This window comes from Lotus japonicus, chromosome 3, assembly GCF_012489685.1.
Source record: "Lotus japonicus ecotype B-129 chromosome 3, LjGifu_v1.2".
NCBI lineage: Eukaryota > Viridiplantae > Streptophyta > Magnoliopsida > Fabales > Fabaceae > Lotus > Lotus japonicus.
Genome location: NC_080043.1, coordinates 87233354 through 87350307, shown reverse-complemented (window position 1 = coordinate 87350307; position 116954 = coordinate 87233354). Strand labels below are relative to the sequence as shown.

The following is a 116954-nucleotide window of genomic DNA, read 5'->3' as shown; positions in this document are numbered from 1 at the left end:
GAAAAGAAAATTCAATGCCAAGTTTACTTTATGTCTAGTAAAATTTGGGCTGATGACGGTTTGATCACAAGTTTATTGCCATTGTTTTAATATGTTGCATTTTCATGTAACTTAGGTAGAACCTAATTTTTTTTAAGAGGAGAGAACCCCCTCCAAAATAATAAAATAAAATTAGATAGAACCTAACAGCGTCCACAATGTAGATTGCTTATTTTTTTGTTTGGCCATAAGCAATATTGCTTAATTTTTTTCTCATTGGAGCATGCTTATATGGAAAGTTGATTGCTTAAAATTAAACGAATAATGTTTAAATAAATATAATATAAAATTATTCATGTGACTCTTACAAACAAGCTTAAAGTTTTTGGATAATTGATAGTACTTTCTTAAGGTGTTTTGTAATTAAAGTACAATTTATTCTTTTTTCTGCATTAACAATTCATTCTCTCTCACGTAAGACGTAACAAAAAAAATATTATTAGAGTAAAATTTTGCATGAGTTTATTATAGATTGTTTAAATCATATGCCGCATTTTGGGCCATAAAAATAGTGCTAAACAAGTCAAAATGCTCTAATATTTTTTTAGTTTGTAATGTGGTCGGGTTAGGTATACTAAAAACCTATACGTTGTTCATTTTAAAACTCAAATACAAAGGAATCATTCAAGAGCTTTTTTTTAGTACATTAGAAATATAAATTACACCCTCTAGGGATTAACCCTTGAATCTTTCCCTCCCAACCCAAATGTCCATATCTCTTACCACTTGAGTTATTTTTTAGGGACAGAGAACTTATCTTATAGCATAAGTGTTCATGCAAGTATTTACGAGAATTTATAAATAGTTTTATAACCTACCTATAAATTATTTTGAGCTTATTTTAATAACTTGTTCAAATTAATTTATGAATAAACGTTTATGCCTACATAACATATTTTCAGTTTATTTTAATAAGATTTTTAAATTAGCTTATGAGTAAACAGTTATGCAAATAAGCACTTAATTAAATTAAGTTGAGCATATTGTTGAAAATGAGAGTGGAGAAATAGAAAAGAATAAAAAGAGTGAAGAAAAGAAAAAGAAAGAAGAAAGTGAGGAATGCGTTGGGAAAAATAAAAAAGTGGCAATAGGCCCACTGCCCACATATTCATAGTTTACCTAACCCAACAAATTAAAAAAACATACGTAGAGGCAATTTGCTAGGGTCATCAATATCTTTAAGAAATTGACAATTAATATACCATTTTTATAGGCTTTAGAATGACCTTATAGTTCATGAAAAAAAACTTGAAAAAGAGAGAAAAAAACAACAAAAAAGTAGTTAAAAAATGAGAATGGGCTCAATGATTAAAAAGACTATCAAGTTGAGACAAGATGAGCACAAGCCCATAAGTGACATCTGATGTTTTGTTTGAGTACAAGTACACTAGTCTGTTGGACTTGAGGGTAGTGTACTAGTGTTTATAACAATCACTCTTTGACCTAGCAAAGTCTCACTTTGAATAGTTTCTGAGATATAACTAGGAATAGGATTAGAGTGATTTGACCAAGTTTGTAGAGTTTAAAGAACTCCTATTGCATGAGGAGAAATTTTCATCTGAGATGCAGGAAGACAGTGCCTAATATGGTGAAGAAGCGTGATCACAAAGCATGATCATCTCCAAATGCGCCACATCACATGATTATTTGCTGCAGACAGACAAAAAGTCATGGAATTTGGATGCTGATTTTGGCTTTATTAGGTTTGTAGCTAATAATTAATTCAACAATCACGGCACGCCCCACTACCTACCTTAGCTTCAGAATGAGATGAGCATCTCTACTGGTGAGTGGTGACTTGTTGTGCTGCCGACGCATGCATTTTTATTGTCTGTCATAGAATTGAAATTGAAAAATTGAAACCATTTGTGAAATACTAACCAATGCTTGCTGCAACTTACTTTAGATACTTGTGTGAACCAACAAGGTACCTAATTAAATTAATGAGGGGTATATGTGAGTATTGTTACTATTTTGTGATACATGAATCAGAATCAGAATCATGTAAGAAAATTTAGGTTCTTTGTTTTTTACTTGTTAGCTCTTAGCTTGTTGAAGTACTCCTTGTACTTCTATTCAATATAATTCTTATTGCCTATAAAAAAAAATGTAAGAAAAATGAAGCTAGCTAATACAAATATGTTATAGTGTTTGAAAATTAGAGTTGTTTTCTTTGGAATAGGACAAGCTATAAGGCTGTACTTTCGGCAGGAGGTAGTTGCCATAGGACACAGCACCTACATACTGCAAACCAAAGATGGCGTGTAGGCAGATTAGTACGTGGTGACAATGCATGGTTGAGCTCAATTCCATTCTCAAAGGCTATGCAGTGATGCTGGCTTCTGCCACCACTGTATCCCTCTTAAACTTACTTCACATGTCAAAGTTTTCATTGGATTCCGTTGGAGGGAGGGTGTAGAAAACTTTCATGTAATTGTACACACAAAGTCAAATATTAGGTTGCTGGTGGCCAAACAATTTCTGTTGGACTTTTGCTTTGTATTTGAAATTCTCAAATCATAATTTGTGTTAAAGCTACATGTTTGAAAAATTCAAGTGAATTCATATTTAGTAGGAGTCCATATTAAATTGAAATAATAAATATATGTTTTTAGAAAGATGAATCTACATATATCACATCTAAAATTGAAACCAAACATGTTGTACAATGCATAAACTTATCTCTAAATTAAGATTTTAGCTCATGTATATATAGTTTCACAATACGCACAAAACTTAAGACAAGCTCAGTCAGAAATTAAGATTTGGAGGGATGGGTGACCCATTCCATGTTATTAGTTCAATTTTGGTTTTCTTATAATATAATATAATATAATGTGTATGTGAGCTATATAAATTATTAGGTCTATCATAATCTTTAATATGGTAATGGACCCCTCTTTGATTTTGACTCCTCTAATTTTAAATCTCTAACTTCGCCACTGCTTGTAGCCTATTCCCAGAGTTCATTCTATAACATTTAATTATGGAACTAAACATAAGGCACACAAGAGCTACACATGGATATGCCGTATGCGTTACAAACTGTTACACCAAGTTTAACCATATAGTTAATTAAGCTGGAGAATCCAAGGTGGGAATAAAGCCACATTGGTTGGTAATTCAGGCCCCAGGGTGATGAGCTACTGTCAATGGAATCTCTCAACATGTGATGTTGCAAAAGTACTCTTGGAGACACTCTCATACACAGGTCTAAAACTGTTGGATCATTAAAGTGGAAAAGCCTGTCATCATTATAATCAGTACTTTGTCGTTGAAATTGTATTTTGATTCATTCTTACACTTATTTTTCTTTGGTAACATTCTCTTCTTTTTTTATCAACTTACTCATTATAATTTTAGGGGTTGAATATGTTTTTAGTCTCTCACTTATATAACATAATCTAAAGGATCTCTATAAAAAAAAATTCATAGTTTTTAGTCACTCAAAAAACTTATTTGTTTGATTGAAAATAGTTCTTATAACATTTATAAACAATTTTGAAATATTTTTGACCTAATTATTAGCCGACATGACAATTTTGATTAGATATAAGTGTCAACGTGTAATTTTCACACTAATTTCAATCCTTTAAAATCATCGTTCATCAAATTCAGTACTATTGTTGAGGAAAGATGACAAATAATATAAACAGAAAAACAACTCAGGCAACAATAGTAACCACAACACAAAACAAATAATAAGAGACACAAAATTATTAACGTGGGAAAAATCCTCAAAGAGGTAAAAAAACCCACGAGACCAAGCCAGTAAATTCTCTACTACTCCAATAAATTAATGGAATACACCACAAGTCCTCTTGGAGCCACTAGGGAGCAACAGAACAATTACAATCTTCACCAATAAGGTAGATAACAACACAATAAATCTTACCCCAAGGGTACACTGAAACAATACACAAAGAAGACAAAACATCAGAAGAAAAATACTAATATTACTAGCTCACTGACATGATTCACACACCGAAAAATCAGCTAAATCAGAGCACTTTAACAATATCACTCTTATGTCAAGAGACTAGTCTTGACAATTCTTATTAAATATAAGTGTCAACGTGTAATTTTCACACTAATTTTAATCCTTTAAAATCCTCGTTCATCAAATTCAGTACTTCTATCTTTTCTCCTCTAGTTCATCTTCCTCCTCCCACCCATCATCACTCTTTCCTCCTTTTTTTTTTTTCCCTAATGAACCACCACATTCAAACCTTCTCCCTCCTCTCTCCCAAACCTCTGCCTCCTCTCCTCTCCATCTAATGCTTGTTTGGGAGTTGGGACTCATATGTTTGTTAGGTGTTTGCATTTGTATATTGAAATTATCTGGGCTCCACTTATTGAAAAAATTGTGAGTAGTGTCCATAACTGTTTGAAGGCAAAGGACAAAGTTGGGTTGGTGGTTCTAATACCTTAGCCACGATTGCATGCCACAGTAAAAAAGGACCTATTTTATCCCAAAGTGTCTATTTCACATATTCATAAGAGAATGAGATGCCAATTTTTTTTTGTGCCTATTTTACCTTTTCATTCCTAATATATGGCCTTTTTCACATACCATAATGAAAGATGAGACAATCGAATCAAATACATATGTTGTCCATTTTCTCAAAATCATGATGGTATTATGTGCCAGCTTGAGGCACCAACAGAAGTTCATGTTCCCACTAATTACTGGTTTGGTGGACCCAATTTCAGCCTGCAGACCAATGTAAAATATGTAATTGAGAGCTAATAATACTGATATTGCACAAGTTCCTTTGGATGATAAAGATGTCCCTGCAATCTCATCAACTCTCTGAATCACTTTGTATTTGAGTTGAGACAAAAAATGAAGACCAAATAACTGCTGGACGACATGTCGACATATCATACTAGACATGAAAATCTTAATTAACGCCTTCTCTCAATCCTATAAATTCTCTACAATCAAATCCATATAAGAACTACTATTCATTTACACTCATAATATTTTCTACTTTATTTCCACCTCATTTTTTATCTGTATTTTTTTCCTACTCATTTACACTTAAAATGAATTGTGAATGAAGCATTTTCCTCCATATCCACTCAGTTTGTCTGCACTGGTTTGAATCAACTTAATATTTTTTGTTCTGAAACCCATATCTAACACTAAATTTCTTCTAAAAAATTATTTTCACTATAGAATCAATTAATAAATGTATTATTCGTAAGCTGCCACACATGTATGAGATCAATAGTGTACTAGTATATATATAGTAGGACCGTATCAGAGTAGACCAGACACCTAGTATTTGCAATTTGTTTGCCTGAGTTGCGGCATCAATATTATTGTGGTGGGAGGAGCTTCTCTTATGATGTTATACACACACATATATGAATTAATTGGTTTTTGATACTTCAGGTAACTTGGTCTGCATTGGCGTGGGGTAACTATAATGGTGTGCATTTTAGGAAAAAGGGTCACGTGCATTAGTTGAAAATTCAACTATGAGCCCTGCTTGGTTCCAGAGTCAGAATTTTCTTTTGTGTATTAAGATGTTTTCTTTCATAATTCATCCTACTGTAAAATCAATTTTTGGATTAAACATGGCTCATAAAATAAATCACTTTCATTTTTAACTCATTTCGTCTCTGTTTGGAAAATACAGGTGATTCTCACATTTAGTATGGATTCACATCAAATTAAAATAGTAGACAGTTGCTTTTGAAAAGATAGATTCACATTTAGTAGTAGTGTAGTACCAAAATTGAAACCAAGCATACCCTTCTACCATAATTAATTTTATCCAAATCAATTCTATTCACAATCAATCATATGATACACCTGAACCACCAAATATGTAATAAGATAAGAGTGTAGAACCACTTGGTGCTAATTTTAAAAGAAAAGTGGGCGTGAAAGAGAACAAAAGACTTTAGATATTAAACATTTAAGCTACACCAAGACCTTTTGACGATGTCTTCGGTGGGTTGGTTCAAAAATGAATCACGGTGATATAGTTACTATTCCCCACTTAAGTTACGAAAATACCCATTTTGTCTTTTCACTTCCCTTCTTTCTCCTTTACTCTCAGCCTCTCCTAGCTAGTATCCAGTGACATGCGCCGCCGCCGCCTCCAACCCCTGCTCCAGCTTTCCACAGTCTCCTCTTATCTATCATCCTTCATTCCTTCTATGGATCCTCTCCCCCACCTAGCCATTTCACCATTTGTAGCATGTAGATTTTGCACATAGTTGAAGAACCCTCCAAAGTTGAAGCTTCCACGAAATGTCTTTTGAGAAAAGCTGGCATCCGCAAAAAGAAAGTTGAAAACCACACGGGCATTATTCTAAAACTCTGATAAAAAAAAAGCACTCAACAACCAAATGCTTAATATCTTAAGAAGGATAACTAGACATTGTACCTGTTCTGAATCAATTTTCCAAAACATGGTCAACCCAAAACAATGAATCACATCAATTATACAACAAACAAAATCATAATTCCCAGAAACAAGAGACGAGCTTGCTTTCCAGAAAAAAAAAAACAAGAGCTTTAATTCCTTTTTGTTTAATTCTAATTCTCTTTCAATTGAGTAGAGAGAGAAAAACTACACAATGTGCATAAAAATGAAGCCTTTATCATCAAAATGTAAAAGAAAATAGTGAATTTTCAGAGTTTGCTGAAAATAGCCAGAATTGAGGCAGGCAGAGAGAGAAGCATGGAGAAAAATTGAAACTTTATGCAAAGAAAGAGGGGGATTGCTTGCACAGTTATAGAGAAAAAAAGAAAAGGAGAAAAGGAGGAGGAAGGAGGGCTGCAGTGGCAGCACCGTGGACCAAACAGTGGTTAAGGACGGTGGTTCGGCGGAGGGAGAGAGTTGCACGGTGGTGATTCAGTATGGTGGGAAGGAGCTGCGGGTTGGGGATTTAACGAGAGGGAACAATGGTTGTTGGTGGCTTCGCCATTGAGCTTGAACGACGGTGGTGCTGGGCAAGGAAAATGAAAGACAGGGAAGAACATTCTGGAGAAGTAAAGAGGGTAAAATTGGAAATAAGCTATTAAAGTTAATTGAATCTGAACCGTTAATTTTTTAATTAATATATCAAAGGTGTATATTGAGCTGAACTACGGTGATTCAGTTTTTAACTGTCACACCGAAGCCAACACTGACCTTTTTGGCACATGAAAGCTGCCACTCCAAGAAATGGCAACTAAAACAGATCTGTAATGGTTCATATACCACACTAGTACATAACATAATGCATACACCTCCAGACACACCGCTTTTTTTTTCTCTATCATTTCTTTTCTTTCAATTCTGTTACATCATATATTACATTACATTTATTTCTCATTTTTTTATCGCTATAGTTTACACTCATTTTTATCCAAAACAAATTTCAGAGCTTTAAAAGTATGGATAATGTTTCATCCACACCTCTCTTTTGAGGTGGAGAGGTGGAATGGTGAGAGAGATAGGAAGAAAAGAAAAAGTAAGAGAGAGAAAATATGAGATGTGATATATGATAAGATGAGAGAGATAGAAATAAAAAGAGGTGGAAATGAAGTGTTTAAAAAATGAGGTGTGTATATATCATTACTCTTAAAAGTATTACTTCTGACGGTGTGCACCAACTAAGATATAATACTATATTAAAGTTTGTATTCTAGTGAATAATAATTGATAAAAAATTCCCTTTTTCCTTTGGAGAATTTTCATGCACCTGATTAAGTGAAAAGCATAACTTTTGATAATCTCGCACGTCATTTTGATCCAGTCCCAGTAAAGAGCTGAGAGCTTTATTCAGTATGCCTGTAGCAAGTTCAGAAATAAAGCCTTTACCAATTTTGTCTCAAATGATCTTTCTTTTTCAACATTAAACACAGTGCTTAAGAAGTTTTCTTTTTCCATATATGATAGTATCACCAATTACAATTGTGTAAACTGTGACACTGTTTTACTTATTTTAACATATATACCAGATATTAACACCAATGGGAAAAATTACACGAAGTATTCATTGAAGAATAGTTGTGCAGTCACCGTCTTTTGTAAGCTTACAGGAGTAGTAAATTTCATGCCCCCTTTCTTGGTAAAGACCATGACAGCAATAAATAGGAGGGTTTCAATAAGGCTGGAAGCTATAATCTCAGTTACTATCACCATAAAATATGGTTTGCAAGTTAGACTAACTAATATTAACACATAAAAAATATATTATAAATGTCGTTAAACGATAACTCGAGTAATAAGAGCCGAAAAACCTAAAGGTGTAGGTGTAGAGATCAATCCCACCCCACCGAACTAAATATTACTTGTCCAAATAATAATATCAGTTCACATTAGTTCTATACTTTCTGCAACATTACAACCACTTCAACTTGATCAATCCCCATCTTTGCTAGTCATAAATGGTTTGTGTTTACCATTTTTACAAACTCAAATAACTCTACATTAAAGAAATTGCAGTTTATACAGAAGAGAATCAAATTCTCCTTCCAAAAAACCCACCCCTTTCCCCCTCCTTTACTTTAATACTCTTTCTAACACCACCACCCAATTTGTTCCATTTTTTAATGCAAAGATCATGTATCAAACTAGAATCCTCAACCAGAGCCCAAGTCAACCAGAAAAAAATTGCAGTAGTAAATAAAACCAACCAAAAGTGATACTCAAATATATCTATTAAGTGTGTGCGGCGGCGACCGAACTCAACATGTATCCACCTCAAAACCAACTCATCAAATCTGATCTGATCTACGCGTATTGAGATACGTGAAATCACACTGACATTAACTCTCACGCTAAACCAAACATCCACCAAACTAAACCTGATCTTGTTACTCCAAGAGAGGATTTTTAGCCATAAACGTCTCTTCTCTCTCATTGATATTCTCCTCCTCCATTTTCTTCCATATCATGCAACTATGACACCCCTTTTAACCTCATTCACCTCACAACATTTGTTACGCACACTTGGCCAGCTCATAACATTTATTCAACCCCATCAATCACCAACCCCTTCACACACTCTCTCTCTAGCTCTCTTACTTTCTCTCTCTAGTATTTCAACGTTTCTCTCTCAGATCTCTAGGAGCAACGTGATATTTGGGTAATCCATTCTCTCTTCTCTTCGAGTTGCGTTTCTTTCTGGGTTCTCTTCATCTCGTGCTTCCATTGCACTTTTTCCTCTCCGCATTGAGGAGGACCCTTCTTCATATTCGATTCATCGATTCTATACCCACATAGTTTTCTCACCAAAAACAGAGTCTTTTTCTCGAGAAAATGGCGACTGGGTTAGAGAGGGAAAGTGGGTTCACATTGTTCAGCGATGAAGAGCTGAGCGAGGTGTGTGGGGTGAAGCGTGTTGGGAACTGTGTCGAAGTCACGTGTGGGTGTACCAGCCATAGGTACGGTGATGCTGTTGGAAGGCTTAGGGTTTTCTCTAATGGGGACCTCGAAATCAGTTGTGAATGCACCCCTGGTTGCACAGAAGGTTTCTCTCTCTCTCTCTATGATGATGATGATGATTTTCGTTTTGTTTTGTTTTTTTGCTTATGTGCATGTTGATGGTTTATGATGATGAGGTTGGTTTTAACGTTGGTTGGTGTCATTATGGTGTTGTTTTGATCTGTTTTTGTTGATGGTGGGTTCACAGATGAAGTGTATGTTGATATGTCTCAATGAACTCGTTGGTTTGATACACTACATGATGGACTAGTAGAGTGTTTGTTATATGCAAATGTTAAAAAAATCTTAATAACATGGCTTGTTTTTTTTATGAAGGTGGCCTTTCTATACTTTGTAGTACATGTTTAATAACATAGCATAACCATTATAGTTGATACATGATCTCCCTACTTTACACTTCTTGGAAGTCATTGAAGTTTGTTTGGCAGAGTTTAGTAGACTATTGAGATCTTAAGGTATTGTTAGTCTATGATATGTAATGGGTTTTAATATTCTCCATGTTGTGTTTGTGTGAATGTGATTGATGGATATTTGTATTTGGTAGGCCATTGTCTGTGCTACATATAGGTAGTTTTTAATTTATTGGAAACTGGGTGAATAAGTGTCTTGGCAGGGGCTGAAAGAGTCTGATTTTATCAGTCACCGTGCATATCCATTATCAAGTTGTACTTCTTTCATGTGCATTATCCAGTGTTTATTTTGCTTACACAATGATATATATAGGTAGAACTTAGTAGAATATCTGCTCAGGAAGAAGGACTAGCTAGTATACCTCAGCTGACGCATGAGGATGTACTGATTTAAACAAGAAGTAATGGATGGTAACATTATCATAGCACGGCCAGGAGTGTATTGAAGTGATTGCTTCAATAAATTATACATGAAATACCGACTTAAGGGAACAATTTTTTATAAAGTAATGTTACACCATGCCATCATGATTGAATTTGAGAAATCAGTGACTGAATAAATGGATCATACGATTAAGCATGAATAACAATTTTGAAATTTCACTCACAAAAACGGGGTAAAAATATATAATAAGAGAAAGAATTCTTAAGCCCTCTGCTGGAGTCTTGAGGTGGATGAGTCCAAATTTATTCGGTTTATATGACTCTAATTCTTGAATGTGGTGGACAACGTGAGTAGATGATCCACTTATTACTTTCACTGTCTTTTGTTAGTATCATTTTATATTTTTCAGCCTACATTAATAATTGAGTTCAGGTCAGAGTTATACGCCTTTATGCATTCATCAAAAACTTGTTTCTGATTTTGATTCTCTATTTTGCATAATGTAATGAGAATTTGAAAATTTTATATATATCACAGTTCTTCTTCATGACCTTTTTTATCTTTATTATGATGTTTTCTTGTTAGACAAGTTGACTCCTGCTGCATTTGAAAAGCACTCTGGGAGAGAGACAGCTAAGAAATGGAAGAATAATATCTGGGTAATAGTTGACGGTGAGAAGGTTCCATTATATAAAACGGTGCTGCTCAAATACTACAACCAAGTCTCAAGAGGTGCTAATGGGTCTAATAAACACCAAAATGGTCACCGTGATGAGTTTGTTCGCTGTACTAGTTGCAATAAAGAGAGGAGATTCCGTCTGAGGACTAAAGAGGAATGCCGCATTCACCATGATGCTGTGGCAGATGCGAATTGGAAATGTTCTGATCTGCCATATGACAAGTATGTTTATTATCTATTAATATGCTATCACGAAGAAACTAAGTGGTGAATTTGTGTTCATGATGTTTGTTTGTAGGATTAGTCTTCATAAATTCACCATGCTTTGAAATTGAATGAATCTTGTTTACATTTTACACAAAATAGCTTCTTCTATCTTGCCACTTTCCAAGTTACTTCTTGGAGGTAGGATATGAAGATATAATATCCAGCAGGTCTTATTATCGTTTTATGCTCTAGAAATTCTGTATCTTTTTTATGCACTGAGACTTCATATGGAGCCATGATAAATAATTGTTTAAATCCATTATATCTTATCATTATAGTGAAACTTTGGTACCAATGTATGTTAATTAATCATTGAAGCCTTGAAGGTACCATGTCTTGGTGATGATACCATAAATGTTCCAAGCTGGAAGAGCTTAACCTGGCCTAGTTCTGGAATATACATAGTAGCATCTTAGTGATGATTATAGAGGTTTCTGAAACCAATTTTCTATTTGATCTGTGTTTATGTTTTTTCAAGAGCTAGTGATTTTCTTACACGGACTTAAATGCATCATCTGTTGTTACAAGTGCCTAAGTACCAAAATTTCAATTTGGTTAGCAGCTTGTAATGTGGAATTGTACATTGATTGGAAGTGGCCGAGGGACAAAAGTATACTCATTACTCAATATGGCATTGAGAAAATTTTGGGGTCCCGGCCAGGGATATAATAGGTAGATTCAAAGGTCAAAAGAAAACAAATTTCTCTCTGTTATTATGCTGTGATATCTTGACCGGTACTTGTACTGGTCTTTCCATGCCAGTTTTAATGTGATTTGCATTTGGTTGGTCTGTGTTCAATTTCATCTAGCAAAAGGAGAACAATGCTCTAAAAAGCTGCAAAATAAAGAAAAATAGTTTTCCGGTACTGGTTTGTCAGCTTGTTTATCCTCCATTTATACTACCATTACCATTGTCAGTTCTAATTATACTGTCATGCCTTATGATAATTAGCACTAACTGTCTTACCATACTATGTACTGTGGCTGATACTATTGTTGTAGGTAGCTTCTTGCACTTCATTATTTGTTTATTTGTTGGCTTTGACATTTTGGTTGGTTATTACACACGTTATTTCCTATTACTAGTGCACCTTTGTACATGAAAGATTTTTCACTTTAATTTAGTTGATTAAATCAGTCTAGTTTGGTGCTAGTTCCTCTTCACAATGTTTGTGGCCTTTAATTATATGGGATATCATAACTCATATTTGCTTTACTGTCTTTTTAACACAAGGTTCCGGATGAAAGACTCAAATTAATAGGACTCGTACTATTATTATGTGTAGCACTTGTTCTTGTTCATGTTTTTATTGTTGCATACTCAGCTGTACTAGAACTATATTGATGTATGTATATAATAACTTTTCAGAGTTACATGTGATAATGAGGAAGAACGAGCAAGTCGTAGAGTTTACAGGGGATGCAACCGCTCTCCAACATGCAAAGGTTGCACTTCATGTGTGTGCTTTGGGTGTGATGTCTGCCGTTTTTCAGATTGCAGCTGCCAGACTTGTACTGACTTTACAACCAATGCCAAAGCTTGATTCAGCCTTTCCATTCAATCTAATGCTCTCCAAGTTCTGCTTATTATGGGGATATATGTTTTATTTCCTAATTGGACCTTACCAGTCTGAGTTCAGCATTCATTGTTCTCTTTGACTGGATCATAAATTTCAATGTTAACAAACTTATTCTCTCTCTCTCTCTCTCTCTCTCTCTCTCTCTCTCTCTCTCTCTCTCTCTCTCTCTCTCTCTCTCTTCATATGTTAATTTGTTCATATATCATGGTATAAGAGAAAAACGTAAAAGGAATGACACAAAGTACTGATCTGATAATACTTTACCCGACCAGTTCCGTTATTTCTGGAAATGATAACAAATGTTTCCTAGTTCATTAATAGTGTCTATAGATGGTGGGGCATGTTAGTCCTCCATGAATGTGCTTACTTATAAGAGGGTCCACATGTTTTGTTTAGCTATATATATAATGATAGGAGGGGTTGCTATTGCCTAAAGGCATGGGAAAGGAACTATTGAGTCTGAAGTAGGCTGGTTAATCTTGCAAGCCATATTTAAATTCTATTTGTTAATGTTCTAAATCTCCTTATTCCTTTATGTAGTATGGGACCTTCAATTTCTCTTCCTGGTGTGGAGAATGGAACCTTTACATCTTTTTTCCTTTCTTCTTTTCAATGATTCCTTTCCATAAGATGAATTATGTTATTCTTTTCCTTCCCCAAATGTTGTAATTCCCACTTCATCACTTAAGAATATAATCATCTTGACTGAACTAGAATATGATTTACCTGGGTAGGAAAGATTATCACTATTTGGTTGTATGATCAGTTTCTTGAGGTGTCGTTAACTACTGACTAGTGCAGTGGTAGTTTGGATGGCCTAACCTAAATAAACGACGGCGGCATTTTCCATTGACCAAAATTAAGAGCACGTTTGTGACATTTGCAGCATTCCAAATCAGTGAATGGAGAAGGAAGAATGGAATTAGATTGAAATGAATGTACCTTATAATGGGTGACAACATAATCAAAGACATAAGTTAGTTGTATGATATTTTCCACTCATTGAAATTAAATATTAAATTGATGAGTGGAATAAAATTTGATAGAAGTGAAAATTCATTTCATTTGAAGGTGTAAAACTCAATTTTTTACATTTTAGTTTCAAAAAAAATTTTATATTCTACAATAGCAAGCTAGATCTTCAGGTTCTGCCTTGAATGACATTACTCGAGATTTTGATACTTTCAATAATTTCAATGGCCTGGGTAGAGGCATGAAAGAGTGCAAATGGCATTGATTGCAGAAAGGAAAATAGTAATGAGGTGATATCTGTTTCAAGCTTAATACGAGATTTTTACTGGTGCTTCAAATAAGTAGTACTTTTCAGTTATCATTCTTGAGTACGGTGATAAAATATATTAGCATGATTCAGCGCATTAGAAGTGGAAGGTGTTTCAAGGTGCAACTTCAGTCAATCCAGTAAACAAACAAGATCATCAGCACCAAGCTAATCAAGAAAAAATACTTCCAAAGAACAGATAATACACGTAAATAGGAACTCATCTATTTTAGGATCTTACTGCATTAATTTCAAATTTCAACAGAGATGCCTATACGTCTTTTAAAACAAGAATGTTGCTGGCTCAGGATCCCAAGCGCAAAAGCTAAGTGCAATCCTTGCAGAATGGCCCTACTCTGACAGATTGTTTCAAAGTGAATTGCACAATAACCTTCACTTGGCTGGTCGCCACCCTTTCCTACCGCGACCACGATAAGTGTTTCTCCCACGACTAGCAGATGAGCCTGGATGAAATTGAGAGGGGGAGCCAGAAGCAGAATTAGAATTCCAATTAGGGTTTCTTTCTGGTTGCGATTCAGTAGATGGAAAACCCTGCTGTGCAGGAAAGTAGGGTGGTGGAATCTGTGAGAAGGGTGAGCTCAAACCAAATGCCATTTGATTTTGAGGCATTTGGTTCTGACCCAGATAGTTTTGAGGCATTTGGTTTTGACCCAGATGGTTTTGAGGCATTTGGTTTTGACCCGGAAGCCCCTGTGCTGACATGGCTTGTGCAAATATATTGGGCTGCATCCCAGAAAGCATATTTGTGAGAAGAGATCCAGGATTGGGAAGCAATTGCTGTTGAAATTGCATTCCTGGCATAGGCAACTGATGAGAAAATTGAGTGTTTTGAGGGTAAAATGGTATGCCATTTGAAGGAAATCCATTAGGAGCCATAACATGTTGTGGCTGCTGCGGAAATGATGTCCCATTTGTCCAAACTCCATTTGCGGCAAAGTTAGGACCTGCATTTAAGGGTGGAAATGGTGGAACTGTGGTGGTTCCCCCCAAAGGACCTTGTCCAGTGCCAGAAAATGATGAATGATTCCCACGATCAAGCAATGGTGTTGCAGGTGCATCGGAGGTGGAAGGTACCACATACTCATTCAGTGAAGACTGATATCTATTGTTTTTTTTCTTGCCCTTGCCAGGATTTTGATCATTTACACCTCTCTTTGACAATCTTTGCATTCTCCTGTATTCAGCCTCCTTCTCATCATCTGAAAACTCAAATTCATCATCCAACTCCTCATCGTTCGCACCAGATGCATCATACCCTTTCTTGTAAACATCTTTGTTTTTAAGCACATGATCGGCAAATTCTGGAACAAACGAGATCAAGGTTCCCCCTTGGATGCTTGCAGGGACTTCATCTTCAGAATTGAATCTCACAACATAATAAGGGTTTTTGACTGGTCCAAAGACTTCATCAACTATGCCTAGTGGTTTTTGGCTTTCAGTTAACCAGAGAATAGAACCCTCATTAAGTGGGTCATGCTTTTCCACTCCTTCCACAATGACTTGAGCACCAAGAGTCTATAAAAGTAGGAAGTTGATTTAGTTGATTCTAAAAAAATCAGTATCTATTTCCTTTCGTCACTATGACCTATAGCAACAAACACTTAATTTAACACAGATAAGGGGTCACCATGCAATTAATAATCCAATGCTAACATTTCTCCAATTATTAGAGACTAGGTTTCAATGAGCTTACCGACATTACAACTCCCACTGGCAGAATTTGATGGTGTGGTTCTAAGCTCGCGTTTACAGGCGGAACTGGAGGCAAATTCTGCAAAGTTAACACCATTCAAAAGAAATCCCAGGAGAAAAATAAAATTACACAATAGCTTGTAACCAGGTGTACTGGGTAGTCAAATTAGCTACAGACATTACTGGATAAACTTCACCCTGAGTCTGTGTATTGCACCAAGCGTGAAGAGATTATCAAAGTTTATCAAATTCTTTAATTCTAAAATCTTGTTTATGCTTCAAAATAAAAGGTCAATAGCCTAGACTTTTAATTCCTGTGATAATAGTAACTGGCATAAAATAATCTCTTCAGATTAAACCAAACTCAAATAAACATCTTGGGACTGAAAAGAAAGGATCCAAACCCAGCAGATTCATGTGTGTAAGAAAAAGCAAAACAGAGTCTACATTCAACAAGCTCTAACTGATAATTCCCAATGAAGTACTGAGCCAGTTTGAAAAAACTTGTTCACTAAACACTTAAAAGGGGAAAGAAAAGGTTGAACTAATCTTGCAATAATTATGAGCCATCCATGTAATAGCTTCCCCATAAGCTTAAAATCAATTTCTACACCTCAACTTATTAAAAAAAAACTTCTCTACAAGTATCTTTGAACTTATAAGCACTTATACTAATCTCAGTTGAAAAGCTCCTATCAGCTACAAACTAACTGCAAAATTAAATTAGCAAATATTTATTTTATGAATTTAAAAAAAGGGAATACCTGAATCTCATTCTTTGATCTGATGGGTGCTTCAACAGCATCATCATCCTCATCACCAATAATATCATCATCATTGTTGCTCCAACTAATCATCTTGTCGTCATCAGAACCACTTATCTCACCTTCCTCAACTTCCAAATCACCAGTAACACCGCGTTTCTCCTTCTTCTCCTCCTCATCATCATCACTATCGCTGCCACTACTACTACTGCTGCTTTCATCATCACTACTACTGCTCTCACTGTCAGAAGAAGAACTCTCCTCAGACTCTGAATTCTCACTTTCACTCTCAGATTCACTATGAACCTCATCACCATTCCCCTCAACTGATTTTGAAAGAGGGGTACCTGTTAAACTGATTTTCTCCACTCCTTCCACTATGGGAGTGGCCGCACAACCCAAACTCTCAAGCTTTTCAGGCTCCGACCCGTTATTGGGTTCCTCAATGGGGATGGTCGCACAGCCCAGAGTTTCAAGCTTTTCAACCTCCGGTGGTGGTGTCTCCGTCGGAATAAGATTCGGGTCAAGCTCCGACCCGTTGTTGTTTAGGGTTTCCATTGTTTCGAAGGTGAAATTAATGGGGGCTGTATCGAATGCGAAACCAAAAGTTTCAGAGTGAGGGTTGGTGCTGTCTGGTGTTTAGCAGAAGCTTAAACCCTAGATGAAAGGGGTTTTGGAAAGTAATGATACAACAATACGAATGCTACGACGCCGTTTGACAACTCTCCATTTTTTAATCGTAAAAATCCTCTCCATGTTTTGTTTGGTCTAGTGACTCTAGTCAAACTCTCTCCAAAAAATGATTTGATTTTTTGGTACAGTTCCTTTTCAATATTTTTTAGTCCACTCTCATGTTGATTGTTGACAAAAAAATAGGACTTGGATCTATTGTGCTTTTGATATTTTGTTTAGGAGGAAAAAAAAAAGAGAAAAATGAGTAAAAAGAAAGATGATGGATTATTGATGATTTGATACGTTTTTATAAGTTATCTAAATTAATCATTTTCATAAATGAGATATATTGACTTATCATTCATAATAATTATAAGTGAACCGTGCGTTTGTAATATTTTAATAAATGGAATCACTATTTAATATCATGATTTGTAACGCACGGGGTAGTATTTTAATATCATGTTTGATACATTCCATTCTTATGAAGAAAAAATTACCCTAGAATTGATTGAATTTCCTATTTTGAGTGGTAAATCACCTCATGCTATTAAAAGTCACTATAAGCGTACGATTGAAATTTTGGTTGAAAAAAAAAAATTTGTGCCGGCTAATTTCAAATACCATTCATAATACCCTAATTTCCCTACATTTTTTAACTTGCATTGAGAAGTAACCCTAATTCTGAAATTTCTATATAAATCACCTCATGTTATTCTTCAACTTTATCAGTCCTTCCAATTCCCACCAACTATTAGTTTTGAAAATTCTGAATATTACCCATCAAACACTCATCTTTTTGAACTCAACTTTCGGGAGGATACGTCCACTATCAGTGAGCCTTTGTTAATTATTTTGTAGTTATATTATTCGCACTGTATTAACAATTTCTGATATCTGGATATTTTAGATATAATCGGTGTTTTGAGTAAGGTTGGACGAGTACAAGAGTTCACAATCCTTAGAAAGATTGAGAAGGTCGTCTGAATTGATCGACCTTTCTGCAGCAGGGTAAAATTACCTAGGTACCTCGACCACTAAAATTGTTCAACGGAAAAATATGTATTTTTATGAGATTTTTTTTAGTCTATGTTATAATGTTGTTTTTTTTACTGATGTAGGAAATTCCAATAGATATGTGCTGGAATGGAGCCAACCAGAATTTTGTATCGACCAACTCTTTGAAGAACCTCTCATGATCAAGTAGCGCTGCTAGCTATCGTCTGAACGTGAACAAAATAACTGCATTTATTTTGTTAATAAATCTCGACAAATGCACGACAACATCATCTCCATGAAGTATATGTGGATATATTTAGGTTGCATGGTCTGAAATATGGAAGACATAATTCCTTTTTCATTTGTATTATGAAAAGTTGTTTTGTTTATTAATTCTTTGGGTAGGTTGTGACCCAATTCCAATAATCAATTATGTGATGTTAAGTTACTTTTAGAAATTTAAGTAATAATTCAATGCATGAAAACTTATGTAATATTTAAAAATATTATAATTGAGGTGGAGTAGTAATTAGGTCGACCAAAATGGACTCAGGTTGTGAGTGTGCTTAGCTCAACCCACTTATGGGGTGGGTTCAGTTGGAAAAATACAGGTTTACATTTAGATGAATGATTTGTCTTCGCTCAATAACTTAATGGGCTACACAAATGAAAAAAAAATAATTAATTTCTTATCTCTTTTTAAAGTATGATCATTAACTACAAGATATAAGGTTTGTTGGCGTTTCTATAAGGTTTGTTTAACATTTTTAAATTATACACAATTTATATTTGTATTGGTTATTGATTATTACTCTTATATAAATTTTTTCCTTTGTAGGTTCTATAGCTCAAATATGCTTGATTAACAACATGATTGGTTATGAAGTTTTTATCATTAATCATGAACTACAACTTCTAATAAGGGTTCATGTTGTTGTTATTGTTATGTTTAACTTAGGCTTAATTGCAACTTTGGTCCCCGACGTTTACCAATTCCACGATTTTGGTCCCTCACCTAATTTAATTACATGGATGGTCCCCGACGTTTTAGGCCGTGTGCAACGTTAGTCATACCGTTTATTTCTTAATGGATGAGACTTACGTGGACGTCCAATTGGAGAGAGAAACGAGGTATGAGGAGAGAGAGAAGCACGTGAGTATCACTTGACCCTTATCTGAACCATTATACCCAAACTCCTGACCTCCCTAAAACGAAGAAGGTAACACGATTTAGATCCCTAGGGTTTCAGATTTCGGTATAATGGGTTCATATAAGGTTCACGTGAGTTCACGTGATACTCACGTGCTTCTCTCTCTTCTCATACCTCCTTTTTCTCTCCAACTAGACGTCCACGTAAGTCTCCTCCATTAAGAAATAAACGGTAGGACTAACGTTGCACACGACCTACAACGTCGGGGACCATTCATGTAATTAAATTAGGTGAGGGACCAAAATCGTGGCATATGTAAACGTCGGGGACCAAAGTTGCAATTAAGCCTTTAACTTATTTCAATTTCAATGTAATGCATTCCTTAAAAACTGAGTTCTTATTACTATTCAAGTGTTGCCATTATGAGGTCTATACAACCTAATCAAATTAATATATTTACTGTGGTCATCCATCTACATGTTTGTAACATATGTTCGGTTTCATCTTTGTTCTACTTACTGAAAAGAGCCTAAACTAAGTTAAAACATATTTCTACTGATTCATTTTTACAATAAATTTAATCGCCGTGCAACGCACGGGAAAAGAACACTAGTTTGATGATAGAAATAACGAAGAAATAAAGTTAAAAGACATTTTACCCTAAACTAATGTGATATATTATTTATTATTTATATTATATTATGTTGTTTTATAACGAATTGGGATATAAATGGACCCATATAAATGTAAGGAAAAATTACACATCTTCCCTAAAATTTATTATTATTGCACTGCTTTCCCATCTAATTTGACAAATGCATTGACATCCCTTCATTCCTATATCATTTATAATTATAGAATGATGCTGAGTGTTTTAATAATAAATCTCAAGGGAGGTTGGTGCAATAGTGAAAAACTTGAAGGGAAATTAGTGCAATGTTCCAAATAAAAGTAATGTTGATTTTCATCATTATAGTATAAACTCTTTAAATTAATACTCGGTAAATTAATAAACTCTCTAAAATAATAAATTTGTCCGGTCCCGACTTGAGCCAATGTAAAAAATTGAAAAACTCGATAAAATAATAAGATAATAATTTTTCGGGAGATCCCTTTATAATTTTCGGTCCCAAGAAAATCATAAATTAATAATTCATAGAAACTGGAAAAAAAATATTACATTCTATTGAAATAATTCAACAGTTGTCTGTTTCCTTTAATTGCACATTTGCTCCCTCATCTTTCACCTTTGTGCAAAGTCTCTCCTCCATGTTTAAAATGAGCGAATTTGCTCCCTCATGTTTCAATTTGTGAAAATTGGGCCCCTCCGTTAAGTTGCCATCCAAAATTTAACAGACTTTACTAATGTGGCCTCATTACTTGACGTGGCTCTGACGTTGCACGCCATTAGGATGCCATGTCACATAAATTCCTTTTCTTTTCCTTTAAAAATATTTCCTTTTTCTTTTAACTTAATTTTTTTTTCAAATTTTTATCTTCTTCAACCCATTACACAGCACCACCACCACCACCACCACTCCCTTCTTCTTCTTCCCTCTTCATCCAACACCATGAATTTGAACTCAAATCGTACACAGCAAAACCCACAGATGTTGAATCAAACTCAAACTACCTAGAAAACGGGATGAATCAACAACAATTTTCTCCCTGATTCAAAGTAACACAACCCATAAAGGGTTTCAAGCACAGCCCCTGAGCTCCGCCGCGGTCACAACCACTAGAAACGCAGCAACGACCGCCGTCCTCCCCGATCTCCCCATCGAAGGTCTTTGAATGAGTTTGATTTTCTGGGTTTTCATGAGACCATGGAAGAAAGAGGATGAATTTTCTGGGTTTGGTTGAAGAAGATGGGAGATGGAGGTTTCAGGAAATCTAGATTTCATATGAAGAAGAGATTTGAGATTGAGAGGTGGGTTGAGGGAACGAGGGAGGGGTGGTTTTTGGCACTGATTCTGCAGAGGGGATGAACGAAGAACAATAAGGAGGGAATGTTTAAATGGGTTCTTCATTTTGTTTGTTAATTTTTTAGAAGTTGAAGAGGGGGAAAGATCACAGGAAGAGAACATTGGTGAAGAAGATGTTTTTTTTTTTTGAAATTTCATGGTCCTTTTTTACGGTATATATATTAATATATTAAAAACATTGGAGGGTAGGTGTAAATAGGAAACAGTGGTGCAAATAGCAAGCCATGTCAGCTAATTCTGTTAACTTTTAAACGGTTCACTGACGGAGGGGTCTAGTTTTCACAAATTGAAACATAAGAGAGCAAATTCGCTCATTTTAAACATGGGGGAGAGACTTCGCACAATGGTGAAAGATGAGGGAGTAAATGTGCAATTAAGCCGTATAATTACTTAAAAACTCTTTAAATTAATAAATTTCTCCGTTATTAATTTAAAGAGTTTGTACTGTATTTAAAAATTAGATACATGTATTACCATCAATGTAAATAACTAGGTAGAATTATCAATGTGATTTAAATTGCGATCACGAACCCAAAATTGTCATATTAATCACATTCATCTATAACTTCTCACAATATCAAAAATATGATCACACCCACAATTGTCATATTAACCACATTTATCTATAACTTTTCACAATATCAAAAATATAATGCGACTACAAGTGCAATTGCGATCACAGTTTAAAATTAATACGGCTAAGATCAAAATAGTTCGTGATGGAAAGGAGGACATGTTAGGAACATAGGAAACTCTCCAGCATCAATAAGTCCAGGGAGTCAAAGGGAGAGTCACCGGCGCCTAGCTCAGTGTCTGCAGCAAGGGCCTGGGGTCTGATGAAGAGGACTATCTAGTTTTAAAACGTTGTGGTAGTTTTAGTATCTATTCGCAGGTGATGGTTTAATCACCTCGACGATCAAATAAAATTATATCTCGTTAAAAAGGACACGATTGTCAAGTCAGCAGAACATGTAATTCAGTTGAATTATAAACCATTTGTTTATAAAAATACCACCAACAATCCTATGAAAAAGTCATCTGCCGAGAGAGCCATCTCAAACAATGTTTCTATATATGCACAACTAAGATTTCTATCTTAATCATGTGGTTTGATTCAATCTTTGCCAGGAAACCAAGAAAATAAATCCAAGTACAGTAAGCAAGGCATAAGATAATGGTAACTGAGGAAATCAATTTCCGGGCATAACCATAGGGGGAAAACATTATCTACTGCCACGTCATAGAGCTGCCATCATTGTCCCTCTTGCTGCCTCGCGCTTCATCGCTGCAGCCTTGCCACTGCCGCGGAAGTACATCATTACTTGCTGCAAATAGTCAAACAAGAAAGTTTAAGGAGAGAAGAGAGCATCCCAACTTACTAATAATTACAGTGTTAAAAATTATAGAAACCTGAATAACCCAGATGCTCAGCAGTGACTCAAGACAGAATAATCCAAACCCAATGAAGTAGAATATCTGCAACTCAGCACAAGTATGAACATCATTAAAAGTGAAATCATGACTTGAAAATATACCCGACGGAAACAGTAATTATAGTATCCAACTGCAACTTCTAAGAAGCTAAAGGGCATTATAGAAGCCAAGAAATACTCCTGTAATTACCTAAAATAGGTAGGGTAGTATATTTAAATGCAGTTTTGAAATTTAAAAAAAAAAGAAATTTAATCCTTAGTACCTTACAGCCCATAAATTATAAGCCACTTTCCCTTCCCTTCAAAGTCCCCCCCCCCCCCCCCCCCCCCCCACACTTTTGGAGGGGGCAAAATTTGAAGGGAAGGGATTTTAACCTCTCATTTATCCTCTAAACTTTTGAACCACTTGAGATATATGTAAATGAGACTTGGGGAAAAAAAAGTGATGAGGCACACATTTAGAAGTTAGAACATACCCCAACCAATGCATGATCGCCCAACACATCAATTGCAGCCAAAATACCTCTGTCACAACATAACAGCATAAAACACAAAAGTTAGTTCGAGCAGAAGTGGACGATTAAACAATTTTTTTCTCATATTATTGAACTACAAAATCATCGAGAACATACAGTCAACCCAAACACAACAAAAAATACAATAAATACATGATTAGAGACAGTCTGCAGTGTTTTCCTTGCCTCCCTAAGATCAAATCAATAAAAGAGTAGCGGCTGAAGATAATTAGTTTGCAAAATACCAACATAAAGTGTAGATTAGAAGGACACTCACGTGAGAGATTTTCCTTTGAATATAATTGGTGGCGCAACTGCAGCAAAAATGCAAAAGACGATGTGCAACTGCTTATAGAAAATAGTAAAAACGAGATGAGTCACAAAATTAGTGCAGAATAAGTGAGTGCAGTGAGAAAATACAAAAAAAAAAAAACTTGCCCCGTATGACAAGAAAAACCAGCCAAACTTCAGCGCACTGTCAGTCCTGTAAAAGGAGGCGGTACACAATTATAAAACAGAAACAACAGAAATATCAGACAATAAAATCAATAATAAACCATTGAATAATCCATGCAGTAGACTGGTTTCTGGACACAAGATAAATGTTCAGACAAAATCACAATTTTACAAGTCAATGCTTTTTAATGCAATTTGGAAGAAGGTAAAGCCTCAACAGAGTCCACCCCTCTCCCCCATCCCTCTCATAACCCTTATACTTCTGGTGTCCCTCTTCAGAAAAAATCAGATCAAAGAATTGCAGAAGGTAAACTTAGCACCGAAAAAATTTATCAACTTTTGCAATGATAGTAATGCCTATCAAATGCTCACATTCTCCCCGCATGTTATCCAGGAGTACAAAATGCTCTTACAGAAAAAATGTGAAATATTTGAAACTTCATAATTGAGCAAAATCAAGCTGGATGATATAGATCATCATGTTTTACATTTTTTTCAGAGGTTAACACAGGCTGAAAATTTTATGAACTGATGTCCCTATGCTAAATTACAAAAATTGGATTAATCATATTGAACAGTACCTCATAGCACGATAAAGAGGGCGATACCACATTACATAGGATCCTGGAGCTCCAGAAATAAAATAGATAATAGCAAGAAACCAGATGGTTGGACCTACATCACAAAACAAGTCTCTAAATATTAAGAATGAACTAACAAGACTAATGGACCCATTTTCAGTTGACACTTTTAAGACAAACCTTCTCCTTTGATCCAAGCAGTGGTAACTGCCACAAAATTCCACGAGAGGCACAGAACCAAACCTGCAGATTATTTCAAAAATGAAAAACTAAGACTCATACAATAATTAAATTAAGAAAAATGAGTATTTATAGCATATTGATGCTGTTGGAATTATAGGGATTTAGTAAAGGAGGACAGGACACAATAAAATTATGAATGATCTAAAATACTAAATTACGAAAACAAAACATGCAAAATGATAAACTACGGAAAACACACTTTAAGAAATTATCAAAGATACTAAAAAATATTCTAAAATACAATCACAATATTATGCAATATTTTCTAGATATTGAACCATGTGCAATAAAGGATTGTGGAAATGAGAGGGTGGGGGGGGGGGGGGACTTTAAAAGTTATAACGTGATTTTCTTTAGGACCGCACTAGCAATGCCTATTTTACACAGAAGAGAACTGCTATAGTTAATGGAATCTGATAAACATTATCACGCAAGCAGAACATAGACACAGTTGAAAGTAGTTTGATTTACTTTCACTTTAAAACATGAAACTTCCTTGAAAAATTGCAGGTCTTTTATGAAGAGGACTGAGGAAATAATATTTCTAATAAGACAAACACATGTAGGTTTTCGATTAATGAAGTTTGGTAATGCATTCAACAAGCATATAACAACAAAACATAAGGTTACTAATTACTAACATACTGGAAATATTAAGTGAAAGACATGACAGTACTTTTATAATTTTTATTTTAAGTAAAATATCAATTTCAGCTCTAATTTTGTCGCTCATATATAAAACGGCTTTGAAATCATTTTGTGAATTATACTAAAAGCTTCCATATCAATTACAAATTACAGATTACAGATAATAATTCATAAGAGAAACATATCTAGATTTTGTTAATATTAATTATCAAGAAGCAAGTAGATCTACTTTAACACACTCTAGACAGAAGTTATATAGTTTAACATACCCAACCATGTCGTAAATGCAATATACTGGATCCTTTGAAGATGTATTGGTATTTCATTTGCAATGTCATGATGAATGATGGGGAAAAAAGGTGGCCAGTTTTTTTCCTCTATAACTATTCCAGCTGTAAACCAAAAAAAAAATGTAAAACACCAGAATGATGACACTGTTCTTGTTAGCTTCTGTAAGAATATATGAATTCAAACACCTCGTGCTATAGCATCCTCCCTTCGTTTTAGTTCCTACAAAAAAAATCATGAGATTATCAATTTCCTGACTACACTGCTGATATAATAGCTTAATGGCCAAGATAATCTATAGCATGGTTAAGGAAAACAAATGTGGTGTTAAAAATCTGACATAACAGTTACTTAAAAAACTGAACTAAATTCTCAACCCAAGGTTTACCCATAGAGTAATACTAATATATTAAAAAGAAAAAGGACAAGTGGCCACATGATTGAAGAATTAAAATAAGCCACTCATGCTACCAATTAGGCCCAATGATATGAAATTAAAATTGATAGAAAAAGAATCATTACAATTTATTCACCCTATATAAAATAACAATGAAGGCCCCGTAGCTTATTGACCTTATCTTACAACCTATAAGTTGTTTTGATTTTTTTTTCATCCACTGCTCAGATTAGTTTATAAATAAGCACTGATACCTACTTATAACCTATTTTGAGCTTATTTCATTAAGCTTGTCAAATTAGTTTATGAATAAGCGCTTAATTAAGTTGTTTACCCAAACACACCCGAAATGTTTAATCTGAAAAACAAAGTATTTAGCTTGTATGGAAGTTGTGTGCTTGTGCTTTAAAGATATCAAGCAACATATTAGGATGGATCACCTGTTCCCTTCTTTTCAATTCTGACTCTTTAGCTTGAAGTTCCTTCTCCTTCGCTTTGGTATCCTAAAGTTAAAAAGAACATAATTAAATCTTTGGTCAATACAGCATTGAGACAAATAGTTTTGATATTTATTTCAACATTTTCACAATTTAGTCTACCTTTGAGCTGTCAAGAGGGATGTCAATAGTTGCCCCACTTTCATAAGGCTCTGGAGAAAGTGGTGAGAGCCTTGAGTTTGCCGAGGGAACACTTCCAGGGTTCTTCCATTTCAAACAATTATGTATTAAGTTAATAAATAAACAATATTTTCTTTACATCTTATGCTTGAAAAGTAACAAAAAGTTGCTAACTGTTCGCTTATATTTTTACAGTATCTGCTCCATTTATTCAGTTTCCTGTTGACATATTATCAGAAAAGAACACAGCCAAGTCACCACACCAGCTTGCAAAAAATTGCACCAATCTACCTCCATCCCAAAACCAACTGTCTACCAAAGGAATAACACAAAAAGTACCAAGAAAATAAAATAAGCTTCACAGGAATAAACCATTGTTGTTAATCGCAGAAAGCTGAAAATCCGCTATTTCAAGCCCTCATAGCGGAAAATAGCGGCAGAATAGCGGTGAGCCCTCAGAGCGCTACGCTATAAATAAGCACCGCTATTTGACAACACTGAAATAAACTGGTTCTCGACTTCAAGAAACAGAAACAATATAACATATTTGCAAGTCGGACCAAAATTTAGCTGTTGCAGACCTTTGAGTTGCAAACTTGTACTGCCCTACTTACTATGAAATCAATATGGGGAATAAACCTAGGCAATCTACTAATTTATAAGATTACAAGACAAGAGCACATTGAACACTGACAGACTAAGAAGCAAGCTCCACTCTTAAATTATCCAATGATCAGATTTTATTTTCCATAGCCTCGAAACTCCAAACAAAGAATAACTCATGACCGCCTTCAGATAACTCACACAAAGCCTTTTCTTCCGGTGGAACCTTATCAAGTTTACCACACTACCGATGGGTACCTTCCAGCGTATCAAGAATAAGTAAGTCCCTAGACTGCTTATGAAGGGAAAAATCCTACAATATCAAAATTCCAGTTTTTCAAATTCCAGGTAGTAAGACCTGTTCCAGCTAACACCCTTGCACCGTTTCACAATCAAAATACAGAGGATACATATCAAAAGCTAACCGCCGATTCCTATGTTTGTCAAAACATGGTAATGTGAAGTGCTGCTTGTTATGCAATGGTCTCAGTTGAGGGAAAACTTACCGTAGTATAAAATGCACCTCCACCATAACTTGATTGCCCTGATCCTTTTGCTGCTCCTTTCTAATATAATTAATGAAAATGTTTAATGCTTTAGTCCTTAAAATGATAATAAAATAAGAAACGCAACACAATACTCAAAGTTTTACTCATTTCAAAAATATATGGGTGAAGATCAAATATAAAACAAACCATGTATAGTCTAACACGGAAGCTAGATATAAGGAGAAAAATGACACAGTTTCTTTTCAAACCCCATTACTCAGCAAATATATTTATAAATTAACTACATTAATCAACCACCTTACCACCCCAAAAAACCGTCCCGAGATCAACCACTGTTTGTAATGGTTCTGTCACAAATGCTTAAACAAATTAATGGCCCTAAGCATGCTTGAACGAATTAATCCACCAAAAAAATAAAGCCTGCATATATGTTTTTTAAAACCTAAATGGCTAAATGTTGTTCAGCCTTATAATGCAAAATTATGGTTCAACAACTGTAAACATCCCGTTGGTAAAAACAAAACAAAATCAGATAACAATTTTCTCAAAATTTAGGTTTTGGAAAGACCTAATCTGAGATACGAAGCAGATAAACCTCAAAATTGAGTGACAGTCAACAACATTCAAATTATGCAATCACATTCAACAATTCATCCAGAAGCCAGCCACAGTAACCTAACCAAGACGCATTTATGTACACTACATTACGAGTTCCAATTCATCAATAACCTAAAATGCAACAAAGGGAAAGGATCGAATCCAATCCAAGTCCAACCGTTCCGTATACAAAAAAATAAAAACGATATTTACATGAAAAATTACACAGCGAAGCGAGAAACAGGAAATTGGAATGAGAAAATGTGAGAGGAGATTGAAGGGAACTACTGACCGCAAAGGGATTGACCTCGACCTCTTCGTGTTCGAAGGGGTTGGGGTCGTAGCGGCTCATGAGGGATCTACGAGTATCTTGGGAATCGTAGAAGAAGAGATAAGAGAGGAGAGTGATGAAGATGATGTTGCGTGCCTTGGAATCCACGGGTTTTTCTCTTTCGGATTTTGTTTGTTTGGAAGAAACTGCCACTACACACAAACACGCACTGAGTGTGAGTGTGAGTATGAGTGAGGAGTCGAAAGTGCCAAACGGTGGAGCTTCATGCATATCCTTTTATAACCCACCACCTTCTACCTTTTCGGATTTTCTAGTTTTATTTTGGAGAATAATTTCAATTAAAAGAATTATTAAAATGTGTGCATAATATATTAAAGAACAATATATGGAGGTAATACAAGATAAGCTTAATTTCACTGGTTTTTTCGATACAAAGAGTCATCACACGATGGTCGCGCCAGCCATCATCTCTGATATAACTTGTTAGGGAGTTGGGGTGCTCATGGGCTAAGAAAACAAGACAGCAAAAGAATCAGACACGCACATCTTTATCGAAGACCTTAAGGCAATAACTTATGCAACACTTCTCTTTTGTTGTCTTCACTTCATAATCTTAACCAATGTGAGAGAGGAGACATCACACTTAAATTACTAACCGATAGCAACAATAGTGCTTGTGAATGAATATATAATTATATATGGTCGATAGTAAATTTTTAAAATTGAAAAACGACTAAAGACTAAAATTGAAATCATAAAGAGTAAATTACTATTTTGGTCCTTGAAAAATATGAGGTCTCTCATTCTAGTACCTAAAACATGGGAAATATTATTTTCAATAGTGAAAGAACAAAGCATTTAATTAATCCTTGAAAACCAAAAAAAATGTGATCAATTTAATTCCTAAAAGGTAAAAGGGTATTCAATTTGAATAACTCAAATGACTAAAATGTGAACAAAGCATAGTTTCAAAAAAAAAAAGAACAAAGCATATCTCTCTTGTCTAGTTGTCACTCTCTTTCTGAAAATATCATTGAAAACGAGATATCATTCCCTTTTAATTAGTTCTTCTCCCCTAAAATTTGGTTAAAAAAAGTTAACTTTTCTGCCTCTATAATTATATATGAATATCTTCTTTAGCCACCACAAAAGAAAGCTCCTGTGAACCATCTGAAAGTCATCTTGCAACAAATACTCAATTATTTTTCTGGGCCAGTTGGATTTCTCTTTTCGGTGTATACAAGGGACCTGTCAATTTCAATTTAGCATGAAACGTCACGTAGCAGACATTCTTTATTTATTCATGTAGCACATTGCATAAACCATCAGCCAAAATTTGGTTTGATGGTGAAATTTAGTGCTCATCAGTCTGCTATAATTAATTTGTTTTCTTCTTCTAACATAATGTGTCTTTCCGGGTTAACCATTATAATAAAGAAATTAATCATTGAAATTTTAACAACTTAGTATTTTGTTATGTATATGCATATAAATGTCTTGACAACAAATTAATTTAAAATTTCTCAAAACTAAAAGTTTTATTTTTTAATTCTTTTGTTTTTTTATATTAGTTTAAATGCCTGTATTTTACAAAAAGCACAAATATGATGCACAAGACAAGTACACCATGGTTTGAATGAAAATATCTCTTACGACTTTCATTCAAACCATTGATTTGGATTTTACAAAGTGCAGCTTACCTAAATCAAAATGCTCTCTAATTTGAATCTTCAAAATTTAGTGTGATAACTAATAGTTCAATTTAACCAAAAACAAATAACTAAACAAAATCGATGATGGGAAAATTTGATTCTGAGGCTCCCAACGCAATTTATATTCGGAGCCCGTTTGGTTTACCGTTAGTAAGTATGTAAATAGGAAAATAACATAACCCGAACACTTTTAAACTGTAAACCAACTCTCAATCAAAAGATAGACTGAACGGTCACTAAGAAAACGACAATAGATGTCTTCCTCTAGTTTACAAAGAACAATCAATACTAAATTACAAAGCTTGACTTGATTGTTCAAATGATGAATATAAAAACCACAAGGATGCACTATGGCATTACATTATCATTATCAAGAATTCAGAAACAATATTTATGAAACAAATGGGTTAGTTAGCACGCCTATCACTAACATTAACATGGCCTGTTTCAATGAGCTATAAAATAATCAGATATCAAAAGATCTACACATACAAGGAGTGTTGACACTACATTTTCCCTGAAGCTGATTGTACAAAATTTCTGGTTGAACTTAGCATGTGAATGGTGAGTAGGTTAGCAGGAAGTAATGAAGCAAGGAGGGTGGAGACAACTAATTGGGCCTCCTTAGGTAGCATGATCATGATGTCTCTGCACATTAATCTCTACTTATTCATCAGGTAAATAACTGCACATTAACTCATTTAATGAATATCACTACCATTCCCATTTTTCACTTGATCCACTTTACTGAGACTCCTTCTTTATCATATTTATCAAGTACATGACCACCTCTGACATTGCTGGCCTAAATTCTGGTTCTGACTGCAATAGATAAACATTTGTGGGCAACATATTATTTCCACAGCATGGAGATAAATAAGTTAATAAGTTAGCTCAGATTGGTAAAGACTTTACCTGAAGGCACCTAGAAATAATGTCTGCAAAATTTGACAATGATTTTGCAGGGTAATCTCCATTTAAAGAAGGATCAACCATGCTTGATAATGCATCAATATCATGAAGTCGGGGAATTGCCCATCTGACAAGAAATTGCTCCCCTCGCGGACGCGTCCTGTGCAGGAAGTTCCAAGTAATGAATTAATTTCATAACAAGCCCAAACAGATGCTGAGGTAACTGCTTGTGCATTCTCACCTGTCATGGGACTGACGGCCAGTCATAAGTTCTAACATAATCACTCCAAAGCTGTATACATCACTTTGGTATGTGTAAATTCCTGACTCGAATTCTGGAGCTCCATAGCCATAAGCTGTCAGCAGGTTCCCCGAGAGCTGACAATGCATGAAATATATAGGACTGTTATAAACACATTAAATTGATTTGGTTTGGTGTTTGCATTGATGCGAACGAGAAAACACATATCTCAACGCTAGTAAGATTTTGCCACATTGACTCAAACATGGATTGGCGTTGACTTTAACGGAAATTCAAACTTACACTACTATAGTTGTTTGATGTTATGCAATTTAACATGAAATCATAAAAAAATATAATGAGTTACATCAAACCTCACAAATCTTGTCATTTCCCTCATGAAGTAGAAACAACATCAACAATATGAGATAATTTTGTACCTGACTTACAGATCCCGAAGTTATTAGTGGAGCTAAGCCACAATCAGATACATGCACAGATAGATCCTCGTCAAGGAGAATATTGGCAGACTTCAAATCTCTATGTATCACCGGCGGATGACATAGCTCATGCAAGTATCTTGATAAAGGACAAGAAGAAAAATTAGGTTCAGAATCTAAAATCTTGTCTTTAAATATCTTAAAGCAAAGAAAAAATTCCCGACCCTCAGCTCCCAATCATATTTTTGAATATGCTTTAATTATCAGTCTGGTTAAACAAAGAAAATCCTATATCTCTCTAAAGAGATTAAACAAGATATTTCTTTTTGGTTAGAGAAAAAAACATCTCAGTTTGTCCCCCCAAGCAGCTTATACTTTGGACAGCATTGGTTCTTGAAATAGTGTTTAAATATTTATAACCTCTTTCATATAGAAATAGAGCATAATGCAATTTGAATAAATATAAGACCCACATCAATCAGCAATGAGGGTAAGTATGCCGTTTTACCAATTTAAACTTGAGTAAGTTCTAGTGAGGTTGGAATATGGTACCTTATGAGTTACAAGTTTTTAGCAAAATAATTCCAGCATTAAATGAATTCACAGAGGGAAGTTAAAAACTTAGGCAAGAACAAACTAGAATTTGAAAATGAAAACTTTGAACCAATCGTAGCTACAAATTAAAATGACGATTTTTTCTTCACAATAACGATTACTTGACTTACTCTAAGGCTCTAGCTGCTCCAAGTGCCATCCGAATTCGAGCATTCCATGAGAGTTTTGTTTTGATTTCATCATCTGAGTGGAGTGCATCATGCAGTGATCCATTACTGCAGTACTCATAGATCAGAAGCCTTTGGCCATGCTCTGAACAGTATCCAATAAGCTCAACAATATTTGCATGTCGTATTCTGTCAATACTATTCACCAATTCAAGAAACTCATCATCCTTCTGGTGAGCAGAGGCTCTCTTATCCAGTTTCTTCACAGCAAGTAGCTAAGATTTCAAATTATAAACAGAGTGAGCACAGAACATGAATCCAATCAAGGCATAACACTACAATTACTTTAGTTAGTGAAAAAAAATGAGATCTGAAACAAGACTTGATTAGATCTGAAACAAGACTTGATCCTAAGAAACCAAGTCGGCAAAGAAGAAGAAGAAGAAGAAGAAGAAGAAGAAGAAGAAGAAGAAGAAGTCGGCAAAGAAGAAGAAGAAGAAGAAGAGGGAGCCACCAAAACGTGAAATATTTGTTCACATGCAAGAATAACCAATTAGAAAACAAACCACAAAATGCATGAACTAAATATTTTTCATGCTTTTTACACTTTATTTGACCTTGCAACCTAAAAATGTTGAAACAGGCACAAATAAGATGACACAATGAACATGATCTGTCCAGCTAAAAGAAAATTTAAGAGACAACAAAACAGTGAGACAATGTATTAATCAAATTAATGAAATCATAAGCAAAGCAAGGCAGTTCATAACAAAAAAGAGATGTGAGGGGAAAAAACACTGAAACTTGTTTCATCAGTATACTATACACTGATCAATGCAATTGATAAGCAGCCTACCTTCCCATTAGGAAGCTCTGCTTTATACACGCTTCCCAGCATCCCTCCTCCTATGAGATTTTCTTGAGAAAAGCTATTTGTGTATTGTTGAAGTGATGCAATGGTGAAACATTTTGCAAAAGTGGGAGGAGGAACTGAACTTCTTGTGGGTGGATCGGCATTAGTCCCTCTGCGGTGAGTGACAGGCTCAACAATCACCTTCCTAGTAGGAGGAGGAGGTGGTGGTGGTGGAGGTGTGGGTGGAGGGGGAGGAGGAGGGGGAGGGGGAGGAGGCGGGGGAGGCATTGAATACACTTCTAGTGTACTTATATCTATCTCATGATCTTCTGGCTTTGGTATTGATACCATTCTTTGCACATCCTTCTCTTGCTCATGCTCCCGATTTGGAATAGCCCACACTCTCCTGGTCTCTGCTTGATTATCCTCTTTCTGCTTTGAAACATCCGCTGCTGGTGGTACTGTTAAAATAAATTAAAATTATTCAAACATTGAAGTGATAAATTGGTGAATCCTTTCAATGAATAATTCAATGTTGGGTAATAAATTAAATTTAGGATCAAAATGTATATTTATTTGCCTTTTTCTGTTTGACGAGGTGGTTGGACTAGAGCCCCATAATCCCTAGCATTTTGTCTTTCACCTCCCACTGCACCAATTTGATGTCGCTTGGACCTTCTGTCATTCTGTTCCCTTCTCCTTTGGCCGCATCTTGGAATAAATAGAATTAGTGCTAGTACCAAAATAATGAATCCTATTACACTAGCAATAGATATCCAAACCACCCTTTTGGTGTGTTTTTTGGATTTCACAGAATGTGGTTCATTTGCTACAGTGGGTCCATCAGCCTGTTTAGTAGGTACACGGCCAGAAGATGGTACCCCAGAAACTGGTGGTCCCCCAGAAACTGGTGTTCCCCCAGAAACTGGTGTTCCTGGCGGTGCTGTCACTGGGGAGCGAGGTGGAGGAGCAACAGCTGCAGTAGCATTAACATTAAATGGATTTCCAGCTTGTCTGCAATACAAACATATCATAATTACTAAAGCTACAAAATTACAACGCTATACTCTTCAAATTCAATTTTCTAATAAAACGGAAATCAATGAACGACACCGAATGAGAGCAATTAGAGCAAGGAATGGACATTTGAGTTTTCTGAGTGGTCAGAATAATACCAAGTAAGCTACAAGAGAGACATATAAAATACAGAAAACTCCACCTTAAGCCCTGCTATTACTATCACTATAGAAATAGTCTGGTGACCACATTTACAAATTCAGCTCACCATTACTATTACTGTCCTTCTATTGCTAAGTAATATTATCCACTCTCCAAATCCAATTTAAACTACAAAATCTACACCTTGTGTGGATTTAATAAGCCGAGAACTTTAAGTTTCAAGCACCATTAATCCATTATACACCACAATGGAATTCCTTCGTGACAAATTGCTGACGTTAATTTTGGTGCAAAAAGTGCACCTGTCAATGTACAGTGACTATACAAATTGAAAATTGCATGTGATCTGGACTCTTGAGACTTATCTTAAAACAAATCGTTTCTTTTTCCAGATTTTTAGCTGGAGTTAGCATCTAATTGGTTATTTCAAATAACTTCTGTATTTCTTAATTCTCCAGAAAGCCCTATGTCAAAGTAAAGTTTATTCTCTTTTGGCTTATCTGTTGTTTTTCAGGGTTAATTGCAACACTGGACAACTTTGAAATTAACAGGATCTGGTAAATTTTCAAGAAATGTGATCCAAACCACCAAGATACATGTCCATCTTCATATTTTCAAGAAAACACCGCATTAAAGCAAAAAGAAGAAAAATATATAAATGTATTTTTGAACACCTGAATTTTGGGATGTTTAGCAACTTTGGAGGTATTGGGCCAGCAAACTGGTTGTTCTCAACATTCCTGCTCAAACAGGACAGAATAAGCACAAATTTAATAGAGAACACAGTAGTACCAAAGCTAAAAAGATAGCATCCAATCCTATACACATTCTAAAACCCCTACAATCTATAATGAAAACAATTCTAGAAATTAAAATATCAGCAATAATTTATATGAAAAAAGGTTAAGAGAAGTACAAATCTTGCAGAGGAAGATCTTGTAAAACATCAAGTGTCCCAGACAGCTGATTGTTCTGTAAGCGCCTGCCAACAAGGAAACAGTGAGTTGCTTGATATAGAAAATAGCTCATGCTTTGATTTTTTTACTAAGACAAAATACATACAGGGTGGTTAGAGCTGACAAATTCTCCACGGAAGGAGGCAATTCCCCGCTCAAATTATTAGTAGATAAATCTCTGCACAACAGTTAATTGCTCCATCAACGCATGCTTAATGTATAATTAAGCAAAGAATTTTCATTCAAATTTTCTGTATAAATGTATAATTTAAAACGAGGCCATACAGGTTGATCAACTGCGTAAGTGACTGAAATGCATCTGGTATTTCTCCACTTAAATGGTTTTCGTTAAGAGACCTGAAAGGAGATAAATCAATATAGTCCAGATGAACTTGCATGTAATTGAATATCAGCTACCATACATATTTAATATAAAATAGGAGAAGCAACGTACTCACATGTCTGTCAGTCCAGTTAAAGTGGATAAAGAGGTCGGAATACTTCCGGTGAACTGGTTGGCCGCAAGAAAACTGCAAGTACAACCCATCATGTCTTTTTACACAATTTGTTAGGAAGAGTATTACAGAGTTGATTTAGTACATACAAGTTTCTCATGGTAACTGGCAAACTGGATGGAATACTTCCTCCAATGTTGTTGTTGCTCAGATCACTACCTCCAAAATACATAGCAAACAGTAAAGATAATGCAGAAGAAACATATATATACTGTGAGAAGGATGAGCACTGCAATTCATGAACTGAGGAAACGCAGTAGATGCACAGACATCCACTTGCTCACGCATATGTTCACACAAATGAAGAAAGAGAGAATTCAATTTACATTACTGAGATTGTAACAAATGTTGACAGATTATCACCCAGTTCTCCTCCCAAATTTGCACCATTCAGAACTCTGTCATGAATAAAATGATAAGAAAAAGATAATCAATTCTGAGATACAACAAAAACAAAAGCCTTTTCCCACTCGGTGGAAACAGCCACATGAATCAAACAACCTAATAATAACCTATATATTCAATCATGTCTATAAACAAACCATTTTGAGAGATATTGATCAATAATTCGACGTGAAGAATCAAGCATAAATGAATAACAACATAACATACATTTTTTGTATGAATGAACCATTACACTGAATGCCTTGCCACCCTTCTCCGCATGGATCTCCGCCACTTGGAACCCAACCAGGGAGAGCAGGGGACCCCAGAGCAGCGTATAAGCTATTAATTGCAGCAACTGATACAATCAGAAAAGTTTAGAACTCCTATATAGACCACAGGTATAGGACATAAACAATCAGGAATATGTTAAAAGTAGTAAGTCATAAAATTTCTGTTCTACTTCACAGTAATTCTCCACAGTCTCCACACATCAATCAAGACATAAGGAAGAATATTAAATGTACCACTATCAGCATTCAGTAACAGGCCAGTAGTATAAGAAAAAGAGGTGAATAGTAGTTAATTTATAATATTAAATCAGGGACACTTGAACATATCAATTAACTGAATACTGACGAGGCACAGAAACAGAAATTGCAATGCTTCAATTTCACAGGGGAAGCAGGGGATCAACCCCATAGGCCATAGCATCATTGTATTTGTAGAATACATGAAGTGCCTATTTGGATAACTACTCAAACAGAAGTTGAGTAATGAATAGTAGTAAGTGAAAGATTTAGAATCATGAGGCACCTTTTTGAAATTCACAATGTATGGTAAAACTTTTCTGAGCACCAAAAGTATGTTTATGGTGAGTAAAAGACCTTTTGAGATAAATGAAATTTCTCACTTTTCTATTGAGAAAAGATCATTCTAGGTGTAGGACCCATAAACTATAGCTATATTTATACTTTAAAAGTAATTCTATCTAATCATACATACAAAAACAACCATTTTAAGCTTACTCTTACAATCTTGTTCCAAAACACAAATCACTCTTCCATAATTAATTCTTTCTAACTTAATTCTACTAAAAGACATTCTACTCAACACCGAAACAAACCCAAAATCCAATTGATCGCCAGTAGATAGTCTTCCTGCAACCACCACCATTGAGAGAGTAAAGAAAACCCTCACACACAATATAATATTAAAAAAACAAGACCAGGAAGACTACCCTATCAGCTAACAGCTACACTTGTGTGACCAGAGAATCTGGAGTCATTTACTTGAGAGACTACATTAAAATGCCGAAGGCGAAAAGAGGAAGAATCCATACCATCTGTGGGATCAGTGAGCGCACATGAAATCTGAATTGTGCAGATCAACAAAATTCCCAGTAGAACATTTCCATGGATCTTCAATCTCTCACACTCCAAAGTAGATCTCTTCCAACCCATCGATCCTCAGCTCCACCTTAATCTTCAACACAAGTAACCAATCACAAAAGCATCCTCCCAGCTGAAGAAGAACCAGGTCAGCACTGGTCAACTTTGACAACTCAGCACCTGATGGTACAAGAATCTCAATAACTCTAGAATTCAATCCACCAAAAACAAAAAATAAGCACACCCCATGATTCCAAACACACCAATCATATCCAAAAACACAACCCATGATTCAAAAACAAATGCAAATGTTAATTAATTTCAAGCCTTCAACATGACCATGATAGTAAAATCTGAAAAGAAAATAGAAAGGAACTTACTAGCTGAGAAATAAAGTGAATAGTAGAATAAGAACGTTGTCAAATGCTGAGAGATGAGAAGTATTGAGTAGAAGTTACAATTGTTGGAACTGAGCTGAAGAAAAAGTAAGATAAGCTTGGAGTTTAAGATTCATATACAGTTTGGGAGAAGGGAACAACGTAAGCACACATATTGCATTGTCTTAAAAAATGGAAAATTTGGCAACTAATAGTGATCTAAGTAATTGAAACTTGTGTATAACCCTAACCTTTGTAAAAGGAGAAACTGACAACAAGGAAACAAGAAAAAAGCAAAGCCAAATTTGTAGAACTTACAATACAATGACGGGAATTTGGTTTGGCACCCCACCTATTGGGTTTCGCACCCCACTTTATTAAAAACGAGAATTTAAATTCCGATTTTAATACGAAAAAAACGGAAATTAAAAAACCGTTATGTATTTTAGCATATGTGGCACATTTTCAACCGTTCATTGCATATAAAAAACAAATCGGAATTTTAAATTCCGTTTTGAAAACGGAAATTAAATTTCCGTATTGAATACATGGGGTGCCAAACCCAATAGGTGGGGTGCCAAACCCAAATCCCTACAATGACGGAGGTTGTCTGAAAGTCTTTTTCTTCACTTTTCTTTCCTTATCACCACCACCGTCTCTCTCTAAAGAAAAGAAAAGTATTTTTAATTCTTGGTTTTGCGAGTATTCGAATATTCTAAGTGTCGACACTCATGAGACTAATTTCATCGAATTCACACTAAGTGAATAAGTATCTTTCAATAATCTTTCTCCAAATATACCTTTAATGGTCAAACTTTGAGCTAAATACTTAAGCATATCAGTTATCTACCAATTGTTTAAGAACTTTCTAATAATAAAAGAAAAAGATGAAGTCAAGTCAAGTTGTACATGTATTTAATATTCGTTTAGTATTATTAACACTTATTTTAGCACTCTTTTTTATACATTGAAATCTATGTAAGTTTTACTGATTTATATGATTCACTTACAATTTGATGAAACCTAAAATTTCATTAACCAATGAAAAGTTTCTTGGAAAAAGAGGGGAAAATGAGTATTGGGAACATTTATATCTACTCCATAGGGGTGTACAAGACCCGCCCTACCCGCCAACCCGTCCCAGCCCAAGCCTTTCCCGGCCCGATCATTAAAAGAGACCGGGTTAGGGTTGATCTTCGAGTTACCCGACTTCGGATAGGGTCGGGTTCGGGTTGACACTCGGGTCACCCGGCTCGTCCCACATATATATTTTATAAAATTTTAATTTGTTATAATGATTAAAATATGATACATGGTGCTCAAATTTATCTTACCATGTAGATGAGATTAAAATGTTTAACATCTACCTTATGAATTAAATAAATGTTGGTCAAACTATGGACACTTTCATGCTCTAACAAGAGAAAATTATGTGTGTGTATTATGCATACGTGAGACAAGTGAAGAAATGATCAAACAAAATATAAACATCTCAAGTGCAATAGATTATGAAAGAATTGAATCCTTTCAAGTTATTTCTTCTAAAAAATAGTTCCAACTTATAACTCTTTTAGTATGTTATTATCTTTAAATTTTACAATTAGTATCAAATAGTCTTAAATTTATTGTCCCTCGGGCCAACCCGATCCCGTCCTACATAGACCCGTCCTAAATTGGACCCTCATAATGTCGGGTTGCTTCGGGTCTAGGGACGGATTAGGGTCTATGAATTGGCCCGATCAACATTTAGTGTCGGGTTAGGGTTAACCAAAACTCGTCTCAACCCGTCCCTTGTACACCCCTACTACTCCATATATCTCCACTCTGTAAAGTGTTTAAGGATGCTAAAATTACCACCGTCACGCGCTCTAGTTGGCGCGTGCAGTTTCTCTGCTTTGCTTCAACTTGTTGCTTGCTAGCTAGTATTTTTCTGTCATGTAATACATGTGTGTGCTTCTCACAAATCTTTGTTTGTGTGGGTCGTTGGAAATTATTCCAACCTCAAAGAGACATAAGAAAAGGTATTTTGATTCCAATCTTTTTATCTGCTTTGTCACTATAAGTCTTTTTTTTTTAACTTGTCACTATAAGTCATGTTTGTCAAAATTAGCACATATTCTCATACAAAAAACAATAAACTATCACAGTTATAATATGTACATCCTATAAAAAAACAGTTATGTGTACTGTCCCAATTAGAAGATTCTCTTAAGAATTATTTCTCTATGACTTAAATTAGGGTGAGTCAGTATATAGAGTGCTCAATAAACTGAAAGATAAACAAAATAATAAAAAGTATAAAAGTTTGATGCAAATAATTTGTGCAACAAAAGGATAAGTATGAACAGAGTTTCCACAATTCCACCTCATTATTACGTTGGAATAATGAATTTCCACGTTGTATACAAAAAAACAAAATCATGTTGTGGAAGGGAAAGACAATTTTGTAGCTGTCAACAGCAAAAGTGACCGTTATGCTATGAAATTGAAAAGGAATCGAAGAAGCAGCGGAGAAAAAATGAAGCTAAAAAGGTTGGCGGTCTTTATATTTTTTTTTATCCCAAGCAAGTTGTCATAGAACTTGGAATCTCAGTGATGGACAACCACCCTAGTCAAAATAACATTTTATCTCCTCTTATACATATTTATTTTTCTTTTTTTTCTTTCATAGTTTCATTTAGTATTGAATAATGTTACCTACACACCTCTTTTTGAGGTGAAAGAGGTGAAATGAAGAGAGAGATGCGAAGAAAGGAAAAAGTAAGAGAGAGAAAAGTATGAGATGTGATAGATAGTACTCCCTCCGGTCCTATTTATAAGCATGAAAGAGAAGAAAAATCTTGGTCCTTTTTATAAGAACCAAATGAAAGTTTGAGCTATATTAATTATTTTTTTCCAATGATGCCCTTATTAATTCTAAATTGTAAAATGTGTCTCATTAATTATTCTCTCTCTTTCTCACTTTCCAACATTAATAACAAAGGGTAATTTTGGAAGTTTATTTTGATTCAAGACATATTTAATGCATTTTACCTAGTTTAACTACATTTCTTAAACTATGTGAATTTTTTTTTTGTTGCTTATAAATAGGACCGGAGGGAGTAAGAGGAGAGAGATAGAAACAAAAAGAGGTGGAAATGAAGTGTTTAAAAAATGAGTTGTGTATATATTAGTATTTATCATGGAAATATTTGTAAGCAACAAATAAATAAAAACAAAAGTCATTTTTTAAAATTATTAGTGAATGGAACTAAAAAAAATCAAAAACAGAAAATCAAACTAATAATAATCCCTAGAACCGGTAATAATCATATATGAGTCATCAAATTCAAGAGGATAGACTCCTCCATTATCCTAATCTATTTTCTTTTCAACGAGTCAATGAGTCAAATGAATTCTATATCAAGCAATTCATATTTTACATTATTTTATATGTTTATTGTTTAAAATTAGTCAACCAATTTTTGGTGATTGTCACATTAAATCTATCTATCTATCTATCTATCTATCTATAAAGGGAGAGTTTATGCAACTTTGGGGGCAAACTGTCATTTAACAATTAATTTTATAAACCGTGAAAGATGAGCATGGATATTTTAATAAAAATGCATTTTATTTTGCTTAGATTGAATCTCAGCCGTTCATTCCATGTAACCTTAAAAAGAACAATTGATCCAACTTCAAAGTGTCTAATAATGTCACAAGAACCTTTCAAATTCTACAATCATATTCACATAAAAAAGTAATATAAAATTTAACATTTTAAATTTAAACATTAATTAATGTGTGGTTTTAAATAACATTGATTTTTCATATTCCATTAGGTTAATCAACAATTCTTTAACAATCATGCAACCTTTTTAAAAAATATTTCTATTTATTATGTGATTTTTTAGTGATATACAAATAGGTTATTTTGTTAGCACATAGTTTTTTAGTTTTTTATTTATTCTAAATTTTTAGAATTTATGTAGTTTTATTTCTCTTTTAATTTCGCCATTTGTCCAATCAAATATTTATATTTTTTATACATTTTATAAAAAAAAAATTAATTCATCTCTTATGAAATTGATTTTAAAATTTGAGATCACTTTAATGATTTTAATACTTTAAAAGAATTCTTGATCTTTCAATATTTTAATTGTTTCATCTTTTTTAAATTAATGATTCATGACTTTTCATTATCTGAAACTTGTCCTCTAATTTTAATTGATTCTAAAATGAATACTATTCAATGAATGGAATAGGGAAGAGTTGGGGCTTTTCATATCCTTCATGGTTGAGTCTTTAGGTATAAATACTCTTCATTTGTTTGATTTGTCTACATCTTTCCATTAACCTCATCTACATTTTTGGGCTCCAGAGTTGTCAGTGACTACAAATCATAACTCTATGCAGGGTTTCTTTGCTGTTGTGAAATTGGTGAGCTTCTAGCTTATGTTTTAGGTTTCAAGTTTTGTAAATCCTGCATCAAAAATCAATGTGGTTTTTAGACAGTGCACATGTTCTGTTTTGTTCTTTATTTTTTCTGTAGATTTTTCTATAAGGATGTAAGATCAGGATTTCCTGAACAATGACTATGTTTATCGACTTCATTTTTCTGTGATTTATTTTTCTATTTTTGTGTCAGTATGTTTCCAATATGCATTCTTCTTGGTTCGAAAACTAATCCAAGATTTGAAGTCATCTGAGGTCAATTGTTGCGGTTGATCTACTCTCTAAGGTATAATGTAACCGATATTAAGTTTCTCATGTTAGGCTTGGTGTTAGCCATTAAAAAGCTGTACATCTCAAGGTAGCCAACTAACTAAACTTTATGAACTCTCATCTTCTATATAGTTTCTTTATATCATTCTTCTTAGTTTGATTCAATCTTTCCATTGCCTATTTGTCATCCTTGAAAATTTTGGTGTATGGCATTGAGAAGTTTTTGAGAACATCCTCAAGGGACTCAAAACACTTGAAAAATTGCTTTCCACTGGCCCAATTATTCATTCATATCATTTAACATCTAAATTATCATTGAATAATTTTTTAAAGATTGTTTTGTAGGCTGACAACCCTTTTATTTGGCTTTCTTTGTCAATTTTGAAGGTATGTTTCGTTGAGTGTGATAGATATATTTTATGTCATATTTTGACTCTTTGTCAAATTGAGAAAGATTTTTTCTCGATTTTTATTTTCTTAATGAATAAAAGTTTATGCTTTTGAAAAAAATTCACTTAGATCTAGCATGAAGGCATTTTTCTTTGAATGATTATATGACAAAAGAATTTCTAACCTTCAAGTTAGATTTTCATAATAAGTGATTTATTATTTTCCATTTTTTTATTAATGATATTTTCTAGACCAAAAATTGAAGGATATTGGTCTTATTTTCTTTTCAGGGTCAAATTCTTATACATACAAATAAAACTAGAATAAACTGATTTTTTTATTAAAGAAAACACATTAATATACTATAGGGGTTATATATAAGTTAGAAAATATATCCTTCTTCTATTTACCTTAAAATATATAAAAAGTGTTTATTAGTATTTTGTTCATATGAGTTAGGAAATTTCATAGAGCACACAAAGTTAGTTTTGATTTATTGAATTATTAGTTAAATAAAAATTAATATCAATATTAATCCATAAAAGATAAAGATAGTGTGTTTAATACCATATCAATGTAGAAAATAACCTTCCCATTATGCATTTTCCATGAAACTATATAAGTATTAAATTAATGGTTTTTAATTATATTAAAACATTAGTTATTTACCTTGAATTTTTTGTAAATGAGTTTATTATTATTTAGCCCATTACTATTTGGTTCATACTATAATTTAGAGAATTTCATAGGTCACAATTAATATGTTTTGATCTAGAGAATTATTAAGTAGTTTTTAATTAATATTAATATTAAAATTAGAACATAAAAATTAAAGGTGGTGGTTTTAATACGAAATATGATATCACTCCAAAAAATAAAATTTCCACTAACTGGTCCTACAACTATATAAATTAGCAACAACACTCATTCAAAATGTGCACTTCATATAGTCTGCTTTGACGTATTTGCATTGAATTAAGGCTCGAACTTTTAGTCATTTTGCAAGTGCATATACCAGAGGCTAGATACTGATTTTTTAGCTTAGAATGTCTAAATGTGCTATAACTCGCACTTTGATTTTGTAATGATTTCCTATTGATTTCATCCTACTTAATATTGGACAGTTTTCATGGTTTATAAATAGGTGTTTTCATGGTTTACAAATAGGTTTTTTTTCATGTTTTTTTTTTCACGGTAAAACAAAGCTTCCAAATTTATGATTTCTTATATCTGAATTTAATTTAAATCTTTTAATTCATAATTTCTTTTTATAAATGGATCAAAAGTAACACAGATTTTTATAGGCTATAAAAAAGTTAATATTACCTATGGTTATTGCTAAATTTTATAAAGGGGCTCATTAATTTCTAAACATAAGAAAAGTATATAAAGTTACGAGTTTAATGGATATGCACTGACAGTGTAAAATAGTTTTACACAAACATCCAATTGAATTCCGCCAAATCAGAAAATATCTTATTCTTTTAATTAAAATTAAAGTCAAATGTAATTATCTCTCCTATGTGACATGCTTTGATTGGATAACTGTGTAAAACTATTTTACACTGTTAGTGCATATCCATTAAACTCTAAAGTTACATATGACACATTCAAGGACGTGTGCTATATGATGATAAAGAATACATTAATGAAGTAACAGAAGCCTTGCATTGCAGCACAACAAACAATTTTAGAAGACTTTTTGCTACATTACTATTAACATATCTGCTTTTAAGGGCATAATTTGTTTAGAAAGAATCCTGAAAGTATTTAAGTGATGATATCTATCTATCTATCTATACTATATATAAAGGAAGAGTTTTTGCTACCTTGAGGGCAACTTTGAAATTTAATAATTCATTGTACACAACTCTCAAATTAAGCATGGACATTTGTGTAAATATACTACTTATTTTCGTTAGATTGGATCAGGGCCGTTGATTGCATCTCCAATGTTATTGGCTTTTGCCCTTCTTTCAAACATTAATTTCTCTTCCTCTTCCACATTCAACTGTTACTACTTCTCATCAACCTTTTGGACTTCAAAAATCTTCCACCATCCAAAAAATTTAATTCACATAGTATCTTCATCTTCCATCTTCTCAAGTTGCACCTTATCACCCACCTCTTCAGCTTCAACTATCTCCCTATAAAATCTCTAAACCAAGTTTTCCTCACATCAAAGCACACACACAATAGAGAAATATCATTCTACCAGCCCTCTGCATCACCTGCGTCGATTTCGACATTAAGGTATGACCCGGTCACCTATGCTTTAGTCATTTGATTATTTCCAATTTTCTATCTCAATAATCTTCCTCACAACAAAACCATATTTGCCATCAATTGCATTTTTTTGTCTTGGTTTATGTATTTCCTTTTTTAACTTCCTTGCTTGCTGAATTACTATTTTTTCCCTTGGCATTTAACCATGCTTGCAAGCCCTACTCTCAATAAAGGAAGTTGTGGTTTACTTGATGATGTTCAACTTTAGGTATCACCTTAATGTTTGATAATTTTCTTTGTTCATTTCGTATATATAAGTACTAATGTCTTTCTTTTGTTTCCTTTATCTTTTGTCGTAATCAAGTTTTAGTTTTACTTATCCCCTTTTATAGCTTTTAATTTTCAAAGGGGTGTATATACATGATGATGATGATGTGAAAAGTCGATGACTGATGACCCGGGTTTATATGATGTTTTTAGGGTTTTTCTTTGTTAGTTTTGAGTCTTTTTCTTATGTCTCATGTAGTGTTTCATGCATTCTCATGCATTTTAACTTTTATTTGTGCATTTGCATTAGTTTAGTAATTTTGTAGTTTTATAAGGACTTTAGTTGCATTTGATTAGAGTTTAAGAGTCATAGGCAATTTCCACTTGTTTTGGAGCCTTTGTGCAAAACTAACCTCTGAATTTCTAGATATTTTTCTAGCTTTGTCATCAAGTTTTCAGGTTTGAAACTGAAGAAGAAGGAAGGTCAAGAAGCTTGGTGAATTGAAGGGAGGCTTAAAGAGGCATAAAGAGGAGTTAAAATGAAGATCAAGGGACTTTCCAGCGAGTCTGAGCGCCTAGGCATGCTCCATTGGCGCCTAGGCGCCAATTGCCCTGTTCCAGAAATTGGAATTGGCGCCTAGGCGCTCTGGAATTGGCGCTCAGGCGCTCTGAATTGGCGCCTAGGCGCCAATTACCTTCCAGAGGCACTTTTTCAGCATGGAATTGGCGCTCAGGCGCTCTGAATTGGCGCCTGAGCGCCCGGAACAGCCCAAACTCGTGATTTTTGCCTATAAATAGAATTTTAGTCATTTTCTCTTGTAATTTTTGATATCTTTTGATACTTTGTAAAATTCAGAGGTAGAGGATCAACTAGGATAGTGAGAGAAGGCTTCCAAGCTTGTAATTCAGGTTCTTAGCCAAGCATGACTCTTGCCATGCTTGGCTAATCTCTCTTCTTTTACTTTGGATTTCTTGTAAGACTTTTCCTTTTAAGTTATAATCTTAAGTTCTTTCCCACATGTTCTTCTTCTTTCCTTGAATCCCATATCCATGCTTTATGTTTCAAGTTAGAACATGTGCTAGCTTTATGCTTTTCTATAATAGAACGGAAGTTTGTTATAGATTAGGGATTTGTTATGGGATTACCTCTTCTATACTTGCTACTAGGAATAGAGGAAGGGTTGGGGTTTGTTGGCCTGAACTTTATAATCTTTATGCTTCAAACAAATGTTTAAGTACACAAGGAATTGGGCTTATCTTTTGGTTTGAAAGAATTATCTATGCGAGGCATCGATAGGTAGTTGCTTAGGCTATAACATCAAGGAGAGATTCATGAGAACACGTGCTTAGAATGATGTGCTTGAATTGATTAGTTGAGCAAGAACCCAAAGTAAATCACTCTTTCTTTTCATTCTCTGTTTCATTTCTGGATTTATATTTTCTTTTTCCTTATTACTACTTCGACATATGTTTGCCTCAATAAACAAACCTTCAAACTCAAAGCTTGAACCGAATCTATTCACTCACAATCCCTGTGGTTTGATATTTAAAACCGGGTGGATTCGTACACTTGCGGATTTACCAACAAGTTTTTGGCGCCGTTGCCGGGGATTGTTTGTGATTTTTTGTTTGAGTTACGAGTTTGAGGTAAAGTCTACCTAAGACTCAAACTTAGTCCTGAATGGGAGACAACCCATGTTTCTTTTTTCTGTTTTACGTTTCTGTTTCTTTTGTTAGTTTTTCAGGAAATAAAAATGGAGAACACTTGGAAGCACTCAATCACTTGGAAGGAAGTTATTTTCTTACCCTGAGTTTTAGTCCATGCATTTTTGCATATTTTTCTTTTATAGATTTTGTTTATCCAATTTTATCATGCATAGTTATATAGAGTCTTTTATACCTTGGTCTTTATTCCTTATACTCAAATGACATGTTCCCAAGTCTTGCTCACTCACATGATGCTGGTTTTGAAAATGTTTTTAAGTGGATACTTTGTGCTTTCTTTTGGGGAGTGATTGTATGTTTGGGAAAGAGAGGGAGAGACTTCGATCTTCTATGTGTTGTCTTGATGATAGAGTTGAAGTGAGTCCACAAGGGTCCATCTTTGACCCTTCACTATATAATTTCCCTGGAGGATCCTGACTCACTTGCACTTCTTGGTTCTGTGTTTCATTTTATGCCTCCTTGAGTGTAGCTTTAGGAGACTTGCATTCTTGAGACTGGTAGGTTTTCTTGGACTTCAGAATTTGGTTTATAACATCTTTGTCCCTAGTTGACCCTTTTGAGCCTTATGGAGAATTCTTTGTTACCTTTGTTATTTGGGCTGGTTGTTTGGTTGGAAAAATGGGGAGTTGTGGTTCTTAACTCTTGTTGGAGCTAGTTTATAAAAAGTGCAATTGTCTCTTGCCCCAAAGAAAAAAAATTGAAAAAATTCAAAAGAGAAAATGAACTCCATGGTGTGGTGGAGTTCCAAAAAAAAAAAAGAAAAAAATATGAAACAAAAAGGGGTTAAGAGACTTGAGTGCTAAGTATCAATAGCTTGAAAGCTCCGGAATTCCAAATTGGACCACACTCAAATTTTGTGCAGCCTTAGTCTTCCTTAGGGACCACCTACCTTGTGCTTTACCTGGCCAACATTACAACCCTTTTGTAGTCTCATTGAATAATGCATTGTCAACTTTAGTTGCTCTTGAGTGAATGATTCTCAGAACCTATGAACTTGCTTTTGTGCTCAGTGCACTAAACAATTGTCTCATGCTAGGATGTTAGCTCTAAATGCTTCTCAAGGAGAGATTCATGAGAACATGTGCTTAGAATGATGTGCTTGAATTGATTAGTTGAGCAAGAACCCAAAGTAAATCACTCTTTCTTTTCATTTTCTGTTTCATTTATGGATTTATATTTTCTTTTTCCTTATTACTACTTCGACATATGTTTGCCTCAATAAACAAACCTTCAAACTCAAAGCTTGAACCGAATCTATTCACTCACAATCCCTGTGGTTTGATATTTAAAACCGGGTGGATTCGTACACTTGCGGATTTACCAACAAGTTATATTTTAATAAAAAAATAACAATTTAATTGTTAGATAAAAATTGATTAAAATATTGTTAAAATTAGTCTTCAAACTTCACACACATATGCGTGCACACAAATATATTTTAATAAAAAAATTAGCATAAAAATAGTGTTTACATTGTATGAATTTATATCGTTTTTAACTTAGGAGTTATGTAGAAGTCGAAAATTTTAAAACATGAAAAATTGAGGTTATATCCCAATTCAAAGCTCTTAATGATGACCCAAAACTAAAGAATACAACCCATGGGCCAAAAACTGTTAGACTTCTACAATTCTACTTACATGTGCTTACTATTATATAGAACTTATAAAATCAAATTACTATTCTTAAAATGAACTTATTTTGTTAGTAAAATAAATATCAATTCGAAAATCAATTAATTTAGAGACTAACGATGTTATTTTTAAAATAAAATAAAAATTGATAAAAACATTACTATTATCATATCAACTTTTAAGGGCATAATTTGTTTGGAAACAAACTTGAGAGTATTAAGTGATGGTAAACATATACGAAGACTTCTTATGCAACACAGTGGTAAGACAATTTTAATCAAAACTCATAAAAAAGTAAGGACAAAAGCCATTTAAAATTTTATTGCGCTTCTGCAAAATAAAAAAAATACATTCATCATTTGAAATAGAATGTAAATTTATGTTCCCTTATATCTAAAATTAATTTTGTTTTTTTTAATTCATAAAAAAATTCTTTCTATAAAAAAAACACAAATTTAGAAAGAAAGAAAAATACACACAACAAAAATGAATAACCTCGTGCATCGCACGGGTAAAAGTACTAGTTTTACATATAGACGAAGACTTATTACCCAACATAGTGGTAAATACATATTTAATCAAAACTCATACAAAAAAAAATTAGGACAAAAACCACAAAAAATTAAATTTCACCGCTTCTACAAAATAAAAACAAATACATTCATCACTTGAAAAAGTATACAAATTTATATTTACTAATATCTAAATTAATTTTATTCTTTTAATTCATAATAAATTTTCTATCAATAAACATTAAAAAACACAAATTTAAAAAGAAAAAATATACACGATAAACATAAATGAATAACCCCCGTGCATCGCACGGGTAAAAGTTCTAGTATATAATAACTAACGAGTTTTGTGATTGTATAGTATTTTATTATTTTGGTCACTGATGTTTAAATATTTTCCTTTTGGTTACTATTTTAAATTGAAACGGAAAGCTTTTTAACTTATTGGGCCGATTGACGAAACTATTAGGCAAAACTATTGGCGTTAGATGAATAGTTTTTTTTTTTACCAAAAAAAAAAGATGAATAGTTTTTTTTTGAAAGGGCGTTGGATGAATAGTAGTCGTACTAGTTTATGACTTCGCATTCTCCAATACACTTGCCTCATTGTATTCTTGAACGATAGGGATGGAAATAAGTCAGGCGGCCCAATAGGAGCTTGTGGCTTGGCTCGTCAGAGGCTTGCCTTGGCTTAGCTCGTTTATTAAAAAAGTTGGGCTTAAGCTTTTTAAAAGACTTAATTAACTAAAAAGGTCAAGCCCAAGCTATCATAAAAGCATATTTAGCTTGATAGACCGACTTGTTTATCTATTATTTTTATTAATATTATAAATAAATATTTATAATATAGTATATTGTTTTTTTTAACTAATGTTTACTTTACTTTGTATAAAACATAAAACCCTAAGTCCCTAACCTAGATTAGAAGCCTTTCATAATTTTAGCATAGCACATGAGGCACAACAATAACAGACAAGCACCCATGTCGACGGCCTCAATCAACCACCACTGTGGCGCCTAAAGTCCGGCTGTTCTCCACAACCGTGAGTCACGACCACCACCGTTTTAGATAAATAGACTTTTAAGTAGGCTTGTAGGTCAAGTCAGACTTTATGGTAAGCCAAGTCAGGCCTTAAAATTTGGCTTATTGACAGGCCACAAGCCAGGCTTGGGCCATGAGAACACAATGCAGGCCAAGCTTGGGCCATGCAAAGCTTGGCTTGGCTTGGCTTGGCTTATTTCCACCCCTATTGTGGATGATCATGAGCTGGACTTAAAGATGAAAACAAGACCATCAATATTACAATGTGTTATGGATGCGTCAAAATGGCATAAGACTTAATAACATCTCAACCGATCTAAATGTGTTGTGACCAAATAAACATCATAGTTGCAGACTTATAGCTAAAGAACATCTCATCTCAGTCAATTGACTGAGCAACAAGACTTCAACTCATTTATACAAAACTACCTAACTAAGATCTCAAGAAACCTTCTACATGACTTCCTAAAGACTTCCGGGGGCAATTATGACGGTCACTAAATCTATAAATACATGTGTATGTATATGTTTATCATGTATGCATAACTCATCATCAAGCAAACGTTAAGTTCTTCTTAAACTCTATTTACTCATTATTCTTTCACTGACTTGAGCAAAATGTCTGCAGGTATATTTCCACTGATCAACACAGCTTCGTCGTATCCGAGAAGCCTACCAAGGTCATACACCACCATCGTAGACGAAGTATTGTTTCAATCTCAATTCAAGGAGAACACAATATGTATTAAGAAAGAAAACAAGAAAAGTTCATGTGAACTGATTCATGAATGCTTCCCGATCACATATCATATTGCGTATTAATCCATGATTTTCAGTCCAGCTTCGTGCTATCGTAATCAATAACAACTACATCAAGGGAAGGCTCAAGGTTACTGTTAAGTACTATAGATAACGGATTTTATGAGGTGTTACGCAGGTCCACCATAAGGTTGTGATCCGTGATAAAAATAGATTTTATAGCTTTGTCTGATGTACAAGTTATGTTAGAGCAACTCCAACGCTGGTTTCTTAACCAGGTTGGAGGTGCTAAGAACCGTTTCTTAGCTTTTCAAGCCATTGGAGCTTGCTTAGTTGGCAGTTTCAATTTCTTAACTACAGTCCATGGTTGCTTCTGCAAGCAACTTTGCTTTTTCAGTTTCTTAACTAAAATAATATATTTTCTCTCACTCCCCCAACAGCTTTCAGAGGCAAACATAACAGAAAAGATGAAATTGAACAATTCAAGTTCAACAGAGACATAATCAGAGGACGGAAATTGCAATTTTATTGAATGAATTGAAACTTTACATGAAGAAATTGAAACTTAAAACACAAAAATTGATATTTACATAAATAAATAAAAAAATCTTCTCTGGTGAAGTTCTGGAAGCTCTGATCTGAGAGTATTGGCCCTTGCATGTGTGAAAAGGAAGGATTTTTGCAAGCTTCAAGGCTTTGAAGCTTGCAAACAGGGGTTGTGGGGGTCGGATTGAGGCTGTATGGTGGCGGTGGTGGTTGTTTGGTGGCCGATGGTGACTGCATGTGGTTGTTTGGTGGCGGCGGTTGATGTTTGGTGATCGGTTGGGGCTTTGGAGGAGTGGACCAGAGAGATCGAGGGAGAAGAAGTGAGGGAGAGAGGAAGGAGAAGGGGAGGTGTCGAGAGGAAGGAGAAAAGGAGAAGTGAGGCAGAGAGGAAGGATCTGCAGGTCAGGGTGAGAGGAAGGGGAAAAGGAGGCGCTGCAGGTCAGGGAAAGAGGAAGGGGGAAAGAGGAAGGGGAAAAGAAGAAGGTGAGTGAGAGCTTGAGGAAGAAGGTGAGTGAGAGAGGTTGAAGAAGAAGCTGAGCGTGGGAGAAGAAGAAGCTGAGCGTGGGAGAAGAGAGGAAGAAGAGAGGAGCGGCTAGGGTTGAGGGTTGGGTCTGAGGGTGAGAGTGAGGAAAAATAGATTATATAGTGGGTGACCGGCTGAGCCGGTCATCCCACCGGCTGGTGCCGGTTTTCTGCCCGTTTGGGCTTTTTTTTTTTTGAATTTTTTTAAATTGACCGGTTTGACCGGTTTTTCTGCCCGTTTTCTGACCGTTTTTTCAATTCTCCGACCGTTTTTTCAATTCTCAGATTCTTTACCTTATATATAGTGCAGTAGACCATTTGAAACACCAACATTTACTCCCACAATTTCTCTCTTGTCCAAAAATTCTCAAATTTCTCACAATGTCTAATCCTTATGAGCAATATTATCCACTGCTCGACAATGAAACACCTCCTACAAGTGAAGGTTTGCAACCTTCGCCTATGTTTCCGCCACAAAACCAACCTCCGCAGATGATTCACCTGCAAAGCCAACCTATGATGGTGGTCCAACAACAAAACCAACATTCGCAGGTGATTCGCCCGCAAAGCCAACCTATGCCGATGTTCCAACAACAAAACCCACATCCGCAAATGTATCAACCACAAAGCCAACATCCGCAGATGTGTCACCCTCAAAACCAACCTCCTCACACCGGTGGTAATGTTCAAAATCCTTCGTATCAAATGTTTCCACAATCGTTCTACCATCAAAACCAACCTCAGGGTCAAATGGGATCATATCCATCACAAATGTCTTATCCAAACAATCCACAATATTGCATGTATCCACCACAATACCAAGCACCTCCTACTGGTAGCAGCAGTAGTTCAAAAGTCTCAAGTACACAATGTGAGGCTATGCCCGAGGAGCCTGAATTTTCTACTCAACGGGGTCTAGATGATATTGATCTTGAAGAATCCGGAAATAAACGCACCAAATGGAGTGGTAAAGATAATATACTTCTTCTTCAGTCATGGCTCAACGTTTCTACCGATCGGGTCGTGGGAAATGAGCAAAAGTCAGATTTGTTCTGGAATAAGATTCGAGCCCAATATGAGGAGTACCGCGACGATGCCTCTCCTTCGAGGACATGGTTATCCCTGAAATCTCATTTTAATAAATTGAATGCTGATCTTCAAAAATTTGTCGGTTGCCACACTAAAGCCGTCAATCATTGGAAAAGTGGACACTCAGATAAGGACATCATGGCTACGGCGCATCAATTATATCATGTAGATACGGGTAAAGATTTCAAACATGAGAATGAATGGCGGTTGGTGAAGGATGAACCAAAGTGGAAGGGAACATTTATGACAACCAGTTCAACGAGGCAGAAGAAGTCAGTAGATGGGGTGTATGCAACATCGTCTGACCGGAGTGCATCAATCGAGGGCGACGAATATGAGGCCACACAACCAGCAACCCGCCCGTTGGGAAAAAAGAACCAGAAAAGGAAGGCCAAAGTAGGAGACACAGCTTCAAGTGATCTCGATTATGTTCCTAACTCCGAGATGATAGCCATCGGGAAAGCTAAACTGGGATTCCTTGCGAGTTTTGAGAAGCTCAAGACTGAAGAACTGGAGGTGAGAAAGGAAAAAAACAAACTTCAAAAGGCGCGGTTATTGAAGGAATACAAAGATATCCTTATGGAGGACACATCTGAAATGAACGAGGTGCAGTTAGCAACGCATCAGCGCCTAGTTGAATTCGCCATGAAAGAACTAGGAATGTCTTAATTCTTGTTGTTGTCTTTCTTAGCGTGTGCCAATGTTGTGATTTTAGCATTTCTACTTATTGATTATGCATTAGTGTTGTAATTTTAGCATTTCTACTTATGTGTATTGCATCAGTGTTGTAATTTTAGCATTTCTACTTATGTATTCTGCATTAATGTTGTAATTTCAGTATTCGAATTTTTCTTAATGTGTACTGCGTTTCTACTTATGTGTTCTATATAGCCGTTGGGGAATATAGCCGTTGGGGAATATAGCCGTTGGGGAATATAGCCGTTGTGGAATATAGCCGTTGGAGAATATAGCCGTTGGGGAATATAGTCGTTGGGGAATATAGCCGTTGGGGAATATAGCCGTTGTGGAATATAGCCGTTGGAGAATATAGCCGTTGTTGTTTCTCTTATTTATACATGTCATATTTCATTCATCTCAACATTCAAGAGTTGTTTTGTCCTCTCATATTTTCTTCCTCCTATCCAATTACACTGATAGTTTCTCATTGTGTCATAGAATGGATCCAAACAATATGGCCGACTTGGACATTTACGACGTTGTCATTGACGAACTTATCAATGACACGACTATAGAAGATATGATGCAGGAGGAGATGGAGTTTTATCAACGACGTGCCAACACCGTTAGGCCCAAGCGAACAAGAAAGGTGATAGAGAGAGATCGTGAAGCTGGGAACGAGCGGTTGTGGAATGACTACTTCTCCGAAAATCCTGTGTACACGGAAGAGCTTTTCCGACGAAGGTTTCGAATGCGAAAGCATGTGTTCCTCAGAATTGTAGGGGCCCTTGGGTCTCATGACCCGTACTTTTTAATGTCTGTCGATGCAGTTGGAAGACAAGGCCTGTCACCATTACAAAAGTGCACCGCCGCTATTCGTATGTTGGCGTACGGATCACCTGCTGACAGTGTTGACGAGTACGTTCGAATTGGTGAAAGTACTGCAATTGAGTGCTTAAAGAATTTTGTGGAAGGTGTGTGTGCAGTATTTGGTGGAACATACTTGAGGCGCCCGAACCAGGAAGACATTACCCGCTTACTTCAATGGGGCGAGTCTCGTGGATTTCCAGGTATGTTGGGTTCTATTGATTGTATGCATTGGGAATGGAAGAATTGTCCAGTTGCGTGGAAAGGTCAATTCACCCGAGGTGATCATGGAAAGCCCACAATCATGCTTGAAGCAGTGGCATCACAAGACTTGTGGATTTGGCATGCATTTTTTGGCATTGCAGGTTCTAACAATGACATTAATGTGCTAAATCAATCTCCGGTTTTTAATGAGGTTTTGAGTGGAAATGCTCCCATGGTGAACTTTAGCGTGAATGGAACAATGTATAACATGGGATACTATCTAGCAGACGGTATCTATCCCCCGTGGGCTACATTTGTGAAGACCATCCCAATGCCGCAAGGAGAAAAAAGGCAAAAATTTGCGAAAAGACAAGAAGGAGCAAGAAAGGACGTTGAACGTGCATTCGGCGTTCTCCAATCTCGGTTTGCAATAGTTCGTGGTCCATCACGCTTTTGGCATCCGAATGAGATGAAGTCAATAATGTATGCTTGCATCATATTGCACAACATGATTGTTGAAGATGAGCGCAACACGTACCGAGGTAATTTTGTTTATGATCAGGTCAATAATGACATATTGGATGCTGAAGTAGTAAGTGGTCCTATTCCCGCTTTTAGAAATATCTTGGAAAGAAGAGCACATCAAATTGATAGGTCAATTCATCACCAGCTTCAAGCAGACTTGGTGGAGCATATTTGGCAGCTTCCCGAAAACGAGAATAATGAAAATTAACCTTCAAGTGTTATTATGTATTTCATTTCAAATGTATTGTTGCTTATTTTTCATTGTCATGTATTTTCTTTCGTCTTTATTTCTATCATTCAATAAAATTGTTTTTGCTAGAAATAACACAATGTACTTTTTTATTTTTGTTTCAAGTTAGCATGCCGATATTTAAATTTAATTGTTTTAAATATTAAGTAAAATTAGTAATTAATAATTAAATTCGTATTAATTTTAATTAAATTATTTTTAAGTTGAAGTATTGATTTAGTATTAAATTTTAAATCTAAATTGAGTGAAAATAAATATTATTAATTTATGTTGTATGGTGGGACACGGGTGGGACCCTTCAAATAGTAATTTAAGAAACCATGGGTTGGAGCAAAATCTGCTTCAGTTTCTTAGGAGTTTCTTAAGTCTGATGTGGCAGACAGGGCCCACAGGAATAGTGCTGAATAGTGCTGAATAGTGTGTTAAGAAACCAAATAAGAATTTTGGGGTTGGAGTTGCTCTTATGAGTTATGACCCTTTCAAACTTTTCCAGAGGAAGTGTGTGGCAGTGGTCATATAGAGCCCTCATCAGACTAGACTAGGTTCAACAATCATTTCAACCACCAACTATTATGCAACCTTACTTTTCTTCTTTATCTTTCCAATCGAAGTCATTTGTTTATGGAGGAGGTGAGGACGATGATGAAGGAACTGCGAAACCCATTTTGACGGAGCTTCAAGAGGAGTTCGAGAACTGGGGATCTCTAATGGTTATGGGGCTCGCGACATCGCTATTTGTGGAGATGCCAGGGTTCACGACGGTGGCGTTTCGCGTAGGCACTGGGTTCGACAGTGTTGTCCACAGAGGTTCCTCATGACGGCGTGACTCGGTGATGGTAGGAAGGTGGCTTTGTGGAACCATGGTTGTGTCTAGGTGTGTGCCTCTGTTTTCCTATACTGGCTAGCTCTCTCTACTTTTATGATTCTGATTCTCTCATTTTCTCTCTTATTGTTGGCTCTATCTCTTCCTAATGAGTGTTCTAAACTCTATATTAGTGTATAGAGGAAAGGATAAAAGGGTCCAAAACAGACGGAAAAAAATGGAAGTCTTAAATGGGATCTATCATGAAGATTTTGGTCTTCATTTTGTATATTTGTGTAAACTTGGCTGGGTTGTTGATGATATATTTGTCTTTTGATTTTACATGTATATTCTGAACTGGTATTTGACTAACAGTTGGAATTTCAAACAAGTTTTCGATCCAATTGATTCAAGAACACATCAATAACAGCATATCACAACATATTTGTTCAACCAAATAAAACTAAATGAGAAGGAAATTGAATGTTACTTGGTTAGAATAAGATTCGATTCCTCTTCTCTTTATATCTCTTCGGGGTGTTCTCAGCTTGAATTTTTTTTTTTGTTTGGGTTCCAGCTTTCAGATAAGAGAAAAGTGACGATTGAGGATTTAAGAGGGAAAACACGGGTCACTAAGGGGAAGCAGGGGTGGCGATTTCCATTATGAGAGTGATATTAATCTAAATAAGCGCTTTTGTTTAGCTAATTTTTTAATGAAGGGAGCAAGTGTGAATATGTTTATGTTGTTCTATTGCGTAGAAAATGTTCAACGATTTTTCATCCATGTTCATTTTTTATGAGTTTGGCTTTAATCCTTTATAAGAACCTACACTATAATTTAGATGCTTCACAAGATATTAATTGGTAAGCTTTGTGATTGTTTTGCTCACAAACCACTTTGGGAGGTATATTTTTTGCTTTTAAATTTATTTTTAATCACTTGCTTTTGTAATTGATATATCTCCTTTTTGCATCCCCTGCAGGAGAAGTTCTACACTGATGATTGCATCTATCTTATTTCTCTTTTAAAGGTACTTCTTGATGCAAGTCTTTTTTAGTTTTTTTCAATCAGTTTCCTAATAATGAGGCTTTTCACATGTACTTCCTTTTGTTTTTTTATGCAATTGTTTTGTTCATAATTGATAGCAAGCCATTTCTTTCAAGCAGGGCGTTTTCTCTTTTCCTGCATGAATTTTTTCCAAGCACAGTTTGGAGAGAAGCACTGACACCAGCATGAATTTCTTCAATAATCAGCATTGTATTCTTCCCCTGAGATATACTATCTTGGACTGCCTATCATATGTTCGACTTATTAGTATCAGTTGCTGGAAATTGTCATGAAGTGAAACCACTCTTTTTATTGATGCAAAGTTTGCGATTCTCTGGTTTCTCTAGCTGATATTAGGGAGAGTATGTATAGTTCAAAATCATTGAAAGATGATATTGAGGCATTAGGTGGTTGTAATTCAGTTAGAGGGATAAAACACTCAGTTAGAGGGAGAAAACACTGGATGATTCTTTGGTGCTGCGAATCAGCGAAAGGAAGATCCTTCAATCGGAAATTATGCTTCACAGTCATAAATCTAAAATCACTATTCATAGGTCCGCAAGGATGTTTTTGAAAAGGACAACAAAGAGAGTTGATTATCTTTTACTCCATTCTTCTTTAATTGGCCACATGTTGTAATATTAATTTTCTTTACATATGTATATTTTCATAGTAATATTGTAAAGAACAAGAAAAATATGTCAATTAACTAGACAATTTGCACATATATAATTAAATATTCGGTGTTACCCATTTGTTTATATCATCTACACTTAACTTCATCTAATTTCACCTATAACCAACAATTAAAATTCTAATTAAGTAAGTGTCAATTTCTTTTTTTTATCAATGTATGAAAAAACTATTTAATTTACATATTCAATTATTATTGCATATATGTAATCTATTAATAATAAATTACAGCCATATTTCAAAAAAATAATTAATTACAGCATCATTTGTTATTAAAACTCAAATTTCAAGATATAATTATAACAATAAAAACTAATAGTATTATCTTATATGTTGCAACATATTAAATTAAAATTTAAAGGGACTCGTGCATCGCACGGGATTTCATCCTAGTATTGTTCACATGGATTGTATTAATCCATGGTTTTTGACATGTTTTTCTGTAAGAAAATACTTTTTTTTTTGATAATTGGGAGGGCCAACGGCCCAAAAAACCACAGACTACATTACTCTTGGAACAGAATTTCCAATAGCATCAGAACGAAGAAGGGGGAGCAATCCAGAGGGGATTTGTCCACTATCAAAATTCGCTTCTCCGACTGCATGCCCAATCTGCGTAAGAAAATCAGCACATTTGTTGGCTTCACGATAGATAAGGTGGAAAGAGATATGCCAGTTTGGAGAAAATAGGGAGGCAATGTCCCTTACTATATCAGCACACGGATGATTTGCAGGGCAAGTGTCTGTGAGGATAGCAAAAGCAGCTTTAGAGTCAAGTTCTACTCCTAGCCTCCTTGGTCTCTGGTTGTCCACCATACGGAGGCCTAAAAGGACACCCCATAGTTCAGCACATAGAGGATTACAAAAGTCTAATCTGTGAGCAAAACCTCTAATGATTCTACCACGTGAGTCCCTCAACAGCCCTCCACAAGCAGCTTTCTTAGACCTCAGTAAGCTGGACCCATCAACATTTAATTTGCAGACGCCTTCCTGAGGCATTGCCCAGGAGATATGAAACTCTTTCCTATGCAAATCATCAATTTTCTTAGGGGATAGCAGGGTCTTTGTGACTTCAGCTGCATATCGGGTCGCATTGATGATGATATTGCTGGGCATATTAGAACTATTATTGAAGATGAGGTCACATTGATCTTTCCATAGATGCCAAGCGATAATATCAAACAGAAGGGGCCACTTGATACCATCCTTATGTCTCTCTTTCCTCTGAAGATTATAAACAAGCCAGTCAGACAGCCCCAAACTGAAAAATTTGGTCCATTCCCTTGGTGAGATTAAGGGATTCCAGACTTCCTGAATATGACTGCAATCTCTTATCACATGCATTACTGTTTCTTCAGCATTGAGGCATCTAGGACAAAGGGCATCAGCAGTCATTTTCCTTCGAAACCTCTCCTTATTCGTGAGGAGTCTATCATGAGAAACCTGCCAAAGAAAGCTTTGAACCCTAGGAGGTCCCTTGTATTTCCACACCAGGTCAAATGCCTTAGCAGTGTACAAATCAGGATAATTAAAAATCAAAGAGTAGACAGATTTAATGCTGAAATACCCATCAGAGGAGGGGCTCCATATGGGAGTATCATCCCCATGTTTGTCATCTGGAGGACGGATTTTGGTAACTTTATCACAGATATCCAGAGGGAGCAGCTGTTTCAAATTGTCCCAATCCCAGTGCCCCTCCTTAGGATAGAAGGATACAGGAAGGTTTTGAACCCATGAATGATTGTCTTCAGGGATATACTCAACCAAATTCTCTACAGAAGGGATCCAAGCATCTGTCCAAAAGAGAGTAGATCGACCATTTCCAATTTTCCAAGTTGTCCCTTTAACTGCCAGAGGCCACACACTACATATTCCTTTCCAAGAAGGGGAGTCTATGGGTTTGGGGACATGGGACAACCTCACAGCAGGGCTAAATTTATATTTAGCTTTGAACACTTTGACCCAAAGGCAGTCCTCATTTCTGAAGATTTTCCAAGCAAGTTTGGTCAGGTAAGCTCTGTTAATTGTGTGCAGGTCCATGAATCCCAGACCTCCATGTTGCTTTGGAGAGCAAATAGTCTCCCAACTAACTAGATGGCATTTCCTACTTTCCACTGTTGTACCCCAGATGAAATTTCTACAAAGCTTTTCAATCTCCTTGCAGATCCCCATAGGGATTGGGGTGGTTTGCATCACATAAGTAGGTAAGCTAAAGAGACAAGATTGAGTTAGTGAAACTCTACCTGCAAATGAAAGAGTTTTAACTTTCCAGCTAGATAATTTCTTCTTTACTTTATCAATGATAAACTGGAAGTTCTCTTTGGTCATGCGAGAGTGGAGGAGAGGAACCCCCAAATACATACCCAAATTGTGAGTTTGGCTGATCCCTAAACTTGTAGAGATTTGGTCAGCTAGGGGGGCCTGGACATTTTTAGAGAAGAAGATTCTAGTTTTGGCCAAGCTCAACTTTTGCCTGGAGGAGTTACAAAATCTTTTGAGGATGTTGTCAATGAGGTGAGCTTGCTCTAAAGAAGCTTCAGCCACCAAAATAACATCGTCTGCAAACATTAGATGAGAGATGGGGGGGCCATTCCTACCAAATCTGAAAGGTTTCCACTCCCCATTGCCGCAAGCATCTTGAATAACATGGGCTAGCCTTTCAATGCAAACTATAAATAAGTAAGAGGACAAGGGGTCCCCTTGTCTAAGCCCTCATGGGTTCATTTACTATACACAAGAAAATCTTTGTGTAAGGTTACACAAACCTATATTTACTTGTTATAATAAGTTACTTTGCCAGTAAATTTTTTTTTATTTTTTTAACTAATTATATATTATTTAATCATTGTTATAGTTTAACCCACCACCATCTTAATTTCCTTCCGTGACAAAAATACCACCACCATCTGTACTAAAAAAAAACCACCACCACCTTCTTGGCGATTGTGGCTGAAGAGAAGAGTGGCGACGCCAGCGATGGGAGGAGAGACTGCAGTGGCGAATGGAGCGAGCTAGGCTTGGATCTGAGAACGAGGCACTCTCTTCCCCTTCCTTTTCCCCAAATTTTGCGACTGTGGAGCACCCAAAATCGACATCCTCTGCAACTCGATCTCCCTGCTTCATCGTCAATGACATAGAACGTTGCGGCGCGCGGCTCCCAAGAACCCAAATCGATTTCGTCACGGACCTTGCTTGGGATTCTTATGGGGTGAATAAAGCACTGGTCAATTGAATTCTCCATGTTTCAGTGGTTTTAGATTTGGGGGTTTAGGGGTTTTCAATCTTTGATTGATTAACTAACCATACATGTTTTCAATCTTGTAGGTTTTCTTTCATCTTTCCATGTCCTGGATGTGAAATTTCTGGAATTAATGCCCAAAGGTCCTAGCTTTCATCGTCACTGACTTGGATTTATGTGTGTTTGTGGTCTGGGATAATGCTACATGTGTTGGTGTGATGGGCTTTTGTGCTCATATTGAAGATTTGCAATTGGATTTGATGAATTTCTTGATAGTAAGCTACTAGACATGTATCGTGGGATGATGCACACCTGTTGGGTGGAGGATTTTCAGTGGGGTTGTTGTTGGGTTCTAGGGGAAGGAGGAAGAAGGGGAAGAGGATGAAAAGGGTGAAGTCAGTGGTGGAGGAACGGTGAAGGGAGGAGAAGAACTGGTAGCGGTGGTGGTGGTGCCGGCCAGCGGCGGACCTTCATGGTGACATAGGGGAGCTGCAGCTCCCTCACCATTGTCAGAAAAACTAATAGTATCAATAAGATACAAATGTGTTGCTTTTAGCAAATTATAATAATAAAATACTTCAAAGCAATCTCTCTTTCTCTTGTCTTGTACTAGCTACCTATTCACACTCACATGTTTCAAATACTAGCTTTGCATCCTATCTCTTTTTCTGTTTTGATGTACGTGCGGTGAAATCTATATATCTCTACAATTAAAAATAAAGAAATTGTCTTTTCATTTTAATTATCTTTTTACAAAATTGTTCTTGATAATCAAAAGTGAAATTGTAATCTGTATATATTTTCATTTTTTATAATGTTTGATGAAGATCACTAGACACTTACAGTGAGATGATTAAAAATGAGAGATAAGTGATAAATGTGATATATGACATAAAGTGATATGAGCCTAAAACTTGCATTCATTCTGTGTAGCTTCTATTGGGTTTTGTGGTATTAGTAGTTGGTATACTGCCTTCAGTCTGCAACGTGTTGGGTAGCTGCAGTTTCTAGTTTATGTTTGTTTGGCAGCTTTCTTTTATTTTTATTTTATTTTTTGTCTTGTTTCCTCTATTGTATTGGGTTTGAAGTACCCCTTGTACTTCCATTTCAATACAAAATTTGGCTTACCTAAAAAAAAAACATAAAGTGATATGTGATAAGCGCATAATTGATGTACTTTACGTGTGTCTTTCTAAGCTTCATTATATACATTTTTGTGCTTAATTGTTATGACTTAGCCATGTTTTAACCATTAGTGTTTATTTGGATTATTCATGGAAAAGAGCTTAATTCTACCCTTTTAGTTTCTATGACTGTTTTTCTAGAACAGGTTAAATCTGGATCTACAAATATTCAAATAGGGCGAATTATATGTCGTTGGAAAGATAACTCGAAGCCCCACATATTTGATGTTCAGCACAATTCGAGTAAAAGCTTCTAACATGATCAGAATTGTCTTGCAAAGTTGCTGTCGCTAATCCTGCGAGTCTGGAACAGTGTGCACTAAAATGATCATATCTTGGGCTACAGAACTCCGAATTAGGATCCGATTGAAGGCCCGCGAAGCTGACTTAAAGAGCTACAACTCTAATGTTTACCTCAATTGAAGATTCAGACTTCTTGTGGGACCCGTGAATGCCTGATTGTTCAGCAGCTTACTCCTTTATGTGGGCCCGATTTTGTGAAGATTTAGAAAAGATTTAGATAACAAAGATTGTTACTTGATGAACAAGTTTATTTATTAGTATAAATAAGTGAGTTTAGGCTTTTGCTAGACCTCACCACCATCACACCACTCCACCTTCTCCTAATATCTCTCTACATCTTTTCTAGTATGAGTTGCTAAACTCCATAGTTAGTCTTAGGATTTTTAATATTCTTGTGTTTGTAAACTTGAGGCTCTGTTCTTAATGCAAATTTCTTCTTTATTAATTCTCTTCATCTCTATTTCTGATATAGGGTTTGCTTAATTCCGTAGTTTTAGAAATAAGAGTTGATGCATGTTCGTTTAGTTCATGTTAGTTCGTAAATGTTTCTTAATCGCTTAGTTTAGGAAACTGTGAATTGATTTTCGCTTAGTTAATCAACTCTCACGAATTAGGGAAACAATAAGGAAGAATTAATCTTTTGTAACCAATGATGGTTTCTTGCACTTGAATGTTATAATCCGAGGACTAACACTTTCTTTTATCTGATTAAATCTCTTTTAATTTCTGATTGCTTACTTTACAATCAAATCAACCAAACCCCCTTTTTAATTGCTTTGTTTTACTCTATTATCAATTAATACTTCACCGAGTCCTCGTGAGATCGATCCTGATGTTCAACACCTTGTACTGCATTCAAAGCAGAATACTTTGACACGCACCCGTGACAGTGCGTTCGTCAAAGTGGCGCCGTTGCCGGGGACTTTGGTGATTATTAATTGTTTTTAGAGTATTTTTTTTCCCTTTTTTGTTTAATTTATTTTCGTTTTTATTAAAATAAATACAAAAAAAACAAAAAAAAAGGAACCAGCGGTTATAGTCACACTTGATTTTTTTTTAATTATTATATTCTAGATTGTGTTTTTATTTTATATCCATATCTTTTATATCTATCACATATCTTTTATTCATATCTGATATCTTCTAATTCTCTTTCCTATCTTTTTTTTTATATCACTATCTCTTTCTTATTTCTCTATCTTTTCTCTCTTTTATTTTATTTTGCTATCTTTTCTGTCTTCTTTCCCTTCATAGTTATTATTCTTATTATTATTACTAGATTTGTTTCTTTTACTAACCTTTTTTCTTTTCCTTTTTTTTTGTGGTGAAAAAAAAAAGATAATATTGGATCACAAGTGTTAGTTTGTGGAGTTTTTGCAGTGATGGAAGCTAAACTTGATAAGCTAGAAGCCAAACTCGACGAGATACAATTTTCTGTTACACAAATGTTGCTCAAGAGCTATCAACAACAGTTTGAGTCACCTCAATGTTATCCACAAGAGAATTTTGAAAATATTTGGTGTGACCCACCTTGCTATCATCCACAAGGGCAATTCCAACAGCCTATTTATGCACCACCATGCTACTACTTGCAAGAGGAATTTCAATATCCTTTTCATGATCCACATCATTCACAAGAGGAATTCCATCAACCTTGGAATGATCCACCCCAATTTTTGGAAGACCTTTCAAAGCAATATGAAGCAAACCAAGCTCAGTTTCAACAACCTCGACACGAGGAACCTTCCATATTGCAAGAAATTCAAGACATGTTGAACCAAATGTCTGCAAATCTCAATGCAAATGCTAATCAACACCTGCAAGATACTGCGAATTTACAAGCTCCAGTTAACGAGCTAGTTGCACACGCTCCCACATTGCAACATGAAGCTGATGCAGAGATTGATGATGAAGTTAATCCTTGTGTTGATACTCATCTTGATGCTAGCACTGATGGTTCTGGTGATGTTAATGAGTTTGAAGTCGATGTTGCTTCTGATGCTAATTCTAATGATGAGGACAACAAACAAGAAATATATCTCCCTCTTCCACATAGAACTTATGAGAGTGAGAAGATTTATCCTAGTGAAGAAGAAAATAAGTTGTTGGATGATTTCAAGAAGTGTTTTGCAGGGGATGAAGTTAAGAAGATGGATGTAGAATGTGGTTCTAAATTAGCAATTTTTCCACATAAACCGCTTTTAATTAATCTAGACATTTTTGAAAAAGTCGTGCTTATTGAAGACTCTGTTGATTGCAAGCAATCAATTTCCATGGAGGAATATGTTTTGAAACCTCTACCGAAGCCTCCAGACAAAGAGTTGATTGTTGAATGTACTGATTTTTCATTTACTCTTATTTCAGGTTGGACACATGCTCGAAAAACGTTTTCACTCAAACTGAACATTGTCATGAGTCATGCTGAAAGTGCTAGAAAACAGTTTGGGTTTGTTAAGATTGTTGCAGATGAGATCCCTCCAAAACCACCCGACTTGTGGATTGTTGTTGTTGTGCCTCAAGACTATGAGCTTCCGCTGAATGCAAGGCCTCCACCGGACCCAGGTGATAGCAGATTCAGAGCATTATCAGGTTTCATGCCTCGCCAGCTCCATTGATCCCTGGTTTTTCCTATCCCTTCTCTTTTCTTACACTTGTCTAATTTATTTGATGATTTGTGCCACACATTGAGGACAATGTGTGATTTAAGTGTGGGGGTGAGAATCTTATTTAGGAGTAGTAGAACCTCAGTTAGGATAGCTTGCAATTTCAATTTATTTGCTTTGTTTTTATTGTTTTCAATAAAAGAATTCACACTTTTTCAATGAGTTTTAGAGATGCTGAGCTTGTGAGCAATGTAACCACTTTTCTGTTAAATTTCATGTCTCTTTTGGATGAAGTTGCTTGCATTTTGAGTTCATCATGATTTGCATTGAGAACTGATTTGTTGGATTCATTGTGTTATATGCTTGCCATGTGAGACTACCTTCTGAGATTTTGGACCAAACACTTGAATGGTAATATTTTTGCCATGATTCTCTTCTTTCTTGTGTGATTTCCTCATGTTTATATGCACTGCAGAACTTGACTTGATTCTGACTAAAATTGTTGTTTATGTGTATACATTGAAGTGATAAGGCATTCTTTTTCAATAACCTACTGGCCTAAAAAGCTTACCTTGCATGTTTTAACCTTTGTTTTAACCCCTTTGAGCCTAATATCTCCATTCTTTTGCAGCTCATTAGAAGCCTAAGTGAAAAACAATGATGATACCTTACCTTAGGAAATGTAAGAGCTTTGAAATTGTCTTGGGAATGAGTGTTCAATAAGTGTGGGGGTGAATTATTTGAATGCATGGTCTAAGTTTCTCTAAAGAAGTACCTTCCTTGTGGATAAATTGTAAGCAAGCAAAAAAAAAAAGTTGAAAGAAAAAAAAAAGAGAAAAATATGCAAATATCAAAAATGAAAAAGAAAAAAAAAAAGTGAAGTTACAAAGTGAAGGAAGGTACTCTTACAAAAGGAAAAGAAGTGAATGTTATAAAAAGAAATTGTGAAAATGAAGAATGTGTTAATTCTTGGGGTTGTGAGTAAGTTTCATTGAATTATTCTTCATTGCTCTTATTTTTCCTAATATTTTAACTCTGAATATCTTTCATAAATCCTTCCTTGACCTTAGCCTCATTACAACCTTCAAAAGTTCTTTGATCTTTGTATGCATTTGTTCAATTTAATTAGTTGCGTTAGAATCTTGTCAAGCCTATGATAGATGCATGTTTTCATGAGATGATGAGAGTTGCTTAAGCATGATTAAACACAAGCCTAAACACTTGAGAGTAGAGAGTATAACACTTGCATCCAACTTCGATGTTCAAATTGCAATTCTTGTTGGCTTGGAATGTAGGTGATGGGGTTCTTGTTTGTCTAATCTCTTTGGAAAGTGAAGTGGTTGTTGTCTTACTCATAAATCTGTATTTCTACCTCTCAAAGATAAGTGTGAGCTGAGTTTTTATGTTTTAGGAAGTACTTGTTACAATAATTGACTTTCTGAATCTTCTTTGAAGTTAAGTTTTGCCCAGGAGTGCAAAAGGTTAAGTGTGGGGGTATTTGATAAGCGCATAATTGATGTACTTTACGTGTGTCTTTCTAAGCTTCATTATATACATTTTTGTGCTTAATTGTTATGACTTAGCCATGTTTTAACCATTAGTGTTTATTTGGATTATTCATGGAAAAGAGCTTAATTCTACCCTTTTAGTTTCTATGACTGTTTTTCTAGAACAGGTTAAATCTGGATCTACAAATATTCAAATAGGGCGAATTATATGTCGTTGGAAAGATAACTCGAAGCCCCACATATTTGATGTTCAGCACAATTCGAGTAAAAGCTTCTAACATGATCAGAATTGTCTTGCAAAGTTGCTGTCGCTAATCCTGCGAGTCTGGAACAGTGTGCACTAAAATGATCATATCTTGGGCTACAGAACTCCGAATTAGGATCCGATTGAAGGCCCGCGAAGCTGACTTAAAGAGCTACAACTCTAATGTTTACCTCAATTGAAGATTCAGACTTCTTGTGGGACCCGTGAATGCCTGATTGTTCAGCAGCTTACTCCTTTATGTGGGCCCGATTTTGTGAAGATTTAGAAAAGATTTAGATAACAAAGATTGTTACTTGATGAACAAGTTTATTTATTAGTATAAATAAGTGAGTTTAGGCTTTTGCTAGACCTCACCACCATCACACCACTCCACCTTCTCCTAATATCTCTCTACATCTTTTCTAGTATGAGTTGCTAAACTCCATAGTTAGTCTTAGGATTTTTAATATTCTTGTGTTTGTAAACTTGAGGCTCTGTTCTTAATGCAAATTTCTTCTTTATTAATTCTCTTCATCTCTATTTCTGATATAGGGTTTGCTTAATTCCGTAGTTTTAGAAATAAGAGTTGATGCATGTTCGTTTAGTTCATGTTAGTTCGTAAATGTTTCTTAATCGCTTAGTTTAGGAAACTGTGAATTGATTTTCGCTTAGTTAATCAACTCTCACGAATTAGGGAAACAATAAGGAAGAATTAATCTTTTGTAACCAATGATGGTTTCTTGCACTTGAATGTTATAATCCGAGGACTAACACTTTCTTTTATCTGATTAAATCTCTTTTAATTTCTGTTTGCTTACTTTACAATCAAATCAACCAAACCCCCTTTTTAATTGCTTTGTTTTACTCTATTATCAATTAATACTTCACCGAGTCCTCGTGAGATCAATCCTGATGTTCAACACCTTGTACTGCATTCAAAGCAGAATACTTTGACACGCACCCGCGACAGTGCGTTCGTCAATATGAAAAAAAGAGATGAGAGAAAAATTAGGGTGTATGAAAAGTGTGAGTCTTTAAATATTACACAGTGTTAACATCTATCAAACATCTCATTTTTCTCTTCATTTTTTTTCTTATATCATCTATCACATCTATTATTTCTCTTTCATTTTCTCTCTTTTCTTTTATTTCTTATCGAGAGTGTTAGTTGGATGTTTTATTTGGTGTGTGTACATTTTTACGAACTCAACTCAACATAGATCTACATTAAAATTAATATGGTAAATTTTTATTTTCCGAGTCAAGTTTTATGTTATAAATTTTAACTTTTTTATTTTTAACTTGTTTATTAGTACATAAAAATATGTGAAATAACCTTTGTATTTGAAAAAAAAAATATCAAACAAAACATACTCTAATTTACACAATATTTTAGCTCCTCCAAACTTTTATGTCAAGTTCCGCCACTGGTGCCGGCGACGGATGGTATGGAGGTTAAGGACAGGAAGGTGGTGGAGAGGAGGAGGAGATAATCACAAATTTTTAAATTAAAATATATAATTTTTTTAATTAAAAATATAGGTGACCTGAGAACCTACAATAACAAGTAAAAATGAGACTTGTGCAACTTTACACAAAGATTTTCTTGTGTATAGTAAATGAACTCCCAATTCATAGTTACATATATTATGTTGTAATTATTGCCATACAATTCGTGTATGTGAGTCATGTACGTGGAGTGGAGTTATTGTTTTTTTCTAATCGAGGGGCTAAAAGCCCAATAGAATAAAATGAGGAAACACACTAAAGCCCTATGTTTTGTAAAAAAAAAAAAACCTCTGTTATACACAGGAGGTGAGACTTGAGAGGTCAGCTTTTGACAAAAAAAAAAAAAAAAGAAGAAGAGGTCAGCTAAAATTGGAACACTAAAAAAGTTGTGGAAGAAATTCAAAGACTCTAATGCTACTAATACTTTGAAGGCTGATCATTTCTTTATTCATGTCTTGAATTCAATTCTCATCCTTGAAGACTTGATGTTTACAAGTAAACACTTTTGGTGAGATTTTTTAAATATTTATAAAGAGTGAAAGAGAGAGATGTACAATGTATATTTTTCTTGATATTGTCATGTGACATGAGAGGATCATAATCCAATACATGTATCCTCCACAAAAAGAAATCTCATTTGAGTCGAGAACTTCCACGTCTTAGTTGGTAAGTTTAATATCATTGAAGACTATAAACACTCTCATTTGAATATTGATTTTCTTACAATGGTGTCGATGGTGATTAGGTAACGGTGGAGGGTGCCTAAAGTTGGCTGTGATATAGGGTACTAAACAATGACAACAAAGAATGAGTCATGAAGTGGCAGTGATCGTGGTGTATGGTTTCAATTTGCTGTTGTGGTGGTGGAGGTGATTAGATGGCGATGTCAGTGATGGAAGCAGAGGGTATTAGATGGTGGTGACGGTAGCAGGGTACTAGTAGTTGCGCGATGGTGGATGGGTTCTCGATGGCAATGACACTAGCAGAGGTGGAGGATCCCGACTGGAGTCAACGATGTCGGAGGGTACCAAGGTTGTGGTTGTGGAGGAGGGTAATGGACGATGTGGGTGGCAGAGAGTACAAGGTGGTGGTTGTGACGCAATGATGAAAGGTACCATGTGAAAGTGGTGGTATAAGATACCAAGTAGAAGTGGTGGTGTCAAGCAGTAAAGAGTGGTGTAGGACACTAAATGGTGATTGGTGGTAGTAGTGGAAGGTAGGGCGGTAGAGGGTGCAAAATGGTGGTGGTGGTAGCATTGGTGGAGGACGTCGATGGTGGTATTAGAGTGAGATAATTGATTTTATATTATATTCTAACACGCCCCCTCACGCAAGAGTCCTTTGGGCTTGAAGCGTGGATAAATGCACAAGTCCACCTACCATGTGCTTAATTAAATTCCACTTTTTAATTAGAAAGTGAGGGGAGCAAGGATCGAACTCTAGACCTCTCGGTCACAGAGGCTCTGATACCATATTAGAGTGAGATAATTGGTTTTATATTATATTCTAACAGGTGGCAGTGGGCATGGGTACTAGATGGAAGCAATGGTGAACATTTTTGGGTAGAGTGACACTGATGATAGGGGAAAGAAGTAAAGAAAAGAGATAGAGAAAACATTTGGGATGGAGGTGTTACATACCATTTTGTTTTAGTTTTAAAAACTAACGATGTCTTTGGTGGAGCAGTGTGATTAGTGACACACCGTATGTCACTTAAAAAATATAAAAATTAACCTAGGACAACAGGTCAGTTACCGGGTATATATAAACTGATAATTGCTATTAAACCCATAGTGAATTTTTTGATATTTACACATTAGTCCGTTTATTGGTTTTGTCCCTCTGAACCTTCTTAGTTCTCAGACCACTTTTCACCAGCAAACTCCCACCTCCGGCCAACACCTCACGCTATCACTACCTTCCCTCCGGCCATCAGATCTAGAGACGCACAACCCATACCCAAGTGGTATGGCTTCTGTTGTTTTTTTTTCAACCTCGTTCCATGGTGGTTTCAGCGAACGCGACGTGAGATTCCGCGGCGGTGGCGCGGCGACTCAGTTTCGGTTGCCAGTGCTTGGGGTTAGACTGTGGCGGCGTGACTTTGAGGCCCGGTGGCACTGTAGATCCGGCTAAGGTAGGAGATGAGAAGTCTGAGAGTTAATGGTATTGGGGTTTTTGTTTGTGGTTGTTTTTGCGTGTTATACTGTGTTAAAATTGGAGATTTCATCTTTGTTTCATTTTATTTTGGTTTTAGATCTAGTTTTCGTTTTTTTTTTAATTTCTAAATCATTGCAGGTGAAGATGTTAGAGATCAGAAAGAGAAGGAGATGAAAAACTAGTAAAGGAATGGGAATTGAAACGGTTAGAGAATTTGCAGAGGTTCGCCGGCGACCTATGGAAATTGCAAGAATGGGAGAAGATGGTCAGAGTAAAAGAATATAACCCCTTACCTAGATTGAATCTATGGGTTAATTTGCAATATTATCCATTCTAGAGAAACCTGCAGTACAATTTCAAAGCCCTTACCCAGTAACAGATCTAGACCATCCATTTTTATATTTATTTATCCATATCCAACGACTACTATTCAACTGCACCACGGTGGAGCAGTTTTCAACTGTACCACCGAAGCCAAAACCCTAAAGTAATGCATTGAAATCATTTTGAAACTTGTATGCTGTGTTTGTTATGCAAGAAACACCAAAGAGAAGTCAGAGAATGTTACAAGAAAGATAGATAATCTTCACTTATTTGGTATGAAATACCGTAACAGAGAGTACAAAAAGGTACTTCATAACACTTTTTCTCAATCTTTTCAAATTGCTGAAAACTGGAATAGTAGGGGCTCTTGGCTTTTGTATTCACTTTTTTTTTCTTTTTTTTTGTGTGGCTATAAGCCTATAACAATACTTTATATGTATATTGATTGAGTTAAAAGTATCTTGAGAGTTTTGACACAAAATATAACTTTTTACATATTTTTTTTATCTCTATCATACTTATCGACTTATAAAAATATACTTTATTTTTCACTTATTTTTCTCTACTCACATTTTCTCTACTCCTTTTGTCTCTTTGCTATTTCTCTCATCAACCAAACAAAGCAATATTATAAACACATGTAGGATTTAATAGAACATGCAATAATAATTTAAACAAATTTTATAATGAGATAAATCATGTTTTATTATTTTATCATGTACTAATAATTAAGAATAGAAAATAATAAAAAGTAAAAGGTCAAATAGTTAACTTGGTATATAAAACTTTCAATGCATTCTAGTCCAAAATTGGTGTTGGTTCTCTCAACCTTGGTCCCCTACTCTACTCTTTCATCCATCCACCCTCTCAATGTTTTTAATTTTCATATTAACTCTTGCTCAGCCTTACTTAACTGTCACTCCTGTGTCACAATGATACCCCTTTACATCATTCCCACTAGAATTCTCTCTTCACATCGTTTTCATACTTCCCATATCAACCTAACCCCATTTCAATAGCCGTTACACTTTTGTCCTTTCTCTCCAGAATTTCAAACCCAAACCATTCCTTGCAGTTCCCAACACTATCTTCTCACTATCTCACTCATACCTCCTTCCATTCTGCTTCCACAAATCCAAATGGGTTGCTGCTTCAGCAAAGCCACAACCCAAAACCCACAAAACCAAAACCCTCAGAAGAACCAGCACCAACCCCACCATGTGAGATCCTCACTCCCCAAATCAAATCCAACCCATGAAGAAGAAGAAGAAGAAGAAGAACCCTCACCACCACTAGAAGAGGAAACAGTGAAGGAGGTTCTCTCTGAAACACCCATTTCCAAACCCCACCAAGTTCCGATTCTGACACCAGAATCGAAGACCCAATTGGTTCTACTTCAACACCCAGATCCGGTTTTGATGGAAACAAAGACCCAAATGCCTCTGCTTCAAAACCCACCGGAGAAATTCGAAATCGAAACAAAGGATGTCATAGAGGAAGTCTCGGAGGTGGTGTCTTCTCAGATTACAGAAGCATGCAGCATTAGCGAAAGCTTTTCAGCCGCCACAACCGCCACCACTGCTACCGTTACAGAGAAGAGAGAAGACGAAGCAACCAGCAAACAACAGAGTGTGAGAGAGGGAACAGCGACGCAAAAGTGGAGTCGATCTCCGTCCAGGAAGCGCCCTCACGCCGCCGACGGGAGAGAGCGAAGGGTCAAATCTCCGGCGAGGAGGCCGGAGCCGTCGCCGTCACCGGAGAAGAGAGTCAAGAGTGGTTCGAGGTTAGTTCGTGGACGAGAGTCAGGTCCGTTGGCGAATCGGAAGCTCAATGCAAGTCCCGCCCGTGTCCGCCGTGACGCCGGCGAGGGTTCCGGGCGGAGGTCGAGGTCGCCGTCGTGTGTGAGGAAGGTTGGCGGTGGTGCTACGCGTAAGGTGGATGCCGGAGCTGATAGGAAAGTAGTGCCGCCGGCAACAACGAATGCGGTGGAGAAGGAGAAGAGTGAGAATGAGACTGAGGAAGTTGGGGAGAAAAACGACGTCGTTCAGCAGGGGGAGTCCCTTGAGAATCCTCATGTTTCCATGGAGTGCTTTATTTTTCTGTAGAAGCACGTTTTTGAATTCTGGAAGCGATTTCACGTGGTGTTGCTTTCATTTTCAGTAGCAGTAATTACTTTTGACTTTTTAACAACTTTGTCAAAACGTGCTTTCTCATTTATATTCTTTCTTTAGTTCAGAGTATTTGATTGATTGACAGCAAACCACTAACAACAATGACTAATTTTTTCACTGCAAATACTTACAGTATGCGATAAATGATTAGTTATAATATGCACTTCATTCTCATGGGTGAAAATTAGACTTTTAATTTTACAGTTAAGGTATGAAATGAGCTAATTAAATTTGTCTTTTTCTCCTAACAAAAATTGTGGGGCATAATAAATAATAAGATCAATTAATTTTGCTGTCTATTAGTACAAGTTGTTATACTTTTGATTTGATCTGGTGTGTTGATATAGAGATGGTGAATTAATCTTGAGATATGTGGTATGGAGCGATGGGAATGGTCCTCGGAATTGAGCATCTTCTTTTCTTTATGGGGATGGGAAGATAGATAGAGGGCTTCTTTTGTTTCTTGGTATTGGGGTGGATTGTTGTCTTGTATTTGTAGGCAAGCGTGTGAACATGTGCCTTGCGGAACGATAAAGTGCACAATAGGACACCCATGGGAAGGATGAACGAGGGAGAGAAACTTCGTGTGCATACTTTGGTTGGTATGTAAATGGTGGATCAATTATCATATGATATTAGAGCCATCATATATCGTTATTGAAGATCAATTACATATGAGTCATTCACAGTTTGTTCATTGCTGCAAATCTAGTACTCTGGATGTTTAGCCCGTAGATATATCACAAATTAACTTTTAGGTAAAGTTATGTCTAACCCAAATTTACTTCTCTGGTATGCTATTTGAGAGGAACGCATACGCTACTAATATATAGATAAAAAGATACCCTAGCAAGTTTATTTTTTGTACACAATTAAGTATATTGGGTCAGATTCTAACTTCGATGACAGATCACTGGTTTCTGGATATTGGATCTCCTTTGCTTTTAGAGACAATTTGATTTATGGGCTTGAAACTTGGCTCATGATCTTGGCTTCAAGGAGGTCGTCTCTAAGAATGATTGTGTCCAACTTCACAAAGCCTAGATGTTAAAGATGGATAACCTTTCCTACTTGTTATGATTTTCAAGACCATCCCTTTAGGTTCTACTCCATTGAGTTCTCCATGTTAGGAGGAACTGCAATGTTATTGTTGGATATGCTCTTGCTGGGAAAACTTTCTCTTTAAAGTTTCAGGTTATGGAGAATTATGCTAATAATTTGTTACCTTTACTTACTACTGATGTATCTTCCTTTGTTCGTTTCTTTTTAGCAAAATGTTGAAAGTTTGGTTTCAATCACACTAGTTCTAGGTGAACTAATGACATTCAAGATAAGTGGGTTAGGAATGCCATATTTATTTATTTATTTATCTTAAATATTATTGTTCCACTTATGACTAGTGTAATTTAACATAAACTTTTTCTAAGGTCATTTAGACAACCCCTTATACTATGGCGTTATCTAAATGACATTAGATAAAGTTTGAGTTAAATCACCATAGTCTTAAGGATTAAAATATTTTATTATATAATATCATGCAATAGAAATATTTTTTTGAAACATAAAATTTCATCATCAATGCATTCAAAGTGTCAACAAGAACTTGACATCAAATCAACAATGCCAATATTTTGCAAACATAGTGAAACATAGAATTTCATCATCTATGCACTCAGAAGTTTAAAGTACAACATTGGTATACAAGGGGTGACACATATATGTTACATATGATGTCTCAATAGTACCTCATCAAAGGGTGCCAGATAGCAAAATTTGGAATCTTCCTTACAATCACAATACACAGAGCTCAAGATCAACAAAATTACATGAGCAACTCTAAATCTTGCACATCCTCTTGGATTCATACTATTGCAAATACAATTAAGTTGGAACCTTAGTTTCCTCAGACCTAGCTTACTCCAAGTGTTGGACCACATTAATCATTGTATGCAAAGTCATTTTCTTCACCCTCACCCAGCACCTTTACTCATAAACTCTAAAGTAGTAGAAGCTTTAGTTAACTCACATTCTTTCAGCCACTTTTTGTATCTAGCAATCACCAAAGTTCACGGATAAGTGAAGCCAATCATTCCAACCCTATAACCAAATCAGTTCCACCCAAAACAAGAAAGAAGAAATTCTTGTTCAATTTCCAGTCCTTGAACCAATAACACCACTTCCATAGAAATAATCTTTTGAGTAAAACACATGGTAATGTTACGTATAATAGACCAAGTGGTTCGATACTTGCCTATAAAAAAATGGTTGGGAACTTCATCGGACATGTGCATTGTGGGAGCTTTAATGCACCAAGTTGTTCATAGCAGGAGCTTTGATGCGTTGGTTTGAACCCATAACATCATACCCTTGCATTCACTTTAACACTTAAAAAACTGTCAATAAAACAATAGTATGTTCTACTATTATAAATTTTTTAAAGGCTTGGGGCATATCAAAGATAGAAATGTGGTGGACAATGGTAATTGTAATTGTTATACCAGATTCATTGAAATAAAGTTGTAAGATTCTCCACAATCCACCACATTTCTATACTTGATATGCCCTAAGCCTTTAATAAATTCCTGATAATAGAACTTATTATATTTGATTGACAATTAAGCCTCCACAACCTCATCTTCATCACACCGTATCTCCATTCAACCTAATTATCCTCTTGCGTCTTTTCTTCTTCTAAAAACATAAGTTGATATTGCTTGTTCTTACAAACCCGAGTCAAAATATATTTTTCCCCATATAACGCGACTTTTTCACCATTGTAAATAGTGTAGCATGTTTATACAACCATAATTCAACTTCTATATCCTCCTTCAATCCATTCAGAAAAATAATCACCAAATACATTTCATCTAACTTCTAATTACAACATGTTGTTTAAATTCTTCCACATACTCCACCAACAATTGATTTGGTTTTAACAGAAAAATAAATGTGAATATAAGTAGGTTGAAACCTTTCTACAATTGTTGCCTTAAACATATCCCAAGTTAGATTAGGATTGCAATATTCTAATAACATTACTTCCGCAGAAACAACCTCTTGAGTAAAACACATGGTAAGGTTTCATACAATGGACCGAGTGGTTGGATACTTGCTTATATAAAAAATGGATGGGCTCTTCATCATACATGTTGTGGGAACTTTGATGCACCAGGTTGTGCATAGCAGGAGTTTTGATGTGTTAGAATGTGGTTTGAACCCATAATATTACAACCTTGCATACACCTTGACACTTAATTTTATGTCTGTATGTAACTTCTAGAAAATAAGATAATTTTGATGGTGGTAATTGAAATTGTTGTACCAGATTCAATGAAATAAAGTTGTAAGTTGCTCAACAATCCACCAACTTTCTATCCTTGATATGACCCAAGCCTTAAAAAATTCTAATAGTAGAACTTACTATTATTTGTAAGATCAAGTTTTGATCATGTAGTACAACTCTATGTTTTGATGATTACAAGTTAACATTTTAGTATGAACAATTATGGTACTCTAAAGTGTTTTCTGAGTGTGCTCCTAACAGGCTCTGACCTTAATTTAATCTCACACAAATCAGAAGCACTTTGCTTAAAGAGTGACCCTAGCAACGCTTTCGCAATCTCTATGTTCAATCTGAACAGTAGAAAAGCTTCAGAAGATCTGAAGTTAATCAAGCTCTGATATGGACTCAGCCCACTTGAAGTTCTGAAGATCCAGACGTTCTGATAACCCAGACACTCTGAAGGTTCAGATGTTCTGATGGTGTAGAAGACTTTGAAGATCCAGAAGCTGAAAAGTGAAGACTCTGAAGTCCAGAAGCAAAATGGCTCTGAAGACTAAGTACTTCTCCTCTGAGTTCAGAATCAGAAGGTACAGCGGTCAGAGGATCCATGCTTCCCTCTGACTCTGATCAACAAGCTTCACAAGTTCCAACACGAAGCATTCCTCTGATCAGAAGTCAACAAGGTTAAACGTCAAGTCACTATCAAAAGTACAAAAGCAAATGTACTATCCTGACGACCTAACCTAACATACTCGGCCACAGCAGAAGCTGGAAATCCTAGATCTGCCCTCCAACGGTAGCATTCTCATGCAATGTTCAAACCCTAATCCTTGGAGTATATATAGAGGCTGAAGACTGAAATATGTAGTTGGAAGAAACTCATACGCGCAAGCTATATTCAAATCTTCTAAGCAATCTTTCTTCATCGAATTCATTGTGTTTACTACAAGATTTTCAGAAGAAATTTCTTTGTAAACAATATTTCTTAAACAGTTGTTTAGTTTACCTTTAGGATATCAAGGTTGATCGGATCCTAGAGAAGACTAAGAGAGTGAATCTTAGTGTGAGCTAAGTCAGTGTATTGTTAGTCACTTGTAGGTTTCAAGTGCAGTTGTAACAAATCTCTATTTAGTGAATTGTCTTCATTCTAAGAAGGAAGAAATCACCTTCACGGGTGGACTGGACTAGCTTGAGTGATTCATCAAGTGAACAGGATAAAATCCTTGTGTGCTTTTCTCATCTCTTATCTTAAGCACTTTACTTGTGTCTCAAAAGATTTGTTAAAATCTTAAGGTGGAAGTTTTATTCTAAAAACGCTATTCAAATTCCCCCCCTTTCTACCGTTTTTCATACCTTCATTATTTGCAATGACAATTAAGCCTTCACAGCCTCATCTTCATGACATCGTATCTCCATTCAACAAAATTATCCTCTTGCGTCTCTTTTTCACCTAAAAACATAAGTTGATATTGTTTATTCTTATAAACTTTAGTCGAATTATATTTTTCCTCAAAAATAGTTATATTTTTCGCCCATATATCGCGACTTCTTCATCATTGCAAATAGTGTAGTAGGTTTATACAACATTAATTCAACTTCTATATCCTCCTTGAATTCATTCAGAAAAATAATCGCCAAATACACTTCATCCAACCCTTGTAAATGTAACAATAAGTTAGATGTGATATGAGTTGCTTCTACTTAGACCCAAATATATGCGGTTTATTTTGGATCGGTTTTTGGACATCCAGTAGGGGGTTACCCCCTACTAATATAAGTAGGGGGTTACCCCATAATTGTATAGTCCGTTAGTGGTGGGTAACCCCCTACTTATCATAAGTAGGGGGTAAGTAGGGGGTAACCCCCTGCTTAACATAAGTAGGGGGTTACCCCCTACTTATTTTAGTAGTGGGTAACCCCCTACTTACCCCCTACTTATATTAGTAGGGGGTAACCCCCTGCTTATCATAAGTAGGGGGTAACCCCCTACTTATCGGGGGTAACTATATAAGCCTTCAAGCCTGTATATGATGTTGTTTGGACTAGATATCCCATTTTCTCTGCTTGTGCCCTGAAAACCTTTGGCCTTTGAAGTGTCATTTCAATGTAGTGTTTTTACCATATATACTATGTTATCAAGAGGAACATAAATTGTCACAGATATTAGTCAAGTAGGGTAGTAAGAGTTTTCTTAGTTTTAATTTTATGACCCTTAACAGAAGAATTTTCTCCTATTTGCAGTAGCACAATAGGTGTTGCAGCTGATAGTTGGATGGCACTCATGGACCGCCTTTTGATATTAAGAAATGACGTGACAAAAGAAAAGGAGGTGCAACAAGTTAAAATTAATATCCTTAAATTGTCTGATTTATACTACGAGGCATTAGATGCTCCTAAGAAAGGTGGAGGAAAGGTTGGTTCTATATTACATTACATTACATTATTACATTTACAATTACCATGATGACCTTTGTCTACTTTGAATAATTCTTAAGAATCTGCAACTTTTTTGGCATCCTTAAAGCCTAACCACATATCAATATTCCTAGCAGAAGGAGGACGATGAGAGGGTTTAAGAGTCCAAAATGTTGGAATTATAGGGAATTATAGGTTGATCAAGTTTCCTACTAATTTATTTGAAGATGTCAAGAGGTGGAATGACAAATTGTACCTCTTATAAGATGATGGCAAGTTAGTAACAAAGTGTTTCTACCTCTCTACAAAAGATGAAATTGTTGGGGCGGAAGTACTTAGGACATTAAATCAAATACTTAGTGTGCTATTCAAAGATAGTGTGCTATTCAATCAAACACGTGGTGTTTTTGTTTAAAATCGGTAAAACAAAGATTAAGGTTGAAACTGAAATAGTGTTGGGGCATTTAACTAACTTAATTATGAAACACAACTTAGCAACAAACAAATCAAAGCTATGTCCTTTATTTTAATTAAATAAAAGTTAGAAGAAGTGAAGAACAGACCTGCAAAGACTTTTAATATAATCAACTTTTTTGGCATCCTTAAAGCTTAACCACATTTCAACTTCAATACCAAAATGTTTAGCATCAAAATGTCTCACAACAACCATCGCTTGTTCATTAGACAAAAGGCCATCATCGACAAAAGAACATATTTTTGAAGATACCATTCTCCTTAAATTTGAAAATATTCTTAGCAAGTAAGATAGGCCATATCTAGTCTAGAAATAAAATAAAAAATGTATGACAAGCATCCTTGTACACTGATATAAGCTGCAAGTAGTTACCCTTTCCATCAATTTCTTTCATGTTTTCGGAACATCTAAAATATTGACCTACTGATCCCTCAACTTCTTGGATTGATCCAACAAAAGCTAAAAACAAGTAAGAAGATGAGAAAGGGTAAGATTGAGTTGAAAGGGATTGAAAAATTAAGGGACAGATTTGTTGTTTCATGTAAAATCAATTTAAAAATGAACAAAAGAGTTCACTTAAGATTTTTCATATATGTGTTATGCACGCACAACTCGATTGATTGAATTGCAAAATAAAATCCAGAAAAATATAAAAATACTTTTTTAAATATCTATATATTAGAAAATACAGGCGACTTAAAATTATAGTATCATCAAGTTGATTTTGTTCAAACTGCTTTAATTTCCTTTTCTCCACATTAACTCATGTTACCTGAAATCCTTGAAAATCTTGTGGATTTGGTCTCTGATAATCTTTTTCCTTGTTCTTCCATCACAAATCTCTTTCTTTTTCGAGCTACAGAGGAAAAATTGAAAAAAAATTAAAGAAAAATTAAACCATAAGTTTATGGAAAAAATGGAGCAAGAGTAAGAGTAGGAGATCGAGTAAGAGTAGGTTTTTCGAGCTACCTGAAAAAATTGGAATGTGAGCACGAGTAAGAGTAGAAATTTCTGTGATTGTAGAAATTTGGGACATATCCTGCGTTTCAGATGAAGAATTGGTAGATTCAGATCTTCTTTGAAAATGAATGGGTAATGAAAGAGTATAGAGCATTGAAGAAGGCATGATTGATTGATGGTTCAACACAGAGCAGAAAACTTTTCCTCGGGAGTATGCAAGCCTTCAAGACACCGTCGACCAAATCTCCTATTGAGATACGAGTACCCCTACTCTAATTACAACATGTTCAAATTCTTCCACATACTCCACCAACAATTGATTTGGTTCAACTGAAAAAGGAAGGCGAATACAAGTAGGTTGAAACCTTTGTACAATTGTTGTCTACAACATACCCCAAGTTAGATTGAGAGTGCAAGATTTCAATAACACCACTTCCGCAGAAACAACATCTTGAGTAAAACACATGGTAGATTTACTTACAATGGATCGAGTGGTTGGATACTTGCTTATATAAAAAGTGATTGGCCACTTCATCATACATGTGCATTATGGGAGCTTTAATGCACCAAGTTGTTCATTGTGGGAGCTTTGATGCACCAGATTGTGCATAATGAGAGTTTTGATGTGTCAAAATGTGATTTAAACCCATAACATCACACCCTTGCATACACCTTGACACTTAATTTTATGCTCGTATCTAACTTATACAAAAAAATATTATTTTTATGGTGGTAATTGAAATTCTTGTACCAAATGCAATGAAATAAAGTTGTAAGATGCTCCACAATCCACCACCTTTCTATTCTTTATATGCTCCAAACCTTAAAAAAATTCTAATAGTAGAACTTACTATTATTTGCAATGACAACTAAGTCTTCACAACTTCATCTTCATCACATCGTATCTCCATTCAATCAAATCCTCCTCTTGCGTCTCTTTTTCACTTAAAAACATAAGTTGATATTGTTTATTCTTACAAACCTGGGTCGAATTATATTTTTCCTCAAAAATAGTCATATTTTTCCTCCATATGTCGCGACTTCTTCATCATTGCAAATAGTGTAACATGTTTATACAACCTTAATTCAACTTCTATATCTTGCTTCAATCCATTCAGAAAAATAATCGTGAAATACACTTCATCCAACCCTCTAATTACAACATGTTGTTCAAATTCCCCCACATACTTCACCAACAATTGATTTAGTTTCAACTGAAAAAGAAAGGTGAATTCAAGTAGGTTGAAACCTTTATACAATTGTTTCCTTAAACATACCCAAAGTTAGATTGAGATTGCAATATTCCAATAACACTACTTCCGCAAAAATAACCTCTTGAGTAAAACACATGACAAGGTTACACACAATAGATCAAGTGGTTGGATACTTGCTTATAAAAAGTGGTTGGGAACTTCATCGAACATGTGCATTGTGGGAGCTTTAGTGCACTAAGTTGTGCATAGTGAGAATTTTGATGTGTCAGACTCATAACATCACACCATTGCATACACCTAGACACTTAATTTTATGCCCATATGTAACTTCTACAAAATAAGATAATTTGGACAGTGGTAATTGTAATTGTTATACCATATCCAATGAAATAAAGTTTTAAGATGTTCCACAATCCACCACCTTTCAATCCATGATATGCCCCAACCCTTCAAAAATATTCTAGTAGTTGAACATATACTTTGCATTGATAATTAAGCCTCCACAACATCATCTTCATCACATCGTATCTCCATTCAACCAAATTCTTCTCTTGAGTCTCTTCTTCACCTAAAAACATAAGTTGATATTGCTTATTCTTACAAACTTTTGTCGAATTATATTTTTCCTCCACGTACCGCGGCTTTTTCATCATTACAAATAGTTTAGTAGGTTTATACAACCTAAGTTCAACTTCTATATCCTCCTTGAATCCATTCAGAAAAATAAACATCAAATACACTTCATCGAAACTCTTGAGTCAAGCTCTAGTGTCTCGTACGAGTCCATACAATTTCCGTTGCAATTTAGAAACCAAGGATCTGTCATAAACTTCAAAACTAGGGGCCCAAAACACATTAATAAAAACATTATTGACAAACAATTGTTGGATGTGTCAACTTCTAGAAACAGGTAAAGAGATCATTATCCATATAGTTGGTTTACCCATTTATAAGAATGTCTCAAAATAGTCAAAACCTTGTCTTTGGTGAAAACCTTTGGCCACCAATCTGGTCATACACCTATTGATGGAACCATTAAGGTTCTCTTTGACTCTAAAACCCAACTTGTAGTCAATCAGTTTTCAAGCAAGGGAAAATAGAACAAGAGACCAAGTGTGATAAACCATTATTGTATCATATTCTTGTTACACTAACACCAACTATTTTGGATCAGACAGTGCATGCTTTGTAGTGGTAGGTTTGACTTGAATAAGAAGGAGAATAGGCATAAAGTACTAATTTAGTAATGTCAAATTCAACACACGTTCATCTTGGGTGTCTATTAGATGGGTGAAAAGTCTGATGTGTGGAAGTTGATTAAGCAGGTTGTATAAGGTGTGTATCACTATCAACTTGTTGTATAGTAGGAAAATTAGCAAGAAGATGAATATTAGTACAGTTGGACACAAGTAAAGGCAAGGATAATGGATGAACAAGGGGTCTGGTTGTTGGTAGTAGAGGGAAACAATTTTGAGTAAGGAAAACAAAACTCTTTGAAGAATAACCCAAAAATACGACAAGAGGTTCCTAAGCGCTAATATCTTTTATGGCTTGGTGAATAACCCAAAAACTTGGGCAAGATTGAGGAAGATGCCCTATTTATTGGTAAGACATAATAGTCTAGGAGGACATCCAAAATATGACACTTCTGCAAGACGTACCTACAACAAGGAATAGGAGAACCATGAGGAGGGGTCCAAATTGACTCCTAATTACAAATATGCGAACATATGTCTAACAGAGGAATAACCACCACATCCTCTAAAGCATTCAAATCAACCATGACAAAAAACATGTGTAGTACGTTGGAGCGTAATTTGAAACATGCTATGAAGAGGGATGCGATGCTGGGGACTTGTGCTATATCCAAAAAAATCATCGAATCACCCAACTTCTTCTTGGTTAGGTCAAATCGACCTTCATGAGTAATAACTAATGTTGCGACCTTAGATATTGAATGTCAATGTCATCGGTTTTTTAAAGTCCATCACAAATGGCCTCAAGGTGGTCATGTTATGCCACATGATCTCCAAACAATATTACAATGGTCTTAATCCTCTTTACATATTGTAAATTGACATCCACCCCTTCAGATAATATAATATAATATAATGATTTTAACATTTATAATATGCATTTAACAAAATATCATTTTACTATTTTTTATTTTATTTTTTTCTTATTTAACCGTCATATTAAAGTTACATTAAGCAATTACAAATTTTCAAACTTGAAAAAAATTATAATTAAGTGTTTTAATTTATGAACATATTTTATTATGTGCATTTAATATAATGTTTCAAGATTGAGAGTTCGATTTCTAAGAGTCGCACTTTTGGGGAGACCTTTAGTTAGGGTTTGTGCAATGCTCATGGACCGGGCTTGCGAATGTGTATAGTTACTTCAGTCGGTTCGGTCGGGTTTGAGCCCAAATTGAAACCGACTACCCCACACCACCTAAAGTGGTTTTTTGAATCTGTCCAAAGCCGCAATAGATTCAGCCCGACCTAGCGACAAAAAACATGTTAGTTAGTTTGATTTCGGGTCCGGCTGGTTCATCTTGGATAACCCTATAATATAGGCTAGGGTATAAGCTGATGTCGGTTGTCTGAAATACTTCCATCTCCATCCATGAGACTTAATAGTCAATATTAATGGCTCAAATTTAATGTATAAGAATTGAGTTCAACTCTTTTAAATGTGTAATCATGGTTCTGATTCTCTATTCTCTATTCCTTGTTTAGCTATCTTAGAAGATTACTTTCCCGCTTTTGGAATTAGAGGTCATCAGAGGATATTTTCAATAAAAGAATAATAACTCACATTTATTACATAAAAGTACAGTTATTTCCTTTCAATCTCTCCCCCTTAAAATGATAACACCATTTCTTGTGGTCTATATTATTTGTATGGTAGCATTCATCTATGAAAGCTTCTCCAAATATCAGTGGTTTGTATTGTATATAAGCACCAAACCAACGGAAGGATATTTCTATTTGTGGGGGCTCCTTTGCTTCTTTTCTAGCTGTTTTCTTCTTCTTACTCTCTAATTTTACTTCTAGCTCAACATTTCCTCATGCCACAGCACCAAGTGACTTTAATGGAACCAGTTCTGAGCTACAACAACAGCAGCAATGGCAATGGAAACAACATTGAGTATGATATCATTAGCTGGTTTGAATATGTGTCTCAGAACGCAGGTTCTATTCAGAGTCAAATACTGAGCCTTATTCTGAAGCAGAACAATGGTGTGGAATATCTGAAGAAATGGTTGGGGAACTACAACATCCAAGAGATGGAAGCATGTGCATTGGAATCTCTTTTCACTTCTGTGGTTCCTCTTGCCTCACATGCTGATTTTGAGCCATTTATCCAAAGGATTGCAGATGGCGACACTGCTCCTTTACTCACTCAACAACCCATAACCACTCTTTCCTTAAGGTACCATTTACTTCTTTAGAATCTTCACTTCTCTTCCTTTCTCTTCACCTTTTTGTTTGGGGAAATTAAGATTCATCTAGTACTGAAATTTCTTTACATTGATGGTCATGTTCACTTTGGTAAGAATCACAAAACAGAACATTAGATACAGGCCACAGCTCACATGTGGCTCTCTGCCATATCTTTTTTATTCTCTCAGATTTTATTAGTCACATGTGTATTGTATGCTTAATTCATGGTGCTAGTAGGTTGCTATAAAATGAACCAGTGAATTCTTTTCTTGAATTTTGATTTATATTATGTAAAAGGGTGTACTCTTTTTCTTTTTAATATGTTTTTTTTTTCTTGGAGGAAAATGTATATTTTTTTCCCATTTTCTTGGATCTCCTGCTATTGTGGGATAAAAAATATTGATATTTTTCTTGTGGTGGTTTTGCAGTTCTGGAACAACTGAGGGAAGGCAGAAATTTGTACCCTTTACCCGCCACAGTGCTCAAACCACTCTTCAAATATTCACTTTAGCATCAGCCTATAGATCAAGGTAATTCAATACTTCATGAGTGAACAATCAATATACTATTTTGAAGTGCTGAACTGTATACATATTTAAAAATCCTTTTACAATTCATTCTGAAACCGGAATCAATTCTGGTTCCGAAAGAAGCTTCTATAGCAGCTCCTGGGTTCCATAATTGATAATGAGGAAAAAGAAGCTAATCCGAACATGCTATTTACAGGGTTTACCCCGTAAGGGAAGGAGGGAAGGTTCTTGAATTCATATACAGCAGCAACACATTCAAAACAAAAGGAGGTTTAACAGTAGGGACCGCCACAACACACTGCTATGCTAGTGAAGAATTCAGAAATAACAAACAACATAAAAAGCTATATGGTTGCAGCCCTGAAGAAGTAATTTTTGGTGGAGACTACAAGCAATCTACATATTGCCACCTCCTTCTAGGCCTCTTCTTCTCTGACCAAGTTCAGTTCATGACCTCAGCTTTTGTCTACAGCATGGTGCAAGCATTCACCACCTTGGAAGAACTCTGGAAAGAAATATGCAATGACATCAGAGATGGCACTTTGAGTCCAAGAATCAAATTACCCAAAATGAGAGGGGCTGTTTTGGAAATTATTTCTCCCAATCCATGTTTGGCTTCAAAATTGGAAGCCATTTGTCATGAGCTAGAAAATGTGGATTGGTTTGGTTTGATTCCTAAATTGTGGCCAAATGTTAAGTACTTGTATTCCATTATGACAGGGTCTATGCAACCATATTTGACAAAGCTTAGGCATTATGCAAATGGGTTGCCTTTGATTAGTGCTGAATATGGGTCTACTGAGAGCTGGATTGGGGTTAATGTGGATCCTGGTTTGCCTCCTGAGGAGGTGACATTTGCTGTTGTGCCCACATTTTCTTACTTTGAGTTCATACCACTTCAAAGACATAAAGAAGATAGTGGTTCGGTTGGAGAAGATTTCATTGAAGGCAAACCAATTCCACTGTCTCAGATTGAAGTTGGACAACAGTACGAAATAGTCCTCACAACTTTCACAGGTATTTATCTCTCTCTTTTTGTTTTTCTTGTTAAGAACATTTTAACTATAAAGACATCCAATAGCATCACATTTTATCTGTATTTCTTTATATTTTCTTTCTTTTTCAATGTGTTCTCTCTATCTTTCTCTATTTTCATCAAAATATTTGCTTGAATTAGATCCGTACAGGAGCATCTTTTGACTTTTTGTTTGATAACAAATACTAATCCCTAGTACCAATTAGTTGCATTAATTCTTTAAAAAAATAATTGAAAGATTTTTCTTTAAGGAAATAGAAAGTTAATTTTCTGATGTAGCAAAAAAAAAAAAGTTAAGTCATATATAAGTGTTTGTATTTAAATACATTTATCTCCTCAAATATATACTCAATTATGTGGTGCTTTCACTCACCTAATATTGTGGGGTATAAATAGGCTTGGGACCAAAAAATTGCATTTTGAATTAAAAATGTTTAATTAATAAAAAATTATATTTGAATGACTAAATTATTGAATAATGCATCTATTGGGAACTAAATGAAGTTTTAGTCTTTATAAAAGCATAATATTTTAGACTAATATTATAAATTGGGAACTGTTATTCAGTGCGTTGGAAATCTTAACGAAATGTAAGAATTAGTGTTTATCTCAAAAACAATATGAAATGGTTAGTTAAAAATTGAAATAAGAGGAAATCTAAAAAATCAAATGGTAATCAACTCACTTCGTATGTTTTGTGAGAATTGAACATCTTTTCATAATATCAATCATTACTTTTATTGTAAAATATATCACAATTGATTATGATTAGCATACAAATTAGAATTTGTACCTTTGTGTTGAAATTAACTTTATCATTAGAATCAACTATTAAAAATATCTAATTACTTAAAAATTAATTTTGATAATAAAAACTTAATTTTAAAAGTTTACAAATACATCCAAATGAAATACATTATCATTCTTCTCTTCTTTTCTTTCCTTTCCATTTCCATCATTTCATTTCCACTTAAAAAAGGTGTTGAAATTCCTTTTTCCTTATAACTCATAATAAGTGGGCAAGCCCGATTGGACCCATTTGTTGTAGACCAAGTAATGCTAAATTTGGCCCAAGAAACTAGCAATAATGAGCTATCTGTCATATGCAAATTAAATGCAAGCTATAACCCTCTCTCTGTTTTTCGACAATGGGGGGACCTGTCTCTTGCTACCAACTTGTGTTGTGTCAGGCCAAAACACTTGGCTGAACTTATCACACATACATTTAGCAAGTTGGTTGAGAGGATATAAAGCTCACATGCAGATATGATTCAAATGCATACTATTAATGGCCATCTTAATAATTGATAAGTTAGATCAGATTTTTTCTTAACCCACCACAAACATAGCTGTTTAGGATATCAAATCAGTCTCAAAATTTTCATTTACAAAAAATGATCATGAGAAGTTGATTAATTAAGGAGAATCAAATGTTTTACAATCATTTAGTTGAAATTATTTTGATAGACATTACGTTATTCTTCTAATTCATTTGAAAACAAGTTTAAAAACCAGTAAAAATAATCAAGTTTATGTTGAAGCATGACACGTGTAAAGTGACCCATAGACAACCCACGTTTAATGTGTTATGATGAGTCCACTTCACTATTTTCACTTTCAATATTGATGTTATATGGTTTAGTATCAATATTGCAGACTTTTCTGTCATGATTTGGGCGGCATGTTCCATAATTGTCATTTCAAAATTTCAAACCATGTAACGTGGACTATATATAATCACACATAAAACACACATTTTAGTCATTTTTTTGTTATACTGAGAATAACCTGAAAATAATTATTCAATCTTGTCTTTTACACACTTATTGGCATTTTATATATACCTTATTTTTTCCAAACTCTCTTTTTACATATCAAGTTTATTATTTCTCCATTTTTTTTCAAGTGAATGTAAACGAAACATTTGCATATATGTTATATAAGTGCAATTAAATGTTAGTATTATTTTGAGATAAAAAGTGAATAGATAGTCTTTTTGAGTTCGAATACTAATCTATCGATAAATCTAAACACAAACCGAGATTTTATATGATTGGATCGGCACAAAACATTATCACTCAAATAAAAGGAAGCGATCGTTTTAGAAATAAATTATGATAAAAGATCATTAACACGATAATCAACTACTATTCAAAAAAATTATTTAGTGTCTTTGAAGAATAGCTAAAATAGTAAGAGTTGGAAGACATATGAATTAAGGATATAATAGCTCAATGAATCAGTGGTGGATGTAATTTTTTGGTGAACCTGGTAAAAATGAGTACACTTATGAAACTAAATATTTCTTAGTGCACAACTTACAAAGAAAATTTTATTTTGTGAACTTATTTTTTTTTTCTTAGTGCATAATACAAAAAGTCAATATTCTTTTTTGGTAGATGACAAAGTCAATATTCAATCATACATTAGCTAATCTTTCAAAAATAATTCAGGACTATACAGGTGCAGATTGGGAGATGTGGTGGAAGTATCCGGGTTCCACCAGGGGACCCCAAAATTGAACTTCATATGCAGGAGGAAGCTAATTCTGACCGTGAACATAGACAAGAACACAGAGAAGGACCTCCAACTAGTGGTGGAGAAAGGGTGTCAGCTCCTGATGAATAAAGCAAATAAAGCTGAGCTTGTTGATTTCACAAGCTATGCAGACATCACAACCAGACCAGGGCACTATGTAATTTACTGGGAGGTCAAAGGAGAGGTTGAGGACAATGTCCTTGACGCGTGTTGCAAGGAAATGGACATGTCATTTGCTGATCATGGCTACGTGGTGTCCAGAAAGACCAATTCAATTGGCCCCCTTGAGCTTTGCATTGTGGAGAGAGGGACTTTCAAGAAGATATTGGACAATTTTATAGCGAATGGAGCTGCATTGAACCAGTTCAAAACTCCTAGGTGCACTAACAATAATGTCCTACTCAAAATTCTTGATGCTTGCACCATCAAGAGGATTTTCAGTAGAGCTTACACCAGTTCAGATTAGCAATAACATAGAGAACAACGAGTTTTAATTTCCATTATTAAAGAAATTAAGTACACTTAACAAAAAAATATGTGTTGTAATGAATGTACTTTTTGGGGAACGATATTCGCAAGAGTTTTTTTGAGTTTATTTTATAGCATAAGTACTTGTGCAAGAATTTAGAAAAACTTACATAAACAACTTACAATTAATGACTACTTATAACATGTTTTGAGTTTATTTCAATAATTATTTCAAATTAACTTATGAATAAGTTTTTATGTTGTTTACCCAAATGCTAACAATACCTAAGATGAATGTTTATTAATGCACCATTAATTTATTTAGTGTTGTGTTCTGCTCTAGTTGCTAATTACTAAAATTAAAATGTATAAAGCAAAAGTTTTTTTTGGTGCACTAGAACTTTTGTTCTGTTTTTCATAATATGAGACACATATATTGCCTTTTTTTTCTTCATTTGTCTTTGTGTGAGTGGAGCCGGTGAAGTAAAAGTTTCACTCATATGATAAATCTCAATCTGTACCAAAAAAATATAATCATGAGTTGTGTATGTTTAAATGAGGAATTATCAAAGGGGACAATGAAAATATATGTTTAAATGAGGAATTATCAAAGGGGACAATGAAAATGAGGTACCATCTACCAAAATAGTGATAATCTACCAAAAAAAAAAATGACTAGTTTGGGCCTGGGTGACTAGTTTTTGGTTAAAAACGTTTCCTTTCATCTTCCCCTTGCACACATGACACATAGACAAACATTGATAAACCTTATACTTTTTTTTCTTTTGGTCATAGAACATCATGAAATCTTGTACAGAATATCCAACAAATGACTTTTTATTAAGAGCTGAAGGGAAACAAAGCTAAAGAAGAAATTCATAAAAAAAAAACTGCACGTACGTTTCATATAGTGAGTCATTCTAGATTTCCAAGTGTGAGGTATGTGTTGAAGGGTTAGAAGACTTGCTTCGCTTATTTGCAATTGAAGAACATGTATTTGTCATTCTCAAGGATCGTCCTGAATCTGGCATCTCCCATCAAGTCATTTCCCACGACTTCAGGTGTTTCCTTAATGATCTTAGTTAAAGCTAGGTAGGTCCTGTCATTCTGAGTACAAATGCCTTTACTAACCATTTCTTTGAGGAGCTCTTCGGCATGCTCAACTTCATTCTCATTGCACAAACCTATTATAAGAGAGTCGTAAGTGGTAATAGTAGGATCAAATCCCATCTTCAACATTTCATCATAGACTCTAAAAGCCTCCTTCATGACACCTTTTTTATCACTATAACCACCAATGAGTAAATTGTAACTATTATAATCAGGATTGATCCCCCTTGTCTTCATCTCATCAAAAAGTTTTTGAGCTTCCTCCACTTCCCAACACCTGCAGCAGGCTAGCATCATGGTATTATATGTTAACAGATTGGGCTGAATCCTTTTCTCCACCATTTCATCATAAAGAAGGCCTTTGTTTGCATCCATATACTTGCGTTTGGCATACCCGCTCATCAATGTGTTATAAGTATAAACATCCGGCTTCATTCCTTTTTCTTGCATTTCTTTTATCATATCCCCACCTCCCCACCTTCGCAAGCGTTCCCTACCTCGAACCATGCCTCACCCAACATAGTGTAAGTGACACGAGTTGGTTCTATCCCTCTGCTTATCATCTCATCTTTGTATTCAATAGCCTTATATAAATCATCCATACCCCCTTCAATCGTAATCGCTTTCCTGCAGTACTTATGAATCAAGGCATCATATATTACAGCATGTGGCACCAATCCTGACTCTGACTCTATCATCTCAGGAAATAAATCAGATGCTTCCTCAAGCCTTCCTTCTTTACACATCACAAAAATGTAAGAATTATCGCTGTAAGAACTTAGACCAAGTCCATGATATGTCATATGTTGAAACATCACACAAGCTGCTTCGAACTTCTCTCCGTCGTGTATGAGTGTGTTATAATTATAAATAGCAGGCTCTGCCCCAAGAGTTTCCATGTGCTGAATAAACTTCCCAGCCTTGGTTTTATTCAACTTGAGGAACAACATCAACATGTCATTGCAAGTTTCAATGTTTGGCAGAACCCCTTTTTGCTTCATCAAGTTGAAGCATTCCAGAGCCTCATCGGGCTTCTTGAGTTCACAATAAACCCTGATGAGAGCATCAAACACGCTGGTGGTTTCGATGTTGAGACGCTCCCGGGCACGTGCGAGTTCGTTGAGAATGGACTCTAGGTTGGCGGCGGCAGTGAGAATGAGGGGGTGGAGGAGGTGGTGGTTGACGGAGGGTTTGGGGGATGGGAGGCAGTAGGGGATGCAGAAGGCGAGGCATCGAGTGGTGAGGTCGAAGGAGGTGAGAACTGAGGGGAGAATGGAAGGGGTGAGGTGTGGGGAAAGGTGTTCGATGAAATGCCGCTGAGAAGATTCAACTGCTTGAAGGAGTGTGGATTCAGTGATTGGTGGTGGTGGTAATGTAGTGGGCGCAGGAATAACAACGGTGGCAGAAACGGAGGAGAAAGAGCGTGTTCGGGAGTGTGAGAGCGAGTTGAGGATGAGGGTTCCGAATCGGCGCACCATAAGCGACTGCATAATGATGATGGTGTGAAGAATAAGGTTTATCAATGTGTCTCTGTGTGTGCAAGGGGAAGATGAAGGAAAAACGTTTTTAACCTAAAACTAGTCACCCAGGCCCAAATGGATGAATTGAAGCCCAACGTTAGTAAAAAAATTGTTACTGTAGTTGTCTTGGGTGGTTCGGTAAAAAAAAATCGTATCTCAGCAATATGATAAATTATTAAAAAATAAACAGTATATATATATATATAATTAATTTTAATGTACATTTTTCTTTTTCTGTTTTTTCTCTTAGCTTTCACGGTTAAGATTTTAGCTAGGCCACCTCCACAACACCATGTCATTTGGACATCTTTATCTCATAATTTTAGTTTTCAATTTCAAACGTGTGCAAATAAGGAAATGGGATGTGCCGATGTGCAGTAAATGACTCTCAACCTTTTGTTTTTGAGTTATGAATTTGTGATATACAGTGACTGATAATTTCAGTCATCAAATCGACATACTCACTTTGTGGCGACTTCAGACCACCACAAACTAGAAAACGTAAAAAGAAAAATGTAATAATAAAAATATTAAAACACTACAAAATTCTCGATTAAATTTTCTTACATGCATTTTGTGTTGGTTTTACACTGCCAATATCACATATTCTTAAGCTTGGCAACTTGTGGTGGTGTGAGATTGTCATAAATTGCGTATGTCGATCAGATGTCCCCGATTATTATATCAAGTAGTAAGAGTTGGGGAGGATGAAGGGGTTAGAGTTCAAACCCAATGAGCTAATCTATTAAAATTATAAAAAAAAAACTATTTACTCTTTGTTTTTTTTATCCAAATAACAATTTTGCTTAAAAGGCCAACAATATAGTTGGGCCTTTGGCCCAAAACATCTCCAAACGTGCGTTTCTTACGAATGACTTCCATGTCTGAAGCTGCAATTCGAACGAATGGCGAAGATCGAAGAAATGGACGATTCCGCGGCCAAAATCAAGAAGAACAGGAACCATGGCTCGACCACATTCTTCGTCTTCGTTGATTACCTTTTCCTCTTGATCTTTCTGGGTTTCCTCTGCTTCATCATCTTCAAATTCGTCGGCATTTGATTCCTCAAATCACACCAACAGCTTTCATCAAGTATCCACCCCATTTCTCTTTATTAATCGCATTCCATAAGAATTTCATTTTTCTTCATTTCTTAGATGCTACAGATGTTATGTTCAAAGCTTTTTGATATGGGAGGTTCTCTGTTTGTATCCTTCACTTCATCAGAATTTGTAGCTTTTTCTTGATTTGATATAGCATTGTTTTTGTATCTCTGATTTTTCTTGTATATTCATCATGCTATATTAGATCAATCTCAATTTTTTATATGACTTTTGGTTTTAACTTGGTGGAAAAGAAAAAGAAAAGAAAACAGATCTTGAGTTTGAGGCTTTGAGCTACAGCTAGGCCTAGGTTGATAGAGTTTTGTCAAAAATAGTGATTTTAAGTTAGTAACTAACTCAAGCATGATTATTTTATGGGAATTGAATGAAATTTGGTAAAGAATTGAATGAATTATGGGATGTTTGTTGTCCTTCCCAGTGGAAGATGTTGAACAATTGTAGGAGGTATTGGTTAATGAATGTTTGCTTATCCCTTTGGGAATCTTTACTAATTTTCTTGATTATCTTTTCATGTTGATTATATTACTTCCACCTTCTTATATTGTGTGGATCAATAGAAATTTTATGTTTTGGGAGTTTCTTTTGGCTTCTGAATTCTTCTAGTTTTTGAAATATACTTTAAGTTACATTCCAAGACTTTGTGCATTTCAGGTGCTAATAATACTTTACTTCCCCTAGAATGCTTTATTTAATTTACATCTTCCTATCCTTGTTTTATTTTGGCAGGATACTTGTCTGATGTCGTATGGCAGATCTAATTCAAAGCTGGAAGGTTGCGGCATTGCTCAGTTTTGATCAGATCCTAGCATGTCATACTTGGATATTGAAGATTCTACATATGATTAAATTAATTACATAGCTTAACACTTTAGTTTTTCCACTCAGAACTATCTTTCACATGAGTACATCTTTAGGGTACTTAAGTGTTGTCCCTTGAATATCTACCATCCATCTGTATTGAGAAACTTCTGCTCTGGAATACCAAAATTGCGCAGTTGAATATGTTATGTTTCATCTGTTTCAAGTAAGATTATGTAGCCATACCATCTTCTATGAGTATGATCTTTTTTACTATGATAAAGGGTGACAGCTAAACTTCATAGAGGATTGATTGCAGAGATGCACATTTATGGTGACAGCAAAGTAAAATTTTTTAGGCATTGGAATGGGGGGCTTTTTTCGAAATGCTGATATTACTGGTCCCTGGATCGAAGGATAACTTACTCAATAATGTACCTGGTGTCTCAACCTAGGGGAGGGTAGACCAGACAGGGGTACAAAAACATGTTTAGACTAAAACTTATTTTGTACTCAAATTAGTTTAAATTCAAAATCTGTTGAACAAAAATTTAGAAACAAATAAAGCAATTCTAGACAACTACTTTTACATTAATAAGACTTGTGGTAGTTTGGTTTCTTCCCTGACTGATAGCATTCTTATTCATATGTTTTTGTACTAAACTTCTCTTTTTTAGTATGATGTGAAATGTTGATGAAAATATATGATGTTTTTCTTCTATACCGAAGATGCTTGTTTTATACTTTATAGTATTTGTACCAGTTGGCTGATTTGAAGTGTAAAATTGAAGGGTTAGATCTATGATATCTGTTCTGGGTCAATAGAATCCCTGTCCTAATTAATGTTAACATCTGCTCAATGTGGTTATTTACTTAAATGCAAAGTCTGCATTAATTTATCTTGTTCTGAATGGCCCCATATTTATTAGTAAGGTGGATTTGCAGGTTTTAACTTTTAAACCTCAAATTCCTGCTTTTAAATTCCCATTTAGAAAGCTTCAAAAGAATGACAAGTCACTTAGTGCAGTTACTAGAATCATTTTTGAGGACCCATAATCAGCATCTACTTTGAATAACAATTGAAAGAGCTAAGAGGAATTACTTCATTCATCTTCAAACAAGGCTACATGGAAAGAGCAGAGGAAGACTGAGCAGTTCGTAGTGCACACACGATACATACCAAAGTAAGATTGCAGTATGCTACATCTAGCACACTTATTTATGGCTCGCTAGCAGAAAACCAAAACACCATCTAAGCATAACAGGCTCACAAACTCGGTCTAGTTATTACAACCATGCATGAGTAAAATCATGGACGAATTGGTGCTGGAACACTGCCACCACCTCCAGGAATGGGAACCTCATAGCCAGGGTTAGGAACAAAGGTGTCATCACCACCGGGAACATAACTGCGTCCTGGTCGACCCGATCCTGATCCGGCTCCAGCTCCTGTTCCAGCTCTTCCAGCGCCACCAGTAAATGGATTCTGGGGTATAAGCCCATGCTTTGGTGGAAATCCTACTGGTCCAACGCCTGGAATGTACACTCTGCCATCATGCTTGAACAAGAACTCAGGCTCTTTCTTGTCCTGGGTGTTAGAGTTCATGGCAATGTTGCTTCGTCCAGCAACTGCGACAAGGAGGATATTGGAGATGAGAAGGAGTGAGAGTAAAAGGGAAACTCTGTGAGCCATTCTCTCTCAGATAACAAGTGCAAAGAGGTTATCAGTGATGTGTATTCTGGTATTCAACAACTTTTGAGTTGAAGAAGCTAGAAGGGGGTGACTGCATTATATAGTTCTAGATTCTGCAGTATTGAGTGAACTTTGGCGGTGAGTAAAGTGTTTCTTGAGGAAATGTCGCTGGCAGGGTCGTGGTTCATGAATCATGATGCATGCTAGTAAATCATTTGTTCAGCCTCAGTTTATTATTACCATTTGTAGAAGATATTCACCAAAGTTGTATCGGCTACTAAATGCAGCCTTCACATGGCTGATTTATGCACCGTAATATGTAGAAATCTTGGGATTGCTTCTACCTACATTCTAGATGTTTTATTACTTTCACTTGCTAGTTGTTACTTGAGCATTTTTTAAGCTGAAAGAGAAGTGGTAGTTAATGCACTATGTAGCGGCACTTTCAACATGCCCTTTTCACACCGTAAAATATTTGTAGGCATACCCATTGTGCAGATATCCAACAGACAAGATATCCAGAGTGAGAAAGAAAGAATTGAGAGAGAACTAACTAATGTGATATATGATGGAATAAAAAGATAGGAAGAGAAATGAGAAATCTGTTGGATGTCTGTACTGTTTGTATGTCTGACTATCATTCACAATCCAGTGAAAAAGAACAATTGTTTTTAAGGAAAACGTTACCAACACTCATTTTTAACACTTTTTCATTAATGATTGAAATTAATATTGGTCCACTAAAAATATTGGTTCCCCATCCAATTCACATAACTCAGATTCTCTTCTTCATTTTGCATCTTCCTTCGTTTCCTGGGCAACCATCATGGGCTTGGCCCATTCACCATTTAGCTGCCCCTTCCCTTGAACTCCACTATATTGGGAGTTCAATTTTGTATTTCCCACCACCTTAGATCATATTTTGAAATTGAATTTAACGGTGCTCACTAGGGTGGGCACTTTGCATTTTGGTCCACTGGTGGACTAGGGGATATTTTAGACTTTTTCGTTCCTTTCTTTCTCCCTTCCACTCTACCTTCCACACTACCTTGAGTACCATCCTCAACAGAACATGAAACGCCCTTTTACTCTGATGATTCTGATTATTAAGCTGCTTTAATATACTGGACATTGAAATTGAAATTTCCATTACTTATTATTATTTCTACTCCTCGATCTCAAATGATTTCAATCTCTGTAATATTTGTTTGTGTTAAATTTCTATATAATCTAGAAAACAAATGGATCCATGGAAATGCATGTTAGCTCACCCCTATATTATATCAATTCTTCAGATTTTTGTCAAACCCACACCCACACATACAGATCTGAAACAAATGTAGTTTGCTCCTGATTCTGGAATTGGATTGATCGATCCTTATTTAATTTCCGTTTTTTAACAGTGTTGCTGCTACTCCTCCTTTCAAGACCAGTGTTGAAAATTGGTTCTGTCAATCGAACCCAGATCTGAAGAGTGGCGACACGGTGAACGCGTGGATCGAGTTCGATGGGTCCATTCAGGGGTTGAATGTTTGGGTCTCGTATTCCAATCTGAAACCGAAAGATCCCATTTTATCGATGAATCTTGACATGGGTCCGCTTCAACGCATGATAACATGGAGACTCACCGGGTGGGTGGAGTGGTGGAGCTTCAACTCGTCATTCGGTGGAACAGGTTTCTCAACAGCGTCGTCGCCGCCGCCGCTCCTTCTCCGGACCCGTCCGAAAATACATCGAATGAGATTTGGGAGCGGTTGATGGGGTTGTCACTGCAGGGGCTTTCGTTTTGGCTCTGTTTGCAGGGTCGCTGTTTTGGGTTTATTCTAAGAAGATGATGAAGCAAGTTAACCGTTCTGATTCTCTTGGATAACTGGTATTAGACCATATACAATGGTTAAACAAAAAATGTTTTGTTTAACCCTTTTCTACCCCACTTTTTCTCTTCCCAACACTCCACATCATCTTCTCTCTCCAATTCAACAAACTTTCAACAATTACCCACTCCAATGGTTTTACTTAACTCTCAACACCCTACCCCACCACTCACCACTCACCCTACCCCACCACTTTTTTATTACACATTTTTATTTAATCTTATATTTTTGTTTTTATAATTACATAAAATTACAATTATCAATTTAAATTAAATTAAAACAATAAACACTTAACACTTAACACTTAAATATTTTTGGTTGTAAAATGGGTTGTTTGAAGAATTCTGGGTGTTGAAATGGTGATTGTTGGGATCCATTTCAATACAAATGCTAATAGATAGATAAATAAGATGGTGAGAGAGATAATAAGAGAGTGAAAAAACTTGGTTTTTTTTTTTCTGTATCCAAATCAAACGAACCAAGTCTCTATTTATAGAGAAAAAAAATCATGAATTTTGGTATAATTTTTTTTGATGAAATAATTGAGTTCAAAAGATAAGGAAAAACGAAATCCAGACTGACCAACCAGAGGCTGCCACGTGGCAGGGGCAGAAAAATCCGTTTTATCTCTCCTGCAGACAAGGCGCGTGACGCGCAGCGCGCCTTGTCTGCGCGTGTTGCACACGCGCCTGCGGTGGCCACTGGCCTCGCGCCACGTGGCATACCGCAGGCTCTTTAAACATGTTGAAAATTTTCAACAATTTGACACTCTCTCTCCCCTTTCAACCAATTTCAACAAACCATTAAACCTATTCAACAACTTTCAACAACATCAAACACCCCATTCAACCATCCATTGTGGATGGTCTTATGCAAGGCCAGCAAAGGCACACCCTCAATGCACTTTCTCTGAACTAGTCACGCAATACCCATGACCAAAACAACCAGAAAAAAGGGTCTTTTTACTTTTTTACCCTTTGATCATCCATCAAATCCTAGCCATCTAAATAAAGAATATTCCAAGATTCTTAAATCCAACGGTGTTTAAGTTTGGTCCACCGGTGGACCAAAATGCAAAGTGCCCACCCTAGTGGGCACCGAGTTTAACTCCTACCTTATCTCTAGAAACCCTAACATGCGAATTATCAAGTGTGATCTCCTTGTGGCTTCTTCTCACTTTGCTTATCAATCTTCTACATGATGATTGTGGTTTAACCATCCATCACTCTTTTCTCCTTCCATCTTTGTATTTTCTTCTTCCAAAAATTCATCTCATTTTCTATTTCCTTTCTTTCTTTTCATTTTTTTCCCACTTTTCTTCTACATACCAAACATACTTATACATGGTTTGTTTATAAGGAAAATGAGTGGAATCAAAAGGGGAGGAAGAGATTATGAATGGAAAAGTGTGTATTCCATGGTTGGGATAAGTTGAAAAGGGTGGGGGATGAATAGAAATAATGTTTTGTTCATATTTCTTATCATCTCCAGCTTCAATCTACATTTGACAATCCGGCAAAAAATTTCTTGTCCAAATTTTAATTTCTATATTGGATACATTGAATTGAAGTTTGCAAGTAACACTAAAACAAAACATACACAAACATTATCGTTGTGTTTGCACTAACGCTCAAAATAAACAACTTTCTTAACAGAGTGTAAGCAAAATATATTAGGAACAATTTTTTTCTCACTAGAAAACCGAAAAAGTAAAAAACAAAAATGAGATGGTCGAAAAGTGTAAGCATATATGATTGAAGTTGCAGGGCTCACATCACAAATAATAACCGAATCTCATCAATGAATGTGATGAGTTGAAGTTCAAGAAGACAGGTCACTCAAGTTGTCGTTGAATGTTTATATCATCAAAAACTAATAATATAACTTGGATAAATTTTTTTTAAAAAAATTAGTGCAATTTATTTAATATTCATTTACAAGTGAAGAGCTTTGATATATATTTTTTATCATAAATTCTTATATATTAAATTTTTATAATTTATTCATTTGTATTTTAAATAATGAACTGAATAGGGGAAAAGAACTCTTCCATTTTAGAATGTTACGGAAAGAACGCCAAAATATTTAATAGTTTTATTAAATAAAATCAATACATTTGACATAATTGACATAATATAACTAATAACGTTCCTTTTACGTTAGTCTTTTCCGATTGGGCCCCCATGCAGCTTTTTTATGGCTTATCATCATTTATCATGATTCAGTTTACTTTACATAAAGCTTTCAATTATACATTTCCTTAATAAGTAATTTCCAGTTCATGATAAAATGTTCTAGATTTAGTTGGAGATATATATTTCAGTAGTGATGGCACTCTATCACCAAACATTCAAATTTGTTGGGATTCAACATTACCGGTAAATCGTATCCTTGCCATTTTCCATTTCAAAAAAAATAAACATTACCGGTAAGAAGAAGAGTATGAATATTCCATGAGCATGGCATACTATATATATATATATGTTAATTGTCAAATTATTCTTTGAATTTATAAGTGAGTTTGATTTTAAACCCTCTTAGGAAAAATGACGTTTAGTAACGGTCAAAAACCGTCATTAATTGTAAAAATGACCACCCCTAAACGTTTTTTTCCTCATAGAGACTAAACTAAAATTAAACTCGCTTATAAAGTCAGGGACTAATTTGACCATTAATCATATATATATATATGTGTGTGTGAGAGAGGGGGGGGAATCAACTTAGGGTCCGTTTTGAAACGAACCAAAAAGCACTTATTCGAACTCTGCTCTCTGACAGTGACCAAAACCAAACTGGCTACAATCGTGGGGATGGGGACCAAGTTATTTTCCGGGAAGAGACTAAAATCAAATTCTCTTACAAACAAGTGATTAATTTAATGATTAAACCTTAATTTAATTACTAAAAAAATGAATTATTAATCGCAAAAGTTTAAAAATAAAATTATATTATTATAAATACAGTATCCAACACAAACTTAGAAGGACTTTTAGGCTAATGAAACAATTTGTTCCTTCTACTTCTTCTGCATTCAAACTCAAACAATGGACTTTAGCTTACTTGCTGGAATACTTTAGTGTTTGCTTGATTTTCAATTGAAAACCATCCCCAATTTATGTTTAGCAAAGACAAGAATTTTCCCTTGAAAAATGTTGCATTATATCTCAAGATTACCTTTGCAAGAATGCAATCTGATACAGATAAACATCTCAATGCCTGTTATCACCGCCTTGCATTATGCTGAAACACTTACATTTTGTGACCTTAACTAAGCATTAGTTTTCTACAAGTACTTTTAGTAAACAAAAGAGCATCAAAATGATACCACTTCCACAAAATTCTACTATCTTGAAATCACTGTTGCACCAGGTATTAACAATAATCTATCATGAATTTGGCCTTTCCTCAGAAAATCTAGGAAGTTGAACAAGCGAGTTTACCCGAGTTACCCCCTCCAAACCTGACCAGTTTTGATCATCAGCGTATGATGTTGCATCTTCAACATCGACAGGTACTGCTCCATTAGTCTCATCTTCTTCCGAGGATCTCACTGTGAAGTTCCTCTGCAAACATGGCTCTGATTTTTGTCCATCATCTGACTCAATTGGGTTGCCTGAATGGTTGCTCTGGATGGTTGCAGAAGAAAAGCCTTGTTCATCATAATCTGATTCTGAGTCCATTTTCCCATCCAGAAATAAGCACACAACAGCACAGTCATCCATCCTTGAAGTTGGATATTTAAGTTTCCACTCCCGAGCAGCGGAATTTACCACTGTTCTAGCTGCTGATGCTCGCGTTGGGGATGAAGATACAATCTCAACCACCTCCTCATTGCTTAAAACATCCCAGACCTGAACAAAGCATTAAGAGAATCAATATCATTCAGTGGAAGATGGAAACTCAAAAGTCGATATCCTCTAAGTTACGTCCACTTCCCTTATACTTGCACATTCAAAGAACTTACTATTTTCTTTTCCATATTAGATATTTCAATGAATAGCATTATTATGTAGCGGAAATGTTTTTCTACGTAGATTGTATATAAACAAAGTTACTTTACAGCTCTTGTGCCTTTCAAATGAACGAATTGGTATATGACCAACATTTTTTGCAACACCTTTCACGTAGAAAATATTTTCTGCGTAGATTGTATATAAGCCAAGTTAATTTACAGCTCTACATGAAAGGTGTTGCAAAAAATGTAGGTCATATAATGTTCATGCTAAAACAAACTTATCCCACGAATGAAAAGAAGATAACTCTATTTGGCAACCCAAAGAGAGGCTCTTTGTTTATCTTCCGTTCAACTCATGAAAAATCAGATATCAGCACTTCACTCTTGTACCCCAAAAGAAAAAAAGATAAGAATAATTCAATAACAGGCCAGAATGAGAAAGCTTGCATTATGAACAGAATTTATATATTTCTTCATATTGAAGAGAGCTTATTGCTTAAGAAATACCGCCGTCTGAGTTGTCAGAATGCCAGCTAATTTAACTGTAATGGTGCAGATTGACAAACAGCCCGAGAAGTTACTGGTTCAGTCAAATTGCTAAACACTCTATTTCCACTCAATGGTTAGTTTCGAAAAGACACTTCTCAGTTTCCTTATGACCATATGGTTCATGCTATGCTAGCCTAGATATTTGCCTACACTGACCACATTTTCTTATTTCAATATCACAGCTCGACCTTGTAAGATGATTTCTTCAAGGCAGCAACAAAGCCATATTAACCAACAGAAACCAACCTTGAAATTGCAGATCATGTATGCTAAAATTTCCTAGTCGGACAGGGATAAAAATCATAACACAATTTCTGAAATGGCAAAGCATAATTAAACAAAGTACTAAAGAAATTGATATGACATTGAAAATTCTTAATCTTACCCCATCTGAGGCAATTACAATGAATTGATCTCTGTCTGTAAGTTGCCGGTGAGAAAATTCTGGTATGGAAATCACACCATACTCCTTCAAGCAGAAATCTCCAAATGCTCTAGCCATTGCTAACCCTGGTGCATCATCAAAAGGCAACCACACCCTCGGCACTTCTGGCTCATCTTGTAAAGCAAATACCCTACCTTTGCATCGCTTAATTCTTTCTGCTTCCCCTATAAGAGTTTCCATCCAAGTTGGTGTCAATATCAACAGAAAAGCATATATTCAACAGAGAATAAATGACGATGGCATAAGACATACTTGGCAAATCAGGCTTCAAATCAACAGTCAACTGAACTGCCACCATGGAGTCATTGCTGTCCTTGGATCCCATGATTGCTCGAGAATCCCCGATACTGGCCATGAACAGATTTGAACCCTGTTGAGATAAGAAATTATAAAAACTCAATGTGTTTGGATGGGGATTTAATTGAGAGAATAAATTTGTTGAGGGGATTTTACATTGCTTAATCCAAAATACAGGATATCAAATCAGAGTATCTTGAAAATTAAGGTAATTTTATAGGGTAATTTCCTAACTCAAAATAAAAGATTTAAAATTCCATCCTTTTTAGAAGGAATTTTTGAAAATCCCTTCCCTCAAACTCTCCTCCTTTACCCCTCACCCTCAACCTATCAAATATTCTCCACCAAATTTCTTAATTCCTGACAAAAGACTCAAAAAATGACAATAATCAAAATAAACCAAGTTATTATTTTCTTGAAATTTTGAATTGTACATCCAAACACAGTAAAGTTATGGAAAACAAGAGTTCAGATCTGCTACCTGCTTTATTATAGTCACGGCTGTGCTCCCACTACAGAAGCAGTCTAGATTTGGATGAGACCTGAGTTCTTTGTCCATAGCCTTGTATGCCTTCATTAAAGCTTCTCTCCATGTCGAGTTCAGTTTATCCTCGGCAGAACAATCATTCTCAGACTCTCCACTGTCAGGTTTTATGTTCCCTTTGAAGCAACCTTTACCCGACCCATTTCTCTTTGATTCACCAGAATGCAAAAATGAAAGCAGTTTCAATGGCAAGGTATCCCTCACTTTGCGTGCAACAAGATGACCATGTGGACCATGGCCATCAAAGACACCACAAAAGGTCATATCTTCAGACATGAAATCCTGCAAAGCACAGATTCAAATTAGTATGTTAGTCACTCCTTCAATCACTCATGAGCAATGCTCATGCATCACCCGTAATAAGATGAACATACTTACTTCCCACACAATCATGGCGTCCTGATTAATACCCTTGCGGCCTTGCTGCGTGAATATGCAGGACCCGCGGCTCTTTCCATTAGCGAAAATTCTGCTGGGTAAGGAGGGTAAATGGTGTAGAGAAATAACATGATCAGAAAATGTTCTCCTTGTTGCTCTCTTTTGCCCACAGAATCCAACTTCCAAGCAAGATGGAGAGACCCTCTCTCCATTGCTCCTGCTGCTACAAGTGCTTTTACTTCTTGTTGAGACACAACAACCCATCTGCTACAAAGTTGCTTCTCTTTTCCACTGTAGATCTCACATCAACTGCTGAGATTGCAAGTCTGGTCAATTGAGCTAACAATCCTAAACTCCAAATATTCTCTCAAGCCAAAATATAAGCCACTTTACAACTACTCACTGTAGAAAAATGGGGCCTTTCCTCCACTGTCAAATGAAGCTATTTGAAAGGATAATGAAACCAGCTGAACACAAGAAAACAGGTGACTATATTAGTCAACATATGGTCTTCAAAAATCAAGTCATTGCAACAAGTAAAAATAATAGTATAAAAAGAGAAAAACTCAGCAAAACAGGTAAATAGACTATACTAAAAATTTGTCTGTAATTGACAGGGTCAAATGGAGGCTTTGCAATAGTTTAATCCAGAAACTGCTCATTAAAAACTGAACCAAACAAGGGCACAAAAACAGGACACAAGAAACCTTGTCCTATTACCATGTTTCAAACGGGTTTAGACCCAAAGTTTCTGTCTTTCCTTTTTACTAAACATAGATATTAGATATCATCAGGCAGATAAAATAAATAACTAGGCCAAGAATCTCTATATGCACGCTCAACACAATAATATATTTTACTCAAGTTTACTGCAGAAGAGTTTCTCTCTCTTAAATTCAAAACAACCCCAAACTAAACAAAAATAAAAAGCCATAGAAGAGGAGAAAAGAGGAGGAAACTTTGCAAAAAAATTGAAAAATAAACTTTTTGGACTAATAAAGCATCAGAAAGAAAGAATATTCAACATAAAGAAGTACTAAAAATAAAATAAAAATTGATGTACTTGAACTCACGAATCTGAAAGAGATCCAACTTTGAATTGGAATGAATACATGATATGAACAAAACCATTCAGTTACAGAACAAGATTGTCCATAGCCTGTCCTCAATTGATATATGGTAATAATGCAAAAAAGCCTGGTTCCCACTACACAGAAATACGAGAAGAGATGATAAAGTAAGAAAACCCAAAAGCAGAAAAAGACGAAAGTGACTACGATCTCTTCAACAAAGAATCAAAAGAGACCCAAAAAAGGGACTAGAAGTTGAAGATCAAGTAAATGTTACGTAATTATCATTAAATTAAAGAGCAATAGTGAATTTCTAACAAATAATTAAGCAAATTGTCCCCATGAAAATGAGGGTCAAACCAACCAAAAAAATAGCAAAAAACAAGTAGAAACGTTCACAACACGATGAGTAGTAGAAGAAAGTAACAGAACTGATAACTACAAAACAGAACCCAAAACCGAAAAGGTGAATACCCAGATGAAAAAAAATGCAGAAACAAGAGAAATTAGGCATTGAATGATGCAGATCCTTCATGATCAATTATCCAAAGCAAGCAACAAAGCAAACTCAAAACGCATACCCACATGGTAAAAATGGAGGGGATTGAACCAGTGCAAGTAAACATGGAAAATCAAGGGGGAAAGATGAAATTTTGTGACAGTTGTGAAGTGGGAAAATGGTGGAGGTTAGAGATTGATTACCTTTCTGAGAATGCAGGGGAATAAGGTTGAGGATCAGAGAAGAGCAGAGAGAGATGAAAAGGAGTGAAAGAGAGAGGGGGTTTGAGTATTAATAAGGGAAAGTAGTAGTAGTAGTGTGGGTGTGTATGGATGGGGATGGTAGTGCTGCATTCATTGCAAAAGCAGAGAGAGAGAGAGAGAAGACAGAGCAGAAAGAAAAGAGAAAAGCAGGGAAGATATGTCAAAAAAGAACATAGTAAGATTGTTAATTTGTAAAAGTAGATTTGGATTGGTCCATTTTAATAGGGTGAGTCAGAAAAAAAAATTAATTATAGTAAAGTTATTAATTATTATTATTCAATTAAATTTTATAAAAGTTAGTTTTAATCTCTACTTAATTGCACTTTTTTGTCAATTTAGTATCGCGATTGTGTGAAATTGTGTGAAGCACTCGCCATGTTTTAAAATGATCGATTTAGTTCTTTATAGTAAATAAAGATCATTGTATACCAAGGGTCTATTTGGTGGATATGATAAGTAGACAGGATATGATAGTGTAGTCATATCGTGCTCTAATATGTTGTTTGTTGTGCCAACTGGATAAGATAACGCAATCATGTCCCTTATCCTATCATCTTCATCCTATGAAAATATTATCCTTAGGAGAGAGATGAGATAAAGTTATCCTGATAGGATATGATATATGTTATCGATTATTTTTTAGTACCATAACCCTAAATTCAATTATTTCGATATTTATATCTTATATAATTTATAATAATATTAATTAATAAATATAGAACTATTAATTTTAGTAATATACTAATTTTATTATTTATCAATTTCTAGTTGTTGTTGTTAGGTTAAAATTATTTAGTAACTCATTAATTTAATTAAAAGATAAACTATTTTATTAAGGGTGAAAATATTTAATTTTCTCATATAAAATAATTAAATTATCATTATCACTTGTTACTACTTATTTAACCTTTTTTATTTACATTATAATAAAAATAAATAAATTATTATTCACTAATAAGGAAATGGACTACTCACTTCACTGATAAATTAATTTATTAGTAGTAAATATAAACTAATTTTATATTATCATTTGAAATTATTTAAAAATATTTCTCTACTTGTATAGTAATTTATAATGTAAATTGTAAATTACTATAAAATTTTGAAAAATAAAAATTTTAATTTTTAATTTTTAATTTTTTATCACTTGCCACTACTAAGAACTAAGTTAAATCCAATTGGTTAAATATAAAATTTTAATTTAATTAAAATAGAATCCCTTCATGGAAAAATTTAAAATAGGCTAGTCAATATAAATTAATTAACTATTTTCCGATGCACCAAAAGAAAATATAAATTAATTAACTTTTAGTCAATTTTAAAATATAGGCTCTTTTATAAAAATATAAAAACAAATTAATAGAATAATCACTTTGTTTTAAAAAGTTAATTTAAGAAAACTAATTTTTGAAAAGTATTATGTATTTTGTATTCAAAGGAAAATTTGATATATTTTACATTGTTCTATCATATCCTAACATTATCATGTCCACCTCAAACACAAGATATGGTAAGAGTCTCTTCTGCTCTTATCATATCCTGTCATTATCCAACTCTCTATCCTACCATGCTTTTATCATATCTTGACCACTAAACAGATCCTTATATTTTACTCGATTGGATGACCACCAAACGGGCAATTATTGTTGCTTAATTACAAAAATAAAGCTTGCTAAATGTTATAATGCTAATACAAAATAATATAAATATTGTTTTATTTAAGTCAACATACTCGTCAACCCCCGAGTAAATCAATGGTCTACCATGCGCATCACAAGCAATATCCTCTACATGTCCAGGATCTCTTAATCTCTCTATTCAACTCACCAAAATCTCAACTTTCACTATCAATAATACAATCATTAATGTCATCTAGTGAAGGAGTTGAATCGTGTATGTTTGATGAGGATCTGATTTGTCGAGGTTGCTCTGAACGTCCTCTCGATGGATCCATGAATGTTGGTGGTGGAATGACCCACAGAGGATCTGGTGTCAAAATCGGTGGGGATGAGAAGATGAGTGTTGATTGTGCGCAATCATAACACTATCAACGAGATTCCTACGTGAAGACTTCATCTTTAAAGAAGAAAACTGATAAAGTGCACGAACCTCCCAATCGGGCAAGCTCACAACCATTTGATGGATCGCATGATGACATATGTTTAATTTATAATTGTGCTTATCGACAATAATTAGTATGTAGATTTAGCAGTGTTAAGGAAACCGAATTGTAGCGGTCGGTCCGACCGGGAACTGAACTATTGACCAGTTCGGTCAGGTCATTGAACCAGACAATTATTGAACTGGAAAGTTGGACTAGTGAACCGATCAAGAATCAAGAAAATCAGTCAAAATCAGTCAGTCAATGGTTTTAGGAGAAAATATTTTTAAAATAAATTTTGTCATCATTATAATTTGAACCTTAGACCTTGCAGTTCCAAAAAGCATTGTATGTCACCAGGCCACAAGCTCTTTTGTATTTAATTATGTGTAGTTTTATATTTATTATAAGTATCCAGTGATTGGAGAAACATATCATTTAAGACACATATTTTTAATAATATATTCATATTACTTAATATATATGTGTAGATTTATATATCTAGCATTAATATATATATATATATTATAATTATTATATAGAAGAAAAATAAATTTATAAGTATAAAGTCTTTACGGTTCAACTCTTTTATATTACGGTTGAACCATCAAATTTTGAACCAGTACCTATGCCGGTTCGATAATTATTCCGGTTTTAAAACATTGAAATTTAGTGATCCACAACTTATATACACCCTAATAAATTAGATGTATAGCTTAAATAGCTCAATCAGTATTTTTGCAAATTTCATACAATTCTAAATTTATAACTTGATATATAATTTTCATAGATCTTATACAAACATAATTCTAAAAAATAAGTATCAATTACTAACGTCAATATAAACAATCTCAAGTGCAAGGAACCCCACACTGCAACACGATGAGAATCGCATGTTAATAATCACTAATAATATTATTTTTACACCCAATATTCACTCACATTTGGAGTGAGAAAGAGAGAAAGTGAGAAAAATGTGGGATATGATGAGAAAAAGATAAAAGAGATTAGAATGATATAGCTAGTTTTCCTCTTGTAAAAAAAAAGGAAAATTAAAAATGTGAAACTCATATAAAAGAGAAAATGAATGTAATTGTATCAAAATTGCATACAAATAGTTGCTCATAGTATGTCGTGTTTCAATGGCTTTTGTACCTTAGTAGTATAGTTTTTTTTGAAAATTACAGTTTTGGGGTACTTTTTCTTTTATTTACCAATCTAGTATAAATCGCCACTGACAGTGGCGATTCTATTTATTTTTTTTAATTTTTTTAAAGAATCGCCAATAGCATTGGCGTTTTCATTTTTTTTTCGTTTTTTTATATAAATCGCCAACCATGTTGGCGTTTTCTTATTTTTTTTTCCTGACAATCACCAACTATGTTGGTTTTTTTACCTTTTTTTTTAAATCACCCACACATTTTTTTAATTTTTTTAAATTAGTAATTAAAATGGTATTTAATCAATTGATACTCACAAACAATTTTGTGTCATTACTCATTTTTGCAACACTTTAATCATAAATATTTGAACTGATAGTTAAAGATAAACATATGCATTACATAATTTAGTTGGGGATGAAGAGTATTGACCATCTTACTCAGATCCCAATTGCATGCCAAATCCTCAATTTAGGCGAGAACTTGCCGGTAGACCAAATAATTTATTATCAAAGTGCTGCAAAAGTGAGTAATGACATAAAATTGTGTGTGAGCATCAATTGATTAAATACCATTTTAATTACTAATTTTAAAAAAAATTAAAAAAGCGTGTGGGCGATTTAAAAAAAAATAAAAAGGTAAAAAACGCCAACATAGTTGGCGATTGTTAGAAATAACAAAAATAAAAAATAAGAAACGCCAACATGGTTGGCGATTTATATAAAAAACGAAAAAAAAAATGAAAACGCCAATGCTATTGGCGATTCTTTAAAAAAAATAAATAGAATCGCCACTGACAGTGGCGATTTATACTAGATTGATAAATAAATAAAAAAGTACCCCAAAACTGTAATTTCCAAAAAAAACTATACTACTAGAGTACAAAAGCCTGTTTCAATTGCTACCTAAAAAATTGATAGTTCACTCACTTTATCAATTTAATTGAAGGATTTAACTGTGATTGGGTGGGTAAAAGAATCAGGAAAAAAGCAGAGGTTTTCCTATTCATGTATTGGACTTTCTCCATGAAAAGAAGGGGGTGCGGCTGCGTGTTTGGTTGAAAGTTGAAACCATGCATTGAGCCAACCCCAAAGAAGTCCATAAGGCCATGTTTTTTAAAATCTTTTTTTTTATAAAATGAAATAAGATATATATATATATATATATATATATATATATATATATATATATATATATATCAAACCAACAAAAGCTAGCATAAACCAAGACACTACAGCAAAAACCTCTAAAAATCCACAGGCAACACCAAGCCAAACAGCTAGGATAGTAAAGTTTCCAACATTGTTACATCCACATATAAACTTTCAAGAATAAGAGATCTCAAAATTGTAATCGGCAAAATGTAAAAACCAATTGTTGGATAAATAAACAAGGCAAGAGCTCACAACCAAAGGGAAACTTGTAATAATAACAAGATGTAAGCAGCTCGATGCTTCCAACTCCTTTCCATTCGTCAATGTTGTTGGTCTTTATCATGAAACTCCACCATAAAAGAATCAATCTTGAATCCTTTAAATTTTTTGACTAATTGATCTATTTGTCTCACAAATTCCTCCCTGCATTAATCCAAAGTTTGTATTTTAAATTTTCATAATCCACCTCAAAATTAAGATATCCTGTTTTACTCATATAGCTTTGACCAAAAATAAAGAAAATCATATGAATATGCATTCATTTACATTACATTTTTTTTCAGTTTCATTTTCTCCTCAGATGTCTCTTTTTTTCTTATCTCGTATTACATACATCACTTATCTTTCTTATATGCATCTTTCTCTTAGTGTGAGTGTAAAAGAAGTGTGAATACACGCAACATTTTCCGTAAGGGAGCAAGTCCACTAGTCCAAACGCAGCCAACCTATAAATAAATAATTTTAACTTTTGAGCAATTTTTTAAAAGCAACTTCAATTGTACTATAAAACTATGCTCCTTTAACAAATTAAACTAAACTGTTCATTTTTTCCGATTATATTCCCGTATGCAATTTACATTAGTTGATGATCATGCATGGAATGGAAACAGCCTCGTCCTTATTTCCATGAATAAAGCAGACACATCACAGATATCCATCTTCTTTTTATGGTGGCTTTTAACCTTTCATCTAATTTATTATTAATATCCAGCTGCACTAATAATAGAAATTGTTCAGTTTTCCCCCTTTTATTAAACTTTTTTCGCTAATGTGGTTGTATAGCTATATAGTCCATAGTCCTTTTCAGTTTTTCACTTTTTCTACAACATTTTATCATAACTTTTATTTGTGCTCTCTATCTTTTATAACAATGTCTAAAATAATGTAGGCCCTTTTGTTCACTTGGCAATCTTGTACTGCGCAGTTCTATTTTGGATCATGGTAACTCAAATTATTTTCTTCCCATTATTATTTGGGCATTTTTCCATGAAGCAAAGCAGAAAAAATCTCCTACTCTCATCTTTAAGGTTGATTTTGAGAAAGCGTACGACTCGGTTAAATGGGACTTTCTATTCTACATGTTCCGAAGAATGGGCTTTCTGTCTAAGTGGATTCAGTTGATTAAGGGCTGCCTTGAGTCTTCCTGGATTTCTATTCTTATCAATGGGAGTCCTTCGGAGGAGTTCAGAATGAGGAAGGGCCTAAGACAAGGGGATCCCTTGGCGCCTTTCCTCTTCCTGATTGTTGCAGAAGGTTTAAATGGGCTCATGAAGCAGGCTCAATCAAAATAAATTCTCTCCTTGCTTGGTTGGCCGATGTAACCCTGTTAGTGTGTCGTTATTACAATTTGCAGACGATACTCTCTTTCTTGGAGAAGCTTCTCTTTCGAATGTTTTTCTTATCAAAAGTGTATTATGCTGTTTTGAATTAATCTCTGGCCTAAAAGTTAATTTTTCGAAGAGTAAGCTTCTTGGAGTTGCTGTAAATGAGAGGGTTTGTAGAAGATTTGCAGCACTGTTGAATTGCAAAATTATGACAGCTCCGTTCATTTATCTTGGCCTCCCTATTGGCGATAACTCGAGACGTGTGAAATTCTGGGATCCTGTGATTGCCAAGGTTAAACAGAGACTTTCTAGCTGGAGAAGGCGCACCCTGTCATTTGGTGGTAAGTTATGCCTGATTAAGAGCATTCTTTCTGCCCTTCCCCTTTACTATATTTATGTTTTCCGTATGCCTTCCGGAGTTGTAAAAAGATGTATTAGCCTTATGAGGTCTTTTTTGTGGGGAGGTGTGGAGGGAGAAAATAAAATTACATGGGTCAACTGGGACAAGGTTTGTAGACCTATTGAAGAGGGGGGTCTTGGGGTGAGGGACTTGGGAAAATTTAATAAAGCCTTATTAGGTAAGTGGAGATGGAGAATGTCTTTAGAGGGAGAGAATTTCTGGTGTAGGCTGTTACATGCGAAGTATGAGGATGATGTTCCTAATCACTCCTCGATCTGGTGGAAAGATCTTCACTCCTTGTGTTTTGGAAGAGGGGAAGGTAAGTGGTATGGTGAAGGAATTCGCTGGAAGCTTGGGGATGGAGGTAAGGTAAAATTCTGGTCTGATATTTGGATTGGATGAGCCCCTGTGTCGCGTTTTTAGTCCTTTATTTCAAGTGTCAGCTCAACAGAATCTTAAAATTCTAGAGATGGGCGAGTTGAGTGATTCTAGCTGGGTGTGGTGTTTTTCTTGGCAGTCCCCTTTGGATTCAACACTAGGACGACTTTTAGTAGATATGCAGCAAATGATAAACTGTTTTGTGCCCTCCAGGGGTAGGTTCGATTCGTGGAAATGGATTCCTGACCAACATGGAAATTTTTCAGGCAAGTCTGCCTATGATTTTCTACATGGATGTGTCAATGCTCAATGGGATAACATTTTTAAGCTGTTGTGGTCTGTCAAGGTCCCATCAAATGCGATTGCATTGAGCTGGAAAGTGCTTATTAATAGGGTCCAAACCAAGGTGAACCTGAATCGAAGAGGAGTTGTAGTTTCAAATGTTTGTCCCTTGTGTTCTTTGGACGAGGAAAGTACAGATCACTTGTTCTTCTCTTGTCCGGTTGCTTGGAGAATTTGGTCAAAAATCTCCGAGTGGTTTGGTGTTCTCTCAGTATTTCCTAATGACAGCCATGGCCATTTTCTTCAACACCTAGGTTCATGTGGCTCTCTCAACTTCAGAAAAAGGGGATGGTTTGTTTGGATAGCAGCTGTAGTTTGTATTTGGCAAGGGAGAAATTCTGTTGTTTTTAAAAATAGCAACTTTGAAGCCTCTGCACTGTTTGATTTGGTCCAATTCAAATCTTGGAGCTGGCTTAAGCTAAGTTCCCGGGATTCCAATATTCACTTTTTGAGTGGATCTCAAATCCTACACATTGTTTGAAAGATCAGTGAGGGTGGCTTATTCTGATTGCTTTCTGTTTTTAGCTGGTCTTTTATGCTGTTTCTGGTTTAATTTCGGTTCTGAGGGGTTGTTAGAAGTAGTTGTTTTCGCTGAAAGACTTACAGGGAGCCAGGCATGTGTTTTCTCTTCCCCTAAGTGGTAGTGGATTCACCTTTACTAACTTGCAGATTCAAGTTTTGGCTACTTCTTTCTCTTTATTATCCAGCTACTTGAATCTCATTTTGTTTCCTATCTTTGGATCCTCGTTGGAATTTGGCTATTGCAACCAAGAGTTAATAATCAAGGGTTGATGTATGGTGTTTGAGTACTTTTGATCTGGCTTGGTTGAGGACATTTGATGCATCGGGTCTACTCATTGGAGGGGTACATTCTGGTTCAGGGCCATTGCTAAGTGATATTTGTTTTTGGTCCCTTTGGAGGTGCTGCTTTGGCTAATTAATCTATGTAATTAGTCACGTCTCTTTTGGGTGATCAATTGAGTTGTAATTCTTTTTTTTTTCTTTTTTTTTTCTCCTTTTCCTCTCCCTTGTATTGGGTTGAAGTACTTCTTGTACTCCCTTTCAATATATTTCTTTGCCTATAAAAAAAAAACTGATTTAGCTCAAAACATATGATCGATGAGCCCAATAAATATTGAATGCCTTAAATATTATATGTAGACTTCAAATTTCAAAAAACCACGAATTCTTTTCTTTGTAATTAAATATATCAAAGGAGCAGATCCAGAAATTTAAAAAAAGTAATACAAATACATGTTAAGAAAAGAGTTGGATGTGTAGGCTCCACTATAATCCATTTTTTGTTAAGAAAATAATAACTTTACTTACTCTACAAAATCCAATATATTACCACAATCTTTAAGTGAAAATTGAAAAATAACATAAAGTATCACCATCCACCAACAAGAGCCCAACCAATTTTCTGCCAGTACATAAAAATATGGCTTAAATAAGTTTTTGGTCCCTATCCTTTACAAAATGCTTGGTTTTCGTCCCTCGCCGGAGTAAAGGTGGGTTTTAGTCTCTAACCTTTGTCAAAAGGTTTGGTTTTGATCCCTCCGGAGCTTTGAGTCAACGCCGGAGCTCCGGTTACCCATGTGGCATGACCACATGGATTAATGAAGCCAGGTGTTATATATATATTTAAAAAAAATGAAAATTAATAAAATAAATAATGATGAAACTATTCCTAATCTGTGAAAAAAAAAATTATTCGTAAGCATCACCTGTTCACTTTCATATAAACTATTCCTAATCTCCAATGGTCATGGGGAGTTGGGTTTGGGGCCCCCCTATGGGGCTCCGCGCCCCACCTCATTTTTTTAACCCAAAAATGCCCTACGGAAATAAAACTTCCGTATTCACTAAAATAGAATACGGAAGTTAAACTTCCGTATTCTATCTCTGACAGACATCACCTTTTCCACCATTACTCCTCCCTCCACCAACCCCTCCACCATTACTCCTCTGTCACCAACCTCTCACCAGCCCCCTTAACCCCCTCAATGCCTCCAGACCACCCTCTCTCTCACCCTCTCCTACCTCACTTTCATTCTTCCTACCACCACCACCACCCTCTCTCTCACCCTCTCCTACCTCACCATTGGATGCATTTGAGGTAAGTGTTGTTTGTTCTTTGTTGTTATGTTGAAGTAGTGGAAGTGGTTAGATTAAGTAGTTTAAGTAGTTAGATTAAGTAGTTTGAGTAGTTAGAAGGATGAGTTTTTGAATTCTGAGCGTGATAAAATACGGAATACACATTTCCGTATTTAATACGGACATGTATAGTCCGTATTAAATACGGATTTTCCAATTCCGTATTCAATACGGATTTTTCAATTCCGTATTTACTACGGATGTTGCACTTCCGTATTCACTACGGATTCTAAAGTTCCATATTTAATGTACAGGGATGACAGATTCATTTTTCTTTCGTGAGTCACAATTGATTGAAGCTGGATTTCACAATGGTCAACCTGAAGAGGCCACTACAGAGGTGCCACCACCAGCATTTGTGCCCCTGTGTATAAGTATAGATGTCTCGCATTTATTTGCAACTGATCAGGTATTCTTTGAACAGATTTTTGCACTGTTTTGAGAGTGTAATATATCAATTCTTATTATGTCTTGATCACCCTTGTAATCAATTCTTATTATTATAACAGATTTTCCCTACCCGTGATGATCTTATCAATTGGGTTCATGGAATTGCGATTGAAAATGGATATGTTACGTTGATCACAAAGTCAGATTATGGTGGGAATGGAAGCAGAAAAGCTTATGTCATGTTGGGGTGCGAGAAACATGGTAAATATGTTCCCTACAGAGACCCTGACCTTATTGAAGGGACGAGATCACAAAAGACAGGTTGTCCTTTTAGACTAAAAGGACGACCTAGGAAAAATGGCATAGATAGAGATTGGCGGCTAAAGGTGATGGAAGGTATACACAACCATGAACCAGCTAGGTCACTACTTGGGCACAATTTTGTTGGTCGTCTAAAACCCGGAGAGAAGGAGCAAGTGGGAAAAATGACAAGGAGTTGGGTTCCACCGAGAAAGATGTTGTTGACTTTGAAGGAAAACAATCCTTCAAACTTGACTACCATATCTCAGATTTATGGTGTTTGCAAGAGGTTAAGAAAATCCCTCTGCGGGGGATTGACAGAAATGCAACACTTGTTGAAGAAGTTGGACGGTGACAAGTATGTCCACTTTGAAAGACATGAGCCTGGATCAGAAGTCATTAGAGATGTATTTTGGGCTCATCCAAATGCTATCAAACTGTTCAACACATTCCCGTATGTAGTGATTATGGATTGCACATACAAGACAAACAAATATGCAATTCCCTTGCTT

The 116954-nt window shown here is 35.3% G+C and overlaps 11 protein-coding genes and 1 long non-coding RNA gene across 19 annotated transcripts; 5 read left to right on the top strand and 7 right to left on the bottom strand.

Annotated features, from left to right (window-relative positions):
• The first annotated feature begins 8913 nt into the window (after positions 1-8913).
• On the top strand, positions 8914-12935 carry LOC130746948 (protein ULTRAPETALA 1-like). The gene is made up of 3 exons (XM_057599747.1): positions 8914-9519; positions 10875-11190; positions 12605-12935. The coding sequence occupies exons 1-3, from the start codon at positions 9309-9311 to the stop codon at positions 12777-12779; spliced, it is 702 nt and encodes a 233-aa protein (XP_057455730.1). The 5' UTR covers positions 8914-9308; the 3' UTR covers positions 12780-12935.
• Positions 12936-14191: 1256 nt separating this feature from the next.
• LOC130746947 (H/ACA ribonucleoprotein complex non-core subunit NAF1-like) lies at positions 14192-17267 on the bottom strand. The gene is made up of 3 exons (XM_057599746.1): positions 16572-17267; positions 15809-15886; positions 14192-15630 (listed from the first exon to the last, which is right to left on the bottom strand). The coding sequence occupies exons 1-3, from the start codon at positions 17127-17129 to the stop codon at positions 14488-14490; spliced, it is 1779 nt and encodes a 592-aa protein (XP_057455729.1). The 5' UTR covers positions 17130-17267; the 3' UTR covers positions 14192-14487.
• A 5070-nt stretch (positions 17268-22337) lies between these two features.
• On the bottom strand, positions 22338-28816 carry LOC130746946 (secretory carrier-associated membrane protein 1-like). 2 transcript variants are annotated; one of them, XM_057599744.1, is made up of 13 exons: positions 28558-28814; positions 27666-27725; positions 26539-26640; positions 26380-26442; positions 25731-25764; positions 25524-25646; positions 24544-24606; positions 24364-24457; positions 23765-23810; positions 23604-23671; positions 23288-23336; positions 22789-22854; positions 22338-22703 (listed from the first exon to the last, which is right to left on the bottom strand). In XM_057599744.1, exons 1-13 carry the CDS (start codon positions 28615-28617, stop codon positions 22617-22619), a joined length of 915 nt encoding a protein of 304 aa, XP_057455727.1. In that variant the 5' UTR covers positions 28618-28814; the 3' UTR covers positions 22338-22616. The 2 variants fall into 2 exon arrangements, with proteins under 2 accessions (XP_057455727.1, XP_057455728.1); XM_057599745.1 differs by lacking the exons at positions 22338-22703; positions 22789-22854 and having other exon boundaries at positions 23316-23336; positions 23604-23674; positions 23761-23810; positions 28558-28816.
• Positions 28817-30457: 1641 nt separating this feature from the next.
• Positions 30458-38459, bottom strand: LOC130746945 (protein STRUBBELIG-RECEPTOR FAMILY 3-like). Of its 2 annotated transcripts, XM_057599742.1 has the most exons (17): positions 38243-38459; positions 37814-38042; positions 36700-36829; positions 36414-36485; positions 36177-36242; positions 36031-36102; positions 35858-35929; positions 35679-35750; positions 35533-35598; positions 35291-35356; positions 34018-34451; positions 33441-33898; positions 32588-32859; positions 31863-32001; positions 31423-31559; positions 31185-31341; positions 30458-31091 (listed from the first exon to the last, which is right to left on the bottom strand). In XM_057599742.1, the coding sequence occupies exons 2-17, from the start codon at positions 37932-37934 to the stop codon at positions 31014-31016; spliced, it is 2412 nt and encodes an 803-aa protein (XP_057455725.1). In that variant the 5' UTR covers positions 37935-38042; positions 38243-38459; the 3' UTR covers positions 30458-31013. The 2 variants fall into 2 exon arrangements, with proteins under 2 accessions (XP_057455725.1, XP_057455726.1); XM_057599743.1 differs by lacking the exons at positions 36700-36829; positions 37814-38042; positions 38243-38459 and having other exon boundaries at positions 36031-36083.
• Positions 38460-56655: 18196 nt separating this feature from the next.
• Positions 56656-58638, top strand: LOC130746942 (uncharacterized). Its single transcript, XR_009022265.1, has 3 exons — positions 56656-57056; positions 57968-58015; positions 58152-58638. It is a non-coding gene; the product is annotated as an uncharacterized LOC130746942 (long non-coding RNA).
• Positions 58639-64785: 6147 nt separating this feature from the next.
• On the top strand, positions 64786-66065 carry LOC130744935 (uncharacterized). Its single transcript, XM_057597093.1, has 2 exons — positions 64786-65616; positions 65815-66065. The coding sequence occupies exons 1-2, from the start codon at positions 64833-64835 to the stop codon at positions 66063-66065; spliced, it is 1035 nt and encodes a 344-aa protein (XP_057453076.1). The 5' UTR covers positions 64786-64832.
• Positions 66066-72934: 6869 nt separating this feature from the next.
• On the top strand, positions 72935-73900 carry LOC130744934 (uncharacterized). The gene has a single exon (XM_057597092.1). It carries the CDS (start codon positions 72935-72937, stop codon positions 73898-73900), a length of 966 nt encoding a protein of 321 aa, XP_057453075.1.
• Positions 73901-85228: 11328 nt separating this feature from the next.
• LOC130746941 (indole-3-acetic acid-amido synthetase GH3.10-like) lies at positions 85229-90462 on the top strand. Its single transcript, XM_057599739.1, has 4 exons — positions 85229-85754; positions 86194-86295; positions 86492-87312; positions 89785-90462. Exons 1-4 carry the CDS (start codon positions 85390-85392, stop codon positions 90333-90335), a joined length of 1839 nt encoding a protein of 612 aa, XP_057455722.1. The 5' UTR covers positions 85229-85389; the 3' UTR covers positions 90336-90462.
• Positions 90463-91309: 847 nt separating this feature from the next.
• On the bottom strand, positions 91310-91897 carry LOC130744933 (pentatricopeptide repeat-containing protein At2g15630, mitochondrial-like). The gene has a single exon (XM_057597091.1). It carries the CDS (start codon positions 91895-91897, stop codon positions 91310-91312), a length of 588 nt encoding a protein of 195 aa, XP_057453074.1.
• Positions 91898-91905: 8 nt separating this feature from the next.
• Positions 91906-93932, bottom strand: LOC130744932 (pentatricopeptide repeat-containing protein At2g15630, mitochondrial-like). The gene is made up of 2 exons (XM_057597090.1): positions 93837-93932; positions 91906-92931 (listed from the first exon to the last, which is right to left on the bottom strand). The coding sequence occupies exons 1-2, from the start codon at positions 93930-93932 to the stop codon at positions 91906-91908; spliced, it is 1122 nt and encodes a 373-aa protein (XP_057453073.1).
• Positions 93933-95968: 2036 nt separating this feature from the next.
• LOC130746940 (putative cell wall protein) lies at positions 95969-96647 on the bottom strand. The gene has a single exon (XM_057599738.1). It carries the CDS (start codon positions 96580-96582, stop codon positions 96199-96201), a length of 384 nt encoding a protein of 127 aa, XP_057455721.1. The 5' UTR covers positions 96583-96647; the 3' UTR covers positions 95969-96198.
• A 4944-nt stretch (positions 96648-101591) lies between these two features.
• LOC130746938 (probable protein phosphatase 2C 52) lies at positions 101592-106616 on the bottom strand. 6 transcript variants are annotated; one of them, XM_057599732.1, is made up of 7 exons: positions 106397-106616; positions 105028-105091; positions 104625-104936; positions 104184-104528; positions 103658-103775; positions 103346-103569; positions 101592-102307 (listed from the first exon to the last, which is right to left on the bottom strand). In XM_057599732.1, the coding sequence occupies exons 3-7, from the start codon at positions 104886-104888 to the stop codon at positions 101843-101845; spliced, it is 1416 nt and encodes a 471-aa protein (XP_057455715.1). In that variant the 5' UTR covers positions 104889-104936; positions 105028-105091; positions 106397-106616; the 3' UTR covers positions 101592-101842. The 6 variants fall into 6 exon arrangements, with proteins under 6 accessions (XP_057455715.1, XP_057455716.1, XP_057455719.1 ...); XM_057599733.1 differs by having other exon boundaries at positions 104625-104933; XM_057599736.1 differs by lacking the exon at positions 106397-106616 and adding an exon at positions 105688-105879.
• Positions 106617-116954: the final 10338 nt, after the last annotated feature.

Excerpts from the sequence above, each read along its gene's own strand:
- LOC130746948 (XM_057599747.1), top strand. The coding sequence starts at position 9,309 with ATGGCGACTGGGTTAGAGAGGGAAAGTGGGTTCACATTGTTCAGCGAT. Across the intron at positions 9,520-10,874 it reads CACCCCTGGTTGCACAGAAG|ACAAGTTGACTCCTGCTGCA; the intron begins GTTTCTCTCTCT and ends TTTTCTTGTTAG. Across the intron at positions 11,191-12,604 it reads TCTGATCTGCCATATGACAA|AGTTACATGTGATAATGAGG; the intron begins GTATGTTTATTA and ends ATAACTTTTCAG.
- LOC130746947 (XM_057599746.1), bottom strand. The coding sequence starts at position 17,129 with ATGGAAACCCTAAACAACAACGGGTCGGAGCTTGACCCGAATCTTATT. Across the intron at positions 15,887-16,571 it reads GATCAAAGAATGAGATTCAG|AATTTGCCTCCAGTTCCGCC; the intron begins GTATTCCCTTTT and ends TTAACTTTGCAG. Across the intron at positions 15,631-15,808 it reads CAGTGGGAGTTGTAATGTCG|ACTCTTGGTGCTCAAGTCAT; the intron begins GTAAGCTCATTG and ends CTACTTTTATAG.
- LOC130746946 (XM_057599744.1), bottom strand. The coding sequence starts at position 28,617 with ATGAGCCGCTACGACCCCAACCCCTTCGAACACGAAGAGGTCGAGGTC. Across the intron at positions 23,337-23,603 it reads TTCAAAGGAAAATCTCTCAC|AGGTATTTTGGCTGCAATTG; the intron begins GTGAGTGTCCTT and ends ATGTTGTGACAG. Across the intron at positions 22,704-22,788 it reads TGAGCATCTGGGTTATTCAG|CAAGTAATGATGTACTTCCG; the intron begins GTTTCTATAATT and ends GACTATTTGCAG.
- LOC130746945 (XM_057599742.1), bottom strand. The coding sequence starts at position 37,934 with ATGGGTTGGAAGAGATCTACTTTGGAGTGTGAGAGATTGAAGATCCAT. Across the intron at positions 32,860-33,440 it reads CAGAGCTTCCTAATGGGAAG|CTACTTGCTGTGAAGAAACT; the intron begins GTAGGCTGCTTA and ends TTGAAATCTTAG. Across the intron at positions 31,342-31,422 it reads GGCCGTCAGTCCCATGACAG|GACGCGTCCGCGAGGGGAGC; the intron begins GTGAGAATGCAC and ends CTTCCTGCACAG.
- LOC130744935 (XM_057597093.1), top strand. The coding sequence starts at position 64,833 with ATGGAAGCTAAACTTGATAAGCTAGAAGCCAAACTCGACGAGATACAA. Across the intron at positions 65,617-65,814 it reads GAAGATGGATGTAGAATGTG|GTTGGACACATGCTCGAAAA; the intron begins GTTCTAAATTAG and ends CTCTTATTTCAG.
- LOC130744934 (XM_057597092.1), top strand. The coding sequence starts at position 72,935 with ATGGGTTGCTGCTTCAGCAAAGCCACAACCCAAAACCCACAAAACCAA.
- LOC130746941 (XM_057599739.1), top strand. The coding sequence starts at position 85,390 with ATGCCACAGCACCAAGTGACTTTAATGGAACCAGTTCTGAGCTACAAC. Across the intron at positions 85,755-86,193 it reads ATAACCACTCTTTCCTTAAG|TTCTGGAACAACTGAGGGAA; the intron begins GTACCATTTACT and ends GTGGTTTTGCAG. Across the intron at positions 87,313-89,784 it reads AGTCCTCACAACTTTCACAG|GACTATACAGGTGCAGATTG; the intron begins GTATTTATCTCT and ends AAAATAATTCAG.
- LOC130744933 (XM_057597091.1), bottom strand. The coding sequence starts at position 91,897 with ATGCAAGAAAAAGGAATGAAGCCGGATGTTTATACTTATAACACATTG.
- LOC130744932 (XM_057597090.1), bottom strand. The coding sequence starts at position 93,932 with ATGGTTCCTGTTCTTCTTGATTTTGGCCGCGGAATCGTCCATTTCTTC. Across the intron at positions 92,932-93,836 it reads TTCAGACATGGAAGTCATTC|TCGCTTATGGTGCGCCGATT; the intron begins GTAAGAAACGCA and ends ATCATTATGCAG.
- LOC130746940 (XM_057599738.1), bottom strand. The coding sequence starts at position 96,582 with ATGGCTCACAGAGTTTCCCTTTTACTCTCACTCCTTCTCATCTCCAAT.
- LOC130746938 (XM_057599732.1), bottom strand. The coding sequence starts at position 104,888 with ATGGGTTGTTGTGTCTCAACAAGAAGTAAAAGCACTTGTAGCAGCAGG. Across the intron at positions 103,570-103,657 it reads TTTGAAGCCTGATTTGCCAA|GGGAAGCAGAAAGAATTAAG; the intron begins GTATGTCTTATG and ends AAACTCTTATAG. Across the intron at positions 102,308-103,345 it reads TTGTAATTGCCTCAGATGGG|GTCTGGGATGTTTTAAGCAA; the intron begins GTAAGATTAAGA and ends TGCTTTGTTCAG.